We start from the raw sequence: 144,179 nt of genomic DNA, 5'->3' as shown, positions 1-144,179 counted from the left end.
TCAAAACTTCCTGGGACTGGGCTGAGAAGCGCTGGGGCTGGTGTATGTAACTGAAAGGAGGGAGAGAACTGCAATTCCCACAAGGCACTGCTCCATCCAGCATGGGCACCACAGAGCTGTATCCTGTTTGGCATCTTGATGGTGAAGCCCCTCCTGGTTGGGCTTGGACGTCGGTGGAGAGTGAAGCAACAAAGGGAAAGGAAGAATCCTCAATGAAATTTATGGAGCAAAAAACTACTGTAAATAACTTTTTGGGTTTTCTTGTCAAATAAAGGTTTTTTTTTTTTTTTTTTTTTTTTAAAAACCCAACAATGGGCATGCTGTGACTTGTTTCCTAGGTTTCTAGCTGCTTATTAAATCCAGTATTTATAAATCCGGGTTAGGGGTAGGCCAGGTGATCCAAAACCTCACGCTGAACTGCTGCAACTTTAACAAGCAGGATGCAGTGTAAAAATGCAGCTCAGATCTGAAAAGTGACCAAATAAAATGGGCATCGGTCCATATTCTCTGCCTTCCATATCGCATGGCCTGAATTTGCACCATTCTAACAGCCAGGCCTGCATGCTCCTGGGGGGAGGGGAGGTGAGCTGGCTTCTTTCCTGGCCTCGTTGCCGTGGTTGGAAAGGATCTGGCAGTGGGCCAGTCTTGCACCTGGTAGAAACCTGTTGCCTCCACTGCTGAAGCAGGAGCTGTAGTGATTAGCTCGTTCGCCTGTGGCTGTGTCTGTTCTGATAGTTAAAGCTGGCAGACCCCCAGGCTCCTGGCAGCTGGGAGTAAGAGGGTTTTATTGTTTGTCTCTCTGCTGTGGCACTGAACGAAGCTACTGGGGGTCAGGAAAAGGGCCTATTGCAAGCTGAACCGGTGCGTCACTGACAATATAATTATCCAACTTCCTGTGATCCCAGCTGCAGAGGGGGAAGCCTTAGGGTGACCAGATGTCCTGATTTTATAGGGACAATCCTGTATTTGGGGCTCTTTTTTTATGGTCATCTATCTTCCCCCCTGCCCCACCCCCTGTCCTGATTTTTCACACTTGCTATCTGGTCACCCTAGGAAGCCCTTAGGGTGCAACCCCAGTAGCCTACCAGGTCCCAGCCCTAGAGCTCCTGGGGCAGAGAGAGAGGAGAAACAGGCAGTGAGGGCATGCATAGAGCTGCCCTTTCCCATTCTGCTGGGCAACAGTCTCAGATCCCCTTTTGCCTTAGAACGCTGCCCCCTAGGCCCACCATAGGGAAGCAGGGCCAGCGCTGCTGCTGGAAGATGCCATCTTGGTCCCACAGGGATTGGACCTGAATGTGGCTGAGATGTAGCTTCAACCCCTATGCTGCCAGAAATGCAGCACTGCAGCCTCCCATTGAGACAAAAGGGAAATGGCAACAACCTTGGATGGGTTGGTTTCTCTTTTGTCTACTTCCCCCTTTCTGGGTAGATGAAGGGGGTTTCCCTTGGCTTTCAATTACCTGGAACTGACTGACTGCCTGGGCCAAGGGCAACTGGCTTATAAATACACACCTCCACTGCAGGTGGGAGCTCCAAACTGGCTAATCTGCCTAGGGGCTTATAGTGAATGTGCACTATGCTGCCTGATTCATCACTTGAACTGCCGCAGAGTGATGTCATTGCTGGTTATGGACCCTTAGCTAAGGCCACATACCACAGCTCAGGAGGGCTGAACCTGCCCTCTGGCCTGGTCAAGACAAAAATGAATGACTTCCCTCTTTCCCCAGGCAAGGGCATAAAACACAGGGGGCCCCCAACTGCCTTGGTTCCTTCACCAGGGCAGAGTCCCAAAGCCATCAGCCTGCACAGGAGTAGGGAGGGTAAGCAGGGCATGGGATCCAAGGGGACAAACTACCTGGCTGAGCAAACACTGTAGAGTAACTGGCTGTTCGCTCTGGGTGCCTAACAAGCTATTCGCTCTCTGCTTGGAAGTGGGTGCCGGGGTCCTTGTTCAACAAGGATTGCAGTACGGCCCTACCAGAACAGGCCTCTGCTGTGGCAGCCTCAGCTAAGGCCTAGTGCTGGGTAAAAGTCTGGCCTGAGCTCCAGGTAGCTGCCCTATAGACTTCAGAAACAAAACACAGATGTTTTTCAAGCAGGCAGTTGCGGGTGCTTGTGCCTCAGTGGCGTGTGCTCTAGCACCACGGTGGAGCAAACCTGGCTACGCGGAACAGGCTCAGAGCCAGATTGATCTGAGCGTGGGAACGACCTGACCCATAGTCCTGTCTACAATGGCTAGAGACAATGCAGGGGAATTCCTGAAAGGTTTCACCTTACTAAGATTTAAAAATGTTAGTAAGATGTTAAAAAAAGTGAACAGAGTTTGAGAATAGAAGTTTCTGGTACAGATTAGCGAGGGTGCAAGGAAGCTCTCTCCCCCACTCTGTACCCCCCCCCTTCAAGTGTGCAAGGGTTAACATCCCCTGGGGCTGAGGTAGTAAACGGGGATGTAAATGAACAGATGCAAATACAATTCCAGGGGTTCCTGGGCAGGAATTTAGGCTAAAGCCTGTGAGTCACCTCACAGAGTAAACTCCTCCCAGATGGTATTGGGCTTCCCCCAAAAAAGCTGAGCCTGGTACTCAGCCTGTTCACAGGAGGAGCTGGCTGGGCCACGCAGCATTACAGAGGTGAGCAGGCGCTCCTCACGCTAACTCAGGTGCCACCCATGGACTGGCTGAAGAGAGGCAACAAGCAGCTAGCCAGCCCCAGAAGGGAGCAAAGCCCCATGCAAAGTGCTGAAGAAAGCTGGGGCCAGCAAGGCAGGTGCAGTGTGGGGGTGGGTGAAGGATAGTGGAGCAGTTTGGATGTGGAGAAGATGGTGGGTCAGGCCAAGAGCAGTAGGAGGCCCAAGGGTTGGGCGAGCAGAGCTGCTTTGGAGCAGTGGTACAGCCCTTCCATTCTGTCTCTCCTGGGGCTACATGGGACTGCTCCTGGGGCATCAGCTGGTGTCCCTGAGATACAGCCCCTCCTGCCTAAGAGATGCGCCACAGGGTGATTGTGCCCCCCCAGTGCTCACTGACAATGCCCCACACGCCCCCTCGGAACCTCTCCTGTCATGGCAAGGACTAGGCTTGCCAATTTTGGCTGGACATATTCCTGGAGGTTTCATCACATGACATAAGCTTTAATTAACTATTGCACTTTAATTCCTGGTGACTCCTGAAGGGTTGGCAATCCTAGAAAAGACTCCAGGTGCAGGTTTGGGGCGGGGGAAGTGGGCTCGTTTCAGCCAGTGCCAAGTAGTACTGGCCTGAATCTTCTTTCCCCCTGCGGAAGTGTTTGATGAAAACACAAAAAAAACTTCACAATTTCCATGGACTAAAGTCTTCGGCCAGGGGTGGCCAACCTGAGCCTGAGAAGGAGCCAGAATTTACCAATGGACATTGCCAAAGAGCCACAGTAATACCTCATCAGCTTCCTCCCCCTCCCAGCACCTCCCGCCCACCAGCAACCTTGCAGATCAGCACCTCCCCCTCCCTCCCCGCACCTCCCGATCAGCTGTTTCCTGGCATGCAGGAGGCTGGGGGGGGAGGGGGAGGAGCAAGGGCACTGCAAGCTCAAGGGAGGAGGGGGGGGGCAGGGCCTGTGGCAGAGCAGTGAGCACCCCAGCACATTGGAAAGTTGGTGCCTGTAGCTCCAGCCACGGAATTAATGCCTATACAAGGAGCTGCATAATAACTTCTGAAGAGCCGCATGTAGCTTGAGCTACAGGTTGGCCTCCCCGGTCTTAGGCCAAAAGAACAACAGTTTCCCTGGCAAGCAGGGTGGGGGTGGGTGAAGGGTGAGTTTGACACCAAAAACTGTTGGCCAAACTATTCTGAGGGAAGATTAGGGTTGCCAACTTTTTAATCCCACAAAACCAAACACCCTAGTCTCGCCCCTTCCCCCTGCCCATTTCCCCTCCCTCGGTGGCTTGCTCTCCCCCACCCTCACTCAGTTTCACTGGGCTGGAGCAAGGGGTTGGGGTGTGCAGGGTGGGGCTAGTGGAGCGAGACTCGATTTAACAAACCCGTAGGTACAGCCAACCAAGGCTGAGGCCTGCAGGGAACCTTGGGTGGTTCTGCTGACTTAGCCCAGAGCGACCCATGCAGTACGAAGGCTGGTGCCTCAGATAGGGTTGTGTTTGCTTAGCTTTCACACTGTGTGCTAGGTGCCCTCCCCAAAAAAGGCAGCCAGACTGGGTTTCTAACGCAGGGACAAACCCAAGGCAGGAGGAGCACTGTTTGAATGCCACCCCACCCTGTGGGTTGCACCATGGTCAGCACTGATCATAGGACAGAGCGTGAATGTGACCTAAGAACTGGAGCAAAATTACCCTAAACTTGCTCCATGAAAACTCTCAGTATGAAGCACCGAGAACTATAACCATGGCAGAGCCAAGGATGGAGGCCCGGCTGCCAGACAGGCTCAGCTGTGGGCATGGCTGGAGGGTTCCACCATCTGTTGGCTCTGGGGCTCAGACCAGAGCTGCCCCAGCCAAGGTGTGTAGGGCTCTGCAAGTTAGCCCCTTCACTGCGCTCCTTCGGCCTCCTGGCCCCAATCCCTCCAGCTACAGCTGCCACGGTTGGTTCGTAACTACCCTCATTACAGTACTGCTGACGCATCACCTGCTGGCCTCAGTCAGCGCACAAGGGGGCTGCTCTGTACAGTGCGATGGCACGTTCATGCCAGGCCAGCGCACAAAGAAATCAGACATTTGCTTTCATCTGCAGGGAACGCTGAGGGAGGTGACACGGGGAAGGGGGAAGCGGCAGCTTGACTGACGGAATCAGTGCAGCCTCAGCTTCTGCTTCAAAGGTGGCAACGTGCGAGGGGGCCTTTTAAGATGCTGAATTTGGCAGCTGCTCAAGATTTCCAGTGAGGCCTTTCTGACAAAGGAAGTGCGCATCCTAGGCATTGCAGTCATGCAGCAAGCCTCATCCACCAGGCATGGAAACTATGCAAGTAGACTAAGATGAGGCCTAGGGCCCTGAGTAAGCCCAGCACATGCCCTCATCTAAATCCTTAGCCCGCTAGCTGTGACACAGAAAGACACTTACGTAGCAAAACATTATAATTGTGTGGCCCAAAGGAAGTGACAGCTGCATTATCATAGCAATAAGTTTGGCATCAGTTCCAGGTGAATGGCTGTGATCTTCCTATGAGAAACCCAGACAATGAAACCACAGCAAGGGTGCAAGCCCTTTGCAGAGGGTCTGCATGAGGCTTATGTACCACTTAGGTCCTTTTTAAGTCCTCAAAATAGGGCTGACATGGGATTAAATTGTGCACACACCCTTGGTCTGGAAGTGAATTTCACCAAAAGTCTGGGACCTCATTCTAGCACACTATGATATCTTTCTGAGGTGAACAAACCCTCATTAGCACCTGCTCAGAGATTGTATTGTGTGACAAAATTCCTCCTCTATCGTGGTGGGTCCTGCGCTTATGGGCGGGTTTTTTTGTCTCAGAGATTCACCATGTGGGTTGGGGAACAGCCCAGAGACCTTCCCCTCTGGAAGAACCCACAGTCCAGGTCAATTGGAAGGTTTGGGGGGAACCCAGGCCCGCCCTCTACTCCGGGTTCCAGGTCAATTGGAAGGTCTAGGGGGGAAATCCAGGCCCGCCCTCTACTCCAGGTTCCAGCCCAGGGCCCTGTGAATTGCAGCTGTCTATAGTGCCTCCTGTAACAGCTGCATGACAGCTACAACGCCCTGGGCTACTTCCCCATGGCCTCCTCCAAACACCTTCTTTATTCTCACCACAGGATCTTTCTCCTGGTGTCTGATAACACTTGTGCTCCTCAGTCCTCCAGCAGCACACCCTCTCAGCTCCTTGCACCTCTTGCTGCCAGCTCCTCCCACTCACACCACGAACTGAAGTGAGCTCCTTTTTAAAACCCAGGTGCCCTGATTAGCCTGCCTTAATTGATTCTAGAAGCTTCTTCTTAATTGGCTCCAGGTGTCCTAATTAGCCTGCCTACCTTAACTGGTTCTAGCAGGTTCCTGATTACTCTAGTGCAGCCCTGCTCTGGTCACTCAGGGAACAGAAAACTAATTATCCAGTGACCAGTAGATTTGCCCTCTACCAGACTCCTGTACCCCATTGGTCTGGGTCTGTCACAATTGTTATTAAAAGATATAGCACCTTAGGGTTTATAAATTACACTTCAGACTATTTGTTTAGCCAGACACTCACACACTCATTATAATGTTAAGGTTATTAAATAATTTTTAAGAAAAGTTAAAAGAACCTTAACATTGCAAAGTCAAAAAGAAGAACAGGAGTACTTGTGGCACCTTAGAGACTAACAAATTTATTAGAGCATAAGCTTTCGTGGGCTGTAGTCCACGAAAGCTTATGCTCTAATAAATTTGTTAGTCTCTAAGGTGCCACAAGTACTCCTGTTCTTCTTTTTGCGGATACAGACTAACACGGCTGCTACTCTGAAATTGCAAAGTCAAGTATTCAAAAATTAGGAAAGGCCTGAATTAAGCATGCCTGTGCAACGTTAACTCTGTTCCTTTGTGAGTATGCATTATGCTACAGTCTTTCATGTTACATGAGCACGTATTTTCCCCCCCCCACAAGCCTCCTGCTTCGTTCAGTGCACAGAATGGACAGTGCTCATATTTCTCTTTATTCTCTTCATTCAGTGGAGGGTCCCAGGTCTTATCAACAGCATGCCATTCAAGCCTTGTCCTAAATACAGAATTAGCGATTGCCTCATGGGCTTTGCTACAGTGCTGTCATCGGAGTATCTTACGTCTCTCTCCAAACATTAAGGAGCGTATCTTTACAGCACCCCGCTGAGTGAGGTGGCATTATTGGCCCCATTTTACACCAGGTGATCTGAGGCACAGAGAGATGAACTTCACAGTGGTCATAAGTGCAAGATAATTGTAGGTGTCTAATTTGAGCCACATAGGGCTTGATTTTTCAGCATACTTAGCATTACCTAGCATGTCATATATTCAGCCCAGCCCTCCCACTGACCTCCGTTACCGCTGTGACTGCACAGCACTTCTGGAACTCAGGCCCCCTGAGTTTCAAGTCAGATACGCAGAAAATAAACAAACAGTTTGGTTTAAATGACTTGCCCAGAAGGCTGTGGCACGTGCAGGGATAGAATCCGGTTCTCCAGGTTAGCAGTCCAGTGCCTAACCCCTGAGACCAGCTTGTCTCTCCCTGAAATTCCTTGCCTTGGTCACTACTCACTCTCCAAGCCTTTGAGGAGTAGTGAGCGCTTGTGTGTGTCTCTCTCTGCTCAGGCTGCCCCTCTCGATTCCTGATTCTCAACCTTTGACCTCACTCCTCCTGTCCCTGTTTTTTTCATTTGGTGACCCCAGTAGTTAGTGGCAGCCTGCATCTAATGGCTCCTCCCCCTCAGTTGGGAGGGGGGTTTCAGGCTCTAGCTTTGGGCAGGCCTACAGCCAACTGTCCCAATACCCACAAATAGGGCCAACTTCTGCCTCACATGAAGCTGGGTATCCTGCAGCCAACAGCCTCTTTCCTCCACACCCAGGTCCATCCTGTGCAGGGAATGTGGGAGCGGCTGTACGGAATTAGAGATGCATGGGCAACCTTAAGTCTGCATCTCCTAATTGAGTGCTTGACTTTGCAGTTTGATGTTCCTTTGATGTGGCTTTTTTGGCTGAAGGGGGAGGGAGAGAGACACCGGGCAGCTAGTTTCACAGCTGGTGCTTGGCAGCAAAGGGCAGGAGAGACACCAGAATCCTGACTTCCATTCCAGGTTCTGTAGGAAAGTGGGCTCTAGTGGTTACAGATGTTTCTGCTTCTACTGTCTCTCCTCTGCTGCCACCCACCAGCTCCTGCATGTCCCCCTCCCCCTGCTCAGGGTTCTCCTTTAGCTTCTATCTTCCCCCCTCTGCAGCTCCTACCCATCCTCCTTTGCTCCTGGTCCTACCCATGGTTCCCATCCCCAGCTTCTCTCCTCTCCTCCCTCTGCTCCTGCCCCTTCTTCCCTGTCCGCCTCTTGTGCCTTCCCCACTCTTGGTCTCCTTCCCTCCACTCCTTCCTACTCTGCTCCTCCTCATCTCCTGGCCCTGAAACCCATTCCTTGCTCAGATCCCCCCCATTTCTCTCTATTTGAGTCAGGCTGGTTTCTCTTCCTTCAGGTGCCTGGGTTCCAGCAAGGGGAGCACTGAGAACATAGGACAGTCTCTCTGCTCTGGTTCCTGGGGCCACATGTCCCACCTGGCTGCTGGGAAAATGGAGGAGCAATTCCAGGGAAAAGTCCTGCTCAGCCCTGGACTGGAGCATGCTGGATCTTCTGAGACTTTAGCTGCCAAACTCTAGCCGGGTTCTCTACTGGAAGCTTTGACTCTCCCAACCTGCGTGTATAACATTTTGATGACTTAACTATGAACAGTATCTCTTCATGCAGTGATTGCCTGTGCCAACGCTTCCCAACACCAGTTAATGTGTTCTATCTTCCCTGTGCCGGGCTGGAACCTTTGGCTCCAATGAGGCTGCCTGTCTACACTGGAAATTAGCCCTCATTTTGGACAGTGGCGTAGCTGCATGACTGCAAGCTCCTATGAGCCAGGTAAAGCTACGGGTGGAATTTAACAGTACTTGAAACCTGGGTAGGCTGCACCAGTGCAAGTAGCAGTTTTGCCCAGCTATGCCAAAGCTTTGCCCCAGTATAAGTACACGGATGACTGAAGTGGGAGCTAATTCCCCATGTAGGCCAGGCCTAGAGCTCCCCTGGATGCAGCTAAACCAGTGGGGTACAGCTGCCAGAATTTTTTTGCTAAAATTCTTTAGTATAGACCCAGCCTCTGAGGTGAAATGATGGGTTTGCCCACCAGCTGCCACCACTGTTTAGCTGGAGCACGGCTAGGTTAGCAGGGCAGCAGCACCCACATTTGGGGGTGGTTTCTGTTTGAAATGGAAGCTTCAAATTGGCCTTACACGTCAGAACGCAGCCCCAGCTGCAGCTCTGCATCCTCTCTGCAGGGGTTTTGCATAGGACGCTGCTGTGTTTTTACAATGAGCTAGTGCAGGGGTTCTCAAAGCCGGTCCGTCACTTGTTCAGGGAAAGCCCCTGGCGGGCCGGGCCAGTTTGTTTACCTACCGCAGCCGCAGGTTTGGCCCATCCACTGGCCTCTGGCTGCGGTTCACCGCTCCAGGCCAGTGGGGGCTGCAGGAAGCGGCACGGGCCGAGGGACATGCTGGCTGCCCTTACGGCAGCTCCCATTGGCCTGGAGCGGCGAACCGTGGCCAGGGGGAGCCGTGATCGGCCAAACCTGCGGACGCGGCAGGTAAACAAACCGGCCCGGCCTGCCGGGGCTTTCCCTGAACAAGCGGCGGACCAGCTTTGAGAACTACTGAGCTAGTGCCAGTCTCTCTCATGCCAAAACTTGTCATGGCAGCAGCAGCAGCTCCTGACGTGGCAGGGGACCCAGCGCAGGCCAACCAGAGAGAACAAAGATGGACAGGGTTGTAACTTCCTGGCAGAAAGCCCCAGGCCTCCCCCCTTGTGATTGTTCTATTTTTCAGGTCGTCTCTCCCTGCACTCTCTCTGGTTCACACACCCCTTTGTCTTAGGTGGGGCTTATTTACGCTTCCATTAATGGTAATTAAAGGGTGAGTTCAAACTCAACCCAGATCAAGCTTACACCCTGCTCAGAACACCTTCTTCTCCTTTCTAAATTCTAAAGCTTGGGGGCTTGCATTTTTTGTTGTTGGCATAATCCAGACCCCTTTTCCACCTGCCCCCACGGCTCCCCCTCTTTTGCCGAGTGAGAGTTCCAGCTAGCATGCCTCCAGTGAACACAAGCATGGAAGAGTTTCAAGCCCTAGCACAGGCAAGCAGGAGAGGGCAAGATCTAGGCTGCTGGAATGAGGCCAGAGCTGGCCCAGCTCCATTGTTTCCAAGGAGCCCAGGCTACTTCTTAGAAGGGAGTCTAGAATAAATTCAAGCTGGCACCTTCTTCTTTAGTTGTGTTGCTGAGTTGTGGCGCTGATCCTCGAGTAATGCACAGCGTTCTTGTGAAGTAGGAGTCTTCGGAAGCAAGTGAAGCCACTCTCCACCCCTGTCGAGAAGGCAGGGTAGGTGACGGGGAATAAGCAATGGCAGGAGCAGTAACGAAACAGGGCAGAATTTGCGTCATACGTGGCCCACCCCAAGAGAGTCTTAAAGCCAATGGGCAAAGCTCTACATAAGAACAGCCGTACCGGGTCAGACCAAAGGTCCATCTAGCCCACTATCCTGTCTACTGACAGTGGCCAATACCAGGTGCCCCAGAGGGAGTGGACCAACAGGCAATGATCAAGTGATCTCTCTCCTGCCGTCCATCTCCATCCTCTGACAAACAGAGTCTAGGGACACCATTCCTTACCCATCCTGGCTAATAGTCATTAATGGACTTAACCACCATGAATTCATCCAGTTCTCTTTTAAACGCTGTTATAGTCCTAGCCTTCACAACCTCCTCAGGTAAGGAGTTCCACAAGTTGACTGTGCGCTGCATGAAGAAGAACTTCCTTGTATTTGTTTTAAACCTGCTGCCTATTAATTTCATTTGGTGACCCCTAGTTCTTGTATTATGGGAATAAGTAAATACCTTTTCCTTATCCACTTTCTCCATACCAGTCATGATTTTATATACCTCTGTCATATCCTCCCCTTAGTCTCCTCTTTTCCAAGCTGAAGAGTCCTAGCCTCTTTAATCTCTCCTCATATGGCACCCGTTCCAACTCCCTAATCATTTTAGTTGCCCTTCTCTGAACCTTTTCTAGTGCCAGTATATCTTTTTTGAGATGAGGAGACCACATCTGCACGCAGTATTCGAGATGTGGGCGTACCATCGATTTATGTAAGGGCAATAATATATTCTCAGTCTTATTCTCTACGCTCCCTCCCCGCACTTCACCACTCACACGCCCGTGGTTTAACACAACTTAGAAAAGCAGGGAGAGACCAAGCTAGGAAGCATTCCACAGGGCGAGGGCTGCCCTCTGCAGCTGGGAGCAGGGCAGTCAAGCCAGCACCAGCCCAGCCCAGGCATGCAATGTCGAGATTTCTCAGTGGATACATTAGGACCCCACTGACTCCCTTCCCAAACAAACCCCTGTGAATTATAAGGAGATGATGGCTGGTTAGCCTGGCACGCTCCAAGAGCTGATGAGTGAGCTAAGTGAGAGGCTCAGCGTGCTCCCCTTAGAGGGAGGCTGACTTCCAGAAGACAACTCTTCCAAGTAGAGAAGCAGGGTTCAGGGGCATCTCAGTAGTTAGTGGATGCTGAAGCCTTGAGGCCAGATGAAGCTTAGCTCCTGGCAGTGAGAGACCGAGGAGGGCATGATGGGAACAGCAGCCATGTTACGAGAGCAGCACCCTACAGCCAACATGCCAGGGTATTAAGCTTTGACAACTCCTCACCTGGACTGGCTACACACCCTTGTTCTACTACAGTAGAAGCTCAAAGATATGAACACCAGAGTTACGGACTGATCGGGCAACTGGACAACATGTGAAACCGGAAGTAACCAATCAGGCACAAGCAGAGACCAAAAAAAAAAAAAAAAAAGCCAATACGGTACTGGCCTATATTGCATCTTAAAGGTAGGTAAATCTGGGCTGCCTGTCCCCACCCCCATGTGCAGGGCAGCCACTGACAGCTAAGAGGTGAGGTTGCTGGGGCTGCCAGCCCAAGGCAGCTGGAGCCAGCAGCACAGGGGTGTGCCCCTCTTTCACCCCTTTCTCCCCCCACCAGGAGGGGGACGTGCTGTTTTCACCTCCTCTCCCCGGGGCGGGACGGACACGGATGCCGGGAGGGAGACAAGCTTGCACACTCAGGCAGACCCAGGGAAAGAAGCTGCCTGCAAGGAAGCTGCTGGTGCCTGAGGCGGGAGCTCAGCTGCTGCTGACGCCTGGCCTGGCGTATCAGCTGCTGGATCTGGAGCCCGAACTGCACTTTGTTCAGAGTTACGAACATTTCAGAGCTACGGCCACAACCTCCATTCCCGAGGTGTCCGTAACTCTTAGGGTCTACAGTACGTAACAGCCTCGGAGCGTGCCCGGGAGTGCCAAGGTTTAAGGGCTTTGACTCCCACATTGTTTACTACTAAGATTGTTTCCATGGAAACAATGTTCATTTCTTAAATTAGTCTCCTTTGGAAGGCCTACTCCCCACCTGCAGTTCCAATCTTGTGTCCCCATCCCACCTGCAATGTGACAGAGAAGAGCGAAGGCTATGTCTCTCTGGGGCGTGCCTAGAGGAGGAGGAGGAGGAGGAACAAAGACTATTTTAAGGATGCGTTTGAAGCAATAAAACCACAGGCCAGAACAAGAACAGGACTCCGCAGTTGGAACTGGGTAGCATAGAGGACTCCTGACCTGGGCCCAGCCAAGGAAGAGGCAGAAAAGGAGACTGGGAAAGCAGTGAAATTGCTGAAGTCCCACAGATTTGTTCTGAACAAACCCTCTCCTCCACTTTCTATCCTGCAGCTGGGGGATAGACAGCCCCCTCCCAGAGCATTTACTTTTCTAGCATCAAGCGATTGAACATTGGGAAACACCACATGGGCTCAGCTCAGCAGCTGAGCAGTCTGGGGATCTTTGCGCCATGCAGAAAGCAACAGAGGGTCCTGTGGCACCTTTAAGACTAACAGAAGTATTGGGAGCATAAGCTTTCGTGGGTAAGAACCTCACTTCTTCAGATGCAAGTAATGGAAATCTCCAGAGGCAGGTATAAATCAGTATGGAGATAACGAGGTTAGTTCACTCAAGACCAGTGGCACCGTTATGGGCACCCTCATGGCCCCACAATATGCCAACATTTTTATGGTTGACCTGGAACAACGCTTCCTCAGCTCTCGTCCACTCATGCCCCTTCTCTATCTACGCTACATTGATGACATCTTCATCATCTGGACACATGGGAAGGAGACCCTGGAAGAATTCCACCATGATTTCAACAGCTTCCACCCCACCATCAACCTCAGCCTGGACCAATCTACACAGGAGGCCCACTTCCTAGACACCACCGTACAAATAAGCGATGGCCACATTAACACCATCCTATACCGAAAACCCACCGACCGCTACGCCTACCTTCATGCCTCCAGCTTCCACCCCGGTCACACCACACGATCCATCGTCTACAGCCAAGCACTGAGGTACAATTGCATCTGCTCCAACCCCTCAGACAGAGACCAACACCTACAAGATCTTCACCAAGCATTCTCAAAACTACGATACCCACACAAGGAAATAAAGAAACAAATCAACAGAGCCAGACGTGTACCCAGAAGCCTCCTGCTACAAGACAGGCCCAAAAAAGAAACCAACAGAACTCCACTGGCCATCACCTACAGTCCTCAGCTTAAACCTCTCCAACGCATCATCAGTGATCTACAACCCATCCTGGACAATGATCCCTCACTTTCACAGACCTTGGGAGGCAGGCCAGTCCTCGCCCACAGACAACCCGCCAACCTTAAGCATATTCTCACCAGCAACCACGCACTGCACCATAACAACTCTAACTCAGGAACCAACCCATGCAACAAACCTCGATGCCAACTCTGCCCACATATCTACACCAGCAACACCATCACAGAACCTAACCAGATCAGCTACATCATCACCAGCTCATTCACCTGCACGTCCACCAATGTTATATATGCCGTCATATGCCAGCAATGCCCCTCTGCTATGTACATTGGCCAAACTGGACAGTCACTACGCAAGAGGATAAATGGACAAGTCAGATATCAGGAATGGCAATATACAAAAACCTGTAGGAGAACACTTCAACCTCCCTGGCCACACAATAGCAGATGTTAAGGTAGCCATCTTACAGCAAAAAAACTTCAGGACCAGACTCCAAAGAGAAACTGCTGAGCTCCAGTTCATTTGCAAATTTGACACCATCAGATCAGGATTAAACAAAGACTGTGAATGGCTTTCCAACTACAGAAGCAGTTTCTCCTCCCTTGGTGTTCACACCTCAACTGCTAGCAGAGCACCTCACCCTCCCTGATTGAACTAACCTCGTTATCTCCACACTGATTTATACCTGCCTCTGGAGATTTCCATTACTTGCATCTGAAGAAGTGAGGTTCTTACCCACGAAAGCTTATGCTCCCAATACTTCTGTTAGTCTTAAAGGTGCCACAGGACCCTCTGCTGCTTTTTACAGATTCAGACTAACACGGCTACCCCTCTGATACTTGGCACCATGCAGAGTTATCCTACAGTAGGCTAGGGGCCCCTCTGTCCCTACCCCACCACAGCTTCTGCCAGCCTTCAAAGACATTCCTTGAGTCTCTTGGTGGGTGACAGAAAACAGGTTCTCTGATAGTCTTCCCCACCTGTTAGCCCCCCAGGGAGGTCATGGCCGCGGATGCCAGCCTAAATGGCTGTGGATCATGCTCGAAACATGGGGGAGTTCAGGGCATGTGATCAGCAAAGGAGCAGTGCCTCAGTCTCAGTTAGCTGGAGCTACTGCAGTCCCTGCTGATATTGATGCTACGGCATTAGCAGGAACTCTGCCAGCTGCGAGAGGGTAAATTCCTGCTTGTGTATTAATCTCGGTCTCTCTCCCCACCACTGCAGCAGCCCAACCTTGCTCCCTTTCCTTGTGACTCATCTCTACTTGCCACTCCTTGGTCTGCCAAGTCTTTTCCTTGTGCTCTACCTTCCTCTGGTGACTGTCTGGGGCACACAGTCAAACATGATACAGTTCTGCAGTGACCTGGAATCCTACTTTTGCTGTCTCTGATTCAAGGAATATTTTCACCACACAATTTGAACAACACTAACCCACATAAACCTTCCTACCAATGCTACAAGATGAAGGATTCTGCATGGACTCCTCCTGACGGTTGAAACAATAGACTGGACTTCTACATAGAGTGCTTCCACCGACGTGCACGAGCTGAAATTGTGGAAAAGCAGCATCACTTGCCTCATAACCTCAGCCGTGCAGAACACGCCTTCCCCAGCCTCAGAAACAACTCTGACATTATAATCAAAAAGGCTGACAAAGGAGGTGCTGTAGTCACCATGAATAGGTTGGAGTATGAACGAGAGGCTGCTAGGCAACTCTCTGATACCACATTCTACAGGTCATTACTCTCTGATCCCACTGAGGGGTACCAAAAGAAACGGCATCATCTGCTCAAGAAACTCCCGGAAGGAGCACATGAACAAATCTACACAGATACACCCTTAGAGCACCAACCAGGGGTATTCTATTTGCTACCCAAGATCCATAAACCTAGGAATCCTGTACGCCCCCTCATCTCAGGCATTGGCACCCTGACAGCAGGATTGTCTGTCTGTGTGGACTCTCTCCTCAGGCCCTACGCTACCAGCACTCCCAACTATCTTCAAGACACCACTGACTTCCTGAGGAAACTACAATCCATTGGTGATCTTCCAGAAAACACTATTCTGGCCACTATGGATGTAGAAGCTCTTTACACCAACATTCCACACAAAGATGAACTTCAAGACATCAGGAACAGTATCCCTGATAATGTTACGGCAAACCTGGTGGCTGAGCTTTGTGACTTTGTCCTCACCCACAACTATTTCAGATTTGGGGACGATTTATACCTTCAAGTCAGCGGCATTGCTATGGATATCTGCATGGCCCCACAGTATGCCAATATTTTTATGGCTGACTTAGAACGCTTCCTCAGTTCTCATCCCCAAGTTCCCCTACTCTATTTGTGCTACATTGATGACATCTTCATCATCTGGACCCATGGGAAGGAGGCCCTTGAGGAATTCCACCTGGATTTCAACAATTTCCACCCCACCATCAACCTCAGCTTGGACCAGTCCACACAAGAGATCCACTTCCTGGACACTACAGTACAAATAAGCGATGGTCACATAACCACCACCCTATATCGGAAACCTACTGATCGCTATACTTACCTACATACCTCCAGCTTTCATCCAGACCACATCACACGATCCATTGTCTATTGCCAAGCCCTCAGCTATAACAACATTTGCTCCAATCTCTCTGACAGAGACAAACACCTATAGGATCTCTGTCAGGCGTTCTTAAAACTACAATACCCACCTGGGGAAGTGAAGAAACAGATTGACAGAGCCAGAAGGGTACCCAGAAGTCACCTACTACAGGACAGGCCCAACAAAGAAAGTAACAGAACGTCACTAGCCATCACTTACAACCCCCAACTAAAACCTCTCCAGCACATCATCAAGGATTTACAACCTATCCTGAAGGACAATCCCTCACTCTCACAGACCTTGGGAGACAGGCCAGTCCTCACTTACAGACAGCCCCCCAACCTGAAGCAAATACTCACCAGCAACTACACACCACACAACAAAAACACTAACCCAGGAACCAAACCCTGCAACAAACCCCATTGCCAACTCTGTCTGCATATCTATTCAAGGGACACCATCATAGGACCTAACCACATCAGTCACACCATCAAGGGCTCATTCACCTGCACATCTACCAATGTGATATGTGCCATCATGTGCCAGCAATGCTCCTCTGCCATGTACATTGGCCAAACCAGACAGTCTCTATGCAAAAGACTAAATGGACACAAATCAGTCATCAAGAATTGTAACATTCAAAAACCAGTAGGAGAACACTTCAATCTCCCTGGACACTCAATAACACTTAAAAGTCACCATTCTTCAACAACAACAAAAAACTTCAAAAACAAACTTTAATGAGAAACTGCAGAACTGGAATTAATTTGCAAACTTGACGCTACATCAAATTAGGCCTGAATAAAGATTGGGAGTGGCTGAGTCACTACAAAAAATAATTTCCCCTCTGTTGATACTCACACCTTCTTGTCAACTGTTGGGAATGGGCCACATCCACCCTAATTGAATTGGCCTCGTTAGCACTCACGTGGTAGGCAACTCCCATCTTTTCATGTGCCGTATATTTATACCTGCATACTGCATTTTCCACTCCATGTATCCGATGAAGTGGGTTATATCCCACGAAAGCTTATGCCCAACTAAATGTGTTAGTCTCTAAGGTGCCACAAGGACTTCTTGTTTTTACTGATACAGACTAACATGGCTACCCCTCTGAAACCTGTCTTAGAGGGTAAGCTCATCACTTAGAGACCACGGGCTCTCTGTGCACGGGCATTGCATGCAGCACAACAGGGCCCCTATCCTGACCAAGGCCTCTAGGCAATACCCCGACCATTAAATAATCCTGATATAACCCTGCTCCTCCTCCCCCAGGGATTAACCCCCACCCCCAGGAATCCTTTAATCGCTGGATGTTGGAGTGGGAAATGGTGGATAAAGGGATGGACTGTTGCCAAGCAACTATAAATCACTCGTCCTTCCATGTTTAGCAATCTCACAAAAGGACATTCTCATCAGGTACCGTTCCAGCAGAATGCATGCCAGGGGTGTCTGTCTTTGGGGTCCTCCGTGGGGCACCAGGCTTTCCAAAGGAAGAGTGCATGGGGCAGATGGGGTGCAGCCTGTGAGCTGGTCCTGATGCTCCCTGTGTGGAGCAGAAGGTGGGGTGGGGTTTGACCATTATTTACATGTACCTGTTTACACTGCAGATTATCTCCTAGTCAGGTTTCAGGAAGAAGCCAAGCGATTGCTCTTCAAATACACAATAGCTCATTGAGGGAAGGTTGGCTGGGACTCTCTCCCTCAGAATGTTCTCTGTTCACTAACACGGCTGTTATGGGGTTTAAGGCCTTTCTAGAAGTGGCTGCTCCTTCCCCTCTTTGAAACGTGCTCAGCACGGAGCACACCTCTCAAAGGACGAAGCAGGAACAGAAAACTAATGGAAGTGATCAGAAATGCCGTGTGGTGGTGGTAGGCTTTTGCAGGGACCCCAGGAGCGGGGCCCACTCAAAGTCACCCACTGACTGGACTGTCCCCACAGGATGCATCAGGTAGGAGGAGGGTTGCCAACCCTCCAGGTTTGGCTTGGAGTCTCCTGGAATTGGCATCGATCTCCTGGTGACTATTGAAAGCAATGCAGGAGATTTCAATAGGCTATTTTAAGAAAATGACATTAGGGGATCTGGGGCAATAATCTGTCTGGGGATTGGCTCCTGCTTTGAGCAGGGGGTTGGACTAGACGATCTCCTGAGGTCCCTTCCAATCCTGATATTCTATGAAATGTCATGTTGGGGAAAAAAAATCTCCCAGAATAGCTTCAGTCAGAGTTGGCAACTCTAGGTAAGAGCTCATGCAGATTTCTTTTCTTTAATCACATACTCACTGGGGCTTCCCTTGGAGCGTCTGTTGTTGTCCAGTGTTGAAAGGGAGAGACAAGACAAGATGGAGGCACTGGCCTGATAGGAGTACATAAAGGAAGGCAACCAACTGCTCTGTATCTCAGAGATGACAATTGGGCCCTGATCCGAGAACTCTCACTGCAGGAGCCCTGCATGATGGCCACAGGGCACTGCATGGAGGAGGAGCACACTGCAAATTTCTCCCACTGATAGGGGCACTGCGTGGGGAAGGGATTAGGCAGCTGTGCAGCTGGGGGTTCAATTCCCCTTTCCCTGTTGCATGTAGGACTGCAGCACCAGGCAGCAAGAATATGGTGAAAGAGCATAGAGGACACGGTCACCTGGCTTTGAGGGGCTCATTCAGCCTCCAAAGAGGATGACATAGTTCATATCCTCATCCCAGCTCGCACAGAGTCTGGGGGATGCTGGAGGGCAGGGAAAATCCCTCGTTGAGACAGCTGCGGTTTCCTTCTCACTTTGACTCATGCAATAGACAAAAGAAGGGGGTTACAAGCCTGAGTGAGGCCCAGGGGGTATGCCACTGGGTATCGCAGCATGCAAGGGCCTCTCTTTGGCCCCACAAAAACACCAGAAGCATGTGCCCAAGCACGGGCTGTCTCTCTCTGCTGGAGCCCAGGACTCTGTCGAAGGCAGCTGCAAGAAGATTTACCACGCATCACTCATGTACATCAGGCAGATGTGCGAGAAGCATCACGGTCCTCAAGGACAACGGTATAGCTAGAGACAGCGAGCCACAAAGCAGTGCAGCGCATGGCAACACACTGACACAAACCACAGTGCAACCCAGCCTGACCCAGCCCAGTGCAACGCATTGCAGTAGCGGCTTGTTCTTTCTAAATCCTAGAGGGCGTGCTTAATCCAGGTGGGAGAGTCCAGTGCTGGCTTCAGAGAGGGGACAAGTGACATGGATGGCACATGGGGACCAGGCAGGTCCCCTCCTGAGCCTTGCCAATACCAGCTAGCATGTGGCATCTTAGATGCATACCAAGTATTTGGAATGACCTGGAGGTTCACTTGGCAGGTCATCAGGATTGGCTGCATCAATGACCTATAAGCTTCCCTAGTGTGCATGTGGGGTAGGGATGACCCCCCAACGCATTAGCCCTGCTCTCATCCCACCATGAATGGGGTGGAGATAAGGCCCATCCCTATGTGTTCCAAGCTGGCCTATACCCAGGCTGTCTCCTTCTCTGTCCCCATAGCAAAGGTCAAAGCTCTGGAGGTCCAGGACTGGCTCACGTACTGTTCATCCTTTGAGACTGGCCATCCCTTCCCCACTGAGGAAAGGCACTTGGAGAGCATGGCCTGGGTACGATACAAGGGTGAGTGTGTGAGCGGTGTGTGAGCTGCAATAACTCAGCTCTGGAGGCCCAGCCTTCTCTCGCTGCCTGGAGGAGGCTGGGCAACAGCAGGGAAACTTGTCCCCCGTTTTGATGCTCTTTCCCTTGGTAGCTGAGGCTGTGCTGGAGAGCTCTGCTAAGCTGCTGTCCTCCATCTTCATCCCTGAGTGAAGGGACCCACTAAGTGCCAGCCCTGGGCCACCTGGAGCAGATGAAGCTCAAGCAGCACCAGCCCCTGTTGCCAGCCTTCGAGCCAAGGAGCCCAGCTACTGCGGCAGGTCACAGCATCTCTGCCCAGGCACAAGCAGGGCCTGCGCTTTCTCCCCTCTCCTGCATCCTGGTTGGGATGTACTTCAGCCCAATTGGGGTGAGAAGCCCATAGCAGGAATTGCATCCTGGGTAGGAAGGAAACTGGATAGAACAAGGAGTAATGGTCTCAAGTTGCAGTGGGGGAGGTTTAGGTTGGATATTAGGAAAGACTTTTTCACTAAGAGGGTGGTGAAGCACGCCAGCCTCCGCCCAAACTAGCTAATGATCAAGGCCAGCAGCATCACAGGATACTGCCCCTAATCAAGTCCAATTAAGAACTGCGAGCTGCTTCATCGACCAATCCCTGAGGCACCGCTCCTCCGAGACACTTGCCTCATTCCTCATCAGCCAATCACTGCGTCCCGGACCCGCCCGGTCTCCTACGGCCCCACTCTGGAAACCGCCCAGGGACCGCACCTGTCCCAGCTAGGGGGCCTCTGCCTGCCGTGGTGCCTGGTACAGCTACCTTGGTGTCACTGCTGGCAGGGACCCTAGGAGTCCCCGATACCACCCCTGTAGAGCCCCCCCCCACCGTGCCACACCCCATAGGTCCCCTTCCCCCCACCTTGGTAATTTCGTGAGCATTCATGGCTCGCCATACAATTTCCATACCCAGATGTGGCCCTCAGCCCCAAAAGTTTACCCACCCCTGGGCTAGGCAGTAGTACTGCTGAAGAGCATCTAGGAGCAGCAGGGGATTGCAAGTTGAATATGAGCCACGTGTGATATATTTGCCAAACAAAAACAAAAAATGCTACTGTCATTCTGGGGTGTATTTACTGGAGTGTTGTCTGGAAGATACAGGAGGTAATTGTCCTGCTCTACTTGGTGCTGGCGAGGACTCAGTCAGCTGGAGTACTGGGTCTGGTTCTGGGCACCACACTTAAGAAAGATGTGGACAAACTGGAGACAATCCAGAGAAGAGCAACAAAAAAGTGAGAGAAAACCTGACCTATGAGGAAAGGTTAAACGAAACTGGGGCATGTTTAGTCTTGAGAAAAGACTGAATGGGGACCCGATGACAGTCTTCAAATACGTTAACTATTATAAAGAGGGCTGTGATCAACTGTTCTCCATGTCCACTGAAAGTAGGGTAAGAAGTAATCAACTTAATCTGCAGCACGGGAAATGTAGGTTAGATATTAGGGGGGAAAAAATTTCTAACAAGGGTAGTTAAGCACTGAAATAGGGATTCCACACGCTCCCTTGGAAGCCTGTCACTGGTTTTTAAAAACAGGTTGGACAAACATCTGCCAGGGATGGTCTAGGGAGTTACTTGGTCCTGCCTCAGGATGCTGATGGCCCTTCCAGTCCTTTTCTTTGATTCTATGTGTATGAGCAAATAAAAGAAAAGCAATAGTGTTTTAGCCTGAAACTCCTCTACCTTGCCATAGAGAAAGAGAGAAAGGGGCTCGGTCTGTTTCTGTAGAGAATAGCCATAGCTTGTGGCTCATTTTTAAGCAGCTTCTCCGATTATCCTCTGTCTTTTAATGTCTTACCTTTTGGTTTAAGAGATTTTTCTATCTTAACTGTATGTAATAAAAATCCACCTTCTAGTTTATTTTCACTGTATTACTTGGTAAGATCCCCCCCGGTGTGGAAGGATAGATGTAATTACAGGCTCAATGACTTAATAACTCAGCTGCATGCCGCCCTGCCATAGGCAGGAGACCAGAAGGAAAAGGATGCTGCTGGAACTGGTGCTCATTAGTGCTGAGAAACAAAACAGATGATGCTATTTTCAGCTGAAGTTACACTATCACAAAGGAAAGGACCAGCACTTGAAGAAGAAAGGAAGGTTACTTACCTATTAGTAACTGGAGTTCGTCAAGATGTGTGGTCCCTGTAGGTATTCACTGTGGGTAAGTATGTGCTCCAGGCTCCCAGGATGAGAAATTTTTCAATAGCAGGGTCCAGTGGTCTGTACCTGCGTCTTTCTCCTCCTTACTCTCTCAATTGAGGGCACGGGGATGGCGCGGACTGATGGCCTCTCCAGTTCCTACTCTACCACCAACCTGATAGGATCAGAGCAGAGGAAGGAGGACAGGACGTGACTATCCACAGGGACTGCATATCTCGAAGAACTCCACTTACTATAAGGGAATTAATCTTCCCTTCTTTTTGGTCCCCATGGATACTTCACTCTGGGTGACTCCTATGCTGTATTCATTGAGACCAGTGGGAGGATGTGCTCTGCACCACAGTTTGCAGAACTGCTGAACCTTAAGGAAGCATCCCCAGCAAAGCTTAAATCAAGGCACAGGACCTGATAAATGAATGGAGCCCCAGGTGGCCGCTCTCTGGCTCTCCAAGAGTGGGGTTCCTTGCAAGGGAGCCATGGAGGCAGCCTGAGCTCTGGTACAATGAGCCCTGCCAGACTGAGGAGGAAAGGATTCTACAAGATCAAAGCAGAGGTGGATGCAGATAGAAATCCATTTCGAGAGTCCTTGGGAAGATATTGCCTCTCCTTTCATTTTCCCAGTGGTGGAGACGAATAGCCTTAGAGATCATCTGAAGGGCTGTGTCCTGCCAAGGTAGAAGACCAAAGCCTTGCATCCGTCTACAGAGTGGAGTTTCCCATCTTCCTTAGTATTATGAGGTTTCTGGTCAGAGCCATCTGGTTCAAGTGAAAGTCAGAAGGAACTTTGGGACTAAACTTGGGAAGCAATCTCAGGGATACTTTCTCTCTGTGGAAGCTCACACAAGCCAGGTCTGCCATAAAGACCGCAAGCTCATCCACCCTTGTGGTGGAAAGAATAGCTATTAGGAAGGCCACTGTGACGTTGCACCCCATAAGGCTTCATGGGAATATGCTCATGAATGTATATGTGATATAACTGGAATGTGTTTTGGGTTACATATGCCATGTAACGTATCTATATAAAGGTTATGATCTACTGAATTTATTCATCTTATTAGTATGCATGTGTCATTGTTGTATTCAAAGTTATGAATACTGGCTGTGTACTTGCCTGATTTCGAAGTAGCCTTAGGACATGGCTACACTGGAAACTTCAAAGTCCTGTTGCGGGAAACGCACTCATCACAGTGCTTTGAAGTGTGAGTGTGGTCACGTGAGTGCTGGGAGAGAGCTCTGGTAATCCACCTCCACGAGGGGATTAGCTCCCAGTGCTTGGAGCTTGTTTACACTAGTGCTTTAAAGCGCTCAGACTTGCTGCGCTCAGGGGGTTGATTTTTCACACCCCTGAGCCAGCAAGTTAGAGCGCTATAAAATGCAAGTGTAGACAAGCCTCTAGTAAAGCATTTGGACAGCTTCTTGAGAAAGGAATGTGCAAATTAAGTGCCCAATCAAGAAACACTTAAAGGACTATGAATCTTGGAAGGCTTCAATCCACATAAGAAATCTACCTGAGGACGTTCAGGGTAGCATGTAAACCAATGGCTGCTGCCTGTAAAAACTGAGTAATGCATGGACATGTGACTTGCCCATGTGACTCCAAAACTCCATCTTGGAGCTGGACTTTGCATAGAAGAGAGGAGGGGGTCTCCACCCACAAGAGAAAGTCTTTTAAAACCCCTGGGAGACCCCTCCATTTGGTCTTCAGCTGGCTCAAGAGATAGTCACTCCACCCCCAAGGATACCTGAGAGAAACTGGAACAAAGGACAGTAACTACAAGGGGTGTGAGTGATTGCTGGGCCCAGACTAGAAGGGGACTAGTCTGTAAAAGGAAGCTTACTGGAACACCTCTGAGGGTGAGGTTTTATCTGTATTCAGTTTTATTACTGTATTACGCTTAGATTTGTGTGTTTTATTTTATTTTACTTGGTAATTCACTTTGTTCTGTCTGTTACTACTTGTAACCACTTAAATCCTACTTTCTGTATTTAATAAAATCACTTTTTACTTATTAATTAACCCAGAGTATGTATTAATACCGGGGGAGGGGAGAACAGCTGTGCATCTCTCTCTATCAGTGTTATAGAGGGTGAACAATTTATGAGTTTACCCTGTATAAGTTTTATACATAAGTTTTATGGATTTATTTATTTGGGGTTTGGACCCCATTGGGAGTTGGGCATCTGAGTGCTAAAGACAGGAACACTTCTTAAGTTGCTTTCAGTTAAGTCTGCAGCTTTGGGGCACGTGGTTCAGACCCTGGGTCTGTGTTGGAGCAGACTGGCGTGTCTGGCTCAGCAAGACAGGGTGCTGGAGTTCCAAGCTGGCAGGGAAAGCAGTGGCAGAAGTAGTCTTGGCACATCAGTTGGCAGCCTCAAGGGGGTTTCTGTGATCCAACCTGTCACAGCTACCTTCATTGATAAGTGTAAGAGGAAGCAGGAGAGCTAAGGGTTCACAGGGCAGGTTCATAAGCCCAACAGTACCAGGTTCAGATCTCAGGCAGGTGGAAGCCTTGATACCAGCAGGAACATTCCGATACACCTTTTTAAGAACTTTACTGCAGTGGGGTGGGTGAAAACTGAGCAAGTCTCTGCTGGAGGAGGAAAGGAACTACTAGCTGCTAAATGTAGCCATAGGGATAGGCCTGAAGATTTCAAGAGGAGACAGTCCACAATGAGAGGACTCCGGACTCTGCTGGAGGCAAGTGATGCTTCTAGTACCACAGGGAAAACCTCTTCCATTTGACAGCCATAATACTTCCTTGTAGAGGGTTTCCTGTTATTTAGAAGGAGGGACTGGTCCTCCTCCAAGCAAGATCTAAGTCTACTGCCCATCCAATGACCATGCTACCAGATGGAGGAAAGCCAGTTTAGGATGGTTGGGTCTGCCTCTGTTCTGTAACAGTAGGTCCAAAAATGGCTGTAGATGAATGCCACAGACAGGAGGCCATCTTCAGCACCGTGGTGAATCAGAACTGCTGCAGCCACCACGGTGATATTACGATCATGGTTGCCTTGTCCCACTTGGACTTTTGGAGGATAGGAGGGGGATGGGAGGGAAGCTATCCATCAGTGGGTCTGACCACTGCTCTAGGAAGGCATCTACTTTGGAATTGTGCTTCTGATTATGTCAAGAACAATAGGCTGGGAACTTTTTGTTTCCCTGAGTTGCAAAGAGGTCCCAAAAAGGGAATCCCCACTGACAAAATACCTACTGGACTATCACCAAGTGGAGCTTCCACTTGTGATCCTTGTGAAAATGCTTGCTGAAGCGGTCTGCTAGGGAGTTCATTACCCCTGGTAGAAGCACTGCAGAGAGATGCTGGAGGTACCAGTTCCAGAGCTTGACCGTTTCCCTGCGGAGTGGGGTGGACCCTGAGCTTCCCTATTTGTTTATACAATAAACAGGGGTCACATTGTCCAACTTGACCTAGACATGAGGGGACTGGAGGCAGGGCAAGAATCTCATTTTGTGCACTGCCTAAAGCTAGAGAAAGTTGAGGCAGAGTGAACCCTGAACTGTGAGGTCACCTGACTGTGCTCCCCAGCCCAGTTGACAGGCATCCATAACAAAAGTGTCTTTGTGGGAGGAGCGGGAACAAAGGGAACCCCCTACACATACATAGTCCTCCTCCTCCCACCAGGTAAATGATGGGAGGATGCTGAGAGGAAGTTAATTCTTTCGTCCGGGAAGGTCTCTGCTTGAAGCGTGGACCTTCCTCAGTCAAGCAGGCCCTGTCTGGGAGAGAGTCTAGATTTGCTCCAATCAATTCTATATTAGTTGTGGGTGTTAAAGCCGACTTTCCTAGATTTTTCAGAAGCCCCAAGGAGTGACACAAGTCAAGTAAGGTGGTGACTGCTACCTGTACCTCCTGATATGATCGTCCCAGCCATGATGTTGGTAAAAACCCTCGGGGCCCCTGAAAGGCTGAAGGGAAGCACCTTGTTTTGGGAATGCTCCAGGTCCCCTGTAAAACCCAGGAATCTCCTGTGCACTGGGTGCAGGTCTATATGAAAATACTGTAGGCATCTTTCAAAACTGAGACCTGCAAACAAGTCACCTTTGTTCAGGGAGGGGATTGTGTCACCTAGGATAATTATCCTGAATCTTGAGTGGCAGATGAAACCATTCAGCTACCTTAGGTTCAGGATGGGTCTCCAGCCCCTCTTCTTTTTGGGGATTAGAAAATATTTGGCGTTGAAGTCCCTACCCCTGTAATGAGGCAGTACTGACTCCATAGCCCCTAAATGAATTAGAGAGTCCAGCTCCTGTCTGAGAATGCTCTTGGGAGAGAGGTCCCTGAATAGGGCCAGGGAAAGGAGTTTTGGGTGCAGAGGGAAGGAATTTGACCATGTTACTGGATGCAATGATGTCTAAAAGCCCATTTGATGTCAAACTACCTCATCAGAAGGAAACGTGCTAGGCAGCCACCAAAAGAGGTGCGGGAGAGTCATACTGTGTGGATTGGTTGATGGCTCTTGAATGTCCCCTTGGCAGACTGCTGAATCTACGGAGGGGGATAGTGGTGGTGCGGGTGTGTCTGCCAGACTGCATCCACTGGCATTTTCTCAGTGGGTCTCTGGTGACACAATGATTGAGGGGCTGGTGGGGATCCATGTGGCAGCACCTTAGAATATTTCCAGTGAGGAGCTGGGGTTTACATTCCCAAGGAGTGGAGGATGGCAAAAGAGTCCATAAGGGAGTGAAGAGGGTCCTTGGTTTTCTTGCTGAAAGGGGAGAATTTTGTTATGCTCAAAAGGGAGATCTTTAACTGTTACCAGGACCTCTTTGGGGAACGCTGATGACTGCAGCCAAGATGCCTGCCTCATAACCACAGAGGTCACCATGGTCTTGGAAGCCATGTCCATTGCATCAAGTGCTGCCTGCAGGGATGATCTGTGACCAGCTTCCCTTCGTCTACAACCACCGGGAATTGGGGCCTATATCCTGACATAGTTTACTGACAAACTCCAACAGCGTGCTTCAACGCAAGTGCCTAGTAGTTCACAGGACGGAATAGTAGCCTGGCTGATAATTTTTTCTGCTGAAGAGATCGTGTCTACTAGCATCATTGTCCAAAGGAGTGGACTTGGGCTGGTGTGACCACTCAGACAACTCAAGAGTTTGGGTCGGGTGGGAGAATCAGCATTCCATACCCTAAGAGGGAATCAAATACTTCTTTACAGCCCAATTAGGGGTTGGGGCACAGGTGTCTGCTGTGTGCCAAATGTCATTAGCAAGCTCCAAAATGGACTCTTCAAAGGGATGTAGAATCCTGGACCTCTTCCACTGGAATCCAGGGAGTTTCTGCAATCCTCAGAAGCTCCTGGTACTGCCTGTAGTCATCTGGAGGGGAGGGAGGTCTGGCACCACCACCTCTTCCAGAGATGAAGATGATGCTGTCTGCGGATCTGGTTGCACCAGCTGTCCCTGCTCCCCCATGTGCTCCAGGAGGGACTGAGGCTCCTGTTTTAGAGATGAACTTTGTCTAAAGCAGCGTCCCAAGTCCTTGTAGTCTGTGGCTTGATAGTATGAATCCCATGAATTCCAGTGTGGCCAGTGAGATCCTCATGGTATAAAGGGCCCCAAAGGGGCTACCATTGGCCTCTAGCTCCATAGTATGGATCCTGGGCCTCCAGGAGACTCTGGAAGCCGTCTGGGATAATGACACTTGTCCTGCCTCTTGGGAGTGGGCGGTACTACACCTCCTGCTCATCCTCGGAGTAAAAGTCACCCGGCTGTATAGGCGCAGCCACAGGTGCTGTGTGTCTTGAGGCAGCACAGCCAAATGTGTGCCTTGGTGACAGTGCCAGAGCATCCACGGTGTGGCTAGTGTTCAGTGCCAGTGAATGACATCAATGGTGTAGTGAGGTCTCTCACCAGAACAGTGACTTCAGATCTGTGTAAATCACTAAGTGCTTGAGAAGGGCATAACAATGTCTGGCGGGAGGAGAACTGGCACGAGTCTTTGGTATTGGCTGGTCTGCCATTAAGGGCTTGGACACAGTGGTCTTGCCATGTATCACCATGGGTGTGGAAAGCAAATACTCCTTCCTGTCCTTATGTACCTTAGTGGATGGTTTTGTAGGACTGGAAACTCTAAGCTTCCTGTGAGGTCAAAACACACCCACCTGGGGAGTGGAATCTTACCCAGTGCCAATGGAATGGGAGACGCAGTTGTCTTCTTCAAGGACTTAAGAGGTGCTCTGTCTCCCTTTTTATGAAGGTGTTTCTCCTTACCCTTTTCCTGTCTCCGTTTTGTGGAGTCCTTGGGTCTGAAGGACTGCAAGCTGGAAGGTGCTGGGGCTGGAGAGGCACTGCCCAGAGGCTCCAGCTGATGAGACAGAGAGTGGAAGGGTCCTGAGTCAGACAGGGGCCCATGGAGTGCTCCATTAGATGTCTGCAGAGTCTGATCTCCCGAGATTGCCTAGTGCGAGAGCAAAAGAAGCAGATTTCACTTTGATGGAATGTGCGATTCCCCGAGGCAGAGCAGGCAACCCTCCTGCAGGTTGCTCACTGGGAAGGCTTGAGGGCAGGTCAGACCAGGCCTGAAGCCTGGGACTACGTCCTCCAAATGGTGGAGGAACAATGGAGGGAGCTCTCAAATCCCCACTGACTATAAGCTATCTACCAATAAAAACAAACCAAACTATTTACAATATATCACAGGTAGAAGAGCTAATGTCAGCAGGCAAGGGTTCCGTCCCAGAACAAGAGCGGTAGAAAGGAACTGGAGAGACGGTCAGTCCATGGTGCCTCTTATGCCCTAGGCTGCAAATACGAGGCAGTGAAGGCATGGATCAACAGACACTGCTATTGAAAAAGTTTTGGTTCTGGGTGCAGAGTGCATGCACAGCCACTGGGAATACTCACAGGGACCAGCACATGAAAAGCTTGTAGGGTTGTTTAGCCTTCTTAATGTCTTACCATTCTCTGCATTGTCCATCACTGTTTTGATCCAGAGTCTGAGTACACCTCCACCTAATTAGCACTTGTACTCTTAAAAGCTGGGAATATATTCATATAAATTCCATTCCAAGGTGCTCTCCACCCAGCAATTATCTTCAGCATACTTTGATGTAACTACTTCAGTACCATGTGCTTCTGGCATCATTGGGGTTGAAGACATGGGTTAGATCTTTACACTGGAGAGTGATCATATAGATAGAACTAGATCAGGAATCATAGCCACCCATTCAGCCGTACTGGTGAAAGCTGTGGCATAGACAAACTCACCATGTCCCCATACCCTACCTATTCTGCTAGTACAAAAGGCCAGAGAACAAGAGCCAAGATATATGCACACGTCTATTGATAAAACTGAAAGGAGCTCCAAGTAATAATGCAATAACGGTGGCCATGCGCATTGGAAAAATCTGATTTCCAATATCTATATAATTACTAGAGTTTTATTCATGTATTCTAACTGGCATATGCAGAGATTCAGTTGAGCTTGGAGAAGCCTTTTTGTTCTCTAAAGTTGCCCTTCAAAAGTCTACGTAATACCAAGTCTAAAATGCAAGGATTGGCCCAGGATCAAGCTGGAAGAGAGATGCATTTTCTAGTCTAAAAACCTACAAATGCACAGACACCATCTAGTAGCTTGGCTAGGTCGTTTTCATCACTGTCCACATATGGATGCTCTTTTATGGCAAGCTTTTCTCCCTAAGAGACGGAACTTCCAATATATTCTCTTCATTCCTATCTACCTCTCGCTTCATCAATAGTGCTATCTTTCTTAATCTCTCTTTGACAATTCACGCCTTTTATCCAAAATTTGCTTATTAGTCTTTGTTTTTAATTCACTTTCAATACACTTATTACCTGCATATTTGGTCTCTAATTAAATAAGCAACTCAATCTCACGTTCAGTCCAAATTCGAGATCAAGAACGAGTTGACTCCCTAACCTTACTCCTAGCCACTGTATTTTCCTTTCTCTGTTCATTTCTAACTACGGAATGCCTGTGTCTACAATGCTGGCTTAGGCCCGATTTAGTATGGAAAGCCAACCCACAACTTGAACAGGTATAGCCCATCACTGGGGTATCCACTTCCCTGGGCATGCACTTCAGGTAGTGCCATGCTATATTATGGAATTGAGAAGATTTACCACACTTTTTGCAGACCACTCTAATGGTCATACTTTGATGCCATGTATCTAAGCACTCCAGAAGCATTAAGCTTTGAGTTACATCCCAATGACTGTCCTATTTTTCCACACAGGGAGATGTTTTCTTAAACTGTGTGGCACAGTTGGTTCTCTAGCTCCATGAGGGCATTAACAAGCATGTGTCTGGCAGCAGGGAAGTGAGTTAAGGGCAAGAATGTAGATGAAGGCATGGAACCTTATAGATTCATAGATTCATAGATTCTAGGACTGGAAGGGACCTCGAGAGGTCATCGAGTCCAGTCCCCTGCCCGCATGGCAGGACCAAATACTGCCTAGACCATCCCTAGTAGACATTTATCTAACCTACCCTTAAATATCTCCAGAGACGGAGATTCCACAACCTCCCTAGGCAATTTGTTCCAGTGTTTAACCACCCTGACAGTTAGGAACTTTTTCCTAATGTCCAATCTAGACCTCCCTTGCTGCAGTTTAAACCCATTGTTTCTGGTTCTATCCTTAGAGGCTAAGGTGAACAAGTTCTCTCCCTCCTCCTTATGACACCCTTTTATATACCTGAAAACCTTTGTTCCCTCTTTGCCATCCCACCATTATGCCCTCTCCAAGCTTGGCAAAAAACAAGCAGGTGTAAGACCCGGAGCTTTGCTTGTAGATATATACTTGCTTACACATGCCATTGTTACATTTTAGAAATGCACTTTTTTTTTTTTTACACTGCTAGAGCATTTAAAAAAAAATGTATTTGTTGCTGCTTTCATTTCAGAGTGAACCCAATTTGTAGTGGCATAAGGGACCTACCAAAGCACAGTATGATCACAGAAGCTTGTAGAAGCAGCCTTGAGTGAGTCCCATACACTACAGCCAAGTAGAGAGAGGGAGAATATACAACAAACCATACAAGAAAGGGTGTCTAACAAACCATACATAGTATAGTCCTCCCCCTCCCCACCAATACATTAAATGGAGCTGTCATGACTACCTTTTTAGGCAGTGGGAAGTAACAGGCAGGAGGATACTTCCACTCTTAGAGCACTCTTGAGAAGCCAGTTCTTCAGTCAATTCCTCACAAAGCAGGAATGCCCAGTAACCAGACTGCTGGCTTCTCTGCCAACAGAAGGGCCCACTTACACTGACAAGTTTACTAGGGTAGAGAATCACAATAGAGACAACGCCACATTCTCCTTCATAGGACTTTCCTCTACCACAATGCCTAGAAAACTCTTTTGGACCCTGCCAGATGGATGGTAGGCTACTGCCCATTATACATTATCTTTCATTTATCATCACCTTATGCCTCCACCAACTCCCATTAGGCTGGGTCAGCCACAGTTTTGCATGTTATCATACTCCTAGAGGGCAAGTGCTCTACGGAAGGGAATGTATCCGTATGCCACCTAGCAAACTAAGGCCCTGATCCTTGCTTGGGGCTGAAGTGCTACTGTAATACAACCAATGTAACAGCACCTCAGGCCAATTCATAACTCGTTTGGTCACCTGTGCAGACTGCACTAAACCGTTAATCCTCCTGTATTAGAATAGGACTCCCTGCCACTGTAGGTTTTCCTATGCATATGGGCCCACTCTAGGAAGCTGGTGGGTGTATTGGAAGTCACAAAGTGCAAGAGACAAAAGCAGAAGGGCACCAACAAGGTGCCATCTTTTTACTAGTCTATAATGGCAGCAAGGTTCACATTACAAAGTGTTGGGCGTCAGTCTAGGTACAAGGCTTCAACTTTCAAGGCTTCCTGTGGAATTAGAGTCACATTTAAAAAACAAAAACCAAAAGGAAGATTAACAAACATGGGCCTAGACAGTTTCTTACTTCTGCCATGGAGCTAAAGTGAAGTAAAGGAGGCTAGATCATTGAGGGAAGTTTCGCACAACTCAAGATCATGTTAATTGTAGCACTGCATGTATAATTTAAAAAAAAAAAATCACATCCACATAGTATTAGATAATTATAGCTAGAGAAACCTTTTTAAAGCACAGTTTCAAGAAATAGGCTTTGGGTTTAGGATTTTCCTAACCACTATAGATTTCCTGTAATTCCAATCACTTCAGTTGTGACTGTTTCCTCAGAGCTCCTTGTTTTCAGTAATCTGTCTGTGAAAGGGAAAAATACTCAGCATTACTCCCTCTCCCACCCCAAATTACTAACACTATATTAGGCAGCTGATCTTAAACTAGAGGCTGGGAACAATCTTTCCTCTTTTCCCACTACCTTGAGAACAGAGGTTATATCTACTTTCCATTCTGTGGCTGACTGGGGAAAATGAGACTGGTCAAGTGGTAAGGACACCTGAAACTGAACTATTTCTGCATTGAATGGACCAGAACGAGTCCCAAGATGAAACAAGGTTTCCTGCCTCCCAGCGTTTATAGTCAAAATGACAGGGATCAGCACAGGCCTGTGGGAGGCACAAGGAGAGAGTTTATTTATTAGGTTTGATGCATTGCTGCCTTTTGAATAAATCAAAAATTATTTGAGACTAGGGGCCAGCCGGATTTTGCATGCCCTTCCTCAGACTTAATCGTATCTTCATAACATCTAAAACTAAATTTAATTCCTGGATTCAAGGATAATCCTCTATAGGAATAGGTGGTGAGAACATCCCCTTTCACTGTCAGAAGCCTATTTCAATGTCAATGGCTGTGCTCTAGATCAGGAGGTAGGTCTGTTGCTACCTTGTCACCCTATTAGGGAAAAAAAAAAAAATTAATTTGCATGTGCAAATTAGATCTCCCCAGCTGTTGACTGGCTCTCAGGGGGTTATGAGGTATGCTAGAGAAACGGGAGATTTAGATTGCATTCAAACCATTGAAGTGAACACTGAAATATGCTAGTACACAATCACACACAGACAGTACGTCTACAGACCCACAGTCTATTGCATCAGTTTACAGATATTACAGAGAAGTCATGTCCATGTCGTTTAAACAATTCAACTGTTCCCTAGAAGTTAAGAAGCTCATTAAAAAAACAAAAACCAAGAATATGTTTGTTTTTTTTAAAAGGGGGGAAAAGATCAGAGCTATCAACTGAGGTTAGTTTTGAATTTTGTTTTATTTTTATCAGCCAGCTGTCCTTGCTTTATTAAACCTTATTCCTCCAGGAAAGTAAGGAGATACTGATATAATGAAAGTCTGGCAGAGAGGCATACACTTGCTTCTGATTATCTAACATGGCTTGAGACACTCTGACAATGTATCTTACCCACCATAAACCCATTGTAGTGTCAGCCAGGTACGAGTGCCCAGCTTCACTACGCCTGGCCAGAACCCAGGGAATATGCTTGGAACTCTTTGTGCAACGGACCAGGTATGATTGACTGAGGCAGTGTGAATGGTCCCCACGTAGTTTAAAGAGGTTTTTCAGAAGCTCAGCAAAACAGACTACAGCCCACAACACTGAGCCCAGAAAATAACTGCTTTGGGGACAGTATCCCAGCAGACTGGATACCTTTGGAAACATGATTAAGATGAATTCACATTCTACATGTTCCTAATTTTAGAATGCTAAGAAACTCTAAAAGCCTTATTTAAAAAAAAAAAAAAAAAAAAAAAAAAAAAACAGCAAGTCAACATCTTCTACCCATAAAGTTAAAAACCAATGCTGGATTTGAGCCACTTTGCTTATGGTCAAACTTTCACAGGTTCTCACTCCAGGCTACGAGATCTATATGGTAGGTGGGCAGGAAGAGAAATTGGTCATACTATATATGCATAAACACAGTATACAGTGTTCAGTTAGATAGGATTTAGGTTTTTATTTTTTTGCCTTTTTGATCACCAACACCCTGGTTTAAGTTCCTTTGGGATTTCCCCCACATGAAACTGACACAAGATCTCTCCACTCAAACAACATGATTGCTCAATTTGGGGGCAAGTGTTCGTTTTGGGAAGGGTGGAAAAGAACGCGACGCTGGCATTCAGTCCCGACTCCAAGAAGCTAAACCGAAAAGGAGGCGTGAGGGGGGAGAAGGAGCTAAAAAGGATCAAAATATTTAGCAACCCCTCCCCTTCACCAAAAAAAGCACGGGATACAAGGAAAAATAATCTGATTACACACGGAGTATATATTTTTACACACACTTTTACACACATCTAGATATAGTACATGTAAAAATATATGCTATACATACGCCCACTCTGACTGAGGTGCTTTTAATACACCACTTGCACTTGTGTATGGGTATGTATATGTGTGTATGCATTAAATATACAGATCCTAGTAAGTGTATATGTGCATATGTACACATACATACAGGTCGGCCGGCTGCCAGCCTGCCATTAGCCACCCTCCCTTCTTTTTGTAGAAAACCCAGTTCTCCACCCTGACATACCCTATCATTACACCCTTCCTCCCCCTTGAAACAGGTCCCCACTGTGTAGCAACTGCTTTTTTAACAAGTGATTCTCAAGGAAAATAAAATGTGTAGAAGGGGACAAAATGAGAGAGAGAGAGAGAGAGAGAGAGAGAGAGAGAGAGAGAGTGAGTGTCAGTGTGAGTGTGTGTATATATGTATAGGGGTCACACTTGTTCCACCACATCATCCTTCCAGCTCCCATCCTGTGCCTGGAATGGGGCCAGCTTTCTTTTGGAATCAGCCAACGAAGCGCTGCCCCCATCACCACCTTATTGCACACGTTTGCTTCCAGGCTGCATGAAGAACTCGGCATTACATTCCACAGATCTTTTCCTCCTTCCTTTTCAATCAAATACATTGATATGTGAACCCTGCTGCCCTTCGCCCCTACACCTCCCCCCCACTAAAGGAAAAATAAAGAAAGGCTGCTAGCTAGCAGAGTGCAACACCAGTACACGCTGAACAGATGTTCTCTTCGGGAGCTCTGTGGAAGAGAGGTTATTTCTAACACAGTAAACAAAGCCATGCAAAAAGTGGGAGAGAGGGGGTGGATAAGGTAGAATAAGAGGTAGAAGAAAAAAACCCTAAGGATAAGGAAGAACAGAGTTGAGGAGAAGGAGAAAGAACACAGCATGGCAAGTGCTCAAGGCTTCATTTTTTTTTTTTGTCGTCCTCTTCTTGTAAACAAGCTAATAATTCTCATTAGATTGAACAAGTAAAAAGATTGAAGTTCCAAGTCTGAGGGGCTGGGGCTTCCAGGAGTCTTTTCAGTCTGTTCAGCAACACCGCAGCCAGTGAGAGAAAACAAGAGGGGGAATTTTTGTTGTTGTGTGTGGGATTTTTTTAAAATCTTCGTTACTTAAAGCTGAGAGAAAAAAAGCCGAATTGGGAGCCCTTTGTCAGGTTGGCTCAGCGTCTCTAGACCGAATAAATCACACTAAAGTTTAGAGAGAATTTTTTTTTCCTCTTTAATGATTTAGAAAAACACGTGTTTCCTTCCTCTTCCCCTTTGCTCAAAGGCGGGTCTGTGCCTCAGGGACGTAGATTTCAATGCTGTCCGCGCTCTCCGTGGCAGAATTCTGCCGGACAGAGGCAGCCCGCTTGGCTGCCATGAGACGCTTGCGAGCTTCCTGGCGCTGCTTATCCACAGAATCAGAGGCTTTGTCCCGGTTCAGTGGGGTTTTGGGCTTGGCTGGCTTCTTTGGCACTGGAGGGGGTGGTTTCTTCTCTTCCTTTAAGAGACAGTAAGAAGAAAGACAGAACATAAAATAAAAATGCACATACAAAAGTTCTCTCTCTTCTGAGATAACAAGAAGAGGGGATAGTTTGTGGCCCAAAGGGGGACACGCCTTTCAGCAACAGAGCATCAAGTGAATAAGGAGAAAGGATTCTGGTCCAAGACACTTTTGCTACATACAGTTTTTACTATCTGCTTTCCCATTTAACAGACAATGAACTTAGTCTCACTCTCTGGTGGCACAGAATCCCACCCTGGGAAGCAGATCTGGGTTTGCAGGTTGCTCCTAGGGCTTAATGATGGGTCAGAGCATGTTGAGAAGATTAACACAGCTGGACTTTAAGAGGCAGAACAGTAGTGTTCAATACAAGTTTTATAATGCACAGTGAGCTGCGACTCATGCCCCCCCATATCTCAGAACTGATGTAAGCATAGAAATAAAGCAAACATGTGGATTTAAAGTTACATGGTTTCTCACAGGTACTGATTACAGCCTATTCAGTATAAACTTAGCCTCTTTATCCAATATCCATTTAACAAAAAGCCTGTCACCTCCCGCTATGTAAATGTGTGCTATTTACTCATCCACTCTTTACCCCAAATCACTTTTCCCCTGAAGATTTCAGGAGTTTCTAAAGCTCATTTAAATTTATCTTATAGGAATCTTCTTGATGCACCTCACAGGAGATTACGTATATGTGTAGGGGGAGACTTCTGTTTTTGAACATGCAGGAAACGCTATTATGATTATATGCATTAAAAAAGGTAGAGTACGCAGCAAGCAGAAGACAGTAGCAGTTCCAGAAATCTAATCTATGAAATCATAGTTTAAGGACACAGTGCTATAACAGAATGGCTATTATTGACTCAGCAGAGTGCACAATATTTTGGCCACTCTGAACTGCCCCATGCTCACCTTCTTCTCCGGTGTTTCTGCCAGTTGCCAGCTGTTAGCCTTTAGGTGGTAGAGCTCATCAAATTTCATGCTGATGTCTTCAATGGACAACTGCAAGAGATCCCAAAACCCAGCTAGGTCCTGGGCTGTGGGTCTGGGATTGGCATTGGGGTTCTGCAAGGGAGAGGGCATCAACAAGAAAATCACAAACAGCATGTCACAGATCATGAGATTACAGTAGTCTGTGCTATATTACGCTTTTACCCTTTGCGATTCTGAGCTCATGTCGACATCTACTGGCTGGGACTGAAGCTGCAGAAGTTTCTGAAATATCCATAGGAAGAGGACAACCAAACGTCTCATCTTCACCATACAGTGCATGTTCTATTCTCTTCTATACAGGTTCTTATACTGTACCCACCAACATAGTTGGAACACATTCCAACAGTGCATTAAGCAATGTGACTACATATCTATCACATTTTTTTCTCTCATTCTCTCCCCAGGAGAGACATGCGTGTGGTGGAGTATCTTGTTTTGATAGGATTTTTCTAAAAGATACATGTTGCTATATATTTATGTTACAGAAGACAAAGAAAAAAAATTGTGTCTTGCACTTGGAGTGAAGGTGGTGATGTTTGTGCTGTTCCTTAGTACTTGGGGAAGTTCATTTCATAGCCTCTGATCAGCCCCCAGAGAAAGTTCTGTCTCCCGCAGACAGTCAGACGTCACTCACGAGGCCTTGGTCCTGGCCAACCCTGACAACATTTACCGTAGAAGAGACCCAGTCTAGAATCCAAGTTTATGTTGGTAGCAGGAAACAAGATGGCTGCTTAGCCTAGTGCTCATCCCGCAGAGTTACCACACCAGAAGTCCTAAGTTTGAGTTCAGAGACCAGAAAATTTGTGGTTTCTTTTTTAAGCATCCAGATGCTATGGTAATACTTGAAATAACAAAAACTGGACAAAATGTGATCAGACCAAATGGGATATAGCCTGAGAACCTGAGTGCCACTTGATGCACAGAAATGCAAACAAGCTGTTTGTTTCTGCTGGAACGTGGTCAGAAGTAAAATATGTTCTCTCTGAAATAGAACTGTGGGAGTTTAACAGAAACCCAAAACTGGTTTGAAAGATTCTAAATAAATGACAGAAGTTTCTCCAAACAGCTAGCTGTTCCAAGTAAACTGGAGTTGGGTCCCTGAAGAATCTGAGCTCTACACATGGACCTGGCTTTCAGAGGGCTCAGCACACACATCTGGTGTCAGATTTTTAAAAGATCTCAGTACTCAGCATGCACCCAACATGCTGAGCTTTCTTGAAAGTCTGGCCCCTGGATTCTCTGCCAGTGCAAATGTCATTACAGCTATAATCAGCAAAACCAAAAAGCAGTCATTCAACACTACCCCCTATTTTTATGGCCCATAACTTTTCCAGGAAATGTCCACGGGGCTGCAGTTTGACTCATATGTCAGCCTGAAGGCTAAATTATTTTCCCCAGAAGGTTTCAACAAAAGCTACTGAGCCCTGACTGAAGTGTTCTTTAAACACCAGAACGGCTTTCATCCTGGGATAAACCTAAAAATACATTTTAAAAATTGTAAGTTTGTCTTGTTGAGACCTCAGCCAGGACAAGCAACTTCACCATGTTTGAAGAAGTCTAATTCACACACAGCATTTTACAAGCAACTGGAATCGGTACTGTGGGGACGGTTCCATCAGCCATGCAGAGTAAACGTATTCTGAGAGGGCTTGGGGGCTTTTTATAAACATTTAATTTTTGGCTAACCCTTTGCAGTTCACCTTAAAAAACATTTCAGAGTAATAAAATACATAGTTCAATCAGGCATCCTGAACGCAGAATCTCTCTGCTGCCTACCAGGATTCAAGCCTGGAGCAAATTTATATAGGCAGACATTTGTTTCAATCCTCTCTGATAAATACTTCCAGCCAAATTATGCCTTCCAATAGCTGTGGTTGGCTACCACTTATATCAGTGAGAATCATGAGCTGGCATCCCAGGGCAGAACATGGCTTTAATGTTGCACGCATACACCAAGAACATGTGTGAGGTGCCCAAGCTACCCCTCTTCGGTTGCTAAACTGACAGTAAGTGCATGTTAAGAAAGTCAGCCTCCTGTTTGTTACCGCACAGCTTGTGAGACCTGCTTAGTTTTTATTTTAAAAAGCTTCATCCATCTTTGGCACCAGAAAACGGCCTGGTTGTATTATACACAGAGTGCTTCAGCTTAGCAGTACAGAGCTGTGGTTAGACTATTGCCATTTTACAAAGTTACTTCTACTCACCAAGTTTTGCTCACAGAGGCCCCGGAACTGCTGGAACTTTTGGGACATGAGTAACTGTGCACTGCCCACTGCGCTGAGGACTTTTCCTAAAACTAACGAAAGAAAAAGGAATGTAAGAAGTTAGATAAGAAATAAAAACAGCTGAATGTAGCAAAACAAGAATGTTTCAAAAGGTTAAGATGCTTCCTAGCATTCATACACATTGGCTTATACTGGTTCTACGAGCAAAATTGTGTTTTTTACTCATGTTTTAAACAAGCCATGTCACTAATGATCTATTGTTACGAACGGATGCATTGCCTGTAGGTCTCTGTATACTTTGTTTGCCCTTGTTCTACTGCCAAGAGACCCATCAAGGATGGCAGACAGCCACGCTGCCACAAGATTCTCTGTTTGCAATAGAGCTTTACTGAAGTTCCAAGGCAGAGGAGTCGTTTTTGGGATGAGAGACCCTCAGAGCCCGGATCAACTGATTGGGCTCGTGCTACAGGGCTAAAAATAGCAGTGTAGAGGTTTGGAGTTTGGGCCCGAGCTACCTGTGCCTAAGCATCTACACTGCTATTTTTAATCCCATTGTGAGAGACCCACAAGTCCACGTCAGCTGACTCGGGCTCTGAGACTCACCTGCTGCAGGTTTTTTGTTTTGCACCGTAGACATACCCTTAGAAGCCAGTTTGATATCCTCTAGAACCCCTCTTCCCCTGTGCATTTAGAGAAAGTGAATTCCAGAGACCCGTAAGACAGTTAATTCTACAGAGAAGGGAAGTGGCATTCCAGCTGAGATAGACTGCTTCACTTATCGTCCAATTGTACACAGTACTATTGATATCTATAGCTCTGCGCTTCCTAAAACAGACAGCACTAAAGTCATTAAATTAGTTAGAGCCTACGGCAAGGTTGAACGACAAGCCTTTTAAGGCACGATCTATAGGCGAGCCCCCATTGAATGTGCAGTGCCCCTGACCTGCAGGCACATGCTCTCAGACAGACCTTAACCCACGCTTCCAAAATACAAGAGGATCATGAGGAGAGCAGATCAACCATCTCTTTTCACACAAAGGTTTAGACGTTGAGCAGCTGAGGTCCCAGGATTTAAAGACTCTTCCTCAGAGTGCTCAGCGGAGCTCTTAGGTGTGGAAACATTGTCCCCTCTTGCCACCAACAGAAGTGTTTGGGCTTGTTACTACTGGAGGCTCAGATGAAACAAAGCTAGAGCTCTCAAATGCATTGCAGGCTCATATGGCAGTGAGGAACTCAATGATCGATCCTTTACCAATTCATTTGCTGGGCTTTTTAAACTGTTTTTGGTATTTGAGTGTGGTTTGTTGGGCATGAGCTGGACTCTCTCCAAACACACTTTCACACTTAATTCTGCATTAAAGAATTTGCTGGGAAATATTTACCAAGGGGTAGATGGACCCCGTGCCTATTCCTCCCTTGCTCAAATGAGTACGGGCTGCTCAGCGTGCAGCTCCTGCCATGGGGGGAGAGCACAGCTGGTCCCTTGATACCGCCCCTGCAGGCAAGCAGGTGAGGAGGGTCCAAGAGTGGGAACAGCCCTACACTGCCTGTCCAACTTGGCAGCCAGAATAGCTGGCTTTATGCATGGAGGCTGGGGGAGGGGAAATGAAGAGTAAAAGGGATGATGTAAGCGCCCCGTACCTCCCAAACAATGGAGCAGTGATTTGTGTCTGAGTCACTCCTAGGGCAGTGCAGCTTGTAGCGTTACAACCCAGCCCTAGGTACAGATCATGCCCACTGTAGCAATATCACCCACATTTACATTCCTAAGTAACCTCACTCTTTGCCTGCTCCGTGTGATTCTAGAATCAGACTCTAAAGCTTATCCCATCTAGTCCCTTCCTGGCCAGCACCACCCCTTTCCTTTGTCAGATTGTTCCACATGCTAGCAAGTCTCAGGGTATGTCCCCCCTCGCAGGGTTTTTAGCCCTGCAGCCTGAGACAGCTGACCCAGCCCAGCCACGGGTTTTTTATCCCGGTGAAGACGTACCCTCTCTGTCAGGAAGATTCTCCAGTTACTCAGCTTCAATTCTCTTTCTTAAATTTTATCCCACCACAAGTGCCTGTATCTGGCCATTGCAAACAGGTTTGCCCCGTTCCAGTTACACCCCACATTCCTCCCGAGTGCTATGCAGTTCTCAACACCCACCTTCTTCAGAGAGATTGTTCTCTTTGGTCTCCTGGTCCATCTGACGGCACCATCCTTCTAACCTTTCTGTTTCTGCCTGCAGGAGTTTCAGAAACCAGTACCCGTCCCGCCTGCAGGCTCCTGGTTGTGTTGGTTCTGATGGTGAATTGGAGGATGTCTCGAGCCAAGGGTCCGGAGGAGGGAGAGAGGAAGGCTCTAGGGCTGGGTCACTGCTATCTCCATAGGAGAGATTTCTCTTGAACTGGGAGGGCTTGGCTGGCTGCCTGGTACTGGCATCAACACTGACAGAGTTGTAGCGCGGGGGACAATCAGCAAGGCTTCTCTCAGACGATTTACAGTTTGAGTGATTCGGTTCCTGTGCATCGGAATCGGCGTCCTGTTTGGAGGACATACTGCGAGAGTGGTTGTTTCTGCAGAAAGAGCAGGAACAAGAGAATGAAGGGGAGCCCTCCAACTGGCTGGATTCACACACTGGTACACAATGCAACGGGTTTGTTTACGGTATCTGCAGCTGAGCCTTGTTCCCCCCCAGCCCCTCCACCTTAAAACACAAATACCCACACCATACATGCAGACAGACAAAATTATAAGGTTGCCTGCTTACTGCAATAGGCCATTCAGACAAAATGACTGACGCGCATCTATAATTACATCTTGGGTTCGGTTTTTATTTCAAGCTCCCATTGATTTAGCTGTTTACATTACAGAGCAAGTACTTTTTTTGATAAAAGCACATGCTGCTCAACACAGTTAGTACTGAAACATGAAACTGAGGCGAGACATGGGTCTAAGCTAATTGGCAAAGTGTAGTTTAAAGGGATAAAATACAAGAGCCTGTGTCTCTCACTCACCGCCACTCGTCCTCTACCTGTACCCCGATGGACTGGAATTTGGTGGTTGGCGTAGGGGGCTCCTCCTTTGCCACTGGCTGAAGGCAGTCAACCTTATTAAATAAAAAAATACAAACAAACAAAAAAAAACTTGCTGCTAGAATTCATGATAGTATAACAGGAGAGTTGCAACCACATGCGCGCGCACACAGAGCATACAGATGCTGTAAAGCAATTCGAAGACTGTTTTAGGATGGATGGCACAATATTGCTAGCCTAAGGAGAAGTCACCAGTGCCCCAATCTGCTGAGGACGTCAGATTTTATCCCTAGCCCTGCAGTAATCAGACAGCCATTCTGGATCTGGCTCTATCAACTGCCACAATAGAAACAACAGGTAGGGGAAAGGTTTTGATGCCTCAGAGCAGCTGCATGTACAAGGCAGGCAGGCAGATGGCCATTCTGAGGCTCAAGAGAGGGCAGTAACCTGACTGTCAAAAGGGCATCCCTAGAACAGGGGCTCTCAAACTTTCTGAAGCCTAGTATCCTCTCCTCAACTTCCCCTCTCCCCACCCAAGAACAACGTGAAAGCCCTGAGTAGTTAGTTGCAGCCGCAAGTGAAATCCAGGTACTGGAGGTAGGGAGGCATGGGTCACAGCATGAGAACCTCAACCCCAGAATAGGGTTGGGGGGGGGGGGGGGAGCAGATTGAAACAGTCAGACTCTTTAAAAAGGGAATTCTCCCTCTACCCCTTCACCCCACAGTTGTTTGCTCCAACTCCCACTATTTCTGTGGGGAAGAATCAATATCGAAGTGACATTGGAAGCTACTCTGCCAGCTAGATTTCAGCAGCAGAACAATTCACAACCCAACGTAAAGCCTCATATTGAATATACAGTTTGCACTGACGAACTTCCATGGCATTCAGAATGATTAACTGTGGACAAGATGGTAAACAAGAACTAACTTGTCTGCTTGGGTATGGCTTCAACATAGAAGAGTTTAACCTGGTGATATCGAGATGCACATTACGTTGGATAAAGGGTCATTTCTACGTGATGAACAAAACTGGAAAGTCTGACGCTGTAGAAGATGTGTTTTAAACTGCACTTTCAAACCCAAACTCACACCTGCCGAACCCACATGTTTTGCATTTAAACTTGCAAGTGGGAAGGTTACTCCACTTCAGCATGTCATAAGGTGACGTGCAGCAGGCACTTGTGGATACAACAGGTGAACATAAAGTTTAACCACCTGCATTTGAAATGTTGTCCACAAGCAAAATGCAAATAAATTAGGCTTTTTTTAAAAAACTTCTCCAAAAGTAGCCTTTGCAGGACAAAGCTTGGATACACGTTTCTCCTTGAGCAGTTTTCATTGGGCTATAAAGCTAGCAACTGTTTTTCATTAGTTTGCATGTTCTGTTGGCTTTCAGCAACAGAAGTTCTCAGAGAAGCAATAGGGGTGAAGGAGGGGCACTCCCACAGATAGACTGCATCAGAGCCATGGTGCCATAATCATTACATACTATAGCAGCCCCAAACATGCTTAATAGTTCTATAATAGAAGAGTTTGAATCTTAAATGAAGCTATGCCTTGAACTCAGACTGAAAGCATGCAGACTGACCGTAAAATACAGTATATGGCACACAAACTCTAGCATTTGTGCATATGTACTTTTGGCAAGAAGCCCCTTTAAAGAGAATTACCCATTTAACAGAGCTACATTATTTTATGACACGTTTTAATTTTGTACTGAACACATTCCTGTTATAGCAACATTTTGTTGTATTTCACCTCTGAGTGCCCTGGATGATTGCTCTACAAACTGGTTAATTTCTTTAGCTATGGGGGTGGGTTCAGCTGCACATTTGGTTACAAGACACATCTAACTAGATACATTTAAGAACATTCTCTGTTACACAAAGGAGTACAAACTATTCCATACTTGTATTCCTATAGACGACAGCTTCCTTTTGGGAATATTCTCCACCTTAGGCTCTTCACTTGTCAGAGTTCCCTTGTCACTTTTCAAGGTTGCATTTTTCTGGGGTAACTCTGGAGCATCTCTGGCTGGAGTCACAAGGCTGCCTTTTGTCACACTGGGTGTTCTGGTACTGTCTAAGCTGTCTGAAGAATTACTCAGTCCCGATTGGCTGTTGACTTCGCTCTTGTGGTCCTGGCTATCCAGGTAGGTGTCCTGGGCTGATTCGGTGCTGCTCTGCACGGTGACAGAGATGAACGGCTTTGAGGTGGTCCGAGGTGGGACGGGGGGAGGTGTCTTTTTATATGCCACTAGGCATGATGAACCTGCAACGGCAGAGGTGGGAAGGAGCAAGAGAGTGGAATTGAAGAGAATGTGACAGAGATACAGTGAAAGAAAAAGAAAAAGCAGGTCAATTATAATATTTAGGAGAAATCTCCAAGTAGAAATTTGAAGAAATGCAGAAACACCAATCTAATGCCAACAGCTTGCACTGAGTGACCCACACCAAAGCATTTAAAAGGGGGGAGGGGAGGGAAGCCAGCACTATCCTGCAATAAAGTTCAAGAGAAACAACATGATGTGAGAGAGGCTGGAAGGTGGAAAAGTAGTAAAGAAGATCCTGCCAGACTGCTAGAGTGTTTGACAAGGAAAGGCCACCACCACACAGCAGAAGTTCCGTGGAACCCTGATTTTTTTTTTTTTTAAATCGTGTTTAGTGTCCTGGTAAAGCCAAATCTCTCAGTTCTTTGTTCCCATCAGTTGACAAGTTTCTGTATCCGGACCAGGCTGGCGTTTGTTCCTACAAAAGGGAAAGAGGCCATAAGGGTTTCTTCCAGCAGGCAGTAGTTATAATGTTCACAAAGCACTTTACAAACACTGGAGGGTTGGCTTTTAATCTTTAAAGGTATTTAGGTGCCTAAAGATTCAGGGATGCCAGGATTTTCAGAAGGGCCTATCTACATATTTAGGCCGCTAAATACCTTTACAAGTCTGGCTCTGAGTGCACAGTATGTTATTTGCCACTATTGATTTGAAAGCTGGAAACATAGGTATCCAGCATCTTCCCCAGCATGCAGCTCAGTTCAGGCAACTGAAAGTCAGCCTGGATTCACGAGGATAAAACACCACCAGGCCACAACACACATCAGTACAGTGGTTTGGAGTATAGAAGTGTCCTAGAAATAAATTAGTCAGTGGCCATCCACATGTCAGCATTCAGCAAATCTGACATGGTAGAATACTTAAAACACAAGACACCCAGGAGGTATTGTATGTGCCAGTCAGGGTTTGGTATTTCCAAACAAAAGATGTAGGTGTACAACTACCACCTCTAGAAGAGAGCTGAAGTACAGTCCTTGCAGAACCTCACACAGTAGGCAAGACTACTTTGAGCTCTAACCATTTAGGAGTTTAGACTAGGATTCTGAAGGTATTAGTAGCTTAGTGTAGACATAACAGAGTGCCTTCAAGACTCCCTGAGCCTTTAACTTGACCATTTTAACATGTTAAAGGCACACAGTTATGTCCAAATTCAAATCAGGACAAGGCTTTCATGTTAACAATCTTCCTAATTGCATCTCTCTCGCGTGCTCACCATGGCTGTGACAGTGACAATCTACTACCGGTAGTATGTAAGGGAATTTAACAATCGCTAAGAAATATTTTCCCAAGATGGAGTACAAAAGGTCCAGCTTCCCACTTCTGCAAACCGAAAGTAACCCATGTGCCCATCCTTCAGCCAGTTAATTTATTCCATTAAGTCACCCAAACTAAGTGCTGAATGGCACTGAAAGATAGCCACAGGACAATATCAGAGAATTAACCAGTGGGACGGAAACAGCCTAAATCAGCACTCGCGTCTTTGCATGGTGGCGCCCTGTAAAGATGGGCCAGTGGGCACCCTTCATTGTGGAGACTGGAGCAGCATGCAGTCAGTATAGGAGAACCTGCATGTTTTGTTTTAGATACCGTGCTGGAAGATTTTATTCTCCAGTCACCTCTTTTAAATTCCTGGCAGTTTCTGTATATCAGGGGTTCTCAAACTTCATTGCACAGTGACCCTCTTGTGACAACAATTAATACACGACCCCGCCTGAGCTCTACCACCCCAGGTGGGGGGGCAAAACCAAAAGCCTGAGCCCCATCATCTAGGGCTGAAGCCCTTGGGCTTCAGCTCGAGGTGCTGGGGCTCCAGCTTCAGCTTCAGGTGGTGGGGTTCAGGCTTTGGCCAGTCCTGGAGAACCCATTACAATGGGGTCCCGACCCACAGTTTGAGAATCTTGCTGTAAATGATTATGTGACAAACCATTATTTTGCTGTGGCCAGGTCTACACTAGAAAAGTTTTGCCAACATTTCTATATGGCAGAAGTTCTTGCTTACGCTGGCAAAGAAGTGCTTTTGCCTCGATAGCTTACATCAGTTTCCCAGGTGAAATAAGCTATACCCACAGAAGTTCTTTTATGCCTCTATAAACCGTGCCTATGCTACGACATCTTCTGGTATAGAAATATTGCAAGAGAAGTTACACCCCTAACAAATACTGCTATACTGGCAAAAGTTTCTAATGTAGACTTGGCCTATGTCTGGGACAAGCAGAAGCCATCCTGCCCAGCTTTTCCCACCCAGCCTGACTCTAGTGCTACTATAACCCCTTTCCTAAATACCTGGGTCCCTTCCATGCAGACTCTTCATCCTTCTGCAGCTACATACAACACAACACTAGTAATGCTATTAAAAAAGTTGTTTAAGTTGAACCAGGTATTTTAACTTAGATGAGGTCATCTGCCATCATAACAATGAGGTCCTATGACATAGCCTAGATTACAGTAACAGTACAATGGGAAGTAACTCCTGATTTACTGCTGGGCTGTAAACGTATACAACACGTATACAGATAGTTTTCTGGCTGCTGTTTCAACCTACCATGCTGCAGTATGATTGAGACAGTAAATCAATTACTATCCTACTGATGTAAATCCTTACTTATAAGCAAAAACAAAAGAGGGTGCTGGACTTCTGTAAAAGAAGTCACTATTGATGTACAAAACAGGAACATGCAGGGGAGGAGGGGAACCCTCACTGGAAAAAACATTTTATTTGGGGTTATCGAGGTAGATAAACACCAGGCCCAGTAGTCCAGCTTCCACTGGCTGCAAGGACACTGTAGATTCATTTTGAAGGTTGGTATTTCCTCTCAATCTTGTTCCCAGTGATCACCAAAGGAACTGGTCTTGTGGGGCAGCGAATGCAAGACTTCACAGGGAAAGGAAATCTATAGAAAGTGAGTAAGACGATACTCAGAATGCGGACATCAATGGAGAATAAGTAATGCTATGAAGAGGTTGCGAATTGAACAGTAAAAGCAGAAGAAACAACTGGAAACGAATCAGGGAGTCAAGGGCAATGGAGAATATTCAGGAAAACAACACAATTAAAAATTAAACTTACTCAAGTACTTTGCAGAACCTTAAAACAAGCACATCCCACCCCTGCAGCAAAAGGAGCAACATCTATGTTGTCAAGCAGAGGCTAAAAGAAAGTAAGCTGCAAAGTAAACACAGCCAGATCTTGATCTCTAGGCCAGCATCTTTCCCTCCCTAAGCAGCGTTTCATGTCAACTGGTTAATGGGCCCATCCCAGAAAGGATGGCTCAACTTTGAACACGAGAATGCCAGTGGGATCCCCTCCCCACCACGGATAGTCCTCTCCTCCCTCCTCTCGCCCTCCCTGCATACCCTCATCCAACAAAGTTGTTTCAGCTGCTGCCAGCTCTCCACCCAAAAATGAGCTCACTGCTGTTATATCATCTCAATCTAGCTACAGTGGAGCATTTACAAAGGCAGAGGACTTTCCACCTTTTGGTTGCATGTGTACAGTGCCTAGCACAATTGCTCTCTGGTGGGAGTCTCTAGGCACTAGGGCAGCACAAATATGAAATAATTTTAAATTGCAGATTGTTTTGCAGTGATGAAACTTACAACATAACATTGCAGAACTGTTTACAGGCCATGTTAATTTCTGTCAGGGAGATGCTGGGTCTAGGGCAAACTGCAAGATAGGACAGTGTAACTAGAACTAGAAATCACGATGCTAAAAGGGTCCTCATCAGCTCTCTGAACTGCTGGCAGAATGTAATAGTTTAAAAAACTAAGAACAGTCCCAAGCACAGAGCAAGAATGGTGATGAAAATGTTTCTAAAGCAAGCTTTCTGGTTTGCAGCATTTGAATCTTCCCATTCAAAGGCATTTTTTGTTTTTGAGTCCTATCTAAACAAGTTCCTAAAATTCATAGGCTATGTCTACACTACAGCCTATGCCGGCATAAATTATGTTGCTAAGGGGTGTGAATTAACCGTCCCCAAGCGACATAAGTTACACCGATATAAGCGCTCGTGTGCACAGCGCTGTGTTGGCAGGAGAGCTTCTCTTGCTGACACAGCTTCTGCGACTCGTGGAAGTGGCTTTTTTATGCTGATGGGTACTGGTTTCTGATTGGGGGGAGGGGGCATTTGGGCTTTTATAGCCTTCCTGGCAGAGCTATTTTTAGTATGAAAAACACTCAGAAGTTGGCATCTTTCTATTTGACTTTATCTGCTGCTTCCAGCCAGTCTTGGCCAATATCTACTGGCTCACTCTTAGCCAATTTTAGTTTTTGCCTTTAAGATTCAGAACACAGCCTATGCTTAACCTTTATAATTTTCTCACTTCCTAGACAGCATGCTGATTGCTTGTTAAAGGCTAAAGTGCATGAGCTTTTTTAAAATTAAAAAAATCCAACCATCACCTAACCAATACTTTCAGAGGTCCTTATTCTTCACAGCACCATTCCACGGCTTGCCTGCAACATGCCTTTGTTCAAGGTTAAGCTGCCAGGATCACAACCAGTGTTTTATCTTCTATTTAAATATATCTAAAGTGCTGCTGCTGTAAAGAATGCAATAGGCACCGCAGGATATTAACTTTGTTGTTGCTGTTGACAGACCCAGCACAGTCTCGATGGATCACCTGCCCATTTCTCAGTGACCTCAAGGGACAACGGCCATTACTCTGAGTTTTAATTTTTTATTATTTGATTCTTCTAAGAGCACCAAACCTATAATTTGGGAGGTAATACAGAGACTTTCCATGAGTGATTTCTCACTTGGTTTCTTTCCTGCTGTATGCATCCCATTCACCTCACAAACATCTGAAGGAACCAACAAAAAAACCATCTAATTTCCTGGTGCACAGAGGCCCATCCACTTCCCCTGCCACACAGAACCTGCATGGGGGAAGTGGGTGGGGCTGCGCAGAAGGGCCAAGGTCAGGAGCGGGGCCAGTGCTCATAGGGTGCAGCATGGTTCACTTCTGCTGCATGGAGGGGGGGGGGGGGGGAGAGGCGCGTGAGGAGTGAGACAGGCAGGGAGTTGGGTCTTAGCAGTGGAGACAACCCAACCATGGGAGGGAGTGGAAGACTTCCTCATCTCCTACATGGTGACTACCCAGTCCCCCGTGGGTACTGGGCACCCCTCCCCACCATGGTCCCCAAGGGACAACAGGAGGGGCCCGTGCATGGGACATGAATCTCCAAAGGGGGTCCAGCAAAAGATAAAAAAAGTTTGGGAACCTCTGTACTAGCACAATGCTCCAAGGTCTAAGTTGCAATAAACCAGAGGTAAATTTAAAACGGGCTGCGCCCCACCTGCCTCTCCCCCTCCGAAAAAGCTACAGCAAAAAGACAAAATATTTCCAATGAACATTTTGAACATTCCATGGTTAGGGTTTACAGCACCAACATCCCCCCCCCCCGCCGATCAGCGGTACTAGGTTTGACTCCCCTGCCCCTCATGGTTGTAGAGACTAATTTGAATACGTGAACCATAGCACCTGCCTGAATCTACATACAGCCTTGAAACAACTGCTTTCATACATGGCTTCTCAGCTTAGGGGGTCAAAGTCTCTAGGGCTCCTGATACCTACCTACAGGTAATGGGGGGGAAGGGTATAACCACTCTATCCTTTGTGTCTTGCTTAAATGAGAGAGGGGTCACTGTGCCCATTCACCTGCAGAAGTGTGAAATGTCATGCTATATTGTATTTTATAAGCACTTTGCATCCTGAAGGATTGAAGAAGATACATTCATAGTGCATCCCTGACAGGAAGCCAGCACTGTTGGTGGAGATTGGCAACGAACTGGCACAGATCAAGGCACAACAGTGTGCGTGAGGGAATTTGTAAAATAGTTGAATGCACCGTTTTGTTACATGAAAATATAAAAGTCTATTCACTGAAGCATATTTATATAAACAGTTACACATAGTTTGTCTAGCTTTCATATAGTGGTTTTCATCTCTAGCTCTCAACGTACTTGTCTATTTTGTTAAGCATCATTCTCCCCATTTTACAGAGAAAGAAATTCAGGCAGATTAAGTGATTTGTCCAAGGTTACCCAGTAAGCCAGTGGCAAAGCGAACAACAGATCTAGATTTATTGGTCCTGGTCCAGTGCCAGCCACTGTACCATATATGTTCTCAGCGGGTATGAAGAGACATTAGCAGATTTTGGTGGGTTTTTTTTTTTTTTAAAATAAAAACTCTCTGGGAGCAAGTTTAGTGTATCTGTATTTGTGTGTAGAATGTGTGATGTGCTAAACTTCCTTAGAAATATAACAGAAGTCTGCCACCAAGTCTGCATTGCAAAGATTTTCTACAGTATACGCAGTCAGCCACTCACAGTAGCTTCATCATGCATGTAACCTGCCTCCCTGCAGCTGTCTCAGCCTTTACTTGCTATATCTGCTTGTTTCCTGTTAATTACATGCAGATGATTCACAGATCTGGCCTTGCTTGCAAGTCAAATTACAGAGTGCGCTCTGGGTACTGCTGATTAACAATCTACCTCACAGGGAGCTCAAAGAAGGGAGAAATATATACACAGCTGAAGCCTGCGAGAGCAAGTCTAGCACTCCTGCTAGTGTGAACACACTGGGACTAGAGGCACCCTTAATCTTCTGGCTTCCGCCATAAACTTTTCAGTACACCAGTGGCACTTGCTAAGTGGTTGTGCAGAATGAGTTTTAAATTCTGTATCTCTTCCCACTTATGTCTGTTCTAACCATTTATTGATCTTCAACACAGTGACTCGGACATTAAATGGGGGGAGTGAAAGGAACCAGTGACTGAACAATTTTGAAATTCACAGACCTTTCAATTGTGAGATATGATTTATTTATTTATTACCCAAGACCCCACCTATCACTTTATTCTTGTGACATATGGATGTCAACAGGGTACCTGGGATTCCCCTGCCGTACTACACTCTGGGCTTAACTTACTCTTATATACAAGTGATCAATGGCCAAGAGATGGCCCTACCAATTCTCTATGACAGACACTGTACAATTGTTTCCTCCCCTCTCACTCGTACAGCCTCTACTGAGGAAGATGATACACTCTTGCTACTAAAACAGATGCAAATGAGATGCGGAGCTGGTGTGATTTGTGTCTTTATATGGGCAAAACTGAGACTGTTTGTATATGCTCTTACAAGCCTAGCTAACATCAGAGATGAAATATTAATCAGCATGTCACTCTAGGCACAGCGACTCCTAATTAGAGGTGACAGCAACTCCAGAGAGCAGCATGATAACAGTAAAAGAAAGTGCAGCTAAAGAATCAACAAGGGGGGCAGGGGGTGGACACAAAAAACAAGTCCATACATTGGACCAAAGAGAGATTATTAGAGAAGCAGTCTTCCTCTTCCTCCCATCCCTATCTTCATATATATAAATTGAAGGTCAGGCTCAAAACAATTGCTTTTAGTAACATCTGCTGCTTGCAACTATGCAAGACACCCAAAGTCCATTTCTTCAAATCCCATTTATTCATTTCCTTGAATTAAATAACTATGGATAGTGGCTATTTCCACCTTAATAAGATCAGCAACATTATCCCACCTCCTAACAGGAGTGCATTAAAAAGGGAGGGGCCCAGCTGTCATTTACTTGTAATCTCTCCTCTCACAGACACAGAGCACAGTAGGTTTAATTTCCTCCGGGTACACCCACAATAATTACATCAGCCTACAATGTCTTGACCTACATTCTCTGTTGCTTGGGCCTGTATTAGGTTTCTTCTCTGTTACCAACCACCTTGCTTTTCTTTGTAAAGAAGGATGTCACTTTCCTCAGCCTTCAATGGAAGAAAAAGAGAAGAGTGGTTGTCATATATAGGGCCCCATAAACTGCACCATGAAGGGACTGTCAGGGAGGACAGGCCAAGAAGGTGGCCTAACCTGAATATTACAGAGCTCGGTCATTCCCTCTCCAATATTTTAAGTGGTTAGCACTTTTCCTATATGAATATAACAAACCTTTCTAAGACAAGGACTGCAATACACAAGATGTCACAAGTACTCCTCGTTCTTTCTGCTGACACAGACTAACATGGCTACCACTCTGAAATAAAAATCTCAGCTTCCCAGCTGGGTAACTGCTCACCAGTGCATGGTGTTAAGCTTATGACACAATAGGTGTGTGTCATATATTGGTCTTCCACTCTGCCTGCACCAGTTTTGTAAGTGTCAGTACCCTGTCCTGGGTCAAACAGGAAAGCAGATCAGAGGGATAGTGTTAAGGGATCCACCAGCCTGTGACCAATCTGAGTGACCTTAGGCAAACACAGCTGTCTCTACCCTTATCACTTATACCACTGTGTCATATTGTGTAAACCCTAGAATGTGCCTTCTCTGGAGGGGCACTGGCCCTGTATTATTTGTTTGTACAGCACCTAATACAATGGGCCTAATCCCCCATCTGGGATCCTTGGGCACTATTGCAATAGAAACAAGAGTGCATATACATATGTAAAATAACCAAAGCTACTCCAAGTTTACATTTGCCAACCCCGATAGTGTCCTTTTCAAAGGAGAGGACATAGCCCCAGTAAGAGGTTTTCAACAAAAAGTGAAATGTTTTCTTAGAAGTCCAGGAATAAACACAAGCCTCCTTTACAGGTTAAACACTCCTCTATTTTCATACTACACCATACAGCAGGGGACAGCAGCCTTTCACAAGTGGTGTGCCGAGTCTTCATTTATTCACTCTAATTTAAGGTTTTGCGTGCCAATAATACATTTTAATGTTTTTAGAAGATCTCTTTCTATAAGTCTATAATATAGAACTAAACTATTGTTGTATGTAAAGTAAATAAGGTTTTTAAAATGTTTAAGAAGCTTCATTTAAAATTAAATTAAAATGCAGAGCCCCCCGGACTGGTGGCCAGGACCCGGGCAGTGTGAGTGCCACTGAAAATCAGCTTGCGTGCCGCATGCCATACGTTGCCTACCCCTGCCATACAGCTTTCATCCAGGAGGACCCCAATGTAGTTCACAAAAAACCAGAAGTCATTTCATCTATGACTGAATGCAGCAGTAGCACATAGCAACTATATAACAGGAGATGTTAAAAAAATTACATTGTATATAAGCAAAACTAAAGGTGTGAGGATGGAGATGGAGCAAAGTCTCTCCCTCCTCCTCCCAAAGAGTGCCAGGGGACCCTCTTGTAAGGGCTTAACAGAAGAAACACTCAACCCTTCCTGTACTACAGCAAAGCATATACAATTCTCTGACCAAGAGCACCTTAAAGATTCATCAACACATTTTGCAAATGCCCTAGCTTCTCAAGGATGTTCCCAATTTGGTATCATGGTTTAAGGTTATTTGATGTGGAATATCTTGTAATGGAACAAGCATTTATGTTACTTTCTCTGCAAGAGAGTTATGTTGGGTTTCTGGCATTCACTGATGTCCCCCTAGCTGAGAAGTCTTCCTATCCCAAAAGGGCCCGAGTGCTACAAGAACACATTTCCCACCCTGGTTAAAAAAAGAAGGGTTTTATTTAAAAAAAAAAAAAATAAATAAATAAAATCAAAACAACATTTCTAAGAAGACCCAGTATTCAGACATATGCTTTATCTGTTAGACGCCCACAAACGTCAAGGATTTAAAGGAGTTAAGTGTCAGATCATATCACCCATGCGAGCTTCAATTTAAAATAAGCTATCCCACACTGCAGGGATTCACACCCATGTGTTCATCTCTTTTCAGATGGAATCACAATTTTCTTTGGCAGGGTTGACAGAGTGCCCAAATCTTAGGAGAAACATTGAGAAAAGAGATACATACTTAAGTGATAAGTTAGCTAGCCACAGCCACTGCCAGGCCTGTCTGCAGTAACTATTACTGGAACTTCTAGTGGCACTTTAAGTCTGAAATTTTCATTTCCTAACCAATCTTCCAAAAGTAGTTTTCAGTGCAGACTTTAAAGCAAGCTGAGGCAGGGGGAATGTAACTCAACTCTCTACCCTAAAGGTAGGCTTAGCAGAATTTGATCTATCTATCGCTATATATCATACTGGCACCTCTCAAGCTGCTATCTTATTCTTCAGAATCTCAGCTTTCATTAAAAAAAAATTATGTCTCTAGAAGTTACAGTTGAAGAAAATCTCAACTGTGAACCAAACAACTGATTCAGAGATGCCTACACACAGAGGTCTGCAGAAAGCCTGGAATGATATAGTAGAGATGAGATTTAATGTATTAAAGCAGGGGTCCCCAACGCGTTGTCCGCAGGCGCCATGGTGCTCGCCGGGGCATCTAAGTGTGCCCGCGTACTGGTGGGTGGATGAGCATCCGCCGAAAGGCTGCTGACAAGCAGCGTCATCCAGAGGCGTCGCCGCTGAAATGCCGCCGATTTTTCGGTGGATGCTCGTCCGCTGCCACGGTCCTCCATGGCAAAGGTTGGGGACCACTGTATTAAAGACTGTGAAGTGCTCAGATGATGTGGTAATGGAACCATGTAGGTACCTGAAACTGATAGTACTGCCCCTTTCATCTCAATGAGCTGTTACATTTTTATTACTTGGTATCTGAATCAAGTGTCAACATGGTTAATTTCATTCCTCAAGCAGAAAGTGGGGTGGGTCACAGACCTGCGCATTTTACTGTGGCAAATGACCTCATTTTGGTACCATGGCATTTAGGAGCTACACCACTAGCATCCCCACAGTAAAAAACGAAAGACCCTGGGCTCAACTAGCCTCGCAGCGCCTAAAAGCACACTGAAGCTCTACTGGAGGGTAAGTTAGAGCTGCATGATCATATTTTAAACACTTGCACTATTTGAGAACTCACATGGGTGGAATTTGAAAGAGTACCATACTGCCGTCCCCAATGTGACCCCTGTATGCCTGATAAAAAATGCTTCATAGACCAGAATCCCCTGGAGCTATGGTCAATAAGTGTACCAAACACACAGTAACCACTGCCAGAAAAATGCTAGCACAGTCCTCTGCCCACAGCAGGTTTTCCAAATTGTAAAAGGTTTGCAGTGTCAAAAGTTCAGCTTGCCCCTAAAGCTAAGCTGAAGTGTGCCAACAACTCGATAGTTTGCTTCTGTTTGCAGAGGAGGATGGGGAGAGAGGAGAAAAGCAAGAAAGTGAGAGACTTGAGGGAGCCAATTAAAAAAGAATGACAGCCGCCCTTTAAAACAGCGCCCTTGAAGTGACAGAATTAATTCCCTCATTCTAAGGTTTATTTACTACAGTTTCTGCTCTACAGACACAACACGAGAGTTTATGCTAATATCTAACTCCCCCCACCCCTTACGCACACACCAAAGTGATGCTTTCATTCAGAGCAGTGATGAGCTGGCTCTGTCCCAGCCATGAGTCACCCGTCACAGAAGGAGGAAGTGACTCATTTGGCTGCCTTGACAGAGAAAGGATGCTGACAAAAGTGTGGACCACTTAGCTAGAGGCCATGAGCACTCATGGGGGAACTATACATTGCACCTTGAGTGTTACCCAGATAGACATTTTACTGTAGTTTGTTTCACTCTTCAATGTTGGTAATGGTTCACTTGTCTACACTTTTGGGGAAATCGCTTGCTGATGCAGCCTCAGTGACCCCCTCACAAATCATCAGCCAGGAATGAACCTGGGGACTTTTAGCACTAAAGTCACAGACCACTACAACCAGAACTAAAGCCATGGTTACACTTGGAGTGTTTTGTCTGGTCAGGTACACCATGTGCTATACCAGCAAAGAACTCCTAGTATGGACAACTTATATCAGCAAAACTGTTCTTTCCTGCAAGCAAAATAAGGTACACCGGAAAAAGTGCTGTTTGATCAGTAGAGCTAGATCTACACTAAGGGCTTTTGCCAGTACAGTTCTGTTGGTTAGGGAATCACACGCACCTCTTCATACCCAGCACAGACATAGCTATGCTAGCAGATGTTTGTACTGTAGACAGGACCTAAAGGAGTAACTATTGGCTGGCATCAGTAGACAACTTATCTGGGGACTAGCTAGGGCTGGATTAACCTTTTTTGCCCCCCCCACCCCACCCCGAGGTACCACCCCTGCATGGCCTCTCCCGCCCCGCCCACTCCTCTCCCCCGTGCGAGTGGTGGGCGGGGCCTTGAGAGGAAGAGGAGCAAGCGACAGGTGCGGCCTTGGAGTGGGGCTCAGGTGGAGCAGGGCCACCGTCTGGGTGCTGGAGCCCCCTCTAAGTGTGGGCTCAGCACCACTGTAAACCCAGAATTGGAACTAGCCACTAGATTGGAGTGTGGGAGACACACGTGGAGCATGGCCAGTTTTACATTTATAAATTAGATCAACTAAACTACATCACTCAGGGCTGTGAAAAAGTCTTTGCCCTGAGCACCATACTCAAGCTGACCTAACCCCTTCTGTAGGCACGGCTAGGTCGACAGAAGCTACCGCCTCTTGGAGATTTGGATTAACTACATTGAATGGAAACCCCGCCTTGGCTGACGTAGAAAGCATCTACATTACGGCACTACATCGGTACAGCTATAGTGTAGTGTAGACATATCCCATGAGAGTAGCCAACATGGAAGTATATAGGCTCAAGGAGTTTCCAGCACGGACATTGCTGTGCTACACAAACATTCTCTTAAGAGAGACCAGTGACGGGTTGACATTAGTGTTCCTATCATTGTACCACAGGTGGGAGCAACAGTGGGAATGTTGTAAGCGTTATATCATGTTGACAAAGCCACAGATATTATAGAACAACTCCACTTTGCAGCCCACTAGTCTAAAGGAAACTATGCAAATTCCAGTCCCTATTCGTACCACTACTTTCCCCTCTCACTTTCAAATATACTTCACAGCAATTTAAAAATACCTCTTCCCGAAAAATATAGGGGCTCTGCAACAAAAAAAATCCTCCCCAAAGCATTCCACCCGAGCTGCTCTTTTGTCCACTGACATATACCAAGAGTCTTTCACCACCACAAAGGCCTTGTACACACTGAGGATTTTAAGACTTCTTAGCATTGCAACACTACTGATGCTCACATCAATGAGAGCACTAGTTTTAAAGTGTTTGACAGCATTTTTACTGCCATGTCATCAGATGTGTTCTGAGCAGTGTTAAATGATGGAGGCAAAACTGCTGGAGGCCAGTCTATGTGAGCATTCAACTTCTGTGGAACTGAAGCTTTTAAAGAAATGTGGAAGGTTACTTTATAATCCAAGTATAAACTGATGCACTGTCATTTTAAGCTTGCAGATAGTTTTCCCCAAGGAGCAGCAGGACTTGTCCGGTTCCCTGCTGCTGTCGAGAATTGGTCTTTTGCTTTATCTCTAGCTATTAGGCAAATGTTTTCTTCTCATGATCTTGCTTTGGTCAGTGAAAGTTAAGTACAATCCCCCCATTACTCCATTTCCCCTCAAAAAAATCCCAAACCAACTCTTCCCCCCGCCCCCACAGAGGGATTAGCGGAGCAGAATTATGTCACAAGATAAATTTCTTCCTTACCCATGCCAGTGCTTTAAGTCAGTGGTTCTCAACCAGGGGTACGTGTACCTAGGGGGGTACACAGAGGTCTTCCGGGGGTAGTTTTACAACAGTCTACATAAAAAGCTCTAGCGAAGTCAGTACAAACTAAAATTTCATACAATGACTTGTTTATACTATTCAGCGGTTCTCAAACTGATTGTTTTAATGGGGTCTCCAGAACTTGCTGGTGACCAGGGGCAGAAAGCAAAGCCTGAGCCTTGCTGTATGGGAGCTGAAGCCAAAGTCAGAATTTTTAAGTGAGGTGAAACTTGGGATACGCAAGGCAAATCACACTCCTGAAAGGAGTACAGTACTCTGGAAAGGTTCAGAGCCACTGCTCTAAATAAGGAATGAAAGACCTCGCAATTTTATATCCTGTAACATAATCGAAGACAAACACTTGACAGTCTTTATGCATTTAATTTTCAAAACACTTAATAAAACTAGTCAATTAATTGTGTTTACTCCATGCTAATTGTTTCAGTAATATCTTGCAGCACCAGTTAGTTATGTGTTGCATAAAAATGTATTACCTTTTGCTGTTTTAAATTTGCTGCCATTTAGTTTCATGTAATGCCCTCTTATTCTTATATTATGGGATGGGATGAGGAGCACTCAACAGACCTTTGCTTTACTGCTTATTATTTTAACACTAAAAGGAGACTAAAAGGATAGAAGATCCACACAAAGTAAGTAATCCCCATTCAAGAAATGCAAGGAGGCTGAAGACCATTGGTAAGTTCCAATATAGAGGAGGTCAGGCTTAGGTTAAACTAGTGGTGCCAAAACTTTTCTTGTCTCTCCCACCACGCCCCCGCTGCCCCTTCACTAGTGATGGAATCTGTCTGCGCCTCCCCTCCACTACTGCACAGCCAGGGGTTCCTCAGCAGTGAAGCTTGGCCTGGGGCCGGAGTTGGGGACAAGGCTGGGGCTGGAGCTAGTCTGGGGGCAGAGTGGGCTGGGTGGAGCTCCCTCTTCGCCCCCTGTAGGGGCTGGCCTGGGCCCCACTGCACCGAACATTCCTGTGTGCACCCCACAGTTTGGGGACCACTAGGTTAAACAAAGTGACAGAGAATTGATTTAGTTAGAATTGTATTAATTCTGTGTAAACTACTAAAGACAGGCAGACAGCACTCACTGTTTTAATTTGCTGGTCTCTTGAGGAGGGAAAGAAAGTCATCCCCCATAAAACTTTTTCACATGCAGGTTGATGAGTTTTTTATTTAGAGGTTCAATTATACAAAGATGACTGGGAACAGGATTGCTAGACACCACAGCATAGATGTAACACAATGAAAACTTAGGTCTGGTCTACACTGGGGGGAGGGGGAGGGAGAAATCGATCTAAGATACGCAACTTCAGCTACATAAATAGCGTAGCTGAAGTCGAGGCATCTTAGATTGACTTAACTCCCATCCTCATGGCGCGGGATCGATGGCTGCAGCTCTCCCGTCAACTCCGCTTCCACCTCTCGCTCTAGTGGAGTTCCGGAGTCAACAGGGAGCGAGTTCGGGGATCGATTTATCGCATCTAGACGATACGCGATAGATCGATCCCCGATAGATCGATCACTACCCGCTGGATTGGCGGGTAGCAAAGACGTACCCATAGGCTCTGACATTTAAGGAGAGAGCACTTCTCTTGCAAAGGTCCCTCTTCCCTAGGTCAGTGGTTGTACTTCAGTCCACCACTCGCCCAAGACCTTCTGTTCTGTAGCCTTCTTCCCAGGGCCCCAGGAGCATAAAGAAGAGTCCCAAGAGGGCAGGATCACACCTATTGTTCTTGCACAATAAAACATGTTTACACTAGCTCAGTCAGTCAGTCAAGCCTTTGCAACTGCGGGAAGTTATTAAAAAACTGCAAAGTTGCAAAGACAACACTGGTTCAGTTCCACCAATATTTTGAATCTTTGGGACCTCTAGTGTAGATAGGTTACCATTACTTTAAGCCTAAAATTTAACACTGCTTGGAGCAGATCTACCTGACACGGTGCTAAAAAGGCTGACAGCAACCAGCGGCTTGTCAACACAAGGATCTCAGTGTTATCAGCAGTGGAGCTGAACCAGTGTTAGCAATGGTAGGAAATTTTGTGCACTGTTTCCCTAGAGTATGCAAGGCTTTGTGGAATTGTCTCCATTTGCCGAGAGAACAGAAAATAATTTGGGAAAGCCTATAATTCTCCAAGCCACTTTAACAGAAACTTAGATGGATCACTTATTAAAACTTGCTGGAAAGAGGCATATACAGAAAAAAGATGAAAAAATTTCTTCTCTTTGCTTATTCAGCACAGAGGTTCCCTACACACTGTTCCACAAATATATCCCAGCTCTACCCTTATGGATAACCCTCCTCTGGGCTCTGCCATTTGCTCACAGGTTGCAATTGCAGCTGCTGCATCTATAGATGGGACCATTCAATAATGTCAATGTGACACATCAGCTACCAAAAGATATTGCAGAACTATTGCCAGAAAACTATGCAAATAGTTCTCCACACCCATATGACTTTAAATTCTTCATAAGCTAAAAAACCAAACCACACCCAGTAACAGAGAGAACATGTGTGTGTCAGCAAACAATATGAAGGAAAACAATGCAACAGAACCTCTCCACAAGCAAAAAAGGGAAATTCAGCATGTGGAGAGCCTGTTCTCCTCCCCGCTCTCACCCACCCAATTAACCCCCCACCCCCCAAACATTAGTCAAGCCAGTCTGCCTAACAGCAAATGTCCAACTGAACAACCAATGCCCAAAATTTAGGGTTTGCAAGGTTTCTACCATTCATAAGGATTTTACTTTTTTTTTTTATATTTAAGCAATTTCCCCCATTAAGTGTTTGTAACCCAAGACATGGCAGCATTATGCTAGTGCAGAAGAAGTAGAAGCTGACTAGGAGATCTTCCTTGCCCAAAGGTGAGTAGAAAAGCAATTAAAATTAGTAGAAAAGAAAAACTGATCATTAAAAAAAATCCATTTTAACAAGCTAGCATGTTAGTTACAAAGGATTTATATCCTAGGGGACAATTGCTCACTAGACTGTAGAAACCGACGTGGTAACCAAAACGCACAACAGATTTCCCAACTTGCCTGACACACTAGTTCTGACAGTTTTTAAGCCTGGAGACTCACCACACTATAGAAAAGGACAAGCAACACATTTTCAAATGATATGGAAGGTTTTTAGCAATGCAACTCCTTACTGTAACAGGAATCTGACCAAATACCTTGGCCTCCCAACACCTTGGCAAAGGCTTTGAAAGCTGAGGAAAATGTAGCTACCTCCAACACACACAGTAGAGCACAGCTGTCTTAATCTGGAATATCCTTTCTTTCTTAGGCCTTGGCTACACTCGGGAGTTCACAGCAAGCGCGAGTGTAGTTGCACCGCCAGCGCTGAAAGAGAGCTCTCGCGGTGCTGTATGTACTCCACCTCTCCGAGGGGAGAGTACCTCTCTGAGCGCAGCAAGTTGCAGCGCTGTACAGCACCAGTGTAGCCAAGGCCTGAGTAGCATGGTACATAGTGGTGCAGAGAAAGCTATAGTCTGATAAGTCTGCTGAGGTTTTCTTGGTGTCCCCCAACTTAGATTTTCTAAGAATTTTAACCATCACAAACATTTTTAAAAACAATGGTTCCTTGTTATTTAGAGTGGGGTAGCACCTAAAGCTTATGAGGTGCTTTCTGGAAGTGAGGGGGCAATTTCATTTTACAAAGGAGCCACTGTGCATACTGCAGCTTACAAATGGAGTTTAGAGAACAAACTCCCAAGCATTAATTGGAATTCTCCTAACACATTAGCAGCATAGTTATCTATGACCCAAATGGCCCTGAGCAAGAGACAAGTTTTTCATCTTTACAGCCTGATTCTTCTCTTGTACTAAAGTCTTCACAAATGCCAAATTACTTGCTCACAATTTACAGCCTCCCTATAACCTTTTAGCTAAGGACCCAGATCACCACATTTCACAGCAAGTGGAAGCAGCCCAAGAATGTTTGGCATCACATATGCACGCAGTAGTACATTTCCATCCACACCCATATCAAACTGAACCTGCAGCTTACATGAGGCTGGGTGCAGCTGTTTTAGTGCAAACCTTTCTAACAGGGGGAAGGTAGTGTTAGAAGGCTAACATATTTTCATCCCCATATTTGATTGAGTAGATTTAATAGGGAACAAGACTGAAGAATGAGCTCCCTGCCTCACGGCAGTGCTATTTTATATCTACTGTTATTCCGAGTTCTTTCTAGGACCGCCCCCATTTTCTTTCTGCAATTATGAATTCAGTGTCTTCTGCCTGACTTGCTGACCATTTGGCCTCCAAGGAGGATTAACAATAAACCACAGAGAGGGGCCATTCCAGAAATATTAAAGCATCGGCAGCACTGTGCACATGTAGGGTTGGTAGAATTCAATTTTATTATTTATAATTTTGACAGATAATATAAATGTTTGTTTTTAAGCATTTTATTTTTACCAATTAATTTTTACAAATTGCACAATTACAGGGTTCAAGAATTTTTTTAATTTATATCTATTTTTACAGTTTTGGAAACTTACGGAGGTCAGGTAACTATTTAACAGTAGATGCTGAGATTCAAAAAGTTAAAGCTTCAAAACCATTAGAACACAAAGTGTCACATTCACATGTCAAAATATACAAAGTAAATATCCTTAAATCAAGGTCTAGTACGTTCTCAGGCAGCATTTTTCTTACTCTACCTAGCTGTAAATTTTGACTATTATCGGTGGAAAGATTTTTTCATCGTTTGGCATGGTGAAATAGAGGTTTACTGACATTTAGCAACAAAAATCTAAATCCCCCTAACCTGTGCATACACTGCTTTTGGCGATTTGCATATTCCCACAGAGCAGTCTGTCCTTTTTTCCTGACTTCAAAGAAATGCAACAAAGGACTTCCAGCCTTCCCCATATTCTTATTCCAACTGCTGAGTTGCTCCCCCACCCCCAAACCTTTTAGCTCCAACAGAAAACAGCTGTCTCCAAAACAAAGCCAATAGAATTCCACAGTTATTCTGCAGGGGATTGTGGAAGCTTTTTGCCCAAGACTGTAAAGTGCTGGGGAACAAGAGCAGAGCCTACCAGTAAGTACAGATCTATCCTAATATTATCCAGCAATGTTGCTGACTTCATTTTTCTTGATCTGATCCACAACATTAAAGTGTAATAGGTTAGTAGGACTGGAAATGGGGTGATGGGAAGGAAAAGTACCAGGACTCATTTACTTTGGGGTGAGGGGAAAGGTGTTGGAGAGCTCTGGAGGTGGAGAATATTATGAAGTGACTCCAGAAGGAAGAACGTTCACTGTACAGGTTTTGAGAACTGAGCCACTCCCTGCTCCAGAACAACTATGAAGCATCTCTGAAGAAAGCTGCTCTCTGGTTGTCCCAGAGAGGGACAAACCCAGGGGAAATAAGACTGAAGCAAAATAGCCCTTTGGGGGCTATGAATAAGGCTATGTTTTAGTCACAGGTATTTTTAGTAAAACACATGGATAGGTCACAGGCAATAAATAAAATTTCACGGGCCGTGACCTGTCCATGACTTTTACTAAAAATACCAGTGAATAAAACCTGGGGGTGGGGAGGGGGAGAGGTGCTGGGGGGGGGGGGGCATGTGGCAGTGTGTGGCCCAGGACCCTCGCTAGTGGTGGGGGTGGTGGGCTTGGGGGGGCCGGCAGGCTCCCTACCTGGTTCCGTGCCTCCCCCCACCAGCAGAGTTTGGGTGTGTGAGGGCGCAGAGGGTTGGGGCATGGGACGGGGTGAGGTGGGCTCTGGGCAGCACTTACCTGTGGGGCTCCCCGAAAGTGGCAACATCCCCCTTGCTCAGCTGCTAGGCGGAGGCATGGCCAGGAAGCTCTGCATGCTGCCTCTGCGGTTCCTGGGGGGCGCGTGCTGCAGGGGCCCGACACTGCCCCAGCAGCAGCTGGTGCGCCTGGCACAGGGGCTGCCTGAGCTGCCCCTGAGTCAGGCACACCGGCCACAGCACAAGTCACAGAAGTCACGGAAGCCGTGACCTCCATGACAAACCAGCAGCCTTAGCTATGAACACTGAATAAAATGTATACAGCCCCAGTCTTCATATGGCTAGCGGTCTAGAAAGCAATAGCTTGAGGGGTGTCAGATCTGAGAAGACCTGTACATATTCTTGATCTATTCTGTTGATCTTTAGTTTTCCCTCTGCACCCATCACCATTGTATCCAAGTGCTATCTACCCATCTGCTTTTAGTAGTAATCCCAGCAGTACACAAAGTCAGTGGTTTTTGGCTCTACAAGCCCCTACTCTAGACCAGGGTAACAGAAACTCTGTTGATTATAAAGTAAGCCTAAACCCAGTGGCAAACAGTGCCATGACAACAATACAGCTCTTGTTCTAACACACAGGCCATAAAATGAATGCTGAAGCTAATGAAATAGTTAAGATCCGAACTGCTGGCGTCCACTCAGATTGGGAACTAGCCTGAAATTCTGAAGGCAAAACCTGTCACAATAAAGAAAACTTAGCAAAAGTCCCAGTCCTACAAAGAGCCAAGCTGTTGTTTCCATGGAGACCTTCATCAACATAATCTCAGACCTGTGACCAACTGTTAGGACTAATGCTCACCATGTGACAATCTGCCTCTTGCCCTTCTTCCTCTCCACAACCATGCATCCAAGCTGCTGTTAAAGCACTGAGAAACAGACTCAAGGCTTGAAAATATAGCTCAGTTAAGTTCCCCTCCAGTCACTCTCCTTCACCAAGAGAAAAAAAAAAAAAAAAGAAAAAGAAACTGTACCTTGCAGACTAGGAACGCGGCACTGTTTCCATAGAGTCTGCTTTAGAGATGAACCAGCTGGGATTTTCAGAAGAGTTTAAGGGAGTCACGTGCTGGACTCCCTTAGTGCTGCATTTTCAAAAGCACTGAGTGATAGCCTAACCCTGCTTCCACTAAAGTTGTGATAAAGCTCTCATTGACTTCAATGCGAACAGACAGACCAACACTGAATACTTTTGAAAATTCCAGCCATGCCAGACATTTTGAAGACTGCCTGAGGTTGGAGGAATAAAAGAAAATTGGTGGCCCTCAGCAGGACTAACTGCTTGAAAGCTAGTGATACGTTCACGCCAATTGTTGCTCAATAGCCAGACTGGTTTTAGGATGAAAATTCAAAGTCACAGCAATTTATACTGCCAGCTGGGAGGTCAGCCATCTGTTGCAGTGATTTCCAGAGTTACTGTCAAGTCTCACAGCATTCACCTGGGGAACCCCAAAGGGATCAGTCTGCTTGAGAGATGTGTATAGAAGGGGAAAATTTAGGTCTGGCTGTCCTTGTCATCCCAGTTTGATTAAGGATTTAACACATCTTGTTTCTTATCAATCTAGAGTACTTATATACTAACAATCCCTATACTATCCGAGAACCTGAATCTTTAATGTATTTATCCTCCCTACCGCACAAGGGTTTTGTTAAATATTATCCCCATTTTACAGATGGGAAACTGAACCATAGACACACTAAAGCCATGTCTACACTAGCAAGCTTACAGTGACACAGCTGTACTGATGCAGCTGTGACACTGTAAAATCGCTTGTGTAGCTGCACTATGCCCATGGGAGAGAGCTCTCCCATCAGCATAAGAAAATTACCTCAACAAATGGCGGTAGCTATGGCGGTGAGAGAAGCTCTCCCACCAACATAGCACTGTGCACACTCCCACTTATGCCAGCAAAACTTATGTCGCTCAGGGATGTGTGTTTTTTCACACCTTTGAGTGACAAGTTTTGCTGAAATAAGTGATAGTGTAGACCTGGCCTAAGTGACTTGCTGCAGGTCACACAGGAAGTCTAGGGGAGTAGGGAATTGGAGCTGGATCTCCTGGAGTCCTAGGCTAGTGCCCTAACCATTGGACCATCCTTCCTGTGAGACACTATCGGGAGTTTTATTTACATCAAGTTTCTTAATTAACAGAAACTTTCAGAGAGAAAAGAACTACCACCACCAAACCTTAGGATCTAGCTGTCATAGCTAGAGTTAGGAGATAATTAAAAAGAAAAATGTGAGATACCAACCACTGACTGTAACTGAACAAAGATACACCATAACCAATGGTTGACACTTCAGAATGGTGTCCCTCCTCAGAAGAGAAAAGTTATTCTTAAATCTCAGCCAGGATTAAGGTAGAAAGACCAGTGGGGCAGGAATGATTCAACCTGGATCACTTGTGTCAACTGACTAGCAGATGTGGTTTAAACTGTATTGCAAAAGCAGACAGAGAAGAGATCAATATTTCCCCAAAAAGAGGAACCCATATGAATTATTCCTAATCTATTAGGGGTCAAATGCAAGACTGGAGTGTATGCAATGGGACTTTGTTTTTCTAAGAGGAGAAATTAAGGGGGTGGGGGGGAATCTCCTACCCAGTCACTGACAATCTCTAGCTGGAAAACCCTTTGCAATATTAGTAGTAAAGGGCATTTACCACCAAAAAACGTTCACTGTGGAGAAATGAATAAACCAGGAGGAGGAAAAAACCTGCAAAGACAATCCTTTGTCTAATTTCTATTGCCTTAGAATCACAGGAACCTGCTAAAATACTGAAGTTGTCTTTTCTTCCACTCCCAGCTACAACTGTATGTTAATTCTTAGCCAGCCAAATGGGCTGGTACATTCCAGGAAACACAAACTGGGTTCCAGATGGCTGTTGCCTAGCAGCACCCCACATACTTGGTTGCTTAGGGAACGGGTTCCTTGCATTCTCATTACACAGCTGTCTGCTGGAACTGTTACTCCTATTTGGGAAAATTACTCACTCAGCTACAAGCTGAGGCAGGAATTTCAGTCAGAACATGTCATTGAATAGAGATGTGGTCAGCCAGCAGCTAAACTGAAGCAGAGTGTTTGAGGGCAGGGTGGATGGCAGTGAAAGTGAGAAAAGATTACTCTATGTGAAAAATCAAACAATATCCATAATGTCAAGTTCTTCTTTTTTAAAAAGGACCACCACTAGTAAGGAAATTTGGGACATTAGCGACATAATTAAAGACAGACCGACCTTCACTCAAAAAGTGCCCCTTAAAGGCAGCGTAATTTATTAGTGCCTGTCCCGAGAATGGAGCATTTTTTATAGGACTATGTTTATACACTTAGAGCTAAGTTACGGCTCCCACGTGACAGACTGAGAATTAATCCAATTTTTATACAGTGAGCTAGAGGCAATCTGTTTTCTCCATTGATCGAGAGACTTTATATGATTTCATTACTTCTTGAAATTAGTTAATATTTTTAAAGCTTGTGACACACTAATGCTATGCCCACTCACACACTGAATTACTACAGTCCAATCAAGAAAGACTACAGTATTTTTTAATTTTGCCATTCTGCTGACAGCTAGCTTAGCCGTAGGTAGCCCAGATGCATTATTGCTATTTTGTTAAATCAACAAAGTATTTTGCAGTAACTACACTTAGTAATTAGATAAGCATCAATTTACAAATCATCGACTCCTGGGAATGTTAAGATCAGGAAGCCCTGAAAGGTAAAGGTAAAGGCAAAACACTCCCAGGGTTACATAATCATGAGCTTTCATCAGCTTGCATCATTATAGTCTGTACATTTCCATCAGGCTGCCGGGCCAAAATCTTACATCAATACATCTAGAGGAATTTTTGGTGTGCTACTTCCCTCTGGAACCTGGAACCAGCTAGAGCAAATGGCCCAGGATAGAGGACTCTGGAGATCTGTGGTTGGCGGCCCATACCCCGATTGGGGTGACGGGCATGACTGACTGACTGACTTCCCTCTAAAGTGCCAGCATTGTCTATTGCCTCTTACCATATCACTCAAAAGCAGCTCCATCTCTCCACCATGGCCACCCTTCCTTCAACTGGAAAGTTTACATGCCCTTTAAGGCTACTCTCTCAGAAGTGCTCCCTGTAGAGCTAAATAGCTCCCAAGATATTTACAACTCTTGCTTGGCCCAGCAGTGGCTGGGCCAAATTTGGCTTCAGAGGTTTTCCCTACCACATCACAGAGCTGATGGGATGCTGCACTGCAATGTGTCCCTACCTCAAAAATATGACTCATTCTGCATACAAAACCCACTCAATCCAATACTATTAACCTTTAATATAGTATCTTTCATATGCAGGGGTTATTACTGGGAATATGTTAGAGAACTGGATATAATTCATCTTGGCACAAAAGAAACAAGAAACACAAATTTAAGAAGCACTAAAGATATGGGTCTTTGTGCTGAACATTTAGTGAGATGAGAGCTAAGGAAAGTATTAAGCTACACAAGGTAGTGTGCACATGACTGAAATCCACAGCAGCCTACTGTAGACCACACCTGTGAAAACAAAATTAATATTTCCTGTTCTCTTTACAGAGGGTTTCTTTTGGGGTGCAGGGAGCAGAAGAACCAGAGTTCTCATTTCTGCAGCAAAACAGCTAAAACCTAAGAACTGGAAAGGCAGGGCTACTAGAACAATCAAAGATTTTCAGAAAAGCTCATAACCCCATACCTCTTTCATTCTATCCCTACGATGACAACTTAACAACTGTGCTGTAACTATCTTTGTCTCTCTGCCCTTCCCTACTCTTCAGCACACATGCAGTACTGCTCAGCCCTTGACTGTCGATGCTACTTAGATACATGGCTGTGCATCTCACAGCAAGAAATCACACTTGTTTGAAGTGCCTAGAAGTGTGACAGCATGTGTGAAAGGGATCAGATGCTTCCAGCAGCAAATTAAGAACAAAATAGTCTAGAGGAGAAGTTGTGCACAATTTGTGGTCTTTGTCCATGTGGATCAGGAAGAAGGGATATGGTTATTAAACAGCCTAGATATTAATATTTATTATAAGAATTCTAGTACCACTCTCCCCTACACACAGATGCTGCTTTTCTCTGGAAAAAACATTAAGTCCCCACTCTATCCCCTAAGAGTAATTGTAAAAAATCCTTCCCGTTCTACTGTCACCACACTGCATTGCTCAGAGGAGGAGCTCAGACACCACAATGATGGAGGCAGAAGTGTCCAGAAAGATTACACCTGAAATGGTCATCTTAAAGGAGGAATACATAATGAAAAAAGGCCAATCAGTAAACTGCTTACTCCCGTGCAGAAAAAATGAACTAAATTTACTTTTGCAGATTTTTTAAAAACACACTTTCTAGCGAAAGCTTTCATAAAGACATCTTCCATCAATCTAAACCCAGAGGAAAGTTAGTGATACCGTTCAGTCAGGTCAGGCGACTCTGAGGTTAGAGTGTCGGAACCCAGAGCTGGTCTTCCAACCCGTGCAATCTTGAAAACTTTACTACAAATGAAGAACCAAATTTTAGAGGAAAGTATTGACAGACTGCCAGGAGGTATTGCTATTTGGAACTAAGACCCAGATTTTTAAATGTATTTCAGTATCTAACCCCCATTGATGTCACCTTAGAAAACTGGCCCTAAGTTTTCTGTTCTGAATTTCTACTCACTTGATAGGACAACCATGTTCTTGAAGAGATTCTCTCCTTCATTAGTCTGGCCTAAGTTTTGTTTCAGAGTCACTTCTGAACAGAAAATGACAAGAAGCTACAAAAGATGATAACATTCAAAGCTAAAGTGAGGGCTAAGATCATTTTGCAGTTCAGGAGTCCAAGGTTTTAATTATAGAATCCTCTTGTTATTCAGTTAGATTACTGATGAGAACATTTTTTTTATAGTTTAATTCAGCAGCTCTTACCAGAATGACTGAGTTTGCCTTGGGTTTATGCTCCTTTACTTTAGATGCATGAAACCTCAAAAGGACTATGGAATATTTGACACTTCCTTTACATTTTGCATCTAGAATGTAATCTGTATGCATTTTAATACCAGACTGCTTATTAGTTTCTATGGGCTTGTTTGTGTGTGAAAGTTACAAGTGCAAACAGTAATAGGATGTAGTAATAATAGTATCAGCAATTTAAAGCTGGCCTCCACTCTGATTTATCCCTTATGAGAGCCAAGCTTCACGCTACCATGTCCCATTATTACTTTGAGAAGTGCTCACTGCCCCAGCAGAGATACAGGCTTTGAGCTTCTGTCTATCTGACAGAGCAGAGGTGACGGAAGGAAGAAACTGAGAATGGGAATAAACAGTAGAAGCCACCATTTCAGATTCTGCAGGGAAACTGCAGAAAGATTAAGCATTTATAAAAGAAATCAAGCATTTGAGGTTATGAAGTTACAGTTCCCTTCCTCTCCTCGCACTTAATCTTATTAATGAACCCTGCAGGATATGGTGCACAGCCTAACAAGAGCTGCAGCAAGTACCCACCTCTTCTCAATGAAGTGAGGAACTTGAAGCCTAGATGGAAACATTTCAGTAACAGTTAAGCCACTAAGTCTAAGAAATCCATGCTCAGCTAGAGTCATGGCATTTAAGACACTGAGACAGATTCAGCCCTGGTGTAACTATGACAATCTGGACCATTGGCCAAAATTCAGCCCTGGGTGCCTAACAGACTACAGAGTATATGTTTAGGTGCCTAAATATGCAGTCTGGTTTTTGGAAGTGGGAGATGCTCTGTGTTCAACACTTACTGCAGACTTGAGAAACTAACTTTACACAAAGTTCATTTTCTTCCTTCCCTTCTTCCCCATCACCACATTTCCCTAGGATGGGCTCTTTGTTCACTTGACCTTTTCCGTGAGATTTTTCCCATCAATCCCTCTGCCTCAGATGCAAGGAAGTTTTTCTGTAAACCTCATCCTGAAATAAAGGAGTCTACCAGGCGCTCCCTTCCATAACCAACTTTTAACCCCATTAACAACTGAAGTGCCAGGTATTCTCACTATGAAAAACCTATTCAAGTGTTTTACTTCAGGGGGTTTTTGTAATAGAAGTGTAAAAACAGAAACCCAATTGATAATAGTCTTAGGCGGTGTCCACACCAGCCGTTTTTTTGTTTATTTTTTTAAACTCCTGTTGTTGCGCTATTGCGAGTGTGGCAGCAGGTCCAAATGACATGGTGGTTAAAAAAATCATCCCACCACATGTATCATTTGTCCACTAGTGCTCCCACCATTAAAGCTGCATCACTGGTAATAAGCCAAGAAAATCTGAAAAAATGAAGACAATCCGGTGCCTACCCTACTAGTTTTGAACTTTCCCTTCCATTTGTCCCTCTATTAAGCAGGTTTGCAGACTTTTAAGAAATGGTGCTCAACTGCAAAAACTGGACAAGTGCAGACCTGCCCTGATATTTGTAACGCTATCTGATATATTGTCCTTCCAGGACAACATTTGTCATCCTAGGAAGAAGTGTTCTCAGCTTCGTTTTGGGTCATTCCCTTTTGCCCTTCACTGACCCGTAGTTACTGAATGGAGGTTAAACATTCCACTGGAATCTATTTTTTAACGCGTTTGCCTGCCTTTCATTAGGAAGTCTTCTTGCAGCATAGCTAAAAGACAGTCTGAGGTAAAATTTTCAAACGTGCTTGCTTTTGAAAAATGTTACCCTTGTTCTACAACATTCACCTACAATTGTTCACTTCGGAATGTAAAATAGTACCTTGTTGCACCACATCTCTGCTCTGCATTTTAGAACTATTTGCTTACATTCAAACAAGTGTATACTATTATTAGCACTGCAGGATCAGACATCTCTAGCTGCAGAATCTTTATTACAAATGACAGTGTAAGACAGATAGAAAAAGGGTTAATTTTCACATCACAGGCTGAGCTTGCAACACTAGAAGCCAGAGTACTTGTTCAGCTTGTGTGTCAACACGTTATTCTAAGTAGAGTCACAGCCTCATAGCAGCTCTCAATAAATGAATGGCTGGAACCTCAATGAAGAGATACATAGAGCAAGTTGTAGTGATTTCTATTTGTTTACCTTTTGGCAAGACAGTCATTTCCTGTTCTGCAGAGTCACTTTGCACTACAAAGACAAGCCAATACCCCATGTGTTCCTTAATGCCTCACTAAGTTCTGAGGCTGCCTGCTGTATTGCAGGTGACGCTTCCTCTGATTTAAAAACATTTCTCTCTGGTGATTTTAGATTTCTACACCTTTCATCTCAAGACAAACCACGGACCAGTCTTTTTGAAGCCAAAAGACAATGATTTCCAGAAGACTTCACTAGGATATGCATTTCCAAGCTACTGTGCACACCACTGGCTCAGTGTGCAGAGAATGCACAGCTGCTAACTCAATTGTCTTCACTATTATTCAAAAAGAACGGGAGTACTTGTGACACCTTAGAGACTAACACATTTATTTGAGCATAAACATTCGTGGGCAACAGCCCACTACATTACTGTGCATTACTGCTTATGGAATCCAATCCATCCCAGTTTCAGAGAACGTTCGCCCAATATTCCTGTGAATGCAAAGGAAAGAGAAGAGTGAGGGGGGATTTGATAGCTGCTTTCAACTACCTGAAGGGGGGTTCCAAAGAGGATGGATTTAGACTGTTCTCAGTGGTACCAGAGGAGAGAACAATGAGTAATGGTCTCAAGTTGCAGTGGGGGAGGTTTAGGTTGGATATTAGGAAAAACTTTTTCACTAGGAGAGGGTGAAGCACTGGAATGGGTTACCTAGGGAGGGGGTGGAATCTCCTTCCTTAGAGGTTTTTAAGGTCAGGCTTGACAAAGCCCTGGCTGGGATGATTTAGTTGGGGATTGGTCCTGCTTTGAGCAGGGGGTTGGACTAGATGACCTCCTGAGGTCCCGTCCAACTCTCGTATTCTATTATATGAAAGGGAGAGGGGATGCTGCATAGTAAGCCAAACAGAACCACAGACTTAGATTCCTTGCCACAGAGGACCAGGCAATAACCCCCTCAGGAGGAAGGAGGTTTGGGGAGAATGGACAGACCTGGAAATCTTGGATAAGGAAATCTCCGGGAGTCCCTGAGGCAAAGGCATCTGTATGAATGGCTGGCCTTTCTTGGCTACCCACCTGATGCCTGCTCAGTGAGGCAGCACAGCTGCTGACCCAATCATTCCCATTCACAAAACCAAATGAGAAAGGAAGAAAAAGTAAAAAAACACTTGGACTATTGAAAAGTTTGTTGAAAGCAACGTTTCCATAAAATGCTTCAATTTTGACAAGCGTGTGTTTTCCGATGGAAAACTGTCAAAACGTTTTTGATGGTTCCATTTAAGCAGTCTAATTTTAGTCCCTTAGCTGTTTGATCACAGTACACAACGTGGGCCAGGGATACAAGTGTTGCAGGTTAGCAATAGATGAACTCTAAGAGGGCAAGTATGCACAGCACCCGCCCCACTATGTAACACTCTCACCCAACCTGGAAGCCTCACAATGTAGATATACAAAATTGAAAGATAAACTAACATTGGTGACTCCAGTCACTATGACCAGTAATGGAAACAGAACACATTTAGCTTAATGTCTTGGTCATAACAAGTTGAGACATTTCAGAAAGTGGTAAGAAAATGTTTTTACAAAAGAAATTATTTCCCCAATCTCTAAACAATCCATAGGTTGTAAAAGCCATTTGTAAACAGCATGGCAGTAAGAGTCAAGTTCACCGCTACCATTCCCATATCTTCTCAGCTCATCCATCATGACATGCAGCAAGTTAAATCACGTTAGCATCTGTAACCTTAGATCACATCACAGGTACCTTGACAGCATAGCTCCTACACTGTGTGGGTAAGCATTACCACCGGGGAGTTGGAAATCCTTCTACAATGTAGAGAAGATAGCAAAAAGCCACCCTGCAAACTACTTAACAACTGTGGTGTCCTTTGTCCTTCAACAAGTATCAAAGATCTGCTTGTCTCTGAAAAGCTAAAGTCAATCACGTACTGTATCAAACTACTGTAGCTGGAATGCAGCCTAATAGATACTTTTCATCAAACAAATATTTAACAGGGGTTGAGTGGATCAGTATTATAATTCTTAAGGATTTTGGGCTTCCTACCATGTTCTTCTTTAAATGTGATTTCAACACAAACTTAAAGGGCAGCGAACATGGTTTCTAACGTAGGTGCAATATAACTATTTCAAACCTTCTTCCCCTCCACAGAAGGCCTTGAAACTACAGTTATAACTCAGGCAAATTTAAAAACTTTATATTTTTATTTGAACTCCATTGATCCACTTTGTACTCTCTCTCCATCCATCAATTACCAGCAGTGGGGGAAATACACTGGACCCTCGCTAGAACGTGGGGTTTTGGATCCATGCACAGTCCTGCATGAACGTGGGGACCGCATTATAGCGGGGACCGCATTACCATGGATTCCAATGAAGGTAATTAAATTTGGGATCCATGCGTGGTCCCACGCTATAAGTGAATTTGTGGTATATAGACGCGTGTTCTAGTGAGGGTTCACTGTAAACAGAAGCTTTGCTGCCCAACCAGCCTCCTGCCTGATTCATTCACTGATGCCACAAGTTTGACATTATAATTGTTTCCATGACGACTGACTGACAGGACTGAATCAAACAGGAAAAGGCCAGTTAGAAAGAAAGCAAGCTTTCTTATGGCACCAAGACCTTGGTAATTGACAGCAATGAGAGAAGATATTACAGAGAGTACATGATAGCTTAATGGTTTCAGCAATAAATACATTATATTTAACTTTTGCCCAGGTCCTTTAAAAAAAAAAAAAAAAAAATCAAACCTTGGCTAAACATGAAAACAAAACACCCTATAATGGAAGCTAGTCATTTTAATTACACCATTAGCTTCAGCCTGACTCCACAAAGAGCAGGTGTCCAGGACCAGGAAGTAGCCATTGTTTTCTCTTAGCTCAAGCCAGGATTCTCTTCTTTCCATCATAAAGAAAGCACAGGAGAAATTCTTAAAAAAAAAAAAAAAAAAAAAAAAAGCTTTGGGGTACACGACAAGGAGATGGTTGATGCCACACAAAAGTTCCATGTATATAACAGTTTTGAGGGGAAAATCTAAGGGTACGTCTATACTTACCCACTGGTTCGGTGGCAAGCAATCAATCTTCTGGGATCGATTTATCGCGTCTTGTCTAGACGCGATAAATTGATCCCGGAAGTGCTCGCCGTCGACACTGGTAATCCTGCTCCGCGAGAGGAGTAGGTGGAGTCGACAGGGAAGCCTGCCTGCCGCGTGTGGACCTGCGGTAAGTACCTTTAAGTTCAAACTAAGATACTTCGACTTCAGCTACGTTATTCACGTAGCTGAAGTTGCATATCTTAGTTCGAACTGGGGGCTTAGTGTGGACCAGCCCTAAGATGGACACACTGGACAGATTCTCAGCTGGTGTAAATTGGCATGACTTCAATAGAGTTATGCCAATTTATATGAGCAGAGAATCTGGCCCATTGACTGCTTCTACACCAGGGGTAGGTAACCTATGGCACACATGCCAAAGGCGGCACGCGAGCTGATTTTCAGTGGCACTCACGCTGCCCGGGTCCTGGCCACCGGTCCAGGGGGCTCTGCATTTTAATTTAATTTTAAATGAAAATTCTTAAACATTTTAAAAACCTTATTTACTTTACATACAACAATAATTTAGTTATTTATTATAGACTTATAGAAAGAGACCTTCTAAAAACATTAAAATGTATTACTGGCACGCGAAACCTTAAAGTAGAGTGAATAAATGAAGACTCGGCACACCACTTCTGAAAGGTTGCTGACCCCTGTTCTACACTGTTGCAAGCATCTTGTATACAATGCACCACATCCACACATAGCACTCTCTGCAAACATTAGTGGACTTGTGGATTAGAGTGTTTTCTACATTTTATATTACCTTTGTGTTCCTTCAATGCTATTCTGTGAGTAAAGATTTCAGAGGTGAAGAGACCAGGCCAAGGTGAAAGCAGTTAAGTACTGCCTCAGCTGCTCTCAGATCTGTCCTAAATAGGTGAGGGAAAGGTAGGTAAGCCAAGAGCAGCCAAAGCCTCATGCAGTCAGCTTTACAGGTAGAGCTAATGCCTGGAGCTGGCAAAACTGGTACCGAAGAGGGGGCAGGAATATTCTAGTTTGCACTGGGAGGAACAACTGCATTGGTGTAGTTGCTACTCCAGGAGACTGCCCTGTCAACAAACTAATGCAGATTCAGGTAGTAGTGGATGGTACAGCAACAGCAATTCTAAAAGTGGCGTGAGCCTGTGCACCTCTGGTAGCAACTGTGTGGGTTAAAAGGGTGCTAGGGGGTTTGCAGTGCCAGTTCACCAGCATAGATTTGGCCCTGTAGAGGGACTGGGGCAGTTCTGCTACACAGGAGGTAGGGTAAGCTTTGGGAATCCCACGCAGAGGATATGAGACAGAAGAAATATATGGGAAGGACTCATGGCTGTGCCACTTCCCTAACCCACGTAGTACACATGCCAATAATGAGGAAGTCTCTCCAGCCTCAAAGGGTGGAGAAACAGCTCTATTGCTTCAGAGTGGCCAGGGCAAGGCCCAGCAAGGCTAAGAACAAAACAAAACAAAACCCTACACCCCACAGAACAGCCTGGCTGCTGAGGGTGCATACTGTGGTCAGGATTTAGGCTACTCTCTTTTCAGACTGTCTACACTACAGATTCAGCAAAGCAGCACTAGTTACATTCAAAAGGTTTTCTAATTTTTTGGATTGGAAAGAAATTTTACAAATTGCTTAAGTATTGCAGAAATAGTTGTGTAAACCCCAGGCTACGTCTTCACTGTGGAGTTAACTTGGATTATCTACATTTGAGTTACACCTCTTCAGTTAGCCCAGCTCAAGTAAGAGCAACCACAGTCTCTCAAGCTGCCGTGTTCAGGGGCACGTGCCATGATTCTTCGTGCTGCAATAAGCTGAGCTGCTCTGAGGTCGTTCCCTGTGAAACATGGTGAGCCTGTCTGCCCTTTCTGGGCACGTATGAGGGGAGGGATTTTTCAAGCCACAATCAATACCTGACATTTCTCACTCAAATACATGTATATATAGATTTTTAGCAATGCAAAGGAAGCCCATCACAACCATCGTCTGATCTATTCTTTACTCTCCTGAAGAGGAACATAAGTGGTAGTGTAGACATAGCCTATGCCGGCAAAGTGCATGTCGCTCAGGGTTGTGAATATTCCACCCCACGCAGCAACATAAATTAAGATGACATAAGTGGTAGTGTGCACAATGCTGCATCGGCAGGAGAGCTTCTCCCGCCAGCATAGCTTACTGCCACTCCTTAGGGGTGGATTAATTATGTCCATGGGAGAGCTCTCTCCGTCGGCATAGAGTAGCTACATGAGAAATAATACAGCTGCACCACTGTAAGCTCTCTAGTGTAGACATAGCCTAAGTCCACACACAAAACAAGTTTCAGAATACCAAAACAGTTAGGAAATATTACTGTGACACCGAACATAAGAACGGCCATACTGGGTCAGATGAAAGGTCCATCTAGCTCAATATTGTGTCTTCCGACAGTGGCCAATACCAGGTGCCCCAGAGGGAATGAACAGGTGATCCATTCCCTGTCGCTCATTCCCAGCTTCTGGCAAACAGAGGCTAAGGACACCATCCCTGCCCATCCTGGCTAATAATCATTAATGGACCTATCCTCCATTAATTTTTCTAGTTCTTTTTTGAACCCTGTTATAGTCTTGGCCTTCATAACATGCTCTGGCAAGGAGTTCCATAGGTTGATTATGCGTTGTATGAAAAAAAAATACTGCCTTTTGTTTTAAACCTGCTGCCTATTAAATTTAATTTGGTGGCCCCTAGTTTTTATGTTATGAGAAGGAGTAAATAACACTTCCTTATTTACTTTCTCCACACCAGTCATGATTTTATAGACCTCTATCACATCCCCCCTTAGTCGTCTCTTTTCCAAACTGAAAAGTCCCTGACTTATTAATCTCTCCTCATATGGCAGCTGTTCCATACCCCTAATAATTTTTGTTGCCCTTTTCTGAATCTTTTCCAAGCCCAGTATATCTTTTTTGAGAAGGGGCAACCACATTTGCACATAGTATTCAACATGTGGGCATACCATGGATTTACATAGAGGCAATATGATATTTTCTGTTTTATTATCTATCCCTTTCTTAATGATCCCCAACATTCTGTTTGCTTTTTGACTGCTGTTGCACATTGAGTGGATATTTTTAACAAACTCTCCACAATGACTCCAAGATCTCTTTCTTGAGTGGTAACAGATAATTTAGACCATTTTATATGTATAGTTGGGATTATGTTTTCCAATGTGCATTACTTTGCATTTATCAACACTGAAATTCATCTGCCATTTTGTTGTCCAGTCACCCAGTTTTGAGAGATCCTTTTGCAGCGTTTCGCAGTCTGACTGGAACTTAACTGCGTCCCATATTTTTCATGGTAATATTATGATACGATTGTGTCAATCATAATGTATTTTGTGCAAGATAAGGCATGTGATATATCATTGGAAAGGTTATGATTTGCTGAATATGATTATCCTATTTGTATTCATATATCTTTTTTTATCTAAAGTTAGGAATATTGACTATACATCTGTACTACAAAAGTGTTTGCACCTGGGGAACGCCCACTAGACAAAATGCAATCAGTCTGTCAGGCTAGCTGGGAACAAGTCAATGACCATTAGGGAGAACAATAGATCTTTGAAGATGCTAATCTCCCATCTTCCAGAGAAGCTGTCCTGGGATGCTACAAACAGCCTTTGACTCATGGCTGCTTTGCCACTGCAGGGTCATGTGATCGTGTCACCTGGTACTGGACTCCATGACAGAATACCAGTATTTTTTTTGGGGGGGGGGGGAGGAACCACACTGGAAAACAAAGGATTCCCACCATATGTAAAACCTATTTAGGGCAGGGGAGTGATATGATCAGTGGTTGTTCTTCACTGAATCCGCATCCAGGATGACTGCTGTGAACATCCAAGAACTGAGTCCAGGCTGGAAAATGTGTCTGGCCTGTGAAAGAATTTTAAGTTTTAAGTTTTGGAGTTTTAAGCTGCAAGCAAGAGCAACTTGCCTTCAAGAACCTCTGCAACCTGCCTAAAACAACATTTAGGGTGAGAAACCAGTTTCTGTAGTATCTTAAACTTATATTGTGTTTTTGGTTTTAAGTGCTGGGTAATCTGCTTTGATCTGTTTGCTAACCCTTATAATCACTTAACATCCATGTTTTGTAGTTAATAAAGTTGTTTTAATTCTCTCTAAAACTAGTTTGTGGAATTCATTACTGGGGGGCAAAAAGCTGTGCATATCTGCCTCCACATTGAGGGAGGGAGCAAATTTTATGAGCTGTCGCTGTACAGTTCTCTGTGCAGCGCAAGATGATGAATTTTGGGTTTACACTCCAGAGGGCGCGTGCACTTGAGTGCTGGGCAGTTCCTTAGCTGAGCTTTCCCATGCAGAGCTGATCTCAGCATCTGTGTAAAATTGCAGCTGGGTGTGTCCCCACCTGTGTGTGTGCTGGAAGGGGGCTTGAGAGCCTGTCACAGCAGCACAGTGTAAAGGGAACCCAGGCTAGTGGGTCAGGCAAGCTCAGTGACACCCCAGTACATCAGGTGGCACCCCAGAGGTGGGGCGGGGGGGGGGGAACTTGGCACAAGTACCTCATAGCACTGAGCTGGACACAATTTAACATTCAGGAATCAAAAAAGCTTATGTGCAAGTGAAAGGTACATAGGAAGGAAAATAGAGAAGTCGGGGTGTTTATTTTTCTCTATCAGCCTCTAAAAATTTGTTCTAGGAAAACCAGAAATAAAGGGATACAGAAACTATATCCTTTCCTTCCTCATTATTTCATGAGACAGTCACAGCCCCTTAGACTCAAGGTGGGAGCACAGACAAACTGAACTGCCAGAAGAAAGCAATCTCAATATAAAGATTATTTCAAAGCTTACAGTTGTCAACATCAGCATTCATAACAGCTGGCCCAATTCTGTCCTATCACTCAAGAATGCAACTCATTAGCTCAAGTTCTGCTCAGTTTAACAACTGTAAATATGCAACAACTTTACTGACTTCAATGAAGTCATGTCGTATTTACACCAGTGTAACTGAACACAGAATTTTGCTCATTCACTTCAATGGGGCAGGTAAGCTTATGGGGGAGCAGAATTGGCCTCAGTACTTTAAAGAAACTCCATCAACTTAATAACATCAAATAATAACTCCCTTTGAAGATTTTGTTACCTTATTGCAAGTAACATCAAGATGACTATAGTTGAGACTTTAGAGAAAAATATTCTCAAATTTACAAGCTTGATTACTTTGCATATCTGATAGCCCTTTGTGTATAATCAGTTTCACAATTTCCCCTGTATAGCCTGTTTGTTTGATCTCATCAATGCTAGTAAGAAAAGTACCAGATACCTTATTCACCACTGGTGTAGGTCTGTTGTTGGTAGCAACAGTAGAAAATATTGCCATAGGCAGATCTCTAGTGTTTGTCATCATGTCACCTAGTCCAACCCAAGCTTGCAGTGCAGATGAATTGCATCAGTGTAATAAGGGACTTGCACTGGTAGGCCTACCCTGGTTTGAAACATCTATGCTGGGGATTTGTATCAGTGCAAGTATCCCCAGTATAGGCAGGCCCTAAGAACAGGTGGTAAAATGTCTGAGCCCTTCCTGCAGTGGAGCTTTCACCACTGCAAGAAGGTTATGGGTCTGAATTTTGCTAGTATAGATACAGCCTTTGGATCTCTTTACAAGAGAAAAAAATATGGACCAAAAAAGAGAAAGCATGAGACTACGTAACTTGGCAGGAGGATATAGGGACAGGTGTAGTATCCAAAGCCACTTCTAATAAATTGGAAAAATCAGTTGAGGTGACACGTGTCCCTTCAAGCTACCAGAGTCCAGAGGAAAAATAGCAGGGCAAAGTAAGGACAACCACCTAAAAAAACAAACACACACAAATCTCTACTCTTATTGTAAAGATCAAACTAAATTGTATTTGAACCAAGGCATCATGTATTTAATCACATATTTATGATGATTTTAGGAATCACATCACATTGAACAGTATATTGGATTAAAAATGGATTATGGTGCATTTGACAATCTGTAAACCGACAATCTATTCTCGGCTCAAGAAGCAAAGTTAACAAGAAGAGTCAATAATAAAGCAGTTTTTAATCCTACATAATTACATTTTTTAAATTTTCTCTACTACTGCTAGTGCTATGTATAGTCTGCAAGTGACACCACTTACAATGCTTGAGTAAACACTACTCCTAATCTTTTAAGAGAATCCAGGAACAGAACAAAGTCCGTACTATTGGTTTCCCTTTTACTTTCATGAGTTTGCTAATAACCCTTAGACTGGCATCTCAAGTCTTTCCCCTTCTAATCAAGTAAGAAAGCATTTGATGAATCAAAAAACGTACCTCACAAAGTAATTTGATATATATTTTACATATAAATAAAAAAAAAATGCCACAAGACAATTTTAAGGAACTGAAAATGGTAACCCTATAGGCATCTTTTGAGACTTCTGTAAATGTGATAGAATCAAGATGACAAATTTGGGTTGCCTCAGAGGGACAGCAACATACTGTGTTTTTAGAAATATCTGGTTTATGGGATACACTAAACAAGTTCTTATAAAAAACATCCAGGGAAACCAGTGATAAAGCAACACTAGGTCTCAACTCCAACATTCTTATCTCAGTATTCCTGAAGTCCTAATAAATATTTCCTAGCTAAACCTAAAAGAAGTTTTACCCATAAACATTTACTATTTTCATTGTCTCAACTGCTGTCAACCTAAGAGTTTAACACCTCCCAAGCTACCCTCTTGAAACACAAACCCACTAAACTACCCATTAGGATAGATCCTTTGGTTTTGCAAACAACACCCATTCCCCTATTTCACCATAGTTTTTGCACAGCAAGAGCAAAACAGCATGCTCCAGATGAGCATGATGCAAACACAGGTAGTGTCGGTTCCCACCCCATACAGAGAAGTCAAACGGGCTGTAAGCTACCCCCACACCCAGAGGAGTAAGACGTGGGGTGTGTCGACTACCAACCCTCCCTGCACAGAGGAGCCAGTGATGTGTGTAGGCTACTCTCTCCCCACACTCACAGAGGGGCGGGGGGGGGGGGCACGTACGCTACCCACCTGCACATGTAGAGAGGCGGGCGGAGGAGGGATGTACGCTCCCCGCCCCCCGGGCACATGCACAGAGGGATCAGGAGTGGGTTTAGGCTACCAAACTCCCCCGTCCCCAACGCACATAGGTCGGGGGAATGGACGCTACGCGGGCCGGGAGGGATGTACGCTTCCCCACACACACGTGCACAGAGACCGGAGGGGAGTGAGGATGTACGCTCCCCCCGATCAGATGAGAGGTTATACGTTCCCTCCCCCCGCCAGAGTCCGAGGGGAGGATATACGCTCTTTCCCCCCCCCCCCCCACGGGCCGAGGGGAGAATATACGCTCCCCCCCACACACACACACACCCCGCACGCCCAGGGTCCGAGGGAAGGGGATACGCTCCCCCACACACACCCCGCACGCCCAGTGTCCGAGGGGAGGGGACACGCTCCCCCCCCCCACACCCCGCACGCCCAGGGTCCGAGGGAAGGGGATACGCTCCCCCCCACACACCCCGCACGCCCAGTGTCCGAGGGGAGGGGACACGCTCCCCCCCCCCCACACCCCGCACGCCCAGGGTCCGAGGGAAGGGGATACGCTCCCCCCCACACACCCCGCACGCCCAGTGTCCGAGGGGAGGGGACACGCTCCCCCCCCCCACACCCCGCACGCCCAGGGTCCGAGGGAAGGGGATACGCTCCCCCACACACACCCCGCACGCCCAGTGTCCGAGGGGAGGGGACACGCTCCCCCCCCCCACACCCCGCACGCCCAGGGTCCGAGGGGAGGGGATACGCTCCCCCCCACACACCCCACCCAGAGGCCGGAGGGGACCCACACGCGCTCTCACCCGCGGTCCGCAGGGCCGGAGCGGGGCTGGCTGCGCTCCGCGACGGTCGAACAGGAGCGAGAGGCGGGGCCGGGAGGAGCCGGGGGCGGCCTCCGATCCCCTCCCCGCTCGGGCGCTCGCTCCCCGGAGGCGCCCCGGGGTGTGTGTGTGGAAAGCAGCGAACACGCTGCCGCCCGCGGGTCTGCCGGAGATCGCGGGGCCGAAGCGGCACCGGGGCCGAGCCAGGCAGCCCACCCCCGGCGGGCGGGGCGCCGCTCACCTCGTTTTGCGGCCTGCTGCAAACACCCTCCCCGAGCCCCGGCCGGAAAGCGCGGACGGGGAGTGGGTACGAATATGAGCCCGGCCCGATAGTGGAGGGAGGGGAATGGGACTAAGCCGGAGGGGGAGAAGAGAGAGAGAGAGAAGATGCAGCCTGGAGAGAGGCACATGCTGTGGCCACAGGGCCCCTCACTCTCCCCTGCCCATCCTGGGGAAGCTGGCATGAACCCCCCCCCCCCCCCCCCCCCTTGAAGCACAGCCCTGTTGGGACCTGGAAGGAGGGGCCGGGCCTGGGACAACAGTGAGGACAGATGGCACAAAATGCTCAGCAGCAGGAGAGGGAGGCAGATGCCAGGAGGTGCCCTTCTCACAGGAGTCCCAGCCATATGAACCGTACGGCAAAAAGTGGAAGGGTTTTTTGTGGGAGATACACATACAGCAAGCCCCATTGTACAGCACCTGGCACAACAATCCTGACTGGATTAAAGTTTAGGGACCCCTGTATACATAAAATCAGGCTCAACAGCCACCTCACTGCTCAGCTTCAAGACAACTGAACCTGCTACACACCCAGGAGTTGGTCAGTGCAGAGATTTATTACACCTCTTACCCAGCTTTTGATATAACCATACGCAATCCCTCCATGTATACAGGGTAGGATCTCATTTTAATCTTTTAATTAGTGGTCAAAAATATATAGCATGACAGTTTTACTGTTCAGGAGCACCAGATGATAATTGGCTGTTGGAATATTAAATTTGTGGCCCATAACATATGCCTTTTTAAGTTGTATGTTAAAAAAAATCCTTGAGAAACAGTCTGGGTTTGATGAAAGACCTATACACCTCTTCATTTTTTGTTCATGTAGCATATTTAGGGTTAGAGCTAAAGGCCATTGAAGTCTGGCCCTCAAATATTTACAAGTATGGCGTTCTATATGATACGACTGGCGTGGTACAGAATGCTTCAGAGGCATCAAGTCAAATAGTAAGTAAAAAGTAGGTATTTTCACAATGTAGCCTAAAGACACTACTAGGATATAGCAAGTAAAATGCTAGTTTAAAGAATGTTGTTAACCTATTTAAGTCTCTATTTTTAACTTTCTAAATGGAAGCAATACTCAATGTAGCATAGCTGAAGGATGAATGGTACAATATGTACAATTCCCAGACAACAGCCTTTACTCAGAGTGAGGATTTAATTAACTTATCTATGTTTACAGTGTTATTAGAATGTTGTAGTTGTATGAACTAAAGCATGAAAACTGGAAATTGTATTACCCAAATGGTCCAACTCTAGCCTCTTTGCAAATATCCTTATTTTGTTGATACACTAGAGGTATGGACAATATTTGTATTTTGAGGTAAGATGCTGTCTGTATTTTAGCCAAGACATAAAACCCAAAACTCTGATCACTGTTTGAGGGGGGAGGGATAGCTAAGTGGTCTGAGCATTGGCCTGCTAAACCCAGGGTTGTGAGTTCAATCCTTGAGGGGGTCACCTAGGGATCTGGGGCAAAATCAGTACTTGGTCCTGCTAGTGAAGGCAGGGGGCTGGACTCAATGACCTTTCTGGGTCCCTTCCAGTTCTATGAGATAGGTATTAAAAAAGAGGAGTCCCTGGCACTTTTCACAAGAGTTCCCTAGCCAAAATTCCAGCTTGCTCAATTATGCTCTGAGAGTCGAGGTATCCTACAGTTTTCATTGGATTTAGTGTTCTTTGCCCACAGAAAGAGTTTACATCAGAAAACAGTCTTAAATATTTGCACAATAGACTGTACTTTACTCTTACTACATTAAAATGAAGCGGAAGTTTCTTTCTATATTTCTTCATTTATCTAGTCATCATGGGCATTCATTGACAATGATGCTAAATCCCAAGAGCCATAAAATGGAAAAAACAAAGCTCAAGGTATGCCATCAGCTGAGAGCTAGTGCCTGATTCTTTGGTGCACTAGTTTCCATTTGATGATTACTTAGTGGCCACTTCACGTTTGAGTCTCAGGCCAGTTCCTGGTGGACAGGTGTCCACTTCACAAAAGGCATGCACTGTGCCATTGTTTGCAGGCTTAGCAGCAAGGGCAAGGATTGATCGGGCAGAGTGACTAAGCATTCCTCAGTCTTAAAGGTAGTCCTGGGTTTCAGGTAGATGGGCAGGGCAGGAGAGGGGAAATCTGAACTACGAACAATGCTGTACCTGTCCTGTATATAGAGGACTAAGGAGCTCACATATGCAAGGATTGCCTCTCCACTTTTACAGGGATCTCACTTGCACAAGCCAGTCAAAGCTGTTACTGCATTGGGGAGCCAGAATGCCATCTACTCTGGACAGAGTGGATTGTAAGAGCTTACTTTAGCAGTCTCCACTTAGTAATCATGAGTGTTTTCTGGCATTGGCATTTCTGGTAAGCATATTGGCACAAGAACAATAAATGTTAACATGCAGTGTAAGACTTAATGCCCATAATTAGCTGTGGAAATCTCCATAATCCATGAAGAGATTTTACTGTCACTTTGCAACTATACTTCCCAACAAACATCAGAACCTGGTGCTAGGCGTAAGGCTGAGCCTGTTACTGGGCATGACCCATGCTGCTCCCCACCCAATGGGTTGGCTTGCTGATGAAGCAGCAATGCTAGGTGCCAATACAATGTGCTGCCATTTGGCAGGCCCCAGCCAGTTTCCTTGTGCCCAGAGTTTTGCTCCCAAGAGGTCCTGAACACCTGCAATGTTACTTCAATTAGAGTTGCAAGTGCCAAGAACCTCTCAGAATTAAGCCCCAAGTTGGAAGGCGCTGAGATTCTGAGCTCGCCCTCTGCAGCAAAGTCCAGTCCAAGGTAGATGTGGCTTTAAACCATTTTGTGCCTCCTGAATTCTGGGCCTGCCCAGGCCCCAGCATAAGATTACAACAATCCCTGGGGTTGCTGTCAAAACTTTCCACTGCCTATTGAATACTCCACTCCCAGAGTGCTCTAGCTATGCCCCTGCCCCATCCCCAGAATCTCCCCTTTTGTCCTTGACACACTCCTAGAGGCTGCAAGGGGTTGGTATTGGGTCATTATGCTAGCTCTGTGTTGCCCAGGGAGCTACACTGTAGCTCCCTGGGCTACAGGGAGTAGCCGCATAAAGGGGGCAGAATGCAGCCCAGGAGTGAAAAAAAAAAAATCACACTGTAGGGGACAGGAGTGTTGTGTCAGTCCAGCCAGTAAAGCAGCAGCACCGATAGGCTCCAAAGGGCTCCTTACAGGTTTCATGAGCAAGGAGAACATGACTGTGACTCAGGGCCTCATGTTTGGGCAGAGGTGGCAAGCTGGAAGAAGTGAAGTTTCCAACATGGAAAAGATAAGGAGTCCAGACACAGGGTAGCTGATCCCTGTGAGTAGGCCAGGCTCAGTGTCCCTTTGCCTGAGCAGGTGGAGCCAACAGAAACAATTAAAGGAGGCAGGGCTACCCGGGGGGCGCTATAAAGGCCTGTCAGAGGACAGGAAGAGGAGTGATTGGGGCAGCTTGTGCCTGGGGAGAGGAACCACAGAGAAGTGACACTTAACAGGGTGGTGGACCCCGGGAACAAGGGGTCAGGTGCTCTGGGAAGTAGCCCTAGGGCAGGTGTTCCAGAAGGGGAGCAGAGCTGGCTGTGAGAGGAGCTGGCTAAGACTGGGAAGCTGCAAGAAACAGGATTACTAAAAACACCTCAGAGGGGAGGCTGTGAAATCCCAGGACAATGGGTGAGCTGAAGGACTGTTTTAGTCTATTATGGGCTTATATTTGGACAAATAAACCTACTTAAAGGAGCCTGGGCATGGCAGTGAGTGTTGTTAAGCTGGGGAGAAACCCTGCCATGTCACACATGGTGCAGAATGCAGAAAGGGAGAGAGACACGAATCTCTGTTGCCCGGCAAAGTGGGGGGAAAACACAGGCAGGGGGATGCAGAGCTACCTTTGGCCACGAGGTGGCAGCCCCTGTTTTACAAGTACCCCTAAAAAAGCCCCACTCTTTTCTTACAGGAGGACTAACTCCAAGAAGAGTCACACACAGTAGTGCGCTATATATTAGCGCATGAACATAGCAATTAGCATATCGTATCAGTGCTCCTGCTAGTCCAGCGTCATATCTCTGATAGAGGCCTATTCCTTCCCCTGAAGCTTCTGGTACAAGAATCTTCATGCGGGACAATTATGGAATAACTTGTCTATTGGGGAAAATCTCTTCCCAATCCCAGGCAAAAAGTGGTGGCTTTATGCCCTGAAGTATGAGGATTTACATCTCTAAGTTTGTACAGTGGCTAGCACAATGGGTCTGTGATCCACAACTGGAATCCTTAGGTGCTACCACGTAAGTAGCAATATAAATGTCTAATCCCTTTTTGAATCCTAAACTCTTGGCCTCATTGATATCTTATGACATTGTGCAAAAATCACTCCTTTCATTAATATTAAGTACACCGCTACCTCAATATAATGCGAATTCGGATATAATGCGGTAAAGCAGTGCTCCGGGGGGTGGGGGGGAGGCTGCGCACTCCGGTGGATCAAAGCAAGTTCAATATAACGCGGTTTCACCTATAACACTAAGATTTTTTGGCTCCCGAGGAAAGCATTATAGCGAGGTAGAGGTATATGTTGCCTTTCAGTTTCATTAACATCCCCTTTTTCTCATATTATGACAGAGGGTAAATAGGAGTGTTTAATTTACCCTCTCTATACCCTTCATTCTGTATACCTCTTTCATGTCTCCATCTCCTCTCTAAACCAAGAGACCCAGTCTTCCAACTCTCCTCATACAGCAGGCCTTTGCCTTTCTCTAATCTATTTTTTCCACATCAACTGAGACAAGGCAATGAGATGAAGACAGTGGGTAGTTTAATAAGTGAGTTATCTACCTAGGTGGCTAAATCCTATTGACAGTCAATGAAAATGGGGCTTATGTGAGTTAAGCATGTAGGTATTCTTGAACACTTTACCTAGTGTTCCAGATGAATATGCATACCACCAATTGATATCATGGCATTACAACACTAATTATTTCTATATCCCATTCTTTAGACATCCTAACACTGTTTGCTCTTTGATTTTTTTGAGAATGCCTGTAACTTCCTCAGGCTCTGAAGGTCAGTCTAGTCTGAGATTTTTCATCATCCAGCTGGTGATGTAAAGAGAACTGACAGGCTTAACCCACAGAGCGCCAACAGGGTAATGAGAATAACTAAGTTCCTGTGTGCACTGGCTGATAAGAAGAAAGAGCAGCAGGCCAGGCAGTGGTATTTTGGCTGATGCAGTTCTAAGACAATTCTTCCTTCTGCATCACAGCACAGGCACCAGTGACTCTGAAAAGCCACTGCTACTTCATTATCCTTTGTACTGCATTACAGACCAAGGCTAACAGCAAAAATGCAAGGAAAGGAGGGAGGGAAGCAGCAAAACTCTTCGCTATTTCCCTCTGATAACTGCCTCAGAATTATTTAAATGCTTTACAAAGAAGGATTAAGAAAAAAAATTGAGCCAAATCATCCTCTCCTCCTTAGTGAGTCAATCAGACCTACCCTAAGCCACTAGAAACACCAGTCTTTTCCTAGCCTGAAGTGGAAGTGTCAAAAGCGACAAGTGTCACTGTTCTATAGGTCGCAGCTGAGATGACACGAGGCCCCACAGGTTCTGTTACTCAGTCTGTGGGTGAGAGCCCCTCGGTCTGCATCCAGAGTTATCTTTGGATTGTCAGAATCCTGTCCCTCATATCCGTGAGATGCTGCTGTGTCCTAGGGGTGGTGAACTGCACTCATTGGAGTGAGCATGCAATTCCACTAGGGTAGGGAGTCCCAGAGTTCTGTATGCCATTGACCCTCTTTGGGCTCACCTCTATTAACACACTCCCCAGGGGTCTGACACAGAGCCCTGCAACCAGAAAGTACCTCACTACTAGTGTTGGCTTCAGATCGGAAAAGAACCCAAGCCCTTGGGTTCAGATCTGGTGGGCTCCTCTCTTCCTACCCATAGGGTTGGTGCAGCAGCAGCTGCTGCGGCCAGCTCACTGTGCTGCATGTGCTGACGAGTCCCAGGGCCTCTCAGCGTGCAGCACACGGTGCAGCGAGGTGAGGGCGGCCAGGAGCATGCAGCCACCTTTCATTGTGCAGTGTACTCAGCAGCATGCATGTCTCGGGGTTGCAATCCCCCATTTGGGAAATGCTGCACTAGGAAGCTTTAACGGTAATCTGCCCTTTTCAATTAGGACACAGCTACATTAGCGCAGAGCAAAAACTTTCCTACCTCTTCACCATCCTTGCACTGCAAACCATTCCAATCCATCCACTCACTTCCCAATCTTTATCGCATTTATCCCTACATCAGCCCTGTGAGGCAGGACAGTGCTATTATCCCCCCTCTGTAAAACGGAGACCTGAGGCACAGAGAGGGAGTGACTTGCTCAAGGTCACTCAGGAAGTCTCTAGCAAAAAGGGGACCATCATTCCCTTCCTTATTGACATCTGAGGAGCCATTCAAGAGGACCGTAAGGAGACTTAAATACAATCACTGGGGACAAAGTGCCTACAAGTCATTAATCTGGCTGATCCCACCAGTTATGGCAGCATTCCCACTCTGTGTGGACTAGCAAGTTAAACAATTTAAAAAACAAACACCATTTAAGCAAACAAATTAAATTTCCACCCCCATTCTGATTTTTTAGTGATGTGAGCCAGGGTACTGGTTGCAGAGAGGAGCCCATTTTTCAGTATCTTCCTGAAGAGCAAACCAAAGTTCACCACTCTGTCTTGATTACAACCCATTGTAAAATTTGATCCTGACAGCATGGACTCTAATCTGCTTTCATAGGGAACTGCAATTATACTTATCGGTAATTTTGTAAAATCTGCTTTGACAGACAGTGTACTGACAACTTTTCCTGGCAGAAATTAAAGTGGATTTTTCTTAAAGAAGGCCACCCGTCCACACAACCCTAATCCTCCTAGCTCACATATGTTATTGTAACTTGCACTGCACTGAATCCAATTACACAGCCTCAACCCAGGAAAAATCTGCAGCCGTTTAAGAGCCGAAAGCATCAGATGAAAGGGTGTGTGTGGGGGGAGAAGCCTTATTGCAATTTGGCTCTGAAATCTCACCTCTGCAGACAGGTAAGTTTGCACTGTCATGAAGAAAATACACCATTCTCCATCATATTAACAAACTGCCAGGGTGACACACATTTGAGTGAAGCGTGGACAACAGAAAAACCTACGGAAACCAAGCTGATGTTACTCCTGGGGGGATTCTGCGTGATTGCACGCCCGCAGAAAACTGGTTCCCCTGCAGAATTCCTGGGCTTCCCTGCCGAAAACAGCAGGGAAGCAAAGGGAAGCCACACGAGCGGTGCGGGGGGCGACCATGGGTGCAGTTTTTTGGGGGGACTTCCCCCCTCCAAACAGAGGCAAGACATGGGGGGCACACGGGGTTACGTGTCACTGCCTTCCCCTCGTTTCTGCAAGCGCAGAGCTGCCCAGCTAAAGGAGGCCGCGTCTTGACTCCGCTGACTTTGCAGCTGAACGCTGCCTCCTGGATCCTCATGCCAGTCGTGTTCCCCCACTGCCATGCTGGAGCCACATTTATTTATTGACAAATAAAAGTTGCAGAATTTTAAAAGATTGTGCTCATAATTTTTAGTTTTGGGCACAATTTTTAATTTTTTGGTGCATAATTCCCTCAGGAGTACTGATGTGCAACTGCAATCTGGAAATGCCTCACAATTGTTATTTATTCTATGTTAAAAGCAATTTTGAAGTATATTGCTCTGGCTGTATGAACAAGCCAGCAGTGAGCGCCACCAAGCAGCAGGTCTCGCATACATTGTGCATGCAGGATTGAAGCAGACGACAAACTTGGGCTAAATTGTCAGAAATGGCCTCAAAAAAGCTAGCAAAACTACATGCAAAAAGTAGGTAATTGTGTGTGTGTCTATCTGACATGCACCTAGTCACACAAGCTAACGTAAGTTGTGGTTGGATGGTAAAAGGGGAAGGGTATAATGATTTTTGACAGTTTGTGGACAGCTGAAATTTTTCCCTTTCATATCCAGAAACTATGGCTTCAAAATCACAAGTCAACCCTTCTTAAAAAGAATATTGAAGCCACTTGGCCTCAATAGGGACAGGCAGTGTTGCCCTTGGTCAGTGGCTAAATATATTACATTTGCAATGTTCTCCATATGGCAGAGACTTCTAAGGGCCAGATTCTGCCACCCTCACATACATTTAGCACTTACTCTGCCAACAGTCCAATTGAAATGAATGGGACTGCATGTGGAGTCAGGGGGAGGGGTTGGAATCTGTTCCTAATCTGGTTATAGTTCTACTGGATTTTGGGCATATTGGTGGCAACACACCTGTCTTCTATGAGTATAGTTTATACCAGCTGAAGATCTGGCCCATTCCTTCCTAAAGGACAGGTGCATTTTCAAGGGTCAGAAATTGCATGTTACCTCTTTGTAGGCAGATTTTGGACTGGGAGTCAGGACATCAGAGTTCCATTCCTGTCTCAGCCACAGACTTCCTGTGTGACCTTGGGCAAGCTACTTACAGTCCTTATTTTACAAGCTGGAGAAGCGGATAATGATACTTCCTCTACCTGAAGGCACATTGTGAGGCTTAATTTGTTAGTGTTTGAGTGCTTTGGAATTCTGGAATGGAAATAGCTATCGAGATGCAAATAATTGGCAAATTTCCACAGTGCTTTTCAAGCAGAAGGACAGAGTGCTTTACAAATTGACTATAGCAAGGAATAATTCCCTCACATACCCCATTCAAGTAGTCAGTCACCTCTTTGGTGGAACATAGTTCCTGTATGATAGTGCATAGCAACACCAAATAGTTTAAGAAAGAAATAAAGATCATCATATCCAAGTGACTCTGAAGGCAGAATTTGCAATTGGTAAATCTGTTACCCGCTCTGGCCAGAACACTGCTAACAGTCATAGAGCCTTAACAGCCCCAAGCACTCAACTTTTATGTTTCATCCATCACCCATCCTGCTCCAAACAAACCAAACCCAAAACAGCACCTCCAGCAGCAACCAGGGTCCTCCAGGGAAGAATACAAATTAATGAAACAGCAATATCCCTTCTGCAGCACCCATGTACTCCTAAGAGGTCTTTAGTATTAACCTGGTACCCTGCAATATTGACTGGCATAACCCTGCTTAGCTTATGAGATGCAAGGAAAATCAGAACACATGGCTGGCAAAGCTTTAGTCTAGCTTCGGGCTTCACCACTTCTGAACTAGTTCAATATCTATAGTAGAAGTAGTAAACCAATGCATTTCTTCATGCTGTTGATGAGTCTGGGTATTAGTTCTTGTATTCTACAAATACCAGAGGAGTACAGACACATATCCTGAAGTAACAGAATCTATAGCATTCTAAAGCTCTCTCCTTTTCTCTTGTCCCTTACCTGGGGAAGTACTGTCACCAGGGGCGGCTCTATGTTTTTTGCTGCCCCAAGCACAGCAGTCAGGCGGGCTTTGGGGGCTCGCCTGCAGGCAGTCCGCTGGTCACGCGGATTTGGCGGCATTTCTGCGGGTGATCTACCAGTCCCACGCCTTTGGCATACCAGCCGCCAAAGCCCCAGGATCGGCGGACCTCCCGCAGGCAAACCACCGAAGGCTGCCTGACAGCCGCCCTCACGGTGACTGGCACGCCGCCCCCCATGGCTTGCTGCCCCAGGCACGCGCTTGCTGCCCCAGGCACGCGCTTGCTGCGCTGGTGCCTGGAGCCGCCCTGACTGTCACCCACCCCTGCAAACAGGAGGCCCTGATAGCAGCAGCATTATGGATCCACCACTTGGCTGATGCTCTGGTTATTCCATCAATGTGTCAGTAAGGCCATATGGTGGCCACAAAATCTTGAGCCAACAATAGTGGACTTGGGGAAAAAGGTTCCTTTTGCATAGGCTCTGGCAAATCTCCCCAGCACACAGCCTGGCTTCTCACCCTGTGCACTGTAGATAATTTGTTTCTTGGGCTCTCCTAATTTGGGGGAGGAATGGGTCAGTTCAGAGGAAAACACAGGATTCCAACCTAAAATGCAAAGTATCTTTTGCCCATGGACCAGGGGAGATGGCGGGGGGTGGGAGGGGACGACTTAAACTGCTCGAGACTCATTTTCATAACACCATCACCCAGATGACAGGGTAGGAGGGACAAGATTAAGCTTTAGGCTCACTTGCCCATCCATAGTAACTACCCCTGTAAGCAACATAAGAACGGCCATACTAGGTCAGACCAAAGGTCCATCTAGCTCAGTATCCTGTCTTCTCACAGTGGCCAATACCAGGTGTCCCAGAGGGAATGAAGAACAGCTGATCCATCCCAAGTCACTCATTCCCAGCTTCTGGCAAACAGAGGCTAGGGACACCATCCCTGCCCATCCTGGCTAATAGCCATTAATTGACCTATCCTCCATGAATTTATCTAGTTCTCTTTTGAAACCTGTTATAGTCTTGGCCTTCACAACATCCATATATCTCCCTGAAGCAAGATTGTTCAGGGAGATAGATGGGTGAGGGGAAAAGAGGAGAAACTAAATCAAAATAGAAAGCAAGGAAGTCCCACGTGTACTTAGCCAGCCAGTCAAACCTCATACACATCACAGCCCCTTTGTGTGTACAGACTTTGTCTTGCCTTAGTTATCCAACAAAACGTTAATTAGAATAGATGTGCAGAGCCAGAGCGATAATCACCCTGGAAGAGTTCTATAGATCGTAACCCTACAATAGTCCCACAAAGTTCATTTAGGGGATTTAATAGAGACAGTTTGTAAGACCCGTATATAAAGAGCTCATTCTCTGTGTCTATAGAAACTTACTCGGTTTTTATAGAAGCTTATTGTTTTCATACCGATTAAAGCCAGTCAGACGTTTCCACAAGGGAAACAAGGAACTACTGTCCTCTGTTTTTGTATAAAAATATCCCCCCGGTTTAATACTTACCTCCTGGGTCAAATGACAGGAACCCATTTCACAGGTTTCCCGTTCAAAAGAAACCCTGTATTCGTTCCTGGTGAACCTGCAGCAGTTACCTTCAAAGGGCTCCAGCAGGACAGCACCGCCCAAGCCTGCCTGAGAACTCACAGACCAGCCACCCCAACTGGACACAGGAGGGCGAAACTGGCCGAGTTACCCAGGCAAAAGCGAGCGAGCACCGCGCATCCGAATGTCATTACTCAGAGCGAGAAAAATGCAGCTCGCCCGAGCCTGGGACGGCCCAGTACAAATATAGGCAAATGAGCTCACATCCTGTCGGGATCCGGGCTAGCAGGGCTGGGTCGGAACATCGCAGGGAAAACACCAGCCCGGCCCAGCAGCGCCTGACTATTAAGCGCAGAGCCGCGCAGCACGGCTGGGGTCCATCCCCTACCCCCTCCAAGGAGCCCCCCCGAGCCACGCCACACAAAGCAGCCCCGCTTCCCGAGCGGCTCGGTGTCCAAAACCAAAGCCTCCCCCATGGGGTCCCGCACTGCGCACCCAGGGGCCCGGCCCCCAGCCCCGGAGAACCCCGCCCGGCGAGCCCCGCACTCACATCGCTTGCACAGCTCCAGACACAAAGCCATGGGAGACACAAAGCAGGGACGGCGGCTCTTCCCTCCTGCGGGGGGCGGCGGACGGGCCACGGCAGCCGGGAGGATGGTGCGCTCTGCTCGCGGGCCCGGGCGAGGCGGGGGGGGGGCAGCACGACAAGGGCAGAGCCGCACGGGTCTCGCTCGCTACCTCCCTTTGCCTCGCCCCGCCGCTGCAGCTGTGCGCCGCCCCGGGGCGGGGCTCCGGGGTAGCCTGGATGGCCACGCCCCCGAGCCCGGGCTGGCGGGGGGGTCGGCCGGCGGGCGGGCGCGGAGAAATCACGCCGGATCCAGCTGGACTCCCGCACGTGCTCACTGGGCAGCCCGGCCTGAGACCCCTCTTCTCCATCGCTCTGCCCTGGGGCTGGGCTGCCAGTGTGTGTTTCGGGGGTCCCAGGACAGGGTGCTGGTCCATTGCTTGGTGTGGCAACAAAGCCCCTGGGCTATAGGGCCCCCAAGCACAAGACTCTCTCCCCTCCGCCCCCAAAGCACAGGACCCCTGGCATCCCCGCAGAGGGGTTGGCTGGTCCACAACTGTCTGGCTGCTAGATGGGGAACTGGGTTTGGGTGCTCGTGCTCCCATGGCCTTGGTGCCAGCAGCGCTTAATGTGTGTGTGGAGGGGTGGCAGGGGGTGTCATAGATCCAGCAAAACCAAAACTAAACAGGGAGCTAGGTGGCCGAGGGGCACGCTTTGATCCATTATGATAGATTCCCCCTCCTCTTTTTTTCAGACCACATTCAGCACTGGCTGCTAACGGGAAATCAGGGATTATGTCACTTCCCCTTCATCTGTATTTATTCCATGCATAACTGGGTCACTGAGAGGTTAATGACATTGGCCTGGCCCTGCTCTAGGTACCGCTGATATATTAAGAAGGGGAGGCCCCCAGTATTACACACAAACAGCTGAGATCTTACAGTAGTTAGTGAATTACCAGTACAACATTCTCGCCAACAGCGGAGCAATCCAGTGGTTAGGGCCCAAGCCTAGGCCCCAGGAGATTTGTGTTCAATTCCCTGCTCCACCATTGATGTCCTGTGTGACCTTGGGCAAGTCACTTAGCCTCTCTGTGCTTCAGTTCCCCTCTGTAAAAGGGGGATCATAGCACTGCCTGCCTCATGGGGATATTGTGAAATGCTTTGAGCACTGTACTAGATAAGAGCTGAGTATGGTTACCTACCTAATAGCAGCTCATTGTCCAGCTGCCTTCTGAACTGGGGAAAATAAATGGGCTCTGCAGACAGTGTGCCCAGAAAGTTAGCCATCCTGGGCTATGTGGGAGCAAAGTCAAGGGGCCTTTCAGGCACCTCCCTTCCTTCCCATTTATAACAAAGGGGTCCAGTTCAAGACGTCTGCCAATCCCAGTTGTGCTTTTTAGCATGGAGAAAGAGTTGATCTCCCAGGTTTAAACCATGTAGGGATTTGTAGGTTAAAACCGGCACCCCCTGGAAACATTGGCAGCCCATGTAGCTCCCAGAGCAGTGGTGTCATATTTTCCTGGTTTGAAATTCCACATTATATGGGGGCAGCTGCATTTTGCATTAGCTACACATTCTGAATGATGTCAAGGTGTAGCATCAAGAGAGCACATTAGAATAATTTAACCTCAAAGTAACAAAGGATGGATGATTGTGGTTAAGGTCCCTTCGTGGGCAAGAAGAGGATGTGTATGGCGAAGAGCACTCCTGGCTCCAGCTGACCCCTGGTGGTCCAGAAAGAAAGAACCCAGGATCTGAACAAAGGATGCAAATGGCAGACACGCTCCTTCAGTCAATGGTACTACAGTAAGCTTCTGCTCTTTCAGATGCTTCCCCAAACCTACTAACATTACCTCCATTTAATCCCGACTGAACTGTAGCCAGCTAACCTTCTCCAAGCCCCAAGCTCATATAGACACTGGATCATTTGTTCCACTGCACTGGCTGGGACAGGAGTGATGGAGACATAGAACAGGGTGTCATCAAGCATACTGAATACACTGCTGCCTGTATCTCCTCACTAACTCTCCCAATGTCCTTGTACATATGTTGAACAGGAGGAATGGCAAAACTGGCCATTCTGGCACCCTTCAGGGGTCATTGATGCCACAGGAGCAAATGCCCAACACTACCTTAAAACAGGAAAGAACCCAACCACTCAAGTAACTCCATCTAGACTTGCTGGTGACTACAGGTTTTGAAGGCAGGACAGACAAGGAGGGTGACAAACAGATATGTCAATAAAACCTCATGATTAATGGTATCAAAGACAGTAGACAGATCTAGAAAGGACAACATGGATTCTTGATCATCCTCCATCGTTCAAGGAGATCACCAGCCAAATCCCTGCCCTGAATAGTTTACAGTCTAAGGCCCAGATCCTCAAATGTATTTAGGCTCCTAACTTCCACTGATTTCAATGGCTGTTAGGAGCCTAAATATGTTTCAGAATCTGGACCAATGTGTAGGTAAATGTAGACAAAGAAACAGGAGAAAGGGTGAGAAACAATTACTGTTTAATTAAATCCTATTAACCTCTTGATATTCCATCCAGTCCTTAAACTTTGCCCAAACAGGCTCTTCCCAAACTTTTTCACAATGTGAAACATATGTTAATAGACTGTCTTGTGGACCCAACCCTTTACATTCACTGGTCTCTCAGATCATCTCCATGGCAACATTTCCTTACATGGAACAGTCAGATTAGGGCAGTGTTTAATGGACGTTTAACACTTCAGGGCAGTAAGACTTGTCCTTTGTGAATAATGTTAACCCTGGAAGCCAGTGTCTGTTTTTGCTCCCCTCCCATATATTCTGTTACTCTTACCTGGAAACCCTGCAACATGTAACCAGCCGGCTCCCTGTGGATCACTGGCAAGTGCTCCATGAACCCCGGCTTGGGAACCTCTGGCCTTAATTAACTTACAGTTGACCCCAGATCTCATCCGCTTGGGCATATGGCACCTGGTTACATACACCTCACTCCACAGCCTGGCTAGGTTTGTGCCATGGTCTGTGGTGCAGGCAAATACACCCATAAGTAAGAGAGCAAGGAGGGAGAGAAGCGGCATGGCATCTGGAAGTGGGATACTGCCTGAAACTGGAGCCCACGCTCATGAGAACTGAGGCACTTGCAAGGAGGCGCCGTGCAGTCTGGGGTGGGCAGAGGGAGAGTGTCACCGCTCTACACTGACTGAGGGGCAGGACAGTTGTCACGACACACAAACCGGCTTGATGTTCAAGGCGTTTTGCAGCACATTTGGGATGGAAAAATGTGCAAAGGTGGCTTCCGAAAACAGCCCTTCCTTGGGGATTCAGTGGGGTGGATGGGGGAAGGGCGGCGGGGGGTGGGGGTGGGGTGGACAGATCACTGCAAACAAAATTGGGAGTTTGGAGGAGAAATTCTGCCAAACAAAAACTGCCTTTCCCACCCCAGCTTCACAGCCGAGACGAATTGTCACGGAGCTGCCAGCCGGGCTCAGGCGCACTGAGCTGACAGCTCCAGTGAGTGACAAAGAGCGGGGTGCCATGGTGACAACGTCCTCAGCACGACTCTTCGCCCAGAGAATCTCGCACACACACAAAAGGCTTTTTGGCTGAGGGGCCTCTTCCAAGCCCCCATTCTCCTCAAGCTGCTCCTTTCCCCACGGGTGGGGGAGGGGTTATATAATCCCAAGCTTTCTCAGGGTGAAGGGCCATCCCCAGCTCCTTGCCAGTCGAGTACAGCAAGATTTCCTCACTACTCTCCTCTTTGAGAGACGGGCACAGACTTTCAGGACTCGCTCAGACCTGCATTTCCACTCGTAGCTTTTTGTGCAGGGCACACTTGATGCTGGACTTTGTGTTCACACTGGGGTCTGGATTCTGCTCACAGCTGTGGTGGTGTAAATCTAGAGCAACTCCAGTAAGAAGAATGGGGTTACTCCTGGTTTATGGTGGTGTAACTGAGAGCAGGGTCTGGCCTTTCAAGTTCTGGCATAGAGGAAAGTCTTTCTCTAGAGGAGAGACAGACAGACAGGAGAGGAAAGGAAAATGGAAGTGGCTGGGTCTTTGTGCTCACTGCTTCTCCCTCCCGTGCACCTCCATCTGAGGAGGCCTCCATCATGGGGGGAAAATTTAGCTTAATTCTCATTTGTCTTGACAGCACCTGCAGTCACGTGTGGACCTGGTTTTATGCCTTACATTAAACCCTGTGAGATGCAGCCCTGAAACATGGCAAATTTATCCAGCCCTTCCAGGAACACAACGGCTGATCAGAATCAACCCATACATAAGCCTCACCCACCCAGGAGCAGAACTGAACCAAGAAAAACCAAACTGCCCCCTTGGGAACAGACTCACTACCCCTGGAATCTGGGACTCCTGGAACGGAGAGTTCCGCTTCGGCAGGGTCCAAGTCTGGGCCTCTAGCTGCTCCTGTCCCGGCTCTGCTACAACTGCTCCTGAGAAATGAAAATCTATGTGCTGAGGCTGGTAGGATCCTAGCAGATGGGGAAGGTCTGTTTGATCATCAAGGTAATGCCTTTGCAAAACCAGGTGATTGTCTGACTACACCCATGCCACAGTCTGACCAGGATGGCCGCACCTATGTTCCTAGGCTGCCATGCCAGTGACCATGGTTGTGTGAGCAGCAGCTCTGCCTTGACAAGCTTGTTTACAGGAGGTCTGTCCTGTCATGGGATTCTGGCTCCACAGGTAGTCTGGTTCCCTGGACTGCCCAGGCAGGGAGTGTGTGTACTGCTTGAATTACTTGCTGTTACAATAAGTCCTTGAGAGCTCTGATTTATTTATGACTCTGATTGCACTACTCTCTGCAGAGATGAGCAAACTGGCTTTTAAAGTGAAGAGAAATCAGAGAGTCCATTGGTAACTTCCCCCACTCGACTCAGACACTTCCTATTCAAGGCAGGCATTAGCGAGATAGGATCTGTACTTTGGACATGCTTTCTGATTTCCAGCAATGGAATCATTATTGATGTGTCTGAGCTAGTATCAAAAGCCAAACAGGAAGATGGGCCCAAAGGAGAACCCTGCCTGGGACCCAGCTACTCCTTTCTGAGCTCTGCAGAGGCTCGGATCCAGACCTGACCCACACAACTTTGGATCTGAGTGTAATCCTAGCAGCTCCAGGACCTCACTATAGTTTGCCCAGGAAAACAAATCACATGTCGATTCAATTGTTTCCTGCCTATGAGGCAGGTGTAGATCCTGGAAATGCAGAATGACCCCTGGTGGAGGGATTGTTACATAGACAGGGCTCTGTCCCGCTTTTAAAATATGTAACTTGTTCTCCTTCTGAATCCTTATTGATACTCAGACAGTGACTCATCAGATGGAAAGCAACAGGAAGGCACTGAAGCAAGAGAGAGAAACAGCCCAGCAGGCGACAGAGGACAGAGCAAGGGAGAGAAAAACACATGTATGCACGGGACAGACTCACGAAGAGTAATTCCCAGTCAGCCTTATTACCCTGGGAGATGCATGCACTCTGCTCCTGCTGAATGAACTGGGAGGTACTTGCATGAATCTCCCAGTACGATGGGACTCTGTTAACTTTAGCATTTCATAGCAGGCACATTTGGTTTTCTTAGATGCCCGTAAATGCAAAGTACAATCATGGCAGTGCCATAGAAGAGAGGCCCCAAGGTGGAGAGACAGAGATGGAAATTGGGCACAGCTCAGAGGAGGGCTGCACAGTTGTGACTCCCTGATACTGGCGGCCCAGTTCTCTTGGCCCCAGTGTACAGCAGAGCAGCACGGGGGCTGCTTTACACAATGCCAGCAGGCCCATGGCCCTGAAGGGACTCTACGCAGTTGAGAAGAGGCAGAATGCAATTGCAGTGAGCTCAGGTCCCTTCCCACATGACCCCTGCAGAAGGGGGTGGCATAGGAGCTGGTAGTACTAACTGGCACCACAATAGCTGAGGAGATCCAGTTGCTTTCCAGCTCCTTTGTACCACTAGGGCAGTGTAATGAGGCCAGCTCACAAGAGAGAATCTGGCCCAGGGGTCAGAGAGAAAGACCCATCTATCCAGAGCAGAAAGGGACACACAGACAGAGAGGAATATGCATGAGAGCAGAGGTAGAATTACATGAGGTAATTGCAGAAACCACAAACATGCCCATAAAGGGTGTGCGCAGCACCTTGGACCAGCCACCTCCCAAATAGTGCAGAATGGTGCAGGCACAAGCAGCCCAGTGCTCACGGCTGTTAGAAGGTGAAAGGGAAGACAGCTTGTACCACCATCTAGGAGACCAGTTCAAGGGACACAGCAGCAACATGGAACATAATGAGCTGGAACCAGGCCAGCCTGTGACCAGCAGCAGGGAGTGGTGAATAGCAGGCTCGGAATCCATCCCTGCTGGTAACTGCATTGGTCAGGAGGCAGCATGGCCTAGTGGTAGCAGTCAGGAAGAGATTGAGAGCAGCTCAACAGCACAGTGAGCTGCATCAAAGTGACATGTAAGTGCAACTTATGTGTACTGCAACTGTGAGCCTGGCAAAACAGCCATAAAGGCTACTCTATCTCCAGGCGTGTCAGCCCTGGAGACCTCCCGGAGGCTCCATAAGAATGGCCACATTCACAATGTTTCATCTAGCCCAGCATCCCATCTCTGACAGTAGCCAGTGCCAGGTGCTTCAGAGGGAATGAACAGCACAGGGCAATTTATCCATGATCCATCCCCTGTCATCCAGGCCTAGCTTCTCACAGTTAGAGGCTTAGGGACATCTAGAGCATGGTGTTGTGTCCCTGATTGTCCTGGCTAATAGCCATTGATGGACCCACCCATCCTCTATGAACTTATCTCGTTCGTTTTTGAACCCAGTTATACTTTTGACCTTCACAACATCCCCTGGCAATGAGTTCCACAGGTTGACTGTGCGTTGTGTGAAGAAGTACTTTCTTGTGTTTGTTTTAAACCTGCTGTCTATTCATTTCATTGGGTGACCTCTAAGTCTAGTGCTATGTGAAGGGGTAAATAACACTTCCTTATTCACTTTCTCCACACCAGTCATGATTTTATAGACCTCTATCATATCCCCCCTTAGTCATCTCTTTTCTAAGCAGAACAGTCCCAGTCTTTTTAATTTCTCATCATATAGAAGGTCCTGGGATGTTATATCTACTGCCTGGGCCTCTGATCCCCCTGTGGCTTCCACTGTCCAGGGGCACCAGGCTCCCATAGTTATAGCATCTAACGTAAAGTGTCCCCAGCTACTTCATTTCCATCCTGTCTGCAATGCACACACTGCTGGGGCAAACATGCAGTGCTGGCCTGGATGTTGTGGCCACAACCACTTTTCCATGCGTGTGCCCCTTCTGTGGGCAGCTACCGTGCATATTGCACTGATACTGTCTGTGCCCGGGGGTGCAATGCAGCGTCCCCTGTTGTCTGCAACTTGTTACCATTTGCAGAGGATTCTGTGTAAGATACACATTTTTCCCCCTACTACTCCAGGCCATGTACCAGCCAGGATGCTGGGGTCCCAGAAACACCCACACATACACAGAGCACCAAGGAGGAAACATTCCCAAATAGAGGTCCTGGCCACGCTAAGGCTGAAACCGTGATAGCAAAGTGCATTTCGAACTTGGTTTCACTGACCCGGGGGGACAGAGTTTTTTTTGTTGATGGCTGAAAACGCCATTTTAACTATGGAACAGAACAATGCTATTGACTTCCTGGGGAAAGGGAGTGTCTAGAGCACAGTTATTGCTAGCCTAGTTTCCACCATAGTAGGGAAAGGGCACGAGAGAGAAAAAATATACATAAAAATACACATAGATCCCATTCTCCTACACACACAGCATGGAACATACAGATCTCTCTGTGTCCCTTATACACACACAGCATGGAACATAAATTGCTCTCTCTCTCTCTCTCTCACACACACACAAAACCTAATCCCTTTCTGCTGGTATGCCAGAGAAAGCTATTTCTGGAACGTGAAATCTAGGTCAACAAGAAGAAGAAAATCTGAAGGGAAAAATAATTTCTCCTTTTGAAGGCTGGCCTGGGTCAGCTCTGGTTGATACATGAGTAGTAATGGGGCTGCTATGGTCTCTGCTCCTGCGGTTCAGTCTTTCGCCTACAGCCTCTGAACTGTGCTCTCTGATGAGTTTGCTCAGTACAGCTGCTTTTCAGTTTTGATTCCTCAAATGCAAGGGATGAGGGGACCCCATTATACACCCAGACAGGCCAGGAAGGGAAGATCCCTTAATTCTGCCTCCTGTCACCTCCTGGATGCTTAGCAGGCCCCTACATAGCCCAGTGCCTCTGGAGCAGGGTCCCAAGCACAGACGGATGGGATCACATCTTCATGTGGACCTGGGATGACCAGCAGTGGGTCCAGGAAGGAACTTTCACATGAAGAAAGCTACGTTTCTGGAGCTTTATGAGAGCTTGCTCAGAGCCCCCAGCGTCATGACACACGCATGAGGGTTGCCTGGCCCATTCAGAAGCGTGTTGCTATAACAATCTCTGGAAGCTGATTACCCTAAACTGCTACAGATCCATTGCTAACCAGTTAGGTGCTGGAAAGTCGACTGTGGGTAAAGTGGTGGCGGAGGTTTTGGAGGCATTCAGGCATGTGATTTACCCAGAGGTGACTGGTATAATCAATATCCTTGAAGTAACTGCTGGTTTTGAGAGAATGGGGTTTCCAAGCTGTGCCAGGCCCATTGTTGTCAGGTGCCTATCACTTGCCCTTCTCAAGGAGCACATACACCACAAAGGGCACTACTCCGTTAGCACGCAGGCTCTGGTGGACCACAGAGGACGATTTACGGACACCAGGATGGGCTATACTGGAAAAGTTCATGATGCCAGGGTTTCCCGCCAGTCGGGAGTCTACCTTCATGGACCAAGCCAGGACATTATTCCCACCAAATGATGTTGCCATAAATAGAATTACCTCACTTTTATTCTAGGAGACCCCTCCTTTTGGCTAGGCTTTCAAGCTGTAACCCAGAAGGCCTGGCAAAAGCAGGTTTAATTACTCTCAGTAGGTGTATTTGCCATAGTCCGTCGGTGGCTTTTACTCCTGTGGCAGGACGGCTGAAGGCATGTGTGTTTCCTTTTTGTCACAGGGCTGGGAGTTCTGAGAGTGGGCAGGTGGGAAGTTCCCTTTGTCCATGGTCTTTGTGCTGTTTCAGGTGTTTGATGAGGAGATGGAGTTCGTGGAGCTGGGATCTCACCTTGTCAGGTAACTGTCAAAGAAAATCTTCCTCCGCCCCCCGGACAGAAACATTCGGCAGCCCTCTCTGAACATGGCTCTCTCTGCTGTTCAGCAGAGGAAAATATTGGGCATGCAGTTGCCCAGCTTTGCTTCTAATGAGAGGGAACTAGGGCGGGGGATGAGAGGGAGCCCTTTGTTACAGCAAAGGCTCCAGAATGCCTGTCGCAATTAGCTGAATAGCTTTCACCAGGGCTTTGTTCGGCTCACGCTTTGCAAGGCACAGAGACTCTGTTTGAGGCTAGATCAAGGGCAGCTCATCCTCTGTTTTGCTAGCTGTGAAATGTGAGCTAATTGCCATGTAATGTGCAACTGACACATGCATTTGCAGGAGGAGGGGGAGTGGTAGGGCTGATCAAAGGTGTGATGGCTGCCAAACCTCACCCCCAACACACACACACACACACCCATGCACACACCTACCCAACTGCTGGAAAGCTGCGAGTACTCCATGAAATCAGGAAGGAGGGAGGGCACGCAGGCTTTAATCAGCTGGGGCCTGAGTCTCAGTGATGCTGTTTAATTTTAAAGCTTGGTTCCCCCACATCACTTATATTCCCTGATCTCCCTCTTTCCCAAATCACCCCGAATCACAGAACCAAGGGCCTCGAGCCAGAGGTTTGAGTGCATGGGCGTCTTCATAGCCATCCCTGATACAGCTCTGCTGATGTGCACAACACTTCACAGCACATCCATACAGGCAGGAGGCCTGCTTCTCCTCCCACCTACACTGATGCAAAGCAGGACCATTCCTGGACTCAAATCAGTGTCACACTGGCCCAAGTGAGAGGAGATTTAGGCTCACTCAAACAGTCTAACTCAGCCCAGCAGTGTACACAGATGACAGGTAAGGCTGGCTCAGCATGACGTAGACACTGTGCCTGACTCTGAATCCTACACGCTAGTTTTAGGCACTGATTTAGATCGATACAACCAGGTTAAGAGGAACCTGTCCACAGCGGCGGCTCCAGGCAGCAGCACAGCAAGCTCGCGCCTGGGGCAGCAAGCTGCGGGGGGCGGCCTGCCGGTCGCTGTGAGGGCGGCAGTGTGGCTGCCTTCAGCGGCACGCCTATGGGAGGTCCTCCCGCAGGCATGCCACCTCGACGTGACCAGCGGACCGTCCACAGGGGCGCCGCCGAAAGCCGCCTGACTGCCGTGCTTGGGGCAGCAAAAAACATAGAGCCGCCCCTGCCTGTGCAAGGCTCTAGGTGCCTCTGCCAGCAGACATAGAAACAAAGCCAATTAATCCAGGGGACCCAGTGCAAACCCTACCACTGGGAAGCACTGCTGTAATGCCCCACAGATGTCAGTGGAGTTAGTCCTGATATACCGCAGTGCTGAGACCAGCGTCAGGCTCGCTCTGGGGGAGGAGATGGGTGTTGACGGGTTTGAAGGAGGAGAGGCAGCAGGCTGGGCTCACAGGGAGCGGCAAGCTCTGGGCATACAGGGGGGGCATGAGAGAAGGTGGGAAGCTGAGAAGGCGATAATGAAAGGGGAGCAATCAGAAGAGCGGATGCAGAGACAAGCAGGGCTGGGGGAGGGGTGCAGGCAGGACTGGAGATGTGCAGGGCCTGGAAGGGGAGCATGCGGCGTGGGAAGTCAAGCAGCCCCATAACCTTCCTCTGTTTATCCCCCCCTCCCTCTATCCCCCCATCCCTGTTATCTCTTCCAGGGACTGTGTCATTACTTGCTAGGGGAAGTGTTGCATGCAGCTGCGGAGTGATAGACAAGCGAAGAAGAAGAGAAGCAGGAAAGGGTTGATGCGCGTGTCTCCCTGGGCTAGTGGGCCTCGCCCATCACCAATGTTACTAGGCTGCCCTTCAAGTTCCTCATTAGCAGAAGGGATTGTTGCTGGCTCTCTGTGTTACCATAGTTTGGCATATGTTAATGGAGGGGTCTGGCATTGCTGGCTGTTCTTAGTGTTACTGCAGGATCCCGGGGCTGGAATTACTGTATGCTCCTGCATGGTTCCAGCACTGCTGTAGGTTCCTGGCAATATTGCAATCTTCTGGGTGCTCCTGCATGCTACAGGACCCTGGCTGGCATGACTGCAGGCCTCGGGGATTACCACGGCCCAAGTGCCAGTGGTAGGCCCTCTGGTTATTTCAGGCTCCTGATCCTGCTGTCAGGTGCTGTTAGCATCTAGGAATTTCATTCCCTATCCTGGGTTCTCAAAACTCTTCCTTGCATGCCCAGAGCATGTGCTGTGGCCACCACTCGGGAGGATCGGAACTAGCATCCCAGCACAGCCCACTCTCTCCTTTCTGCAAGGCCAAGCAGTGGCTGTTGCTATTTCCCACTGCCAAAGCGACAAGCCAAATCTAGAAACTGAAAAGCCACAAAATCCGGAGCTTCCGTCTGCAGACTACGCCGCTGTCTGCCATCCCAAACATCGTGACGCACCATGAGCTTTGCAAGGCAATGGAGAATGACAACAGCAAGTGTGCTGGGGGATGGGGGTGGGGGGCCAAAGGAACCATTCAGACCCAAACCGACTGTACTCTCCAGTTACCCAGGAACAGCTGAGAGACACAACTGAGATGCCATCGCGTCAAGGGATTTAAAGATATACACACACTTTTGGGTGTTCCGAAGGAAGTTGAGATAAAGGTACCAAACTAACCCCTACCACCCTCAACCCCCTTGCAAACTAAAACTTGACATTGGTACACACACAGGTGTAGCTACAGCCTATCTCTGTGGCCACGCTGCCTTGAGGAGTGCTCGTCATAAGCTAAAAGCGTCAAGATCAGTTACAATCGGAATGGGAGACCTCCTAGCTATACCTAGCAGCTGGTGGTCTGTCATGCAATAAGCATCCTTCCCACAGAGTCAGTACTGAATGAATCATCATTCCCCAGCGTGGTGCTGGCGGGACTGACTGACAGGCAGGCTGCCTTTTGGATGAGATGTAAAACTGATGCCCTGGTCACTTCCACCTCACCTTGGTAGGGGGCCCATCACCCCAGAATCAAAGAGCACTCGTAATCATTAAACATGCCATTACACTTTTTGCAAGACTGTGCTTCCCGCTGATCTGGCCCAATTCCAACTTGGCTCATAGCATTCCACCTACCTAAATTCCCACTGTGTTTTCAACTGCCTAGAATGTTCCTCACTTCTTGCCCTGCATTATTGGTTTCAGTATTCTTCACTTCCTGTCCTAAATTGTCCCAAAGAGTTGCTGTGCAGTGTTAACAGCTGCTGGGTCTCACCTCAGAGGTGGCTGCCTTTCAGTGATAAGTGAGGCCATTCCTGTATGTAAAATATACCAAGCCCTTTGGGAGGAAAATTGCCATCCAAGTGCAGCACAGTCTGAGCATCAGTCACCTCCTGTGGACTGCCCGACAACAGAACCATTATTATTACAATCTTCCTGGAATACCTGAGAATTGCCTTTTGCTAATCACATCCCAGATCAGAAGTATGTCAGATCTCTCACTTATGCCAGGGTAATGGACCTACTCCTGATTTACACCAAATATACTCATAGAGACGGGTCTGTCTGGAACCAATAATGCTGCATCCAAGAGCAGTAAAGATGAGCAGGGGAATCTGGATCTGAACGTATTATTTGCTAAGTGACGATGAGGAGCCAAATTCGCAGGGCATTGGGAGTCTGAAGTTTGGGTTGCTTCATTGTTGCCTTGAAGTTTGGAGTTAGATCTGGCTCCCATCTGACCCCAAATTCAGGGATGTTTGGATCTGGGGCTTTGGTTCCAGCCCATCATTACTGGATAATATATAAAATAACACTGAGTATGTAGGATGTCTATAGGCAAAGTACACCACAGACATGAAGGAACTGGTGCCTGTTCAGCCAATAGATAAATTCCCTGCTGTCTGGTGGTTAAAGTGACTTTGAAAGAGGACTAACAAGCCTCAAAGGTACATAAGGCCCTAACTTCCATTGATCTGGGCCTAAGCTATCACCAGCCACATCCACCTCTCTTCCTCTAATCTTTCACCTGCTTCTTCACTCTGCCAGCTCCCCACAGCCTGAGATATGCAAAATGTTCACAACAAACTGGGAAGTTTGCCTGCATTTAGTCTACTAGACTCATAGAATTCAAGGCCAGAAGGGACCAATATGATCATCTAGTTCTAGTCTGACCTTCAGCACATTGCTGGCCACAGAACCTCACCCACCCACTCCCGCAATAGATCCCTGACTTCTGTCTGAGTCACTGAAATCCTCAAATAATGATTTAAAGACTTCATATTACAGGGACTCTGCCAGTTACATTAGTTTGGGTTGTGTTGCAAACCCTGCCCAGGCCTGCCAACTTCAAGGCCCTGAGCCCAGCAAACGCGGACTGGTTCATGTCTCTGCATAGGAATTCAAAGCTGCACTCGGAGGTTCCAGGGCTTGTTTGGCTTGAAATTCAGAGTGAGACTCAGAGGGTGCAAAGGCAGGTGATTCAAAACCTGCTGTTCCCACCATCTCCCTGTGAAGTGGAACCAATGAGTTTTGCAGGGCTCTCTAATGGCCTTTGTAAAAGAAGGTCAATTAATCTCAGGCCAGGGCATCGTGGGTAAGTGTCCACACCACAAAAGCCATCCTCATCTCCAATTAGTGCCAATGGGCCCCCTTGTCAGGAATGCCCTGGCTTGAATGGACCATGGAAGCTGAGCTTCCCGCCATCACTAAAGATGGTCCTTCAGGGATCATAGCTGGGGCCCATTGGTGGAGTAACGTGAGGGACGCTTTCATTGCTGCTGCCCGATCTGTTGATGGATGAATACGGGGCCTGTCTGCAGGGCTGTCACTCTTTCACCTTTCACTAGCACCATATTCACAGGAAACACTTTAACAGAGCCCCAAGTGTGACTCACACAGAGCTCCTATGGGGAGACCCCACAGGAGTTACCAAGTTAGTAACAAATGCCACCTCTGTTCCTTTATCACCCAGGAAATGGGGGTCAAACCTTCTAACCTCCACCCCCTCCATTATCCACATGCTTCTGCATCTTGTTTAAATGCCAGTTCCTTGTAGCCATGAGACCAGCTGAGATCTCATCCCCTTGGGAAAACAGACGCCCAGGGCAAAATCACTCTCACACTCTTAGTTCTCAAGGTGAATGCTCTGAGCACCAAGCTGGCTCCATGAATGACAGTCGGGCACACGGGAGAGAGGAGGAGGAGGGAGATAAGGATGATGAAGGATTTAACTGGCTAGCTAGTGTATCCCAACTTGATCCATATACCAAGACATATTAGGGAATGGACCCCTCTCTCTGGTTTCAGAGTCCGATGGTCTGCAAAATGGGGGTCATCCATGAAGCTCAGGTACAAGCGTCCCCAGTTATCAGCAGCGCTTGGAACATCTCTAACTTCAGCTCCTGTATCAATGGGCTCCACAACCTCTGTCAATGGCAGGCAATTTCCCTGCGGTCCCTGGCTTAGTACAGCTGCTACTGGCTCAGCCAGAGCCTCACACGGAACAGCTGCTTCCTATGGCCCCAGTTCAATTCCCAGCTGGTGTACAGAGCATGAGGCAAACTCAGCAAGTCTGGCTGTCACAGCAAAGGCTCTGTTAGGTGGGTAAGGCCACATCGCTGTCTGGACACCTGTCGATGTAGACAGCTCAGCTGCACCAGACAAGAACATCTGGGCTGTACCTAGCACACCCAGCAGCATTAAAGTAACTGACCCCAGACCCGAAAGCTCCGTATCCATTTTAACGCAGCCCCAAATAGCTAACTTTGTGCTGCCCAAAGGGGCAACGTTCCAGTAGAGTGTCAGCCCCCAGGGTCTCTGATTTCAGACAATAGCTGTTCTTGGCCCTGCAGCTCCCGTCTCATTCAGAGCCTGCTTCCCCAATCCCAAGTCCCAGTGCCAAGGCTTCCCTGCCACCCCAGACCCCTCCACCCCAGGGCACTTACTGCTGTTGCTGGGGAGCGTCCTGCTGCCGCTGATGCTGCTGGCGGGAGGCGGCGAGATGGATCGGATGGAGGCCGTGTCTTCTTCCTGGGAGCAGCCTGCCTGGATGGCTCGGAGGTAGCTGTGGCTCCGGGAGCGGAAGTAGCTGGGCAGAGGCAGGTCTAGCACCTCCACAGCAGCTGATTCGGCTTCACTGTAGGCTGATTCACACACTGTCTCGTACTGGTCGCTCAGCTCTGCCTCCCTTGTCTGCAGGGGAAGAGAGGCAGGGTCAGCTGCCTTCCTATTCAGAACCCGCTCCCTCCCCTCTACTACCTGTAACAACCCTGTCTTGCCGCGTGCATAGCTCTATCAGGGCAGTTTTTATCAAGGTGTGGTGTTTATAATTTTATCTGTAGCAAGGCAGCATGGGGGGGTGGTCAGAGCCAGCGGGGGGACAGGTTCTAAGCCAAAATCTTCCATTCACTGGGATTTTTGGCCTGACACAAGTCACCTATTTGCCTATCTTGCTGGGGTGTTGTGAGACTTAACTCACTGGCCTCTGCAAAGTGATTTGAGATCCTCAGTGGAAGGTCCCAGGGAAGTTCCACACATTACAAATTATTGTACAGCACCCTGAGTGGCTCAGCAGGGGCATGAAAGGGGTGGGTTACAATTAAATTCCTTGATCAGTGCTCAAAAACCTGCCGAGGTCCCTACCAATGTGCCCTGGGGATCGGGGGGGGGGGGGAGTCCCACATCCAGTGATCAGTTTGATCCTGCACCCCTGAGTACCCCTGTAGTGAAGAACTCAGCCCAGTCGGGCCATCAATGGCTAAATGAATAGCTGTGAATAGTCAGGTAAAAGGTGGGGACCTGGAGACCAGGCAGTGCAACCTCTCTGAAGGCTGCTCCATTCTCTGCTTCCCATTTCATCACCCCGGCTCTATGCCAGCTGCCCCTGCTTCCTGTATGCCCTGGGCCCATCCCAGGCCGGCATTATCTTGCCCTACAAGCAGAGAATCATGTCAGATTTTAACTAAGGCGGGGTTCAGATGAAATAAGAGCTGGACTGAAATTAATAAACATACCAATAAATACGGATAAATGATTAGTCAACAAGGTGTTCTGGTCTAACTGCAAGAATAATAGTTCTCTCTCTCTTAGCCCCACCCCTGTAATTTACCTCCACGCCCAACTGTCTACTCTTTCTCACCCTTTTCCCAATGTCTCCTGGGAGTTATTCAAAGTGCCCCCTTCCCTGATCTCCAGGGGTCTGATCAACCCTCACTGGAGCCCCACTGACCTCAGTGGGTACTGGATCAGAAAGGTTGCGTGGGAGATGAGGCTCTGGGGTGTTCTCACACCTACACTCAGGCACACCCATTCCCTCTCTCACACATACACTCGTCTCGTCTTTCACATGCACAGACATACATTCCAAAGTACACATGCAATCTCATGGATGCTGCTTGGCTCCCATCTTAGCTCCAAAGCAAGCTGGGCTGGGAAGATCCATGCTGGAGTTTTGAATGCTGGTCATTTTGGCTCTGCCAAATCCAGGACACTGGGATCAGGCAAGCACCAGACAATCCATATCCCGAAGTTTTTATCGTGTCAAACGACTGGCTAAAGGGTTGTGACCAAGAAACACAAAGAGACTTTCTCTGAAGATGCATTAGTGGCTTCAGTGTAGCAAAGAATTCACTCCCTGTCCTGACACCAGAGGCTTCTCTAGGACATTTCTTGTGTCTCTCCCCCACAACATTTCTCTCCCCCTCCCTACAGGCCACTCCCTGATACAGTTACTTATGACTTGCTGCACCCTCAGACACACGGCCTTTATTAAACGGGTCCAGGGGGAGACATCCATAGAAGGCAACAGAAAAAACATCCACAGGGGGCGACAGGAAAATGTCAGAGGGACGGTACCTGCTCTCCGTGTGTAAATATCTGTGGGATAAATGAGGACTGTCCAAATATCTGGAAGAAAGAGTTGGAGAAGGTTAAAGCACAAGACCCGGGGCCTTGTTAAACACAGTCATTCCACAGGAACTGCAGACAGTGGGGGACAAACAGATGTTCCCCCCCCAGAACTGCAGCTGCTACCCTCTCTGCTGCCACCTTTCTGGAGATCCCTTGAAGAGTCAGAATAGCAGAAACTGCCTCCTCCTTGCTGGCCGCTAAGATGGCTGCACAAATACAACAAGACAAAGCTCCACAGGACTCTTTCAGGCCACAGAGAAGCTGCTGGACACATTTAGTCTATCATAATACACAGGTGCAAATGCTGAAGGCTCAACAACTACCAGTGACTGTAACGAATGGGATAAAATCCCAGCAGACAACCTGCACCCACAGGCCAGTATCCACAGGAACTCTCTGAGCACAGGAGTAGAATCAGGACCATTCCCACAGCTGATTGCAACACATGCATGAAGGCTCATCTTCTGGCACCAGCTCAGCCAACGCTTCATATTCTCCTTTCATCCCAAAGCTCTGCCAGATGCAAATCAGCAATCAGATAAGGAGACACTCCATTATTACTAAGCTGCGCCTGCCCCAGCATTCGCAGCCCATCTCCTGCCTTTGCTCTGGCATCAGCTTGGTTCCACTGGTGCTAGCAAGAGTGGGAGCGCTGGTGTAGACAGGGAGAAGGTATTTTAATCAGGTCATCACCTAATCCTGCTCAGAACAAGGCTAGACAACAGCCTGAGCCTGGTCTATGCCCATACTACCACCATTGAACCAGTGTTACCACCGCATGGCCTTGCCTGCACTAATCCCCCATATTTCAACAACGGAGCCATGACACAACCGATCCTAGTCAAAGACAAACAGTATTTGCTTCACCTTAAAAAGACAACACGCTGCCTGCTGGAGTGAATGCTGCAAAGACACAAAATGCTGGTTTCTCTATTCTAGTCTATTCGTATATTGTGCCCATTACCACAGGATCTGAGACCCTACCCAGAATATTGTCTCCAGCAGATACCTTACTATAAGACATGGATCCAAGATGCATCATTGTGAGAATCTGGATTCAGAATCTCCCTAAAGTTAAGAGGGGTCAGATTTGGGGCTTTGGTTTGGCCCGTTAAACAGATGGGGCCAGCTGCAAAATGTGGATGTTCAGAATTTGGAAAGATTCAGGCCTGGATCACTTTCAAATCACAACTTGGCTGTTGGTACCCATAGCTATAAGGGGCTGAACCAGAAACCAAAATCTGAAGAGCCTCAGACTTTAGGGAAGTTTGGCTATATATCCAAATCTACATAAAACTCGGCGACTTGGGCTCATCTCTGTTGGCTAGGTGGCAGCCTTGCAAATCAGCATGAGATGAGAGACACTGGAATGGAGAGAAACCATTGTCCGCTTCACTGGACAAAGTATGAAAGATGCTTTGGGGAGCTCTTAGAAATGGCCAAAGCGAGGAAGAAAAACCGTGCCCAACTTTGGGAGGACAACAGGCAACATCACAAACAGCCTCACAACCTGCCACCGAATCACACATGGACAGACACACCAGATGGACAGGCTGGGACAAGTCCTGCATTAGCATCAGTGCTTGCTGTGACTTGGGGGGTGGGTCAATGGTCTACAGAACCCCATCACTGCTGCAAAACCTGTCTCAAGTTCGGAGGGACAAAGTCAGCCCTTGTTTAGGCAGGTGGAAGTCCAGTGAAGCAACAGAGTTACACCAGGGCTGAGTTTGATCAAGACACTAGGCGTGTTCCCTTTGGTAACATTGGTATCCTTTGTCATGCCAATAAAGCTATTGAAATGGAAGTGAATGTTGTATACTGGGATCTCCCAGCACATCTCAGAGATCTTTCAGACTTAGTGTCTGGATCAACTCCTAGTGAAGTCCAGGGAAACTCTCCCATTTACTTAATTGGGAGCTGGATTGAGATTTTAGACAGTAACCTTAGTCTGGGGTTGAGCACAAGCTAAGAATTCCCTCTGCCCTACACCCAGCTGTTCCCACTAGAGATCTGGGCTCAGACACAGGGTATGGCTATACTGGAGTTGGAAGGTGCAGTCTCCAACTCAGAACCATAGAAGTGTAGGATTGGAATGTCATCTAGTCCAGTCCCCTGCACTCAAGGCAGGACTACGTAATAGCTAGACAATTCTGATGGGTGTTTGTCTAACCTGTTCTTAAAAACCTCCAATGACAGAGATTCTACAGCCTCCCTAGGCAATTTGTTCTAGTGCTTAACTACCTGAAACTGAAGATTTTCCTAATGTCCAACCTAAACCTCCCTTGCTGCAATTAAAGCCCACTGCTTCTTGTCCTATCCCCAGAAGTTCTCCCTCCTCCTTGTAATAACCTTTTACGTACTTGAAAATGGTTATCATGTCCTCCCTTCAGTCTTCTCTTCTCCAGACTAAACAAACCCAATTTTTTCAATCTTCCCTCATAGGTCATGTTTTTTAGACCTTTAATCATTTTTGTTTCTCTTCTCTGGATTTTCTCCAATTTGTCCACATCTTTCCTGAAATGTGGCACCCAGAACTGGACACAGTACTCCAGTTATCAGCATGGAGTAGAGCAGAAGAATTAATTCTCGTGTCTTGCTTACAATACTCCTGCTAATACATCCCAGAATGATGTTTGGGATTTTTTGCAACAGTGTTACATTGTTGACTCATATTTAGCTTGTGATCCACTATGACCCCCAGATCCCTTCTGCAGTACTCCTTCCTAGGCAGTCATTTCCCATTTTGTATGTGTGCAACTGATCTCCTAAGTGTAGTATTTTGCATTTGTCCTTATTGAATTTCATCCTATTCACTTCAGACCATTTCTCCAGTTTGTCCAGACCATTTTGAATTTTCTTTCAAAGCACTTGCAACCCCTCCCAACTTGGTATTGTCTGCACACTTTAGAAGTGTACTCTCTATGCCATTATCCAAATCATTGATGAAGATATTGAACAGACATATCCCTGCTAGCTCTGATCAAGCTAGGCCAATAAAAATAGCCGCAGCGGCATAAGTGGCAGGAGAGGCGAGCTGCCACAAGGGTAAACCTGTCCAAGACACTATGTATGTACTCGGAGTGGCTAGCCCCTCCCACCGCTCACCCTACCATGGCTGTACTTCTTTTTTTAAGGCGCAAGCTCAATCAGAGCTAATGTAGAGATGTCTGACATCCCCAGAGATTAGTTCACATATGAAATGAATATGCTAGTCCCTAGCTAAGTGTCTGGATAGCAAAACACCCAGCACGTTGTTGGTGATCTACAAAGAATAATAATTAACTGTAATAAATACTCCCTGGCGGATAACGTTTGGCCTCTATTTAGCATCTTTCCTTGAGGATCTCAAGTTGCTTTACAAAGATCTATCCCCATTTTACAGATGGAGAAACTGAGTGGTAAAGGAACTACAATCCCAAATCCAAACACCTGGATTGGAGTGTTAAACTTTAGAGTATTGGCCTGTCTTGCTCTCTGGCGCACACTAGTGGCTGGGAACAGAACTCTGATTTCTTGATGTCCAGCCCCAGGCTCAAATCACTACACCAGGCTGCCTTCACCCAGCACGTGCTATGGCAAACTTGGCAGTGTGTGAGCAGGGCAGGTTCAGGAACAGCATGATGTGTGTGTGTCTGTGTGTGCACGCGTGTAGAGAGACACGGTCTGCTGTGACTGATGGAGGCCTGGTCTGACTGGGTAAAACAGTCAGGAAAAGGCTAAGGGCTACCTGCCTGTCTAATCTCCAGCAAAGGATTTAAGGGAAGGGCGTGTCCTCTTTCTAAGGGCTGAGATAATGAGTTGTGCCCTCTGGCGAGGGCCTGAAACAGACAGGCCAGATCTACACCACACACGTGGCTATAGCTAAATCGCTCAGGGGTGTGAAAAATCCACCCCCCGAACAACGTAGTTCTAGTGACCGTAACTCTCCATGTAGACAGAGCTGTGTAGGTGGGAGAGCTTCTCTCGCTGACATACCTACCACCTCTCCTGGAGGTGACGTTATGGAGCTGACGGGAGAGCTCTCTCCCCTCCGTTTAGAGCATCTTCAACCTAAGCGCGACAGTGGCGTAGCTGCATCAGTGCAGCTGCGCCGATGTAAGTTGGCACTGTAGCCCTGTCCTTAGGCAGAGCACTTACTCTTTCCTGGGCTGGTGAGGGAGCCCACCCATTTAGACCTGGCCTGCACACAAAGTCGCACCAGTTCCAGGGTTCCATGGTGTGCTCAAGGACACCTCGTTAGGCCTCAGGCCTCCAGCCATCCCCTCTCTGTGGGTGGCGACCCACGTCCCTCTCCCTTCAGACTGGGACTTTAGGCTTGCAGTGCCCCTGCAATTCACTGTGCTTATTCCAGCAGGTCTAACCTTGGTCCAGTGGCTGCCGCTCACTCTCCCCCAGGGACAATGACAATGGTTCCCAGCTTTCACAAAGCACAGTACATTTATTTTAGGACAAAAGCATTACAGAGAAAACAGAGAATAAAACAACAGACAGTCTACACGCATGCTCTGCTTACCAGGGGATACCCATCTTCCACAGGGAGACCCTAGGAGGTTTCCAGTTTTTCAAACCCTTCCAGCAGGGGGTTACCCTCCTGGTTACAATCTCATGCCAGTTTGTGGCTCAGAGAGAGCCCCCCACCCCCAGTCAGTTCAGGCTGGCCCTTTTCATCACAAGCTTTCTCTTTGTCTCCTGGTCCTTTTGAACCCAGTCCGAACCAGTCTCTGTAGTTCCCCCGGTCAGTGATACTTCCGAGGAGAGGGAACAGCTCCAAAGATTTGCAGTAATTAACCCCCACTGATTTTGGTTCCTGGAGGATGTTTGGTAGCCCTCACCAATAGAGCTAGAATACAACACCTAGCTCCCAAAGATACAGATACCATTTCCAGATACAAAAGTTTATTACTAATCCTGGTGGCTATGGCATCTGGCACATCTCACTAGAATAGAAGTTTCCTTGCTTCCAAGGTCTCGCATTTCTCACAGCATCATCTGAGGCTAGGTCTACACTGGGGGGGTGGGGTCAAGCTAAGATACGCAACTTCAGCTACGCGAATAGTGTAGCTGAAGTCGGCGTATCTTAGGTCAATTTACCTGGCCATGAGGACGGCGGCGTGTCGACAGCTGCCGCTCCCCAGTCGACTCCGCTTCCGCCTCTCGCCAAGCTGGAGTTCCGGAGTCGATGGCAGAGCAATTGGGGATCGATTTTATCGCGTCTACACTAGATGCGATAAATCGATCCCTGATAGATCGATCACTACCCGCCTGATCGGTAGACGTACCCTGAGTTAAAGCCATGCAGTGCTGTGTGCAGACACTCTTACATCTGTGTAAACTGGGCTCACTTCGGCGTAGGTTGCACCTGTTAATTTGCAAGCTAAATGGATATAAACCAGGTTTAAAGTGCTGCAGAGTGTTCCCACACAAAGCAGCACTGGTTTAATTCAATTGCTGCAACATCACATCTTTAGCTAAACCAGTGCAACTCTGTGTGTAGACAAGCCCTGAGTTGAATTGGCAGAGATCTGCAGATGCCAAGGCCTACGGCAGCAGCAGGTTTGGTATTTCATCATTAATGTCCATTTGCAGGGCTGTGGTGGGCCCCAGGACTGAAATCCCAGTGGGTAGCGCTGGGTCTGAATTCAGCGGCATTGGCAAGCTGTGTGGAGGCCCAGGACTGGAACGAGGGGGCTATTATAGATCAGGATTCCAGTGCATTAGCAGAGCTGTTTGCTGGCCTAGCAGGGAGTTACATGCCTGAATTTGGGTGCGCTGGCAATGCTGAAAGAGAGTAGCTTCCCATCAGCTGCATGCGCCCTGCTTGGTTTTGTGGCACAAAGGAAAATCCCTTCCCACCACCCACTCTACTGTCTCCTTCCGCCTACCAATCCCCTTCCTCTTCCTCTGGGAACACCCCTACCTGCGTCCTGCCCGCCCTGCTGCGGCTGGCTCTGGGTGGAACTGATGCTGCTCACGCTCACCTGGCTGATACAGCTGGACTCATCCATGTTGTCAGTGAGCTGGTTGTATTCTTCCTCCCAGCTTGGGAACTTTGGAGGTAAGAGGATCTCGACGGAGTCCAGGCGGTCCAGGCTCCTGCAGGGCAAAGGGAGAGAGAGACTGAGAGGAAGCCCCCCCTAGCAGGCGATGAGCGAGGCAGCCATGGGGGTTTATAACCCTCAGTGCAACCAGCCAAGCCTTCCAGATGCAGGAAAGGGCAAGTGCTCAAGCTGACATCGCCCTCTGGCACCATTTATGCAGTGCAAGGAAATCCAGAAGCCAATCAGGCTCTAGGAATCCAGGGCCCCATATTCAGTGCCAGGAGAACAGGAGTAGAAGAAGCACCTTGCCGAGCTTGTGAGAGCTGCCTGAGGCTTGGCTAAGCTGAGTTCGTGCAGACAGACCCACAGCTGGCACAGATATGAGGCCTTTCAGCGTGTTGAAATGAAAGGGTGGGGGGAGAGGATGGATGCCAGACACCCCCCCCGTCACTGTCCCCCAAATTAAACCAGCCCATATGGGGGGGGGGGGGTTAGCCTAGGTGCTGACTGCCACGCTGGACTCTCCTCCATTCTGGGGGACAGCATGAACAGCAAGCATCAGACACAAAGGCAGTGTGGGCCAGTGGCTAGGGTGTGAGACTGGGAGTCAGGCAACCTGGGGTCTTTTCCTAGCTGTGTTACTGCTGGCCTAGGCAAGTCACCTCCCAGCTCTCGGCCTCTTCTCTGCCTCTAGACTGCAACTGGGGCTGGTCAGCAAGAGGGGGTTTGATGGAAAATGGCTTATTCCATGAAATTCCTGAGCGGTTCTAATCACCAACTCTTCTGGGCAGGGCCTCACTGTGTGTGCACAGCACCTAGTACCAGCACCGTGAGGGAACTGCTGTAACACACAGGATAAAATGGGCCCTGTGGCACTCCGGTTACCCAACGCCATACACATTGCTTATCAGCTTTTGAACCCTGTTATAGTCTTGGCCTTCCCAACATCCTCTGGCAAAAAGTTCCACAGGGACTCTCTTGGGACATTGGTTTATACCATGGGTAGGCAAGCTATGGCACGTGTGCCGAAGGCGGCACGCGAGCTGATTTTCAGTGGCACTCACACTGCCCGGGTCCTGGCCACCAGTCCGGGGGACTCTGCATTTTAATTTAATTTTAAATGAAGCTTCTTAAACATTTTAAAAACCTTATTTACTTTACATACAACAATAGTTTAGTTATATATTATAGATGTATAGAAAGAGACCTTCTAAAAAGGTTAAAATGTATTACTGGCACGCAAAACCTTAAATCAGAGTGAATAAATGAAGACTCGGCACACCACTTCTGAAAGGTTGCCGACCCCTGGTTTATACAGACATATACACCTGGCCAGGAAAACCCTGAATGGCCACTGGGTGGCAATACTGCTCCACAGAATTGCACCTCAGGCACTGCCGGGCACACTGAAATTGCGGGGAAGCGCAGAGGTCTAAGCCCTTCCTTCCCCAAACTCATCCCGCTAAGCATGGCTCTGGCACTCTCATGGGCCATATTTTAAAGGAATGCCTAGTGCCACTTCTGGATGGCTGATCATGGGCAGTGCCATGCAGCGACCCCCTAGAGCCTGCAATGCAGGACGCTCCGCTGCAGGCCTGGGAAAGCGGGCAGCTGGGTTCGCCCTGCCAGCCTTTGTGCAGCCACCAGCACGTAACTCAGGGCCTCTTCCAAGGATCCAAGAAACAAACTGGGCCTGGACCTGCTCCCGCTGGAGTCCATGACCAACCTTGCCATTGAGGGCCCTGTCCAAAGCCCTCTGACATCAACAGGAGTCTTCTCATTGACTCCAATGAGCTTTGAATCTGGCCCCGATGCCCCTCATCCTGATGTGATCACCTGTCATGGAGGTCAACGTAATCCTCTCTCTTCTGGTCAGGGTTCGGATGAGTAGCCCAGCCCCCCAGCAAGGTACTTTGGCAGGTGTTTGTATCCTGCCAACTAATGAGGTGCTGATTGGCCCGAGTAATGAAGGGTCCTGTGGCTGTTTATCCATCACTCCTCACTCATCCTGCTGCCAAACAGATATCTAGGGAAATGAGCTGGGAAAGGAGGCCACAGGGAGATTTAATACTGTCCCCTTACACTGACTCCGGGCTTGTCAAATGCACCAATAAAAAGTAACAGCAACGTTACCCCCTCACGGATCCCCTCCAACACTCCCCATCACCTACCCAGGCTGACCGCCTACAAGGAGAGAGAGCTGGGCCCAAATCTGATGGGTGGTTTACTCAGTCAGTGCTTCCTTAGGCAAATCTCCCTTGGTGGGGCTTGCCTGAGTGTGGACGGCAGGGTTAGACTTCACGCTGTGCCCTGGAAGTTAACAGCCTTGGGCTCCTGTTGGTCCAACAGAGGAGGCAAGTGCCAGTTTAGGGCCCTGCCCAAGACAGCCCAGCCCAGATGGTGGGAACCCACTGGCTGATCTCAGGTGGCCTGCAGGGAGTGGCGTCCCTTACCTTCCGCACTACTGTGTTTGGCACTTTCATCAAGCTGCTGAGATGACTCTGCCCAAGGGGGCTCTCTCCAGCTGTCTGGGGAACACGGATACCTCCCTTTGCTGGAGCAGGAGTAGTGTGATGGGTAGGAGCAGTGTCAGGAGAATTAGCAGTAGCATTTTGCGCATGCATAGCGCCTTCCACTCCAGGATCCCCATGCACTTTATCCACACTACCCCCCTCCCCCCAGTGAGGAAGGTCAATACTATTAAGACTATTTTTCCATTGGGAAACTGAGGCAGAATGTGGGCAAGCGTTTTGCCCAGGGCCACACAGTGGGTCTGTAGCAGAGCTGAGAATAGAACCCAGGAGACCTGACTCACTGTTCTGCACCTCCGTTCAATCTATCAAGATACCGCGGTTCCTCATCTCCCTATTTCTACTTGGACTCCTCCCCTGTACCCCAGTACTGCCGGTCAGATCCCCCTTTATCTTGGCCAACATTGGAGACTCAACCCACTGGTTTTGCTGCAGATAAACAGTCTCATCCATTGGCCTTTTCACCAAGCACAGGCCAGTTTTAATGGGCAACTCCAGGAAGGTTTCCCCACAGCTGGTGAGAATCCCTGAATGGGCAAGAGCAGCAGCAGGTGCTATTGATGCTTGTTGGCCAGTCTGGATCTGAACAGCCCACTCCTGATAAGTGACGGACGCTAAACAGGCGGCACCTAAAAATAACTGGAGGTGATGGGAAAGCAAGGAGGAGCTGCCAGCAGATGGCGCTAGGCCTCACATTGTTGCTACAGAGGGTGGATTTCTCTATTCACCAGTTAGTCCTGTGGCAGCCCTTCATCTGGGTGGGGTGTTTTATTTAGTCTGGATATGTGCAGTTTGTGCCCAGATCTTCCCAATTCTCTTGCCCACTTGGGAATGAGGGAGCAGGGCAAAGGTCAGAAGAACAGAGCTAGGCACAGGACAGAACCTGGGGTGTGTGACTTTATTCACTCAGGTACAGGAGTTAGACAGGGAAGAGATCTAGGAGTAGTCTACACTAGAAGTGCTACAGCTGTCCTGGTGCAGCTGGGTCACTGTAGCACATCCAGTGAAAACGCTCTTCTGTTGGCATAATAACTCCACCTCTGCGAGAGGGGGTAGTGCTGTCCACGCCGGCGCTTAGGTCAGTGTAACTCACACCCCTGCGTGACATAAGTTACACCAACCAAACCTGTAGTGTAGTCAAGCCCCTCTTCACCCCCTTCTAGTCCAGTCTCCTAGGGCCAGTGCACAGGGTCTCTATAGTGCAGTGTAGTCATAGCCGGGCCAGACCCTGTTATGCCCAGCCCTGAAGAAGAGCTCTGTGGCTCGAAAGCTTGTCTCTCCCCCCAACAGAAGCTGGTCCAACAAAAGATATCACCTCCTCCACCTTGTCTCTCTAATGGTCCCTACAGCACGTTTCTAGTGCTTTGGCTTACCCACCCCAAGCGATAGGGCGTGCACCGCTCCCCTCGGGACACTAGTGCGCAGCTTGACAGAACTGCCTGAGAGCCAGGCAACACTTTCCTTGGCTTAGTGTCATCCTATGCCTCCAAATAACTCCTCCCTGCTCCTCGCTGGCCTTATGGAAAGCAGCTCTCTTGCTTCCCCCTTTGTCGTCCCTTGGCCATGCTGGATGTATTTTGCTCTTTTGATCTCGCCTCCTAGGTCACTGCATCGCTGAACTTCCCCCAGCTTGTCCACTTTTTCCTGGGACTGAGGTGTGCAGAGCTGAATGCAATACCCGAGGGCTGGATGCCCCAGAGATGTGCAGGGCCTGGTTCTCCTCTCCTAGGCTGCTGTGAATCAGGAGAACCCGTATGGAAGTCACTGGGTTCACAGTGGTGCAGTAAGAGGAGAGCCAAGCCCCTGGATAGGGGCCGTTACCTCCCTGTTTGGTGACCAGATGCTCTCACAATGTCACCCTCCAAACTGTGTTCTTGTTCCCGCCGTATCACGTGGCAAAGCTGCATCTCATTTGCAATCCACTACTGCGCCGAGGTCTCTGTGCATTGCTGCTCCCCAGCGCTCCCCGCCCTGCTGGCGTCTCTGATTACTTCCCCCCGGACATATTAGCATGTATTATTTCAAGCCAAATCACATTCGGTTAATTTCCTGTCTCCACGTCTACCCCTTCCTGATCCGTTTGTGCTCACGCTCTGTCTTCACTAGAGTTGGCAGTGTCTCCTCTGTGAATTTCAATCCAGTGCAGTTAAAGGGCTTGGGGAAATCAGCACCAGGACAGCTAGTCGGGGGGAGAGCCCATGGGCTGCTGGGGGAGCAGCTGTTTACAGGGTGGATGTAGCAGCACCTGCCCCATATACAGGTGGGGCCTCCTTACCTCTCACTCTCCCTTGCTACGCTCCAGTTCCTTCACTTTCTGTTTGGATCCCAGACAGCTGGTACCTCCCCGTCACCCCCAATACTTGGCCTTGGCTCCCCTCTCCTGGTCTCATCTTTTCTTGCTGTTGTCCTCCACCCAGCTTGGCAACCCACCCAGTCCCCCATCCCATCCCATGCAGCTTGTTGCTGGTGACTTTCACTTACAGATGCTCCCCAGAAACCTTCGGATTAGCTGCAGTAGCACATCAAAGGAGGTGCCCCGGTGCAAAGGGATTCTGGGATCCAAAGGCCAGCATATGAATGTGAACATGTGGCCATGCTGGGAGATACCCAGCTACAAGTCACCTTCCATGTCTAAGCAGCTTTGCCTTGTTTAAGCTTCACTCCTCTTTAAGAGCCAGATCCTCTTAGGTGTAAATAGGGTGACCAGATATCCCAATTTTATAGGGACAGTCCCGATTTTTGGGTCTTTTTCTTATGTAGGTTTCTATTACCCCTCACCCCCTGTCCCGATTTTTCACACTTGCTGTCTGGTCACCCTAGGTGTAAACCAGTGTAGCTTCACTGAAGGCAAGGTACACCGTCTCATGACCTGTCCCTATGTCTTTTCCTACTCTCCGAACCAACGTTGTGGGGATAGAGATCCTGTGCAATTTCACACACCTAGGGTTAGTTTAGAATGACTGGGGAACAACCAACCGCTCAATTCCTCCACCTTATCTTCATCTTCCCCATTTTTCTCCTCCTGCTCCCTGCTTCCCAACCTCCCTCTCCCAAGGTGCCCAACCTCTGCCCAAATGAGGGCAGCATTGATAATTTCCCATGAGGCTGAAGGTCACACTCAGCTGGAAAAAATGAAGGAGATGGCACCCCAACCCATCTTCAACATGGATGCTGGAAGGCCCAGCATGCAATGCTCCAGGTTAGATATGGATGCCATCATTAGAATTCCTTGGACCACCCTGGGATTGACATTGGAGCACCTGGGTGCAAAGGAGCCCAGAGCTGGTTACCTGTGTGCAGTGCTCTGCTCACTCAGGGACTGTTGGGTGGCCTTGAGGTAACTCTGCCTCCGAGCCGCAGTTTTCGGGGACGGTTTGGGGCTGGTTTCTGAATCTTCGCTGTCATCGTCCCCCATGGCTTTGATGTAGCTCCCGCTCCGCATGCGCCGGCACGGGATCTCGTTGTCTTTGTCCCGAGACAGCGTATTGTTCCACTCTCCCTGAGGCACCTGGAAGAACAATGCAGCACCTTGACGGTCTGTGTCTAGGAAGGAAGGAACCTCTGGGAGGAAGAGGAACATGGGAGTTGGAGGAACCATAGCAGGCCCCTCAAGTCCGGTATCCTGGCTCCAGCCATGGCTAATAGCTGATGCATCAGAGGAATGGAGAAAACCCCACATACTAATATGTACCTGGCCAGCTATGCTATGTTGTGCATGGGCAAAACAAGTCCTTTCTGACTCCTAGAGTCATCACCTTATGCCATGAAGCATGAAGTTTGATTACGCAAGTCTTAGCATGTAGCATTACACCAGTTAGCCAGCCCTTCCTTAAGTCAAGCTACCTGACTTCCTGAGGCAGAAAATGCTGCAGGCTGGCCTCACACTGCAGATGAGATTCACCCTTGTGCAACAGGCCAGCACCTCCTGAGTCCCACCGGAGCCTGACTGGGTTAGCATGGTGTGCCGAGAGTGTGCTGGGCCCTCAGCGTCTCAGTGAATTGCAGCTGGACTGAAAAAATAGTTTGCTTTTATGAATACTGCATGTCCTGGCCACTGATTTAATGGAGTGATGCTCTCTTGTTCTCTTGCTCTGGGACTGGATACAGGGCTGTAGTGGTCTTCACCAACAGCCCTAAATTGGCAACTAATGCTTGATTCATGGAGCTGTCAGTGGACTAAAACCTGAGATGAGACAGATGCAAGGAGAATAAAGGCCATTGGCTTAGGGGGATCTCACTTTCTAATATCCCCTAACAATCACAGATTTCCAGCTGAAAGGCTCAGTTCTGCCATCTTTAGGTTGATTAATACCTTACTAGACAAACAGTCCCAGTGAAATCAATGGGGGTAAGGGAGGCTGAATTGGACTTGAGAGCTCCTGATGGTGGCCAAAGCCTTCTAACAAGGAAAACTATGGGGCTTACTAGACAGAGAAGGGTGGTCCTGTGGATAAGGCACTGGCCTTGGACTCAGGACACCTGGATTCAATTTCCTGCTGTACCACAGACTTCCTGCATCACCTTGGGCAAGTCACTTTGTGTCTCAGTTCCTCACCTGTAACATTTCCCCATCCTTTGTCTTTCCTTTTGATTGCAGGCTCTTTGGGGTGTACTTGCAGTGTGTATTTGCAGCACCCAGGACAATGGGGCTCTGGTGTTCTGGGGGGGCTGCTACGTGCTACCACAATGTAAATAAAGAATAGATTGGACCTAGGCCGAGGAGCCAGGAACTCCTGAGTTCGGACTCCAGCTCTTCCTTACAGAAATGTGCATGACCATAACCTTCTCAAGCCCTACAGGCAGCATTGCTGCTGCTGTAAGCTGCTGGTCTGGGACCAGTACTGGAGAGTAGTGAAGTGCTGCCATTGGCCTTGTGCAAGTCACTGCACCTGAGCTGGTGAGTCTGCCTCTGTAGAAGAGTGAGTCCTATTTACCTACTGCCAGGCTGCTGGGAGGATTAAGCAGTTAATGTTTGCTCAGTGATTGGAAATGCCAAGTGAGGTATCATGGCTAAGTGCTGTCAAACCCAAGGGCTAATCTGAAGCAACGCTCCTTTTCTTGTTTGCATCCTCCAACCCAAAAGCCTCGCTGCAGGAGAATGAGCTTTTCTCTTGAAATCCCCTAGGGATGTTTGTGTGCTCTAATCAATACCTGTGACACAGGAGTTCTCAACGTGGGGCCATGAACAGGCATGGGGGTCACGGCCATCCCATCCTCCCCATATTGCTAAACAGGAGGGGGGGATCCTGGGGTGGGAAGGTTTGAGAGCTGCTGTTTTAACCAAGCGCTGATGCCATTTGCTCGGGCAGCATTGCTACTGTTGGCATTTTCTCACTCCACTTTGTGACCACAAGCAGCCAGGTTCCTAGTCAGGCGGCATGCCAGGCTCACTATCTTTTTTTACTGAAAAAACAGACTGAGCCCTGGCATGGCCCCTTTGGGTATCCAGTGGGAACTCAGGGGCCTTATGGAGAGCAACAAGCTTAAGGGGGAAAGAGAACCGAGATAGGGACTCAGGAATTGTCAGAGCAGATCAGTCCAATGGCCCGTCTCGGCTGGATCTGGTGTCCAAAGACCAGCTGCCTTCAAGAAAAGGGAAGATGTAGGAAAGCTCCAAATGGCCCAGATGCATTAAGCTGATCTTGGGGCACTGCTGCCTGCCCCTGGCAGTTACCAAGTGGCCTATGCCTGGTGCAGGAGGGTGGAGATTGTTATGGGGCAGATGTTATGGGGTACTATTATCACCCATATACAGTCTAATCCCTGGCGTGTCTCTTTACAGCTGGGCAAAGGGCACCCCAGGCCCAGCACAGCGTGTCAGCGCAGAAGGCTGCGTTGGACCCAAATCATTGGGAGGGTTGGGCTGGATAATGCACCATGAGGTGCCCCACAGCTTCTACTGGGGGCTCCGGCTGAAATCCCAGCGGAGTCACTGGCAAAACTCCCATGAAATCCAGCCCAGCCAGGCCCAGCTCCCTGAGGGGGTGAGCAGGCCCCGGCGGTTATTCCATGCTGGGTCCCTCCCCACCAGAGAGGCAGAGACCCAGAGCCAGAGAGGGCATCGTTTGTGCCACAGGAGGCCAAGGCTGGGGGAGTAGAGGCCTCTCCAGGCCCTCACTTTGGGGTGGGGTTTGGTTCCAGGTTTCTTGGCCTTCCTGAGACTCCCAGGCCCTCTCTCTGTCCATTCCCCCCAAAACCCACTCCCCTCCCTCCCCCCTCACCGATCCTTACTGGGTTCATCCAGTTGTTTGGTATGCTGCCTCCTGAGGAGATGCTCAGCTGTTGCCACAGCACTGGGCTCTGTGCCGAATCCCTGCTGGAGACCAAGCTGAGGCTGCCCAACTCCCCACACTTGTGACACATTCAGTGCAAACCTCCAATGCGGAGAGGTTTGTGTGTCACTCGCCTCAGCCCCAATTGTTAGCTCTGCCTCAGGAGGTGCTTTGCTCTGTGACCTGCACCCCAGCTCCATGCTCTGGCTCGGGGTGTGTGCCCCAGGGCAGGATGGCCATCCAGACAGACCACAGGACAGAGAGGCTATTGGGGAGTGGCCACTGGCTCCGGAACATGCTGCTGCTACCTGCTGTGTGTCCCTGGGGATGGTGAGCTGGCTCTGGTGACAGATTATCCTAATAACAGCCCTGTTCTTCTCAAATCACCGCTGGGGTGATTGGCTTTGACCTTTCCTAATGAAGGTGACAAGAGGCTTCTGGAAGCACTTTTACACCGGCCGCCTCCGAGTCACGTCTGACTGGAGATTGGATTTCTCCGCCTGCCTTGTCCTCACCTTGTTAATTGCACGTCAGGAGCACTCACCCGCCTGGCACTGACAGCACTCACGGCGCCAGTCTGCACAGCTGCGTGCCCACCGCGGGCTGGCGGGTCGGGAGCAGGGGGAGTCCAAAACCCAGCTGAGGAAATGGAAATGTTCCTTTCTCGGCTTGCTACCTGCCCTGGACACATGGTGGGAATGCAAAGCGGGGGAGAGCCCATGCCAAGAGACAGCTAATCACCCACCCTGATGGACAAATGCAGGCGCCTGAATGTAGAGCCTCGAGACCCCAACCAAGATCAAAGCTTCATAGTGCTAAGTACATACATCCTGTGAGAGACAGTCCCTGCCTCAGAGAGCTTCCAGCTTGGTAAGGCGAAGGCTGGGAGAAAGGAAGGATTGCTGGCCCCACTCTACAGGTGGGAGCTGCAGCACAGAGAGGTTAAAGCCATGATTTTCCAAACTGACTTGTGATTTTGGGTGCCCAACCTGAGACACCTTAAAGGGGCCTGAATTTCCAAGGGCTGCTGCTCGGCACTTTCTGAACTCCCTCTAGGATGTATTGGGCTCGCACCGTCACAAGTCACTGGAAAATCTTGACCTATGTGACTCACTCATATTCACCCTACAGGTCCAGTGGGAGGGTAGGGATAAGAACTCAGGTCCCTGGTCTAAGCACTACCTCATGCAGTGTCAGAATCGGCTCCTAGCTAGGCTTGTGCAGTGCAAGCTAACATGGCACCATATGCAGTTGGATATTCTGAGATGCCAACTGAGTAATTTTCTTGAACTCTACTGCCCCAATATCTCTTTGCTGGGGCAGACTTTTGCCAAACTTTTGATGTGAAAAACCATCAATGCCAGAACACAAACACGATATATTTCCTATGATGCACTGTCCTATTGAGAACTTGTGGCACCTTAGAGACTAACAAATTTATTTGAGCATAAGCTTTCGTGGGCTACAGCCCACTTCTTCGGATGTATAGAATGGATCTATGCATCCGAAGAAGTGGACTGTAGCCCACGAAAGCTTATGCTCAAATAAATTTGTTAGTCTCTAAGGTGCCACAAGTACTCCTGTTCTTTTTGCGGATACAGACTAACACGGCTGCTACTCTGAAACCTGTCCTATTGACAATCTCCATCAACTTCACTGAAGAGAAACTAATGGACACACTGCAGCAACCATCCACTTCTAGTCAGGTTGTCTGTCTCTTGTTCCGCCCGCGCACACACACTACTTTGTGTCCTGCAAAAGCAGAAATCCAGATGCAAAGGTCAAAGCCATCTCGAGGTGCTCAAACGACCAATTGAGGGGCATCGAAGGCAAAAAGCTCTTTTGATGGAAATCGGTTGAATTTGATGCACCAGAGTGGAACAAACAGATTTAGTTGTTAGTGACTGCACAAGGTCAGTAGAAAGCTCCTCCTCAGATTCCCAGATATCACTCGCTGGCAGAGTGGCAGGTTTTTTTAAAGGATTTAGGCACCTAAAGATTCAGGTAGGTGCCTAGTGGGATTTTCAAACATGCCTAGGCACCTCAGGTGGCTTTGAGAATCCCACTGGGCAACTGTCTGCATCCAAATTCCTTTAAAAACCTGGCTCACGTCCTCTAAAGCTCTGCTCTCTTGAGACATGGATGAAGATCCGGGCCCAGATCCTCAGCTCACGTAAACGGATGCAGCACTGCTGAAATCTACGCTGACTGACAACAGCTGAGAATCTGGCCCCTAAGTTCAGCCTCTAGTGTTAAAGAAAACATGATAAGGAAACAGAGCTCCGGTGCCCTAAACCAGCAGACGCTGCCGGACAAACAAGCTGGCATTCATTGGGGTTCTCTGTTACACCATCTTGTTCCTGCTTCCATGTCAATATGAAAAGCAGGGCTGATGCTCCTCTCACTTATACTGGAGTAAATCAGGAGTAACTCTACAGAGATCAGTGACATAGACTCATAGACTTAAGGTCAGAAGAGACCATCGTGATCATCTAGTCTGACCTCCTGCACATCGCAGGCCACAGCACCTCCCCACCCACTGCTGTAATAGACCTCTAACCTCTGGCTGAGTCACTGACATTCTCACATCATGATTTAAAGACTTCAACGTACAGAGAATCCACCAGTTACACTAGTTTAAGCCTGCAAGTAACCTGTGGCCCAGGCATGAATTAGACCAGCCTGAAGGGGATGTTCTCCCAGCTGGGGATGATAATACCATCCAGGGGTGCCCGTGAGGTCTTTGACAGAAGGGTGCTAGGTTTTTTCTATTGCCCCTCACCTTGTACGTACCCCAGCACTGTCTGCAACTTACCATGGGCCCATCCCTGCTCCCACTGCAGTCCAGGCCGGTTTTGCCATTGACAGGAACAGGGGTTCAGTCAGGATCCAGGTGTTTAGCTAGCTGACAGGTCAGCTGGGGGCAAATCCTGATCCCAGTGACAAGCGGGAATGGCAAACGCCCAAGGACTCCCTGCGGAGCAGGGCCCCAGGTAAGTAATGGGAACTCCCATGGGATTTATGGCGTCACCCTTAGCTTCTTTTCCACTTCCTTGCCATCATTTGGCATCCCCTGGACGTGAACCCTAGACCCCAGAGAGGGGAGTCACACAAACGCTATTCTCCCTTCTAACCTGCAGCCTCGGCTCTCGCCTGCTGGCTGAAATCCTATCCCGGTGCTCGTGACCCTATCCCTGCAGAGCGCTGGGGCAAACGGACCCGTTCCAGCACCACTACAGCCATTCGGCTTCCGTGTTCTGTTTCTCGGGGAAATAGCCAAAGGATAATGAGTGGAGTGGGGAGGGGGCTTGGAACACTGCAGAGGGCTCCCCTGCCATGAGTCTGCCCAGAGCATTCCCTAATCACCCAAACAAACAGAGCGTTAACATAAAGGGAAAGGCAGTGAAGTGGAAAATCCACCTTCCAGGCTGTGGGCATATACAGACGAGCCACTCTGTGACCATTGCTTCAGCTGGAGCCAGCTAGATGGAGGAGTTTTAGGGACAACCAGCAATTCTGAAAGTACACGTACACCACCCACACAAACATGCGCTCACACACGTGCATCCCTGCCATGTTTACACGCACAGAAGCAGGCACACAAACACATGTACAGGTGCAAACATGCATACGGACATAGGGACGTATCACATACACAACAGCATGCACGTACACGCTCAAAGGAACACATGCCCAGACACAAATGCGCATGCATGCAATATAAGCATGCACACATGTGTGCACACACAAGCATTGAGGCGCATACATGTACATGCACACACATAGGTGGAGAGAATGGCTAAGGCTTCCTGTGGGAAACAAGCAGGAAGACACAAAAGGGCAGAGCCAAAGAGGGTTCAGCCTGGTTGCGGAGGGCAAGTAGGGTGACCAGGTGTCCAGTTTTCGACCGGAACACCCAGGCGAAAAGGGACCCTGGTGGCTCCGGTCAGCATTGCCGACCGGGCCGTTAAAAGTCCTGTCAGCGGTGCTGTGGAGCCAAGTCAGGCTAGTCCCTACTTGTCCTGGGGCACCGCGCTGCGCCTTGGAAGCGGCCAGCAGGTCCGGCTCCGGGGGGGAAAGCAGGAGAGGGAGAAAGGAAGATGGACGCCTACTCCCAGCCTCATGCTTCAGTCCTAGACTCAGTCTCTGGGAGGAAGCTTGGTTCCTTCTGCCCACAAGCAACTCTCTGCCGAAGGAGAAGCTGACATGCTTTGTCAGGTCCCACCTTCCCCAGTGGTCAGCTCCCCTCCAGGCTTGGTGGCTAATGCAGTACCTGTGGGTTTAACCCTTCCTGTCTCAGCTGAGGACAGGGTATATCCCCTGGCCAGAGAGTCCATCAAGCCCTTTGGGATCCTTACTGAGGAATCCTCCGCACTGCCAGCCCACCTCTCAGTCACTACATGCTTTATGCCCATGGGCAGGCAGGGAGAGGGACTGGCCCAGGGTCATACAGTCAGTCTACAGAAGAGCTCTCCTGGCTCCCGGGCAGCACTCTAGCCCCTGGGCCGTATACACGGTTGTCTGGGAAACTGGGTGTTTGTGGCCCTGGCTTAGTTGTCAGCAGGGACGCCAATCCAAAGCATCCCAAACTGTACGTCTGCAGTCAAAGATACCAGACAAGATAAAACGCTGGTGGGTAACATCTCACTTCTGCTTAATCTCAGCCACTGAGCGTTCATAAATAAAAGAGGCTGGAGAAGTACTGGTTGCAGCTCCTGATTGGCTTGGGAGCTCCCTGCTTCATCTGGGCCCATCAATGTTATCGCGACCCCAGGGGGTGGGGGACTGAAGCTGCTGATCAACCTGCGCTTGCATGCCACCGAGCCCAGAACAACAGCAACATGCAGCCCCTCGCTTTGGACACTTGTAGTCAATGTTCAATGCCTGCTTAATGGCTCCGGACGCCTCTCATTGCAGTAACGCTTCTTCGGTTCCTCCTCCAGGCCTGCCTCCTACCCCAGACACAGAGCCCTTCTTGTAACAGGACAGCCAGGTGCACAAGAAACAACCTCTACTTACAGTGCTGCAGGATGGGAACCTGCTGCTGCATGCAGCCATGTCAGGGTGGGGGAAACACCCCCCTCTCCTAAACAGGAAGTAAGAGAAGGGTAGAGCATAGCTCTAGCCCATAATACTCTGAGTCACCCCATTAATTCCTTGATGACCACTTTACTACAGTTCTCCTAGCCAGTGGGGGAGAGGAGTGGAGGGGCAACAGGTAGGAATCAGTCATCAGGGAGCATCCCTCTGCACCTGACAACTCATTTGTCACCTCTCCAGTGTGGGGCCAATGATGTAGCCCTGCATCCACAGGTCTCACCCAGGGCTTGCTCCAGCGCCAATGGAAAGAGTCCCATGGACTTTGATGGGAGCCGGATCAGGCACCGGCAGCTGGGTAAAAGCTCTGAAGGGGCAGAGGAACACCCGGCAACATGGCTGTGGAGCTGACCCTCACCCAAAGCCGTTGGGTCTGGAACCCTCAGGAGGACTAGCTTCCTGGTGAGACTTTGGGGTCCTTCTGGCCAGGTTGTGAATGGCTCCAGGCCAGGCTCCTAGTGTTTGGGGGCCCTGTGTCCGGACCTAGCAGCGCAGAGCGTAACATGCTGAACTGAAGGGCAAGGGGAAGGTTTAAAAAAATTCAGTGACCTTTTTCAGTGCTCAAACCAGGCCTGTGCCAGGGCTCAAGATAGGGGCTTGGAGTAGCCACACTGTTTCCCACGCCTCCCCCCAGTAACTGCTCCTTAGTTTTTGGGGCAGATAGCTCAGGTTTGAAATTTCTCCTCTGGAGACCCTCTTGAGCCCAAACCCCAGACCTGCACACCCTCGAGCTGTGGGGAAGCTTGGCTCTGGGTCTGGACTCTGGAGCCTGGCTTTGCTCCTTGGGCCCATTTCCAGTTTTAACCACGACTCCTGCAAGGCACAGCTGCCTTCCGGCCTGAGTTTGGGGCGTGCAGAGCTCCTTTGGGAGCCAGGGAGATGTCACCAGCTCTGCCGCCCAGCCGCTGGAGAGAGGCACACGAGGGCAGGGCACACGGTAGCGAACTGGACAGCAGGGTCTGTTTGGATTTTGCACTTGTGCTTGACAGAGGATGCTCCTCCCTGCCTTTTGGTGTTCAATGCATGACCGTCCCTTCCTGAGAATGACTAGCCGGAGCTCTCGGCACTGCTGCTCACCTAGCCGTTCACCTAGGTTACATGGGGGATGCGACCCTCTCCCGCCCACTAGATATCCCTGAGAGGGCGGTGGAGGAATTGGCTGGTTGAGTGCACAGGGCTTGGAGCAGACTCTTCCCCTGGGTTGGCTTTGCAGAGGGTCATGCTTGGAATTTGGGATTGGAACCCCAAAAGCCCAAAGGGAAACTCATCCTAAACCACTAGGCTTTGCCTGGCTTTGGGAAGGAGGTCGTGGAAGGAATGCACATAACCACCAAGTCTCACCTACTGCTACCTGAACACACACAGATCGCCCAGGGCCACTCCACGCTCAGCCGAGTTTGCCAGTGAACTTACAGAGCACAGTTTGGTAACAGCTTTTGTACCACATCTCTGCTCCGAGCCCTTCCTGATGCGAGGTCCTAGGTCTCTCTCGTGTCAAAGTCAGATTCAGCCCACGAATTTCATTTCCATAGGAAGTAAATCCCAGATCCTAGGCTGATACTACCTAGCAGTGCAAGGAGCAGCCCCCCTCGGTGCACGCTGGCTGGTGGGATGTGGCCCTAGCTGCTGCTGCTCAGACAGTTGCAGGGACAGCATCTGTCCCTGTACGGGCAATGCCCTGAAGCTATCCTGCCAGGTTTAGAGCCCTCTAGATTCTGTGCCTTGGGCAGCTGCCTACACAGACTGGAGTGGGACTAAGGAACCATGTCCCAGCTGCTGTGACTCCATCAGCTTCTGTGGAGCTGCGCCGATTTATACCAGCCGAAGCTCTGGGCTGCCCGCCTCCTCTCTGGGCTGGAGACACAGTTGTGGCCACAACCCCGGGTCAGATTCTCAAGCAATTCAGGAGCGGTTCATTATTTATTTCACAAAGTAATGCTTTCTTCTATCCTGAGATCCTCTTGCAGGCCAAACTTCCAGTGAAGTGATAATAACTTAGTATGGGCCTGGAAGATCTGGCCAGCTGACTTCAGGAGGGCTGGTGGCTGGGAGCCCGGGTGTGTTGGAGTAGTTTCCATTTCTCTCTGTTATTTCATTCTGTTCTCATCTGCACACCGCATGGGGATTTCCCCATATTGAGTATTGAGCATTGGGTGGCTTGGAGTATTCTGTGGCTGCCTATTTAACCCGGTAACACTTTAACACAAAGGAAAACAACTAACGACATTCCTGATCCAATAAATTCCTCAGTAATTTGATTTGCGGGAAGTGGAAAGCAAGGCTTGAGGAGCAGGCTGCTTTTCAATAATTAATTGCGCCTTGAACACCACAAACCCACTGCCAGAAGAGCCACTGATGCCCCTGTGTTAAAAATGCACTCCTGTGATTTACAAACATAGCCCAGCTGATTACGCCCCCAGGCCTGGACTTTTATTTGTATTCCCCTGTCTAAGCCTGTGTTAAGTTTTGTGTTCTTAAGTGGCGCCTGTTGAAATATTGACCTGTGTCTAAATATCCTTATGCAATGATCCAGCACAATTTGAACCTGGGACCCTTCGACATTAAATTGTCAGCTGCTACCACTTGAGCTAGAGGACTAACTGGTGGTAGTAGTAGGCTTTTATCTTTTTATGTGGATTAGCCACTTAGGGAAACCGCATAGTGAACCGGTGGTTTATAGTGCTGGTCCTGAACAGGTGTGTCATTGTGGCACAAATCAGATTCCCCTTTATGGAACATTTGGCTTGTGGTAAATTATTGTCATTGTATTGCAGTGGGACCTAGCAGCAGCCCCACTCCTGGACTAAGGGCCCACTGGACTAGATGCTGTACAGACACAGATCACATCGAGTTAGTTTTAGGGATAGGTGCATCCTAGTGAGGAGCATAGAACTGGGTCATTTTCCTGGCAACAGAGCTTTGCTCTGAAGAGTCACATTTGCAATGGGCTTTGGGCATGAAAAAGATAATGGAAGGTGCATCTGAATCTGGCCAGGGAGCCACCCCCTTCTGGACAAGCAATCTTGTGGGCACCCTGGGCACACATGACTGCTCCAATGCCCTTTGCAGGTATGCTTTGAAAGGCTGGTGGAGTATTCGACTCAGACTTCACCTGCAGTTGCTGTTTCTTCCCCCTGGTAACACCCCAGTGGGCTGCTCTGTAAATGATTCTGTTATAAAGCGGGAGGGGAGAAATCAGAATGACTTGTGCTGATGGCTAAAGTAGCAGGAGCGGATTAATTTTTTGGTCAGACCAAAGCAGTGCCCCAGGGCTCACCGAGCCAGAGCCCTCCTTACCAAGTGGAACATCACCCCCAGCAGAGACCAGAAGCAAACCCCAGTGCGGCACCCACCTGCAAGTAATGATAGGCTAAGTCTTGCTGGCAGGACTTGGATTTCAGCAGGGCTTTGTCGATGGTGGCAGAGGCCTTTTGGCACACTTCCCGGGCATGGCTAAGGGTGAGCGTGGACCAGGAGCCCCGTTTGATGTAGTTGGACTCGTTGCTGATGGGGATATTGGCGCAGGGGGTGACCTTGAGGTCGTTATTGCTCTTGGAGGATTTCAGCATGTGCTCACTGATGGTGTTATATGCGTGCATGAAGTACCTAGGCTGGCTGTGGTCAGGTTGCCTGCCCAGGGTCATGAGGCCCATTGGATTGCGATAGCTGCAGGTGTCGCTATCTAAGTTGTCGTCCGAGCTCCACCAGCCTGATATGTTGGACCTGGGCCTGCGTTTGGTCTCGGTGGTCTTTGCCCGGTCTTTGCTTTTGCTCCTCCGGTTCTGCTTCGGGTCCTCTGTGCCCTTCTTGCCATTCACGCTGCCCTTGGTGGGGCCCTCCAGGGACTGTGACTTGGCAAAGAGCTTCTGGACGGAGTGCACCAGATGTCGGATGCGCCCGGGGCTCTCGCTCCGGTGCTTGGCGTCGCTCCTCTGGAACTGGAGGGTGCTGAAGCCGTCCCGGTGAATGGGCAGCTGCTTCTCAAATTGGTCCAAGAGGTTTGCGGGGAGGCGGTTGATCTTAGTGGCTTGGGCATGGCTTGGGAAGGGGTTCTCGTCCGGGACTTCGAAGTGGGAGTTGTAATGGATACGGGGGAAAGTGCTGCTGTTGGAAATCTGGTTGTTGAGTGGGAGGAGACAGTCACTATGGAGGGAATTCTGGGCTGGAAACCGGGGATCCACGGGGTAGGAGTCAGTGGGACTGAGGAGGTAAGGGTTCCTGTCTTGGGCAGCATAAAGAGAGTCTTGAGGGGAGTCCAGGTTATCGGAGAGGTGGCGGCTTCTGTTATCTCCTAACCCCTTCATGGTCCAGGGGTTTCCTACAGCATCACTTCACGGGTGACACTGAGGAGCCTTCTTGCTAGTTCTCCCTTTGGTCCCTCTCCCTCTGGAGATGATCCTGCAGCCACAGAAACAAGAAAGATGCACACATCACTGAAAGGAAAGCTCTCCCCAGGCTCTCTCTATCCCTCTAAGCATTTCCACCCTGCTCCTCCCCAAGGCATCCAAGCCAGTGCCTTGCAAGTTCTAAAAGCCAAGACAATGATGGTTATTACAGAGCTGAGAGTGAGGAGAGGAGGAGGAGAAAGGGATGATTAACATTCCCTAGCCATATTTAAGAGCCATGTGGACCCCAGAGCTCAAACTCAAACTCCTTAATACAAGCAGGCTGCTATTTTTTGGCCTCACTGTGACTTCATTTAATAGCACTCGGTCACCAGCCAGCATAACAAGGCCTTAGCAGTTGGATTGTCAGCAAATCATGGGCGTCTGTCCCATTATTTTAGGGGGCTGAATAAAAACCTGCTGTCAAATACTGTGCCCGGACCTTGCTGGAGTCAAGGGAAATGAGGAACTGAGGATCAGATTGGCTCTCTGTCATGTGGCCATTTGTGTTTCCGTGGTTACCGGACCTCTTAATGGGGACGATGGACCGGATGTGTGTGTTGCACAGAGCTATGGTAATGTGATGGGATGGCAAACGTCTCTTCTCGGACAAGTGCCCGGGTTTATGTTCATGTTATCTTGTACCCCTGAGGAAAATGCTGCAATACATATGACCAGAGCAGTGGTTTTACTGAGACACTCCTGGGCCTGGCCTGAGAAGTCTTTTGTTGCTCGGTCACAGCTCCAAGGTTGAGGTCCCCACTGCCAGGCGAGATCACCATTGCCTGGGCTGCTTTGCTTCAGGGACAGGGCTATAATTTGCCAGGTTTTCCTGGACACAAAGACCCTGTTACATTGGGAAACAGAATAAAAAATCCCAGCTGGTAATATGGGTGAGTAGCTGACGCACAGGCCTGGTAATCAGGAGCCATGGGTTCTGCACCCAGCCCTGCAACACACCCGCTGTGTGACTTAAAATATCTAGCCTCATGCACGGGATCTCGAAAGTGAAACTGACTAAAAGTGGCATTGATTCAGTGGGCTGCAAATTATGAAATAATCATAGCAACTGACTAGCCAAGTTTCCGTTGCCATGCTGACAAAAAACTGCATTAATGCTGAAAAGCAAATGGGATTTTTTAATAATTGTTTCAATGCTAACACTCAAAGATGGGATTTCTAACATAGCTAAAGATACTTGTTTATTTAAACATGTACTGTTAAAACAGCATCCTTGTACCCCAATCACCCCCCATTGCTCTCAGAAGAAAGATCTTAAATCAGAGAGAAAGCACCGTACCTTATTCACCACCTGAGATCAAACTGATCTCTGGCCCCCATTTGATCCATATGATTCCCACCCAGTGGCAGTCCAGCTGATCCTTTCCCAGAGGTAATCCTGCTGATCATCCCACCAGTGACTCCATTGGATCCCACTCCTTGGCAACTCCAGCTCACCCCCTTGGAAGAGCCAGTTGACCCCCCAGTACTATAAATCCAGCTGCTCACCCTCCACTGTGACTATAGTTGATCCTTGTGGGTGAAGCCGATTGACCATCCCACACAGGCAGATGATCTCACCTCATAGCAAAGATGGTTAAGCCTAGCCTATGGCAACGCCAGTCAATCCCACACACCATCAGCCTATTTTAGTGGGCAGGCAGGTGCATTTAATCATCATGTTTGGTGCATTTTGAGCCACAGATTAGAAGCAAACGACCAATTAAGACTTGTCCCTGCAGTGACAGTCACTTTAGCCCAGCCCTATAACACAGAGGGTTCTGACATTGCCCGGAGAGTTCACTTGAACCTCAATGGATCTGTCTTTCCAGGGAGCCTCATGTTCAGCCACTAGGGCTGACTGTGGGTGGGGGTGGAGAGAAGATGGGCGTTGCGGCTATAAGGAAAACGTTCGATGAATGGCCAAGCGTCCATTCCTCTTTCCACTCGGGCACCTTTAAGGAATTGCTTGTGTCACTAATGAAAGATAACGTTACCTGTCTATTTTGCAAGCCTGGAGCCAGCCTGTCACCATATGCAGAGCTGCTTGAGCAGCAAGGGCGGTGCGTTGATGACAACCCAGGCACGGCTCGCAGAAATACAAAAGGTGACATTATCCTTTATTAGCATCCTTGGCTCCCACCAGCTTTCGCTTGGCTCCTTTTCCTTCCCCATCACATTGTTTTGCAGATTGGTGCGTCAGATGCTCCGGAGCATCTCAGCAGATGGGGACACTCTCCCATGTGCTGGAAGGGCAATGACAGACCCCGGCCAGGCGCATGCTGGAGAAGTGACAGGAAGAGGCAGTGCAGCCTCAGCTCAGACAATTGGACAGGCATAAAGGCCAAGGACAATTGAGGAGAATAAATTAGACAGTCAGGCTGTGGCCCAGCCATATGGATGTGCCAATGCATATGCATAGAACAGAGAGAATAACAGAGGACAGGATCCTACATTAGCAAGAACGTTTTCAGCTATTCACGTTAAGATAATAGCAATCAAATCTCCTGCTGCTCTGGGTGAAAGCTAATTGCTTGAGGCAATCAGAGAAGAATTCATTCCCCTTTGTGTGTGATTGGCCAGGTGCATTATGAACATGTGATACCCGCCTTCTTCTGAGGCAGCAGGTATTGTCCACAGCCGGAGGCAGGGCACTGAGCTTGATGGTCCACCCATCCACTCCATGCCCAGGGCCACCCAACAGGTCTAGAACCCAGGTCTCCTGAGTGCCCGTGCTGTGCTCTATCTTGTAGGACAAGGCTAAAAATGGCATCAGTGGGGTCCTATTATCCAGGGATGAAACTCCACTGACTTCCCTGGGGCTCCAGCAGTTTACTGCAGCTGAGGATTTCCCCTTAGCCCCTCGTGCAGACTAGGATTTCCCTCTACCCCAGCTCTTCTGGGGTTTTATTTACAGGGCTGGCCCCAGGCACCAGCTGAGCAAGCTGGTGCTTGGGCCGGCAGATTGTTGGAGGTGGCACCCTGCAGGGCAGTCCTCTTCCTTCCCTCCCTGCCGACCGGAGCGGAGCCCTCGCGGCAGGAGGTGGCGCAGCGGGAGGGGCCGCATGGCCGCATGGCAGCACCCCTGCTGTAGCCCTGGTCGCCCCCTTCTCTGTCTCTCCCACCCGCTCCCTCCACCTCCCCCCGCAGCCGGTCCCCCTGCACCCACGCTCCAGCCGCGCCGCAGGGTTTTTTTTTTTTTTGCTTGGGGTGGCCAAAAAGCCAGAGCCGGCCCTGTTTATTTAACGTCTCAGCCACCTCCCCACATTGCTCACACTCCATTGCCAAACCACTTTTTGTCTGCAAGGCAGCAAATGGCCCAGCCCCTCTCCAGGGAAGATGCCCAACTAGTCTGTTTCCCCATATAAAGCATTTTCCTGGCTTTCTGGGTTTTATGAAGGTTCCTAGCAGACCAATGAGCATGGCTCATCCTGCCAGCCCTCCCCTCACCCCCACCCCAACTTGGGGATTGCCAAGCCAGTAGGAGGGCCACTCTCTTCCCCCTCTAGGAAGATATATAAAGGGGGCTGGGAAGCAGGAGGCTAGACCTGAACCTGGGCATTTCCCATGCAGCAAGCAAGCGCATCGCACGTAAGCCGCCCTTGTGGCGCATGTTATGAGGCAGGGCAGCCTAGTGGTTAGCAGCTAGGGTCTTGGAGAGTGTTTTGATTCTAATCCTATCCTGAGTCCCTGGCTCTGTGGGTGACCTTCGGTCCAGTCAAAGCCAGCTGGACAGCTGGGTAAGAGCAGGAACCCAACTGACAGACAGCTGCTGCCTCAGCGCGGCGCTTTCCTGAGGAAATAAATCACACGCATGTTAGGAGAGGGGAGGAGAAGCAGCAATCTATGGTGAACTGAAGCAGAAACTCTGATGGGAATGGGGTGAAATACACAGCCCTGGCTTTATGACACTCCACCAACCGGGGAGGGGTGGGTAGCATGAGGGATAGAGAAATGCCAGCATTCTTTTACTCCAATCGCCCCCCATTGCTCACAGAAGAAAGATTTTCTTAAATCTTCATATACAGTGGGTGAAGTCATTCGCAGTGTGTTTTTTGAACTGCACGGTAAACTACGTTATCTGCAACCTATGCGGGCTCTTGCACCACAGTTTATCACACCATCTAGCAGTGCGGCATTACATGGTTTTTCTTATTAACTCATCTCCCATAGGTGGCACTTCAATGGGGTTACTCCAGATTCACACAACCTTCCCCCCTCATGTACCTGAGAATTAAACCTGAGTCATAGTGTTATATAGTGTAGTACATACATACTCCATGCACATCCTATAATGCACTAGGCATAGCGTATATTCACTGTGCACTACGTGATGGGGATACCTATGCTCTAGCCACATCACATAGTGCACATAGGCATGGCAGAATTAGGTTTTTTTAAATAATTGATGGATAACATTGATGTTTATTTTCAAGCATTTGTTTTCCAATTCTTATCTATTTAAATTTTCATACTTGCAAGACATTATGGGGTGGGGGATCAGACAGTTATTTAATGACAGGAGACAGATTCAAAAAGTTAGTTTTATAACCGTTAAAACCCATGGTCAACATCACATGTCAAAATACACAAAGGAAATAGCCGTAAATCAAACACTAATAAGTTCTTCAGCAGCATTTTTCTTCCCTTCCCATCTGTACGTTTCTATTACCCATGAAAATATTTTTGTGGATTTGTGTGTATGCAGTGAAATCAATATTTACTGATAAAACTCTAATCTTTCCAAGCCAAAGGGTACAGTGTATGTGCACACGCTCTGCCCACATCACATAGCAAATACACACTGTGCGGTAGAGCTCCATCCCATAGTGCACGTGATATACGCACACAGCAATTCTATAGACGTGTAGCTAGATACACACAAGGCTAGTAGAGAGGCATCCCAATAAGACTAAGCTGCTGTTACTTTAACCTTCTTCCAGACTCCTCACTGTGTCTGTTACAGTATCTTAGACTCACACCGCAGAGCAGGAGAGTAATGGACACTCCCACACACATGACCTCTGAGTCTAACCCAGCGCAAGGGCAGTAGAGGGGCTGAAGAGAGATGTGCTGCTCCCAGGAGGGGCTAGGTGGCAGGGAAAGTAGCCCTCTCCCTGTTTTAATTTACACCTTGTTCCAGCTCCTCAGCATGTGCCTCCACCAGCTCAGAGTCCTGTCCGGACCTGGGTGTGAGTAGAGCTGAGAAGGAAGGGAAGGGAGTTGAACTTATCACATGATCTCACACATCACCTGGGCACTGGGTCTGCTGCCTGCAGGGCACTCTGGGGTCTGGTTCTTCACACCACCAGGCAGGACAGAAATGGCATTACCCTGCCTGTGTCAGAGACTGTTCCCCTCATTCTGCCCCGGTGTCTCCTCCCGCTGGCTGTTACAGGTTTGCATTGCTCCTTTAAAGTGAGAGCCCAATCCTGTGTTTTGGGAGATTTCATCCCCCTCCCCAAACTCCGTATCTTCAGGTGGGTGCCACCTGGAGCCAATCCCTGCCAGGAATGGGAATCCAGGTCAGGTTTCTGCACCCCCTTTTAAAGGACTGGGCAGCGCGGGGGGATGCCCAGCAAAGATAGTTCTTAGCTAACACTTTTCACCTGTGATGGTCACAGAGAAATCCCGGACTGGAGTTTTTCAAGCTTGGTCTATCTCAGTGGTTCTCAAACATTTGTACTGCTGACTCCTTTCACACAGCAAGCCTCTGAGTGTGACTCCCCCTTATACATTAAAAACACATTTTAAATATTTAACACTAGTATAAATGCTGGAGGTGAAGCGGGGCTCGGGGGTGGAGACTGACAGCTCGCAACCCCCACGTAATAACCTCGTGACCCCGAGAGGTCACAACCCCCAGTTTGAGAACATCCGGGCTATCTGAATGTAGTAGCCACCTACTTGCAGGTACCCCTGCTTCCAGCACAAGGAGGTAGCTAGATCTGCTTTGGAACCAGCATGAGGACCCAAGGGCAAGAGACAGGGCAGGCTGCAGGGTCCCTCGGGGAGTCAAAGGCCCAATGCGCTTGGTTTCCAGCTCCTCCAGGGGATTTCTGTACCCTGGATGTCCTTGATTTCTCCCTCTCTCGCTCCGGGCCCTGCCCGTCTGAGCTGCAGGAATTTTAGGAGCTCAGAGGGATTAGGACTTTACTCCTGATAGTGCAGCCTCCAGCCTGACTCCCTGCTGCCTTTACCCCCTAAGTGTAATGAAACAACATAGTCTGCAGCAGGCTGACATTAAACCCGGCTGCAGCATGGCCACTCTCCTGCCCAGGAGGACCCAGCTGCACTGTGCCAGGGATGGAAAGGACACATTACCCTTTAGTAGGGTTACCATATTTCAGCAAGCAAAAAAGAGGACGGGAGGAGCCCCTAGCCCCGCCCCTCCAGACTGCCGGAGGCGAATGCAGGGAGGGAGGGAGGGAGTGAGCTCTGCTGCAGGGGGAGGAGGGACTCTCTCTCGCTGTCGGAGCCCCATGTAAGTGGCACCATCCGGCTGCCCTGTTAGCCGCGCGTGCTCTGCATGGGGGGGAGGGGGAAGTCCGGACATTAACAAATTCCCCCTGGACGCTATTTTTAGTTAAAAAATCCAGACATGTCCGGGGGAATCCGGACGAATGGTAACCCTACCCTTTAGCAATTCCTGCTCCAGCCTGGTGGACAGACCAGTTCCCATCTTTCAGGCTCCCCAAAAGAGGACACTGCAGGGGGAGCTGGAGGAGGGGGTACAGTTAGGGGTGCTGGAAGTGTGTGTGAGTACTGGGAAGGGTATCTGGCAGCATAGGTGGAGTTGGGGGGACATAGGAGGGCATTGCACCCACCAAACTGCAGGCCTCAGGCAGGCAGCCTGAGTGTGCAATGTAGCGAGTTCTGCAGAGGAGACATGCTGCTGCTTGCGCCCCTGAGGCAGGGAGTCAGAGTTTGGTTTATTAGCAGGTGATTAAGATAAGAAAGGGCTGTTACAATATTTCCTAAAGTTAAATGATCTGTTCCAAGCTTGGTGAACTGCAAAAAGCAAGTAGCTTAAATGAAAGAAAGTAATTGTAGATTTTTCTACAATTGTTGTATTCAAGAGGTGGTAACAAAGTTACTAGTATCTTTCTTTGAGATCATAACTGATTTTTTAGATAAAGGAAATGCAGTAGATCTAATCTCCCTGGATGTCAGTAAGGCATTTGATACAGTTCCACATGAGAAATTATTAGTTAAATTGGAGAAGATGGGGATTAACGTGAGAATTGAAAGGTGGATAAGGACCTAGCTAAAGGGAAGACTACAAGAGGTCATACTGAAAGGTGAACTGTCAGTTTATAAGGCGGTTACTAATAGAGTTCCTCAGGGATGAGTCTTGGGACCAATCTTATTTAACATTTTTATTACTGACCATGGCACAAAAAGTGGGAGTGTGCTAATAAAATTTGCAGATGACAAAATTGGGAGGTATTGCCAATATGGAGGAGGACTGGAATATCATACAAGAAGATGTGAATGACCTTGTAAACTGGAGTAATAGAAATGGGATGAAATTTAATAGTGCAAAGTCCAAGGTCATGCATTTAGGGACTAACAACAAGAATTTTTGCTATAAGCTGGGGATTTATCAGTTGGAAGTGACAGAGGAGGAGAAAGAGCTGGGTGTATTGACCACAGGATGAGTATGAGCCATCAATGTGATGCGGCTGTGAAAAAGGCTAATGCTTTTCTAGGCTGTATCAGGCGAAGTGTTTCAGTAGAGACAGGGATGTGTTAGTACCATTATACACCTCTACCTCAATATAACGCTGTCCTCGGGAGCCAAAAAATAATACCGTGTTATAGGTGAAACCACGAATTTGCTTTGATCCACCAGAGTGTGCAGCCCCCCCCCCCCCCGGAGCTTACTTTACTGCGTTATATCCGAATTCGTGTTATATCGGGTCACGTTATAACGGGGTAGAGGTGTACAAGGCACTGGTGAGACCGCATCTGGAGTATTGTGTGCAGTTCTGGTCGCCCATGTTTAACAAGGATGAATTCAAACTGGAACAGGTGCAGAGAAGGGCTACTAGGATGATCTGAGGAATGGAAAACCTATCTCATGAGAGGAGACTCAGAGTTTGGCTTGTTTAGCCTAACCAAAAGAAGGCTGAGGGGAGATATGACTGCTCTCTATAAATACATCAGAGGGATAAATAACAGGGAGGGAGAATACCAGTGGGGGCAAAAAACCTAACTGGCTTCAAGACTGAGCCTGATAAGTTTATGGAGGGGATGGTAGGATGAGACTGCCTACAATGGCACTTGGCCCATCAGCAACTACCTGTAGCAAACCCCCCCAACGGCAGGAGATGGGTCACTAGATGGGGAGGGCTCGGAGTTACTACAGAGAATTCTTTTCCAGGTATCTTCCTGGTGGGACTTGCCCACATGCTCAGGGTCTAACTGATCACCATATTTGGGGTCTGGAAGGAATTTTCCCCTGGGTCAGATTGGCAGAGACCCTGGGTTTTTTTCACCTTCTTCTGCAA

The 144,179-nt window shown here is 47.9% G+C and overlaps 2 protein-coding genes across 9 annotated transcripts in view; one reads left to right on the top strand and one right to left on the bottom strand.

The window, feature by feature from the left end:
* The window catches only part of TGIF2 (TGFB induced factor homeobox 2), a 13,709-nt gene extending 13,414 nt beyond the window's left edge, over positions 1-295 (top strand). For all 5 annotated transcript variants that reach the window (XM_054046306.1, XM_054046304.1, XM_054046303.1 and 2 more), the window contains exon 3: positions 1-295. This exon is cut by the window's left edge and continues 3,080 nt beyond it. The gene's annotated coding sequence lies outside the window, so the exon portion shown is untranslated.
* Positions 296-31,533: 31,238 nt separating this feature from the next.
* DLGAP4 (DLG associated protein 4) lies at positions 31,534-135,600 on the bottom strand. 4 transcript variants are annotated; one of them, XM_054045336.1, is made up of 11 exons: positions 134,635-135,600; positions 123,203-123,420; positions 117,322-117,436; positions 111,290-111,340; positions 109,381-109,627; positions 43,656-44,017; positions 41,729-41,820; positions 40,878-41,287; positions 38,708-38,799; positions 36,423-36,575; positions 31,534-35,501 (listed from the first exon to the last, which is right to left on the bottom strand). In XM_054045336.1, exons 1-11 carry the CDS (start codon positions 135,583-135,585, stop codon positions 35,283-35,285), a joined length of 2,910 nt encoding a protein of 969 aa, XP_053901311.1. In that variant the 5' UTR covers positions 135,586-135,600; the 3' UTR covers positions 31,534-35,282. The 4 variants fall into 4 exon arrangements, with proteins under 4 accessions (XP_053901311.1, XP_053901312.1, XP_053901313.1 ...); XM_054045337.1 differs by lacking the exon at positions 111,290-111,340; XM_054045338.1 differs by lacking the exons at positions 109,381-109,627; positions 111,290-111,340; positions 117,322-117,436; positions 123,203-123,420; positions 134,635-135,600 and adding an exon at positions 94,240-94,414.
* Between the last annotated feature and the right edge of the window lie 8,579 nt (positions 135,601-144,179).

This window comes from Malaclemys terrapin, chromosome 12 (assembly GCF_027887155.1).
Source record: "Malaclemys terrapin pileata isolate rMalTer1 chromosome 12, rMalTer1.hap1, whole genome shotgun sequence".
In the NCBI taxonomy this organism is placed as follows: domain Eukaryota; kingdom Metazoa; phylum Chordata; order Testudines; family Emydidae; genus Malaclemys; species Malaclemys terrapin.
The sequence above is the reverse complement of the archived record's forward strand: the minus strand, read 5'-3'. Positions and strand labels throughout refer to the sequence as shown.

Excerpts from the sequence above, each read along its gene's own strand:
- DLGAP4 (XM_054045336.1), bottom strand. The coding sequence starts at position 135,585 with ATGAAGGGGTTAGGAGATAACAGAAGCCGCCACCTCTCCGATAACCTG. Across the intron at positions 123,421-134,634 it reads TAGCCTATCATTACTTGCAG|GTGCCTCAGGGAGAGTGGAA; the intron begins GTGGGTGCCGCA and ends TTGTTCTTCCAG. Across the intron at positions 41,288-41,728 it reads CAGGTAGAGGACGAGTGGCG|AAACAACCACTCTCGCAGTA; the intron begins GTGAGTGAGAGA and ends CTCTTTCTGCAG.